Source organism: Saccoglossus kowalevskii, chromosome 21 (assembly GCF_978046115.1).
Source record: "Saccoglossus kowalevskii chromosome 21, keSacKowa6.1, whole genome shotgun sequence".
Taxonomy (NCBI): domain Eukaryota; kingdom Metazoa; phylum Hemichordata; class Enteropneusta; family Harrimaniidae; genus Saccoglossus; species Saccoglossus kowalevskii.
Window position 1 is genome coordinate 21875288 of NC_140661.1, and position 144179 is coordinate 22019466.

Genomic DNA, 144179 nt, shown 5'->3' on the forward strand with positions numbered 1-144179 from the left:
TTTGTTCTAATCCAAATTTGATAACATTCACAGTCTCATAAAAATTATGAGAATGCCCCATGCTATTGAATCACACAACGCTTCATGGGCAATGTTTGTTTATTCGGTCATCGGCTCCCCACTACACCCTGGTAGATTACTAGTATATAGGTTTCATACCACCAATTAGTCTATCCGCTTGTATAATTTTTAGCCAAAGTTTTTTTCCCACCGCGTTTTATCTGAAACGCAATGTGTGAGGGCTCACTTCAATTGTGTCAGCTCTTAGACTCATGTGTGAAGTACCGGTGACATGTACTGTGAATCTGGATCTGTGTTTTGTTCACATCCCTTTTGTAGTAATTTAAACTAGCCAACATGTATTTTTTTGACAGAATTCTATTACATGTGGTTTCAACAAATTAAAAATAATATTCTGTTCTTTATAACCCATTTTTCGACATTGACTATGCATATAGACTTTTAATTAGTGGTATGAGTCCTATCCTCGGGGGCGGAGCTACGTCACAAGACGTTCCACGTTGCTACGACGCGCACCACTGTACATGCATTTCTATGGGCTCTGTGCGCGCTGCTGTGGAACGCCGGTCGAGCCGGTGAAAATTCGAGAAAACAACACAAACTCAACTTTGAAGTAATCCTGAACAACCAAATTTATATATGTTACACACGTAGGGCTAATCTTGTTACACTGTTCAGAGGAGTCTCAACAATCATCCCAAAGTACCGTTTTCTGCGAGTTTTGGGCCTTTGTTTTCACTTCCGCGGGTTGCCAGGCGGTGAAAATGCCCGGATGTCCGCCCCCGAGAATATAGCCAACGTATATTTAAGTGCGCCCTCTTTGCCAATAATAGATATATGTTCTTCAATGCATTACCCAATCAAATTGCTTCTCATAGCTGTATCACAAAATAGAAACGTACACAGTAGAAGATTTTTTTCCCGAGCCAGAGATTAAGCTGCCATTTTATAATCGTTTAATTGAGGACTAAAAAAAATCCAACTTATTCAATCTATTAATTTGTTTCCTCATTTTCAAATGCAGGTTAATATTCATATGCACCACGCAAGTTGTTACACTCTGAGTAACATGAACCTCAGACTAGTAATACAGTCTGAGCATGAACACACATAGCAATCATAGCAATTCTATTTACGGTAGATCTATTGGTATGGACTGTGAGATGATAGGACTTTGAGAGTCAAAACAATGATTTCAATATTCTGCCGAAACGTTTGAGGCGGAGTCTCCGTGCTGACGTCAAAGAAACTGGTACCAAATCAAGAGCTAGTACGATGCCTGCGTCAATTTGTCTCACACCGCTTCATATAGTTTATGGCCAGTTGTCACATGTTACGCCAATTCTGATTGGACGTATACTTCAGAGGCATCTCCAATCAGATCTATGTATTTTACCGAGGGCTAGTACGCGACTTCTCGGTCGAATCGCGCACGGATTCGTAGAGGAGTATGTTTACATCGAACTCGGGAAACAACTCGAACATGAACTAGCTTCTATTACCAACATAATAATGAGCCATATGGTACGGGTAGAATATAAAAAAGCCTTTTTACAATAGTATGCATAGACGTAGATGCATAGGTGCATAGGTGTTCAAATCATACGTACCTTGTAACAAATCCACTGGTAGATGTGATTTCACAAGACGAGGCGGTTTCATGTCATTCATAATAGACAAGCCGTCATAACTTGAAGTAAACCTTATACAATGAATAATAATTGAATAAAGCAAATATCATAGACTCAAATGATCTCCGATATCTCCACCCTTTCTCTGACCAATGTAATCATGATATTACTATTATTATCTAAGGATAAAATACCAGCCCAAAGGGTCTGTCGCTGTCAACGAGATCTCGTCAGGAACTTGTGTGTAAAATACTTTATAATACTTGTGTGTAAAATACTTTATAATACTTGTGTGTAAAATACTTTATACTTACTCTGACATTCCCGGTCCTACATTGAGTTCCATGAACGGTAATTTAAAAAATTAAAAAATGGCCCTTTTATTCGGCAACCGATGTGTCTCCACCATTCATTGCGAGTTGGGCTATTTCCTAAGTCCAAGTAGTGCCTACAAAACCATTCATAAGTTACCACTGCAAATGTTAGTGTCATTTTGCAATGACACATATTCCTAGGGTTATTTTCAGTATGACAAAGATGCATAAAATGTGTCATGCGTCCAAGTCCGAGTCGTGCATGATGGTCAATATACTGTCATGAATTTGTTTTTGCGTATCTGTTGATCGACTTAATTAGTTGATTATTAGCGAATTGCTGTGTTATGTCTGTCATCGTTTAGGCCTACTTGAAGTTTTGGACGGAACTTGGCTCAGTGATTTGGAACTAATTACGAGATAACCGTAGCTATTCAGACTATTATTTCTGACAGTTGGTATTCGTAGTTATTAATGTAGTGAACGATTAATTAAAACATATGACGTATTCAGTACTTAGTTTGATTGGCTTTATGATTGAAGGTTACGCCCTAGAGTCTTTTTACTGTTTTGTAATTGGTTAAGATTTTGAAAATGAATAAAGAGAGTTTAGTTGGTCTTGGCGAGTACACCAGGACAAGTGCAGTCCTGGAGAGACTTGGGGCGAGCCTTGACGCAGTCTAAAAGAGTCTTGGGTCAGCCTTGCGATAGTCTTGGGGACTTTTCCCCCAGGGCGCTGTGTCATATAGAGTACTCGACTGATCGACTAAGACGAGAGTTGAAACGTATTTCGCTGTGTGCGTCTTATTTGACTGTAAAACTTAAGTGAATTTCCCGATCCCATACCTCAAGGGGACGAGATATAGAGACGAGACGAGATTCCCCCCTGACACGTGTGGAGAACCCCGAGGCAGAAGGATTTCCCCCGTGATGATACGCTGTCATCTGGTTGTATTTGAGCGGTTGAAGCCAATGTTGACCCTGGTGAACTTATTTTATTGGTTGATTCAGTATTCAGAGACACTACACCATGCCGAGTTATACTCCAATAACAGATCTATAGATTTATGTGACATTACAGGGTATTGATGTGATTGGAAAACGCAACTTTAGAGGAGAACAAATTCCGACCTTAATACGATTATCATCTTACCGGAAATTTAAAATGACTGGCAAAATATGAAATTGTTTCACATGACGATCACATGACCCGTGGGTCGCGATGGTATATCAGCAATGTGACAGTACAGTCAATATTTACAATATACATGGTTTGTTAGCATTGTCAACTATGTCAACCATTGTAAACGTGATCTTCAAAAACTTCAGAAAACCCAACAAAATTTATAAGATACATAAACTGACGAACTAATTAAGGGACAGACAGAAAGAGGCAGACACAAAAATCATGAAATCACTGCTCCGTGCATCGCCATGGCTTGCACGCTATACAGAAATATGCCCCCAACACTAGACTTTCTGTTTTATGTTTTCGAGATGTGGTAAAGACGTACGTATTGTTTGGACAATTTCTTCATTAACGGTTTGCTGTGTTGTCAGTTTGCTATGAATGCTGGTTTACTGGTAAGCCTGGTTAAATACTCCTCGCCCTTCCAAAATCAAGCTGAAACCCTTTGTGTCAACAAAATTTGCCCCTCAAGATGTGGAAAATGGCGTTTCAGAGGATCTAGATTTCAGATGACACACTCATGCAAAATTTCTTGCTGCCGCCTATGTGACAGAAGTTTTCGAACTTTAATAGGAGAAGTTACTCACTGGATTTGGGATTATTACGAAACAGTCATCTGATCGAATCTTGACTATTTCGGGGGACGACCATCATGGCTCCATTGACCGGCGGAATAAAAAAGAATCCAGACCCAGATCGAATATATATGCTATTCTAGACTGGTGAACAAAACTTCTCTGCTTGAAAATTATGTCTCAAAGTTGCTGACTCCTGATCCTAGTGCTTATATTATATCGTGTGCTGACACCGGTACTCGACGACAGCTGTTTATATTGCGGATGAAACACGGTTACGTGCAGGTCGACGTAGATTAGCACCGGTCAAAGAAGTAACTAAACTTTGCTCGCGCTTATTCTTTAGTAAGTTTCTTGGGGTAGATAAATCATGCTAGTAACAATACACTTGTCTGACGCTGTGTACACACGGCACTTGTTGGCTGCACACCAGCTTTCGTCGTGAGATGTGAATAAGATGCAAGATTAACGCTCGATACATAGGTGCGAGACTGAGTTACATAGGCTGATCCCGAAAGACAATCGGGAGCCCCGGGTATGTTTAATTATCCCCCGAGAATACGAGAATAAATACATTGCTTGCATGTATTAACGTTACTACTAACTACTGCAAGTTATAAGGTTGTTATTGTTTAGTATATTTGTATAGTCCTGAATGGTTGATACATAAGTTATAGAGTTAAATGCAAAGCTATGTGCGTAGATATTGTTGCCATGTTTAATAATCCAGTGACCGAACTGTGTCTAACAGTAAATTCCATCTTTACCGTATACATTGTGTGATATTCAAGGCATATAAAAACGCATAAACTTTTTATTGCTATGGATGCTTCGTCTGCAAAGTATAGAAATTTGATTTGAAATGTCTTTTTTTGTGGGCAAAACAGCTCTCACATTTCACCAAACGTTCTTACATTTTCTTTTACATAGACTTTTTTTTTTAATTTGTTCGAATGTATCTTCCATTCAGCGGCAAAATGAAACATATCTATTAAATTTCCGTATCCTTTGATTGTTCTTATAACCAGTTTCTTTATACACAATGTAGTTGAGGAATGTCTAAATCCGAAATAGCGTCTCGTGCGATACCTTGTTTATTGAATCTGACCGAATATTGTACTATGAACACTCTCAAAGATTCTACCTGGACTCAAATAATTATATTTTCAGAATTATGATGAAATTGTGAATTGTCGTATTTACTATAGGTACATGATAACAAACATTGGTCAAATATTGTACGAAGTTTTAATACTTCGAGGGGTTCAACATAAAGGGCAGCATGTTTACCAACGCATTTGCATAAACAAATATAACTACCGTTCAATTTATGCAAAGCCCGTATTCAAATGTTCGAAATCATTTTTTTTTCTCTGTAGCTTTATCCCCCAATCATATAAGGTTGTTGTATTTTACCTGCAGTTCTTTGACTGCGGCAATTGCTATAACTATATATCGATCAACTTTTCACAGATTTTCCTTTTTAATAAAACATTTCACGTGTCATTTGAGTTAGTACCGACACATAAACCCTTTACTATTTTGAATTGCCCGTTTGAAGTCTGTAAACAGGAAGTTGATGTATTTTATCAATGGTATGTACATTTCTTCACCTGCGACTGGAGTTTATGACACACATACAATTGTTGATTTCATCATTTACTAGCATTTCTATTTCTGTTTATTTGATCAAATCATTTTATTATATTGTGCATCATGCAATAAAAAGAAAATAATCCACGGTAAGTTATTAGTGAATGTTACTTTCATGTCTTCATCAAGATAACGATTTGGTCGACGGAAAAACTTATTCCAACTGAATTCAACATCCTATAGTAACGGAAAAATATAATTGCCTTAATTAGCAATAAATATTTGCTAATTTCGCGACAGTTAAACATGTACAATCAACATGAATAACATTTGTTCTGTTGCCAGGTCCCTTTTATGCACAACACACAAGGCATTGATGAAACATTCTTGAAATGACACATATTTAAAACAAATTGCCCATTTGTAAATTACGGTTGACTTTAATTAAACCTGCGATGTAATGCTTACACACAAAGCAATGCAAATTGATTAATCACGTTTAGTTCATCGATATAATTCAAAAGTTGCTGTATTTCCGATGTTCACCATTCAAATACTAATCCAGAGCCTTCCATTTTCTCATTGTAAATCTGTTCAAAAGCCTCATTCTCAGCAACTGTGAAATGATTTTTCCAGTCACCGACAATTGCTGAGAAAAAATAATGACGAAGACTAGGTAAATCAATCAATCAATCAATCAAACAGTCAGTCAGTCAGTCAGCAAGCCAGCCAGTCAGTCAGTCAGTGAGACAATCAATCAATCAGTCAATAAATCAATCAATACATCAATCAATACAGTGAATCAACTTACCTTTTCGTACCATTTCCTTTTCAACCTGCTTATTTTTCTTCATAGTCTTGCTAGAACATTGATCTGTTATTTTATCAATGGTAACATCATCCAAGGTATATCCAAGAAAGTCAGCAATTTTCACAGTTGCTCCCCTTGGATCCTAGCAACAAATATATAAATAAAGAATAACCCATTCTACGAAAAATATATTTTTTTCAATACTTATTACACTCACACACATTTTGTCAGCTATTTTTATCCAAATATCACTGAATAGTTTTCGAGACGGTTCGCAACCATTGCTATAATAACTATTAAAATACAATATGACATTTGAAATCAACTTCAGGTAAGTGTGCATTGTATCCTGTGGAGATTTAAGAATAGAATGTCTTGTTCGCACAAATACAAACAGTTTATTGAATAAAACATGCATGTTGCCATGGTGAAGTTGTGTGCATACAATAGAAATGTGGGCAAATGATTTTATGGTGCTGCATTTCATACACGATCATGTGATGCGTTCACACATATTTGCGATTTGTACATTTTAACGTGCACTGATATATATACCTGTTTCATGTCTTCGTACTTTAAACACAATATATTTGTTTTATTTTGGATGTATTTCCACCAATCCAAAGTGTATCTGAACCAATCACCATAGTGTACTGTTAACATGAAATTATACAAAATTTGCAAAAATATAAACAAGAAAATGATGCTTACTTAACTGAGTACGAAAAAATAAAAATGCCAATAATTGAAATTCGGTTATAATGTCACGTATGTTTTGTGTTTAAATATGCTTCAACTATATGGACGTTTTTGATGTTATGAGAATAAAGAACGCTCTTGGTAAGCCAGAATTTTTAAAATAGACACATTGAAAGTTGGCGAGAGAGATTGGGATTTAGTTTAATAAATTGAAACTTGTGTGAAGAAATGTCAAATGTTTTGGGATTAGTTTTTTCTTCCGCTCCCGGAATGGAGAAGAAATCAATTCAAAATATAATGTTCTTAGATGTAGAACACTAACGCGAAAAATGGAGTATAATATGCAAAAAAAATTGTAAAAATGAACTTACGACAAGATATTTCACTCTACTAACCTTTGCCATTCATGAACAATTTGAGAAAATCGTGAAAATCACCGCTATAGTCACCGAAGGCATCGCTTATTGATTTATAAAAGTGATAGTATGATACGACCGCATCTTTTGGATTTCTTGTGACGAATATAATCTGTATATGGGAGACAATTGTGATGTGTCATTGATTAGTACTAAAAAAACAAAACAAAGTAAAATGAAAGCCACAGGTTACATGAAATAACTTAAAGCGGCCGTCACCTGCGCACGCGCGGGAACTGAGTCCAAAGCGACAATAACAACAGACGCTAAAAACGCAAAGACTCACGGGTAGGCGCTTGTTTGTAAACAATGACACACTATGACCATCTGACGCATGTGCAGGTAACGACTCTCCCGCTTTAATATCACGAGTTACCTCATTGGGTCTGTGTGGCAGGAAATGCGGTATATTAATTTGTTATTGTAATTTATATATATGATCGTTCCACAATTGTGTTTTCCAGCAGTTACTAAAACTATATGTAAACAGATACAGTATAATTCAATAAAAAACAATACGATTTCAGATATTTGCAGTGCTTGCTGTACGGTATTTGAAAGACAGTGTATGGACTTGCATATGGGATGTGATACTTATTTCTAGTGTTATACGAGGGAATGCTAGTGCTTGTAGTTAGTAATTCTGATCTGAAAAATAGTAAGGAACCAGATGATGTTTGTACTTGGTATTCAGTTTAATTCGAGGGCGTATGTAGGGTAAAATCATAGTACTAAAGCACTTTTGTATATAAAGCCCCGCCAGAGAAAAAATGCCGAGTCGTTTTCAGACCAACCGCATCGCACTACACTTTGTACTTTGCCCCATTTCAATCGTCAAGCACATTGTTTGACACTCATCATTAATACGGTTATTAATCGAATAGCCATTTTCATTGCAGGACATATGCATATATGTCCGACCTTAAGCAGTCGTGCAAACTTCGGAATACTGGTTGTAAATATCGGACACAAAATAAAAACTAGTTGAACAATCTTGAAATAGGTAGACCCAAATATTTGGCAATGAAATAATACATTGTTGTTGGCCGAGTTCTCTAATCGGTGTAGTTTTTCATATGACTTAGTACGAGTTATACTACTTATGAATTGTGCATTGAATGACTCATAACATTCCAACGAGCCAGTTGCCATCAACATTCCTGTAACTTTCAACACGTGCTCAGATTCTGTCTAAAACATGTGAGTACATACCGAGATTTTTCTCCATACATACCTTGCAGCCTTTCTTGTAAATATCTTGTGGTAATAAGTCCACTGGTAAATGTGACTTCACAAGACGAGGTGGTTTAAGTTTATTCATGATTGACAACCCGTCATAACTGGCCTCTTTTAAACTGAAAGTATAACGATATTTACTCGATTTTATTAATATTTTAAGAAACTCGGACATAATTAAAATAATTTTTATAAGTAATAAAATCAGGCCAATAGTATTATTTTATAAATGTGCATATATATGTGTGCATATTATTCTGACGTTGGCATTGATCTATTTCATGACGTGTGATATTTGTGCTTGACTTGCGAAATAACAAATGCATAAAGTACTTCGGAAGCCATGCCCAAATCGACCTTAATATGAGGTTATTACAAGATACCGAAAGGTATGCACGAAGACAGTACAGTGACCGACGCACTGCGGAGGTCGATGCGACGGTGTATTTAGTGCATACTTTCCGGTATCCTCGTAATAATCTTATTGTTATGCCTCACAAGAAGGAATACCGAAATTCAAAAAGTTTAGAACAGATTTTTTGTGTGGAGTCCGGTCAACCCCTGGGGGCTGCCATGTTTGTTTTTGTTATTAGAGGACGCTCCACGCGTAATCGATCGATAACTGGAATTCGCATTTCTTATATGGATATTATGGATACAAATATCCAGTGCGATAGCGCAAAATTACGGCACGCTATAACTTATGGCGTTGTATGAATGACAAGGAATTGTATGAATTTGGCAATGACGAATTGTGCACCGATCACGTGTTTTTAAAATATTCGTGACTCATATTGATGAAATATATGTTTGCAATTGCAAAGTTTTAAATTCACTGGTGACGTCATTCCTATGTATGTATCTTCGTTGCTAACGGTTACGTTAATTGACGTTGTTAACACATCGAGTTGCTTTTAATAACAAATAAACTAGTAACTTTCCTTCCCTCAAGATGGTGCCCGTATATTTGTTTCGATGCCTTATATAAACAATTATTAGTTTCGATTGATCTTCAACAGTTGTTTAGAGGGTTCTTCATGTGCTCTCTTTCAAAAAAGTCGTTAGTCAGTTATCCAATTGATTCAGATGTTCCATTTCGTATATCGACTGTCTGGTCTATTGAAGTACGCCATCTGCGGCAGGGTAGAAGTCCCATCCGCTGCACAAGTGGTATGCAACTGCTCGCTGCGCTGTAGTGGAAGAATCTGGCTCATGCCATATTTGGTTCTCCGGTGCCTACTATTAACTTGGGGTCTAACTAATGTGTGATGGCTTATTACGGCTTATCGATACACTGTAATTGGCCTAAGAGTTTTGTGTATTGAAGCCTGTAGTCACAGATGAAAAACTAGGACAAAGACGGAATGTTGGGCAGCTAAATTAGAAGGAAAGACAAAAAGACAACTGTAATAGTTATTTTACTGAACTTAATTATTATCTCCTTGTAAAACTGACTACCGTCAACACTCCTATGCTCTGAAAGAAGTTTGTCGATGAGAAGGAGAATAACCCACCATTATTTGCCTAATTATTCCTGTGATACTCGTTCGTAATATTGATTCAATATGATTCAGTTGTGATTCAGTGCTTTCACGATTTTCATATATCGTTACTGTGTTTATCAAATTACTCGTTTTTTGACATGCTTAACTGGGCGAAATGGCACAAATCACAATAGCAGACGCAATTTCAAGGCTATTAAAGGCCTAGAATATTGTTTCAGGGCGCGATATAATAACAGGTTTTACTTGTTTACTTCTCTCTTGATTGACAGTCCCTTGCCTTACCCAACTTGAACTTTACGCTCGTTGGGGTTGAGATAGGTGGAAACCCTATTCCTAAAATTGAAACATATATTACTATGCCTCGGGAGTTATTTCAGTTCCCAGCTCTAAAATACATAACCCTGTTTTTCTGCTTCAGACAGTATTATTGCTGTTTACGTCAAAGCTACGTTGTATCGATAGCTGACACACACCTTCGTTGATGTTATCAATTACTATTAATCACAAATATATTTTGTTTTGTTTCGTACGTCGTTACAGCGTGCATTTTTGTGTGAAGGCGGAAGTAAATTTTCGATTTACCCCTGTCTCAAGATAAACGTATTTGCAATTGAAATTTTTGTAAATATTAATAACATCACCAATATATGCTTAGAACATATAACGAAACACACATAAAACTACTTTTTTTCTCTCCAGAAATTCTGACTGCAACTATTTTTTGATTGCACAAGAATAATGATGTATTCATGGTTTAAACTATTTTTGTTTCTAAACGAACAATTTTTGTGAATAAAACATATATTAAGAACTATATAGTTACCCATATTAATCACGTATTGACTAGCAATAAGAGCAATTGTACGCCAATTCCGACTTTTGTTTTTATCACAGATATGCAAAACTATGTGAAAACATCAATCATCAAAGATACTCTGAAATATTATATAATGTTGTTAGAAATATACTCACGATGTTATCCCATCAAGTTTGAATTCCATGAATGGCGTCTTAATCACGTGTGGCGTCGATGCAGAAATCGAGGTGTCTCCGCCATTCATTACGAGGTGAGCTATTTCCAATGTCCATGTAGTTCCTGTAGATTAAATTCCACAAATTATATAAGACCCAAACTGTTTATAATAATCTTAATATATAAAACTTCCTGTCACGTAGAAGATATCTTCTCTCCGTCGGTTACTAAATAAAGTGTAATTATTTTTCCTGAACGCTGGAAATATATTTGGGAATGATTACCGCCAGAGGGCGAACAAATGCCTTGATGAGTTAATAACAAAAGAGTTTGCATCATGCGTAACCTCAACATAGCATTATACTTTGTTAACCCAATAGACCGGTAACAAAATAACCCGTGTTTTCAGGTGTAAACGTAGCTTTTGTTCCGCTAGTCTAAGAGTGACGAGGTTCTACTTTTGAATTGCAGTGTGTACCGCACTTTTAATGACCTTTAAATGTCACACACCCTGATGATTTTCATTGATATTAAAAATAAAATGAATTTATTTTATTGATGTCTCAGCAAAATTTTCTAGACTAAGTTACTTCATCTAGCTACTTGAGTACAATGTTTCTGTTAAACACAAGAAGACACATTAAATTGTCCCGATGGCGAATGTGCGTAATGTTGTAAAAAATAAGAGGATATGTAACCCTTAGAGGTATTTGAAGTGGCCTATTGTACGCGGTCGGGCATGCGCCATTGTTTAGCTGTCAGAAAATGAGGTATCCCCATATGTTGATAAATCTTTCGCACTGACATACACAAATAGAATCAGCAGTGTAACTATACCATGTCACTTAACTAGATTTTACTATCACAGCGTGTCAGTAATTAGTTCTCCCCGTCCCATATATATCATTGTGTATATTATAATACCATTCTATATAATTGATTAAACGGCGATATATACCATATTTCTTATTATCGAAAATAGTTCAAATAACCGGCACTCACGTGCAACGGTTATCGAGATAAGATGACATAGTTGGTCGCAGTTGGTACTGTATAGAATAACAAACGTTTGTAATGAACCCAGATTGTAATCATTGTACTGATTGCAGGTCAAGTACAGTGTGATCTTCACATTCAAACAGCTCTGAAAACTTTAATAAATCTCAAATAATCATTCCAAAAAGCAGAACACAATTGTCACTAATAACTCAGAACAAATCAGCGTAGAACAATAACGGTGTTACTCTCGGCTCTTTGAAGCTATTCAATGTTACTCACCGGATTTAGGGTAAGTTACCACAAAGCAGTCATCAGATCGTATCTTTGCGATTTCTGGATGCTCGACAATGTCCTGACGGACATATTTTCCGTAAGGTCGGCCATCATGACTCCATTCCCCGGGAACACTGTAGAAGTCAGGACCCAGATCAAATATATTTGCCATTGTAATGGTTATAAAGTTTTCACCCGTTTCACTGCAATCCCTGATTGGCCACTTGTGACTTCAAGTTCTCGACTCGTACTAACATGCACTTATCAGTTAGTATATGCACACGGTACTCAAAGGCCAATGTTGACATCAAGCAAATATTGCTCCTTGAGGTATGAGTCATTCTTGATTGCGTATTGTGATATGAACATGATGAAAGTCAGACACAGAATTACACGTATATAGGAAAATGCCAATTATATACACACACTACTCGAAGGCCAATGAACATGATGAAAGTCAGACACAGAATTACATGTTTATAGGAGAATGCAAAGTCGAGCATATCCTTTGAAAAGAATGCTTTTGTTATTTTGCACCAACCATTCGGGGTCAGTTTGTACACCATTATCACGCCCACCCCCTTCAGTCGATATAAAATGTTGACGTCGTTGTGTATCTTATGTGACAACTATTTAGTATGACACAGCATAAAAAAGGCGAAAAGCCTCCTTGTTAAAGGACGTTTTAACCTAGCCAGCTGTAAATGTGGTGTCGTTGACCTACATATGTGATACAAGATACAGACTATTAAATGTATTTTTTCTTCATCTACGATATATATATATATATATATATATATATATATATATATATATATATATATATATATATATATATATATATACATGTACATTTTAAACCCTACATTCAAATTTGCATTCCCACCCTATATTATATACACATATATAACATCTCTCTCTGAATATTTGGATCACCATCAATAATAATAAAATCAAGTGCTTTGGCAACTGTTTTTTTTATGGATCGCATAAAATGAAAATGCAATAATGCTCGAACGTGAATGGTGAAAACATTGTTCGTATTGGGAGTTATAAAATACAGCTGAAGACGTTATAAAAGCACTTATTGTATCTAATAAATGTCCATCTTATGATAAAAATACAGCTACAGTGATGTTCATGGAACTAAACAGGGACTATATATAGTTCAGAATGGTGACTTTTGTGACTGAAGCGTTTATTGGCAGGAATTTGACACTAATCATTGGAACCAATCAAGCTGGTGTTTCGATTCTATCGTCACCCCTGTTTACAGATGTTTCCCCTACTCGATGCGTCATGGACCGATTAAATGATAATAGTCGCCATGAATCGAATAAAGTCGTCTGTTTTCCAAATGTTTGTTACTGACGACATTTCATGAAGACGTGGTTTAAGTTTGATAGCAAAGTTCTCGCCTGCCAGCAGCGCATGCCCTTACTTATCACGCCACCAACGACAAACCTTATTTGTAACACCAACCCTTTTTGCAATAACCCTATTTGTTTTGTGCTTGCATGTACTTACTGGTATACCGTAGAAACACACAACGTTTACTGGCTTCACGTACGCTCAAGTATACAGTGTGGGAGTGATCTGATCCCACTGGATATGTGAACAAATGTATTTTAGTATTTGTGAATATGGGCAGTTCCTATGATCGCTATACGTGCACCAGATTACCCACACTTTCGTGTAGGTTTACAGTAATCGTTTTGTAACTAAACGCGCTTCAATTAAGCATGAAGGAATTAAGTGGTCATCTGGTACACAAATACAATTCACGAGCGGTTCATTGTCAGTACAACTAGTATATTCTAACTCTTGCTGTCAAAATGTTGTCAATTTTAATTGTATTTGTATTATGTAGGATAACGTATTATATATAAAAGAGGCAAAAGAACACACACATAATGATTTAAGAATAATATTTTGTAATGGGTTGTCCTGGATTCTTGAATTTTAACGAACTGTGTAGTCGTTAGCGTAGAGCTAGCCGAAGTTGCGCTGAGATGCATTGGAGTATGTACTGTCGGACACTGTGAGACAGGCTTTAAGCGTTAGTGTTTTACGAGTTAGTAATCAATTATAAAAGTACTTGAATATTCAAGACAAAATATTTATTCTTAGTTATGTGGTTATGACAGTAACTAGTAATATCGCTTCATCCATATAATTTGTTCAAATGATTCATAAATTTACAAGGCTCTATTGTGTGTGTGTGTGTTACAATACAATTATATCCTATCTATAAACGTACTGAATGTAAAATATAAATTGTGGCGACGCGATATTATGATATCATTAGAGGTAGTTACGTTTAAATCATTATATTTTCTCACTGAATCATAAGAGTGTAATATCCCGTTTGTTAGACTTGTTATTCCATGTAAAACATATACATTGTATAAAAAATTACCCTCCGCCCTCATAAACTGTTTCAGGGACATTCAGCTAATATAATAGACTCTTTGCAAAATAACACATTTCGTGGTCCTTAGTTTTAGTAATTTAGTAACATTATGTATTATTTTGCATAACACTGTGTTGAGTTAACATGTAAAACTTGTCAAATTGTGTATAAATAATTATTGATGGAATATTGAGATTAGATTTTTTTGTAAATGCGTTATATACACGCCATGTGTACGTTCTGCACACACCTTCTTAGATACGTATAGAATGAGACACGGCAGCTCTGGTGCTTAAATATACAATGGTTTCTAGTTTGTTTTATTTACTTCAGGAGGGTATGGTTTTGCTGAACGATTGCATGTTTGTCTGTCAGCTAGATAACTCACACGGTTATAAACCAATCAATCCTAGATCAAGTTGCCATGGAAATTGAAAATTTAGGGAATACTTCTACGTTGATACTGCATAACGTTGTGAATTTTCATGAAGTTCGCAGGAAGTATTGCGATTGCCATAGAAACGTCAATTGTTGAAATTAAAGACCAAAATGTCACTGAGAACCAAATAACCAATCAATTCGATTTTGAGTTTGATCTGGATCCGGTTACTATAAAACGACATATTTACAATAGAGTAGAGGTATTGGTGAGTATAATTATTTTGCAACTGGGCGGAGGTTCACACCTTCGAAGTGCAATATGGTTACCCAGCATTAAATGAGCGAATGCAACCACAAATTTATACAAGCTTATATATATGCGAGATACTTGCTGCTCATCTCCTATATTTGCAACCGTGGAAAATTCAAGAGAATGATGTCTTGTGAAATATTGGCAAGTGTGCGTTTTACCATGTGCCTTATTTTATATGTCTGCACCAGGGAGGTCTTATCTGTATATTACAAGGTTAATACCCCAAAGTATGCACGAAGACAGTACAGATGGAGTATCGATCGACGCGTAACGGAGGTCCAATAAGCGGCGTGCTGTCTGAGTGCATACTTTGGGGGTATTCTCGTAATAACCTTATTTTTATACATCTTTTCTTTCCTAGGATACACCATGGGAATTCCGAAATTCAAAATGTTTAGAACAGAATCAGCGAACTTCTTTGTGTAGAGTCCGGTCAATCTCTGGTGGCAGCCATGTTTGTTTTTATTATTAGAGAACACTTACGAGCGTAATCATTCCATATTTGGAATTCGCATTTCCTAATATAGTAGAATAAAAATATCCCCTACAATACCGCAAAATTACGGCACGTTGTAACTTATGGCGTTACGGTGACAGATGTATAATAATACAATATATCCCACGTGTTTATGCAATAAAGCCATGTGAATATTTTCGATATCATATTATTTACTGATGTCATATTTTTACCGGTAACATACACTTGAACACAATTTTAGATTGTGACGTTCCCAACTGGTCATCTCTTAACATACCAACAAATAGCTTGTTGGATGACTAGACAATTGTTGTGATAAATGTTTGATATTTGATTATTTTAAATGTTTTTGCTATAATCAATAGTTTTAGATATTACGGAATCACCAAAATGCGGTTTTTACGTCTCCAAACCATATCCTGCCAATGCACGGCATTTACGATACTGACATTACTGTTTGCCGATTTCTGTTAAGATGCGTAAAAATCGTAAAGATTTAACTAATGTGTCAATATAATCGTAATCACATTAACGATTTCAAAATAAATGATTGTTCAATCGCAGGTGATAAACTGGCGGCAAAATGCCTGCAAATAAGTGAAACACGCTAAAAAAAACTTAGAATGTGCGCACATAAAGAACGATCGATAACTTCAGCAAACTGCAAACTTCTGCAAACTGCCGTAATGTTCCGAATTTTATATACATGATATAAAAGGTCACTAATTATATGTCCAATATAAACATAAATTCACTTGTAATGAAAACAACTATAACACGGTGATCCTATAGGTCTGGGTAATCACTTGCTTCGGAAATCACGATAATTACTCCCATCTTGGATTACCCAAATCGACCCACTTTGTTATACAATTCTACCGTTTGCGTGAAAAGAAATAACCATTCAAAGGTTACGTGATTGTTTGTGATTAAGCTATTACCATATCTCCATGCATTTTAAACACATTTAATTATATTTAATCGCCGTAAATGACAGGTTTTTGGTATTGTATCTATTCAATATTTACGGCAATCATAACGTGTGTCTCAACAATATTTGCTATATAAACAACTAAAGTTACCAGTGTCTAATCACACTATCGCTCGCACCATCGATACTGACGAGTCAATACTTTTCCTGAACGCTGAAGGTAAGCCCGGTATTCTGATATAAACATTTACAGTGCGTTTTTCCTGTTCATTCAACTTAGTCATATATTGCAGCACATTTTACATTAATATTATTTCAGCAACTTTCTTATGTATACAAACCTTCTCATGTCGGATTTGAAGTGAGTGTAGCATGGGCATGAACTCGAAAAGTATATTATATCTGATATTATATATTATATCCACGTTCAATTGTTCTCAGAAGGGTTCAGTTTGTATACTTGAAACTGAGATTGCCGCACAATGCTATGACTAAACACATCTGATTTGCATTTCGCTTGCTCACCTTCTCTCAACGGCGACGAGAAGTAATACCGGCGCGTTTTATAATAATTTCGACGCGATTTAGTTTATTCCGTACTAAATGCTGAGTTATGCTGACTCATATCTGCTTAATTTTGTTTTGTTACTACATTCGATTTGGTTATATTTTGTGATGTCATATAGTCTTGCCCAGAACCACCTTGCTTGGATTCCCCGCAGCAATATCAATTGTTTTATCTGCGTTTCGTGTCGTCTATACAGTTTCAAACATAAATACTTTCAAAGGTTTACGAAGGTCAAGGTTCATTTCAATACAATGTTTTACACTATAAGCTCGTGATGTGATTATCTACAGATTAGAGTTTAATATAAATATTTATACCATACCCCACTTGAAACCAGATAGTGTAGTAGAAGAATTTGGCAATCCTGTATACATATATTAATATTTAAAATATTAGTTCCCGGTGGCAACATGATTACATACCGACTATTAAAATCGAAATGCTGTCATTGCGTTTCAAATACAAATTATACGACTAATAGTGTAGGAAAAACTACAGCCAGGCGTAGCAAGAAACAACTTCTTTCCGATGTCCCCCCCCCCCACCGTCTGCTTTACGATTTCACTGCTTAAAATAACTCTCTCAACAACACTTGGCGGGAATTATGGTCAGTAACACCATGTATTACATGGATGTGCGATAGTAAGACTGTATGAGTGTAAATGCATCCACGGACAAGTATATATACCCCTCAATTTATTTAATCATTGAACGTTAGTTTTGTCTGTTTTTTGTTTGACTATGTATTAAATAGTCTTATAATCAAAGACAATTGACGATTTTTGAGTCAAGAGAAAGTTTATTCCATTTCCATCGTAAGCGGGCGTACGCGTTGAGTTCACTACACTTCCGGTCTAACTGAACTTACGGGAAGCGATATCGAGAAACGTATCATTCCACACTGAATGTTCATAATCAAATACTTTTGTCATGTAATTCACAATAAATTATATTTTTCTTACCTGTTAAATCAGTTTAAGATTATCCATCACAGCTAAGAAGCGACAAGTTCAATCGTCACAGTATACCAGTGCTTGTAATCTTGTTTTCGTATTATTGTCTTTATTCAGTGTCATATTTGCTCCATGTCTTGTGATATTTTTTAGTTTTCAAATAATGTGTTCGTAAGTGCTGTCACTTTGCAAAATGTATCAAATGAACGTGTTAAAGAGCGGCAGTCGTCGTGTCGCGTCTTTTTCGATACACGTATACAACGCGTATAAAATACATTGTATATTTACATGAAATTCGAACACGCGCTGCGCGATGACCATCGCGCTTTATGCTTTGGAGCTGCGATTCAGTTGATTTGAGGAACGTTCGAGGGAACACGGAAAAGGTCAATTGGAATCTGTAAATCTTAAATAATCTGACCTCATCGCGTCTTAAAACTGCATTTGAACTACGTACAATGACTGTTACGTATCACCATGACAATATGCCGTCAACTAATTCAACAATTCATTTTATTCTTAGTACTAATTTGATAAATTTGGCCATGATATTATAATAATTTAAATAAACTCAAATGACTCCCCAAACGAATGTAACATTTTTGAATATTGTGAAGTTTCAAATTAAACTATCACCTTCCTTTCAGTGGTATGATATATATTTTGAGAACATGTTTAGTGACTATTGCACGACTGGATACAGTATGGTCATGATAATGTACTCGGTTAAGAACACGTAATAAGTGACAGTGAAACACTATATATTCTGGGATAGTCCGACAATTATACTAGCCATTTTTATGTAGTCTAAACGATGTATGTTCCAGATTTTTGTTATTCGACATATTTTTTCAGTGAGACAACATGGATTTATACCATAATATCAACATATTTTGTACTGGTCGCACGTACAGACACACACACACACACACACACACACACACACACACACACACACACACACACACACACACACACACACACACACACACACACACACACACACACACACACACACACACACACACACACACACACACACACACACACACACCACACACACACACAAACGATTTCGTGCATTGTCTATCACTCATATAATTATTTAACTCCACGTGAAAAATCCAAACCTTTTACAATCATTCCACCGACAACTACACGAGTCAAACTTCCAGTTCAACCAAACGTCTGAATTTTGTTTTAACCTCCAAAAAATAATTTATAAATTGTATTTCTATATCAATAATTCATATAAATTGTAAAAATATTCTTGACATGTTTTTTGTTTCAGCTGTCGGATTGACCCTGTTACTATGATGCGCTTCACAATAACCATCCTTGTGTGTATGTTGGTGTCTGGACTGGTCGTATCGGATCCTGTTCGGAACATCAATGCTCGGGAGTCGAACGAAGAAGCTGTACACGACCAGGAAGCACGTGGCATTGGCAGATGCGCCAAATATCCAGATGGTTCACAAGAGCAGCGTATGTGCATTTGTCAAGAGACTGGCAACTATTGTGCTTATTGAACGTTCGACAGTATAATACGTGGACCACCCAAGGCAATGACCGCCATTAGTGATCATGAATAAAATATCTTAAATCGTTGAATCTATGTCTCGCAGTCTTTTGTAATAACGTCGTCTTTTAGTATAGAGTAGTATAATGATGGAAATAGACGCATGGCGGGTTATATAATGTGTATTGCCCTGGTGTACACTGTTATGAACATAATAGAATTACAATGACAAAATAAAGCAAGTAGAATATATATGTACACAGCCTCTATAGTATTTGATTCAAAACCACCCTTTATTTTAGGCTGTTTAAAATTAGCGATTGGAGGGGTGGGTATCAGGTCCCGGGTTTGCTCCCACGTCACCATCTCGAAAATGCAACAGTGTTAGGACAAAGCAAAAGATCATTGCTGAAATATTCCTCTCTATTGCATTTCCATTGTGTTCTCAGTTGAGAACCTTGGAGAAGTTGCCAGTTGTTGCTAAACATCCGATATTCGCATATTGGTCGTCAATTATATATTTCATAAATCAGTTACAAATGTTAATCACCCCAAAACGTACGTCATACAACGTAGTTTAAAAGCGCCCTCAATCATCGCAGTTAAGACATATATACAAAGGAGTAAGGGTGGAATTGACATCAGTGAATCGTTGTCATTAACACGAAATGTTAGTATTAATCCTTTGAAATCACAGGGTAAATAAATCACGTAATTTCCTAAAATATTGTTTTTTAAAGACTTTATGATCTGGTGTTTACCTGGCCAGAAAAAATCACACAGAAAACGCGAATCTTTGTACCGATAGACATGCACAGTGAAAAACTACCGCATTGCATTTAGAACGTCAGTTTAAGACTTTGTGTCCGTATTCATTCATTCATTCATTCAGTCAGGCATTCCAATTATTGCATATTCAAACACATTTCTTGTTTTGTGAAAAAATAATAATCACTTCTTTGTAATTTATACAGAACACCTCTTAACGATTATTGTGATGATGATGGAAAAAGTTGATCAACTTGATTTGCAACAAAATGAAAAAAAAAATCCATCGGATTGGCAACGAATCCTGCAATATTTACAAACTGAAGATGTATTTGAATTCGATTTTCTTTTCTGTTGAGTGGATTTACACATGGAATGTCCAAAACCCTAAGCCATTCTGATTACTGGGTTAATTGAGGTGTAGATCTTATAAGAGAAAGAATGCAGCTTTAATATTCTAAAGACACTATTACGTAATCTGTCAGTGGTTATGGAATCTGTCATTTGCATTACACCATTCACACTTAGCTCGCCACGACATCTACGGAATGTATGTCAACATCATTTTTATTTCTTCCACAGAAAACCCAAATCGATGGCACTATGTGTGATAGAGAGGTTATCAGACGAACCGATATCTCATCGTGAAAACTCGCCACGTCTTTCTTAATTGATTAATTAGAAAGTATTTCAGAATCTAAATCTCAAAAAATATAATGCTGTCAATGCTGGTTTAAAGGAATTATCCACCACATCTAATAGACGAAAATGAGATATCCTCGCTGCAGGAGCTACGTCACAAGACGTTGCTAAGACGCGCACCACTGTACCATGTATTTCTATGGGCCCTGGGAGAGCTTCTCAGTGGAACGCCGGTCCAAGGGCCAGTGAAAATAGCTAAATTCGAAAACACAACATAACATAAACTCAACTTTGAAGTATATTTTGCACACGCAAAGATAATCTTATTACACTGTCCAAACAGCCACCCCAAAGTATCGTTTTCTGAGAATTTTCGGCCTTTGTTTTCACCGTGATGGTTGCCAGGCGGTGAAAATATCCGGATGTCTGTCCGCGAGACTTGTCTCAATATTAATGCTGTTGAGTAAATGGTACATCTACGGTGGTTGACAAATATGGAGTTTTAAAATCGGGTTATAATGTGCACACGTTTCTTGGTTACATTCAACACATCTTTTTCCTAATGAGTTGACCATGTTTAGTAATGTATTTTTTCGCTGTTTTGCACTTTATGTCATCGATTTGTTTTACACGTAGCGAATTGTTTGCCTATCATGTGACGTGTTCTTTCATTTGACAAGGATGAATTGGGTTATTGTTTCGGGCATATGTCATGTCGGTGCCATTAATTCTTTTTTTATGACTAAGCTGCCCTGCAACCACATTGAATTAATTCCATACCAGCCACTGGTATTGAATTATAATATACCATGCCGCATTCAATCGTGGTAAGTAATGTTATAGTTAAGGTCATTGACATCATCATGGCTACCTAAAACTAGATATTGGAAATGAGACAACATAATGCGAATACACTTACTACTTCACTTGTTGTGAGATCATGTCAAAGAGTGGGTTGAATTAAATTATCAGATGATTCAGAGACCCCGGCTGCGACGTTTCAGTGGCGGCTTTGTCGTACATTTTTGCTTCATATAATAAATAACCTAAACATCAAAACAGAACATCTTACTTAATATCCATTCTGGCACGTTCACTGTCTATTTTGGATGGCTAAATTTCCTTCAAAACCTTGAGAGCAACCCCAAAAACAACAGCGGCCGGGCAGCACCAGTGCAGCCAACGACAATTTGTTATGCGCAGTAGTTTCAGTGACGTCATCCATGTGATATACCCATGTATTATCCACTTGGCGGGCAATATACCATGTAATACACATGTATTCATTTGTATTCAATGTCATGTGAACGAGTCTCAACCAATCACAGCATGCGTAACAGCAGTGAGATGTGATAATGGTGTATTGTAGATGTATTTGTGCATGGTGGATGCCTGGTCGATGTGATAAAATAAATAACACATGGTCATTCGGGTAATATCACGATTTGTTATCTGTCCTAGGGCTGTCATGACCACCATCCCTCACAAACATGTGTTAATTAACTAATCGTCTCATCGTCCGTTGGCAGTATGGCCAGCATTTGATTTATACATAAAAAAGGGGTGGATTGGGGTTGTCTTTGGTCACAAGATGTGGAGCGACGAGTTCTGCGGTGTTATTTTAAGGATACCATGTAGAGTACTTTGCCAATATGACCGATCTTCCAGAGGGAAACAATAAAAATGTGACGTATCTACCTTACCTGTGTCCGTGCTAGAATGTTATCACAAACCAGTGTCATGTGTGGGCTTGTCCATATCAGAGGCGAATAATGAAAAACATCGGGTGAGCGGAAGGCATCTTCTGGTATTCCGCGATTCATCACCACTACACTCCAGTAGTATAGTTTGCATTGTACTTGTTACCTCTAACAGGTTTTCTACAAATCATTTGCATTTTTAATGTAGTATAAGATTATCTCTAATATAAACAATATTCTTTCCCTTGAGAATAGTTGTGGACATATTGTTGTTTTCCAACATATTCAAACAGGATTACACATGAAAGCCGAACAAGCATGAACCTCTGAGATGGCGCGAATCATATTATGAGCATTGTCTGAAATCGTGTCATTGGAGCCCGTAAACAGCTGATATAGTAAATTTTTGCCAGGACAGTTGCATTCTAGGTTTATTTAAAAATGATTGCCTTATATGATTGTCCTTTGTTCTAGTCTTGATGTCTATCAGTAGAACACCTTTTCGCCGGGACTTTCAATTTTGTTATATGACGTTAACAGATCATTCAAACAATATTATAGTTCATTAATCCTCAAGGCGAAACCATGATCAATGAGATACACACAGGTTAATTAAATTTAATGTGAATCACTGAAAAAGTTTACAAACCAAACACTGTTCACGACACCACTTGAACTACACAGCATAGCAGTGCATGAATAAAATTGAATTCATAATTATCTGTGATATATTGTCGACTAATTCTAATATAATACAATACAATTATTTGTGTCAATGATGCTCTACTCTATTCAGAGAATATTCGTCATTATATATTTATATATGTCGATAACTGAAAGTTGACAGCACCAGATAATGCTTTGGTTGGAAATGACAATCTGAAAATATTACCGCATCGTACAATTATCATCTTTAGAAAAATATACAATAATAATTACTTGACATGCTTCAAATACGATAAACATTTTGGCCTTTGTCTTTGCAAAAGCTTTTAAAAGTATTTCAGCGGTTTCGTATTACTAATAGTTTATATCTTTAAACAAATACATTGTTAAGGTGATCACTCTTGGTGTTTTATAGGTATATCAAGCACGATAATACCCCACCTACTAAACAGCGAGTGTGATTTATTATATTTTTTAACGTTAAAGTTAGTGTGCTCGTATTCTGGCACTTCGATGGCAATAAAACTAATTACATTCTGTAAATATTTTCATTCGGGTTGTAACATAAAGTTTCCGACATTTCATGGTCATGTAATTTTAATGAAATCTCACGCGCCTGTATACCTTCATTATATACAGATGACATTTGCTTATTGATATATCGCCTACATATGTCAATAGCAATGAACAATGAAGTAATTTATGGTCAGAGAACAGGTTTATAGCCACTCGCAGCCTTGGTGATGGGTTTCCTTTGCATTTTAGACAGGCTGAGTCTTGGTTTTAGAGAGTTAATATTTTCCATTATGCTAAATACAAAACTCACATTACTAAAAAATGTACAAAATGCATATTTTTCAAACTAGCTGTAACAAAAGCATTATACATATACCAGTAATCGGCTTGATTGTGCAGAAGTTATTTCGTATCATTAGTAATTTTCCAAACTTGAATTTTATAATTGTTCACGGATGTTCCAAATTAAATAATACAGTTTAGAAAAAAACAGTATTTTTGGAAGGCGGTTCGACGACAGTTACAAAACATACATAACCAATACAAGAGAGACAGCAGCAACGTTCATTACGAGACAACCAAACTTCTAATAAACATAAGATTTTATATTAAAATGACCTTGGTAAATGGCGAGAAAACTTAATCTCGATTGTAATTGGCTTATTATTATCACTGATGATTGGTCGAAATTAACGACCCTTGATTCGTTAATTAGACGGTCTGTCGAATCCCAAATTGTCATCAAGCTTGGTAGGTTGATACACGCGATTTTAGTTTCCAGTAAATAACTTCCAGGATTATTGTTTTTGTGAGACATACACACTATGTTGTGTCTCAGCTATAAAACATTCGACTATTGAAATTGCTGGTATTGTGTGGTTTTCTCCTATAACAACTTGCCAACCCTATTTACGTCACATAATGAAGCCTACTCAAACAATGACATTTTTGACATCGTAAGTTGCAAAGAAAACGTTATATTAAAAAAACACACTGTACATTCCGTTTTAAGATAAACACATCCATAGATAGTATGAACATTTAAAATAAAATTTGATTTCGATGCCACTCTGGAAAATTAATGAAGAATCTGATCACAAATCATCACTTGTACCTTGGTGTTGCTAACAATTGTACCGAAGTTACCAAGCATGTATAAATAAAAAAGAAACACAAATATAATTTTATTGCCTACAAACCTGCATCTATACCTCAAAAACTCTACAACGACTATTCAAACATAAGTGGAATACCATAGAACCTATAGATTGTTATATATAAGCTGGACGATTCGTTCCTCGGAATGCATCTGTGTGTCAAAATCACCGAGCGCGACTCGTATCATTATTGCTTTACTCGTATCATACTCGTTTCCAGCCTCTGCAAAAATAACATATATTCTATCATCTCTCAAACGGTTTTGCTTCGGAAGCAATGAAATAATGGCGCATCTGATTGAAATATTTTTTCACGACAAACTATATTCTGTAAATATGTCCCAGTAGACAACTTTACACTTAGCTTCACATCTGCATGCTTTCTCCAGGAGATTGTGCAACGTTCCTAAATGGTAAATACAGCAAATAAAGTAATTATTGGGAGACGATATTTCTGTAACTAATCATTTCAGTCATTAACTAAAGCTACTATAATGCATTTCATGTTGATTACTTGCATTGTTTCTTTCATAATATCGATTGGAATAATTTAAATATTTAATGTATATGTGTGTATCACGATGTTTTCCAAAATTGACCATTTAAGTGTCAAGCAAGACAAAATAGGTTTAATAAAGAAATATCAAGGTTTAATAACCGCCATGTAATTGTACAGAATTGCGTGATAAAGCGTACATTTAACGGTAATTATTTCTGAAGATACTACTTCGCACATTTTATAGAACACACATTAATACCATGCTTCATCATTATAAACCAATTTAATAGCATCGTAACAGAACAAAATGACAGGTTCTCGTGAAAAAACCCAAACGGATTATACGTCTCTTTAAATGAACTTATGCTATATAAAGGATTACTTATGTCTACATATCATCAATACTACTTCCAGTACAGAGACCTTCCAGTCAGTATACGCAAAGAAGAACGATCAACAGGTTAGTACTTAGTTTTATGTAGTGCTACCACATATTTCAGTCTAACTATATTGCAATACGTATGGCAAGTCATATTATTTATTCAGCACACATACTTGCGTTATATAAGGTTATTCAGGATATAGATGGTTCATCCTGAAGGTGAAAATGTCTTTATTTCTAGTTGGCCTAATAATACCCCGGTGAAGCGATGGTCCTACTTTTCAATTTGTTTCACCTGCGTCAGAATTCTCTGGATGTAAACATTTTGTTGTTATGCTGTAGACGCTCACCAGTCTGCTTCTATATATCATTAGAGCGATTTTTTCTATAATATTCCATTACGTCGGGGTTCACAGTCGTCAGATATGACTATTAGCTATGTACTTGAAGAGATTTAAAATACATGAATGGACATTAAGTGTTGTGTATCGTTATCTAACATTGATCATTTAAAAAAAATAATCAAGTGAAAATTTACCACACATTAAAAGTAATTTATTGGGTGTAACATTTCAGTCAGTTCACAAAAAAATACAATAGCACGGAAACTGCTTTAAAATACAATCTTCAAATAGTAATGAATGGCAAGGATATTTCTGTTTTGTTTTTTATTGACGTCATTGCAGCTTTTCATACTGTGAACCATGCTATACTATTAAAACTGTGTTGGTATTTGTTGGTATATACATATTTCAAAGATAAATGTTAGGCTTTTTCTCTTAGAAGAGACATATCATCTGTGGCCAATCGCCGAAGTATATTGGAATATTGAAATCATACATGCCAACAATTAGGGGTGCCCCTATGTGTTTTCTTGAGGTATGCAGGTCTAGATCGGTGACATGTGGCGATAGGGGGTTTATCTTTCGTGCGCCACGCCTTTTCAATCTACACAAAACAATTCCAAGATAGTCAGTTTCAGGCAACCCTGAACACGTTGTTGTTTGTGAATGCATTCAAAGATTGTATGACCATATGGATATTGTTTATTTTGTTCTTTTCATTGCTGAAAACATTATGTATACGTATGTATGTACCTGCGCTGGTCCCTTATGAGAAATCACAATTATTTCGTAATACAAGCGACCTATTATCAGTTTAAGATGTTATACAAGTTTTGAATTTGAAGTGAAAAAAAAACGTTCTTAAGTTCATCATCATTATTAACAACATCGATCTTTATTTCAGCCGAACGATTGCATTTGACATTATGCGTTTTACAATGACCCTTATTATGTGCCTGTTGGTGATTGGTCTGGCCTCATCTGAAGATATCACCAGTGGAAACCTTGAAGAACAAGGAGGAAAAACCCATGACACACGTGGTATTGGTAGATGTCGCAAAATCACCGATCCAGATGCACAACGAGCATGTATCTGCCAAGAAACTGGCAACAATTGTGGTTATTAACACACAGGGAATGGAACCCTAAGGAACAAGAACATGTAAACGGAATATTTAAATTCAATTAACCAATTCATGTCTTCAAATATAATTGTATTTTAGCATAATTGTAATCTAACCTTTATTACAACACATTGGCAATAACCTGCTTTACTAGTATACAATCGTTATGAATATTATTAACACATTGTTTTGCAATACATGTATCATCTAAATTAGAAATACTAGCAGATAGTTAAATTAAATGTGACAAAGCAGTGAAGTGTTGTAACTTTAATTTATTTACACTTAGTACAAAAACCCATGGAAGAATCATGTTAGCCGTTATACAAATGTCAAATCTATCTGTCTTTGATTTTGTCATACTCCATGCTATGTGATGTAGCTATTTTCAAATCGTTGAATTAAATATATGTTTGACAAACGAAATGGATGAGGCCGTGTAGTCAGTCATGATGAACGCCTTGTGACGCGGATAACGACTTATTGTGAAATTATCTTCATCAGAAAGAATGACAACAGATAATGTAATTCACATCCGAATAGAGTTTTATTTCATATATTTCGGCATTTAATTTGTACAAACAATGCATTATATGCTGAAATGACAACGTTTTCGTGATGCAATGCATCCTGATATTCCATAACGAATCATCGATTATAGAAGACTGATATTTCACTTCAAACAAGACCACAATGCGCCGTTTCAGTTTAATTTTGTTTACTGATCTTGAGCGTTTTTTTGCGTTGTTTTGCTTAATACGGGAAAAAATCTAATATAGTCTGATAGTAATATTCCCCGCTGAAAGAGGAAATGCCAGGAGATATTTGCATATATTTATTAAAGATGCATTTTCGTATTTCATTAATGATAGATTAATGTAGACATTTAGTATTTATTTCGTTGTAGTGTGTGAACATACTGACGATGTGACGTATCTTGCATTAAATGTGCACCCTGTCGTTAAAGGGAAGAGTTAAGAGGAGTTGAAGTGAATACAACCTTGTATTTAACAACAATTTGCGACATATAGCTATGACAGGTCCTGTTATATTTGTTGACAATATATTTCCTTTGATTTGATTATCACTTTCGAACATACCATGGTTATCGCTGTCACTAAATTGCTTGACCCAGTTCTATAGTGAACCGACCGCTTAGTATTTCCAAATATCGGAAGTGCATATGCACAAACTAAACTAATTTAAAATCATAAAGACACATATGCTTGGCGTTCTTTTTTGCAATTATGCATCCTTTTTTGGAATGAACTTCCACTCTCCATTCTTCAGTCAGTATTAATATCAATATTTGTTAGAGAAGTCTGAAAACTCATCTGTTTAAAAGACAGTTTTTCATTCAATTCAGATTTTAATGGTAAAGTTATTTTTATAGTATTTTGAAAACTTTTATTTCTTATATGTGATTTGTATTCATGTATTGTAAGCGGTGTTTGATGCAGTGAACATTGCTTCGGAAATTATTATGTCTTTCAATATTGAAAGATGATATGGGATTTAGGGGTAATGTCTGTGTGTGCCCGAGTCAGTGACCATTCATTAGAATACACTTGATAGGATTGAACTGGATTATATTAGATTAAATTGTTTTTAGAATATCTTTATAAATGTCAAGACACTGCCTTTACTGGCAAAGAAATGACACACCGCGTAGACTATTGCTGTCGTATAATTCAAAGATTGTTTATGTGTCGATTTCAACGACATGATTGTGCTTATCAATTTGCACACTTTTTTGTTGCACATTTAATTTCTTAAAAATCATCAGTGCGATACATAACGTATATTTACAATAAGTTTCGCCCTACTGGCATTATATACAGTGCACATTAAGGACGTATAAACCCAGAGGTACACAAACACTGAATTGTCAAATAATTCAAACGTTGCCTCGAATGTTATAAGTTATATTAAATCGAATTAGTGACAATTATATTGCTAATGCGTGGCATTTCGTAATTGCCATGATCGATTACTGTCACATTTTAACATTCATCGTGTTTATTTCGTTTCCAACACGTGTTAAAAAGCTATTATTGTAATTCACTACAAGGTAACATCAATAACCCGACCCTTTGCACCCAAACGAGAAATTAACGCAAAAATCGCCGTGTTTATCAATTGCGAAACACTATTTTATTTTTTGAATGTTTGGAAATTGGTTGATTGGCTTGTGTAAAATAACTGTACTTTTCAAGCGTTTACAATGTAGTATAAGATTGAAATAAATTATCATACCACGCGTAAATGATAGAATAACCTCGCGTAATAACCCCCCAATAGTTACGTCGATTTATTATCGTTATGAGTCAATCGTCTGCGAAAGTACATTAATACTGTTGGGTTAACCACACACTCGTACTTACGCTCGTGCGTACAAATGTCAAGGTACATAACAAGTCAAACACTACGATAAAGACTTTCCGTTCTCGACATTGTAAAATTTATGTTTTGGAGAAAAAACCTTGAAAAAATGATTTTGACACGATAATTTAGAAATTTATATTAGGAATAATCCATATCGAAATGTATTTCCTATGCACACATAAATAATTTTCTATATTCTCTATTTGTCTTGAATAATGACTGAAAGAAGCTGAATGAAATTACAAACTACGTAGTGTGTTCAACAACTTGTGTATGAACATTAAAATTAATAAATATGATTTTACTTGGTAACAAAACTATATTTTGCTGCATTAAAACGAAAGAATTTCACAATGTCGAAAAAGGTCAGTCTTTATCGCAGTGTTGTCATAGAAAAACACTGCCCCGTCGTTTTTAATGAATATATTTGAGTGAACTAGCTCTTTTCTTCAGCTATCTGAAGAATTAGCTTACATACAATTTTCTTACGGCAATCTGAATTATATATGTATTGCATCAGTTCAGACTTGGACAAACATGACATCAAATCTTCTCCAAGGTCTGCCATGCATTTGATACAGTGTAATATATTCAGTAGTTCAGCAAGGCTAAGATTAGTAACAAGGTTGTTAGAGTCACGTTTACATATTACCCACACACATGTGGTGGATCTGAAGCTTTGTACATGGTTGATTTCATGATTTTGTCTTGAGAAGACGAGAAGACTTCAACATTCATTCAGAATCATTTTCAAGAAACAATGTTGAAGACACAAGTATGTTATTTGTGGCTGTCGAGAGGTCTATATACATTTGTATATATACAAGGTTGTTAGAGTCACGTTTACATATTACCCACACACATGTGGTGGATCTGAAGCTTCGTACATGGTTGATTTCATGATTTTGTCTTGAGAAGACGAGAAGACTTCAACATTCATTCAGAATCATTTTCAAGAAACAATGTTGAAGACACAAGTATGTTATATTTGTGGCTGTCGAGAGGTCTATATACATTTGTATTAAATTCAAAATAATGCATACGAAGTGAATGGGGATGCCAAACTGTAATTTGTATACCCATCACTATCGCAATTGGGACATTCCAGCCCTGCAGGAGTATGATTTTCATACACAGTGGTATACACCATTGATCTAAATACAACGGTTGGAAAATAAATAACGCAGAATAAAATATAAGTGCCTCCATTGATCGTAGTGACCAGAAACATAAATATGGACCATATTTCCAATATCAAAGAAACCACGTGAACACAGAGCTATTAATTAGGCCCGTAGTTTTTTTTTATTTTGGGGGGGGGGTCGAGGGGTTCGGTTAAACCCCCTAAATTTTGGAAGTGAATCGTGGATTAGATCGTAGACTAGAACATAATAAAACGAACAGTATTAATTAAAATAATTATCATCGTTTAAATCACTTGACTAACTAACAGACTCCATTTTGGTGGAAACGAGCTTTAAATGTCAATCGTGAAGTTACGCCGTCTTAGTTCAACAGCGGCAGCAAATAAAAAAAATGTTATAAATAGGCAAGCTTTTATTCGATGATTCCGCTATGGTGTAATGAAGATCGCGTTCAAGCACCTGATGTTAAATATTAAAACAACACTGAAACAATACTGTTATGGTAGTCTTGTGCTAGTGTTAGCTCAGTTAGTAAAGTGTGGGGATCGAACGGGATTGACACGACAACACGACACTGTACTTTCCTAGTTTGGAATGTGGAAGGCTGCCATTATGCTGTGGTTATTTCAAGCGTTGTATCTCTCTCATATTATAAAATTAGCTGGAACCCCAAAACATGTTATATCATGCTTAAACGGCAGAATGGCATGCCTCAATTTTACAATCCTCCAGGCTTTGTACTTTCGGAAAAATCAAGTAGTATTATAACCTGGGAGATTTATTGACAAGCAATTATAGACTAAAATATATACTGACGAGTTTTCGCTGTTTTGGCCATAAACATAATGTTGAATTAGGCAGACACACAACAATACAGTTAGAATAATACATTTTTAGTTTTTGCTGTGATACGTTTGAAATTAGCATGGTAGAAAATGAAATTCACTTTGTTTTTATATGTCCATTTTCAATGATCTAAAGGCTAATCTTTTGTCAATAACCCTATGCAATTATGCAAATAGTGACAGTCTGGGCTTACTTCGTCGCAACACAAACTGTAAAGCCATATATCAACTAGCTCTGTATCTTTTAACAGTTTTCAAGCGACGAGATGAATATGAATCCAGCTTAACTTTAATAGTACCATGTTTACATGGATGTTATATTGTTTTTAAAACGTGCTATGTACTTTTCTACGCATTACATTTTGTGCGATGGGCTGAGGTCCTGTACAGAAATAAAATTACATAATACTAAATTGACTAATACTAAAATGAATAATTGTAAACAGATTTCGACATAAAATGCGCTAACATCTGCAAAGAGCGAAAAAACTCGTGAGTAGCATTCTATCTTAAAATGATTAGAAAATAATGCTAAGATACGTACAGCCTTGTCTTTTTTGTGTACAACATTTTGCCGTAGTGGATCTAGGGTGTGGGTAAGTTTGTCTGTGGGTGGGGAATGGCCTTAAAATAGTACAAAGATGTTATGTGAAATAACTTACCAACGTAACACGAAGTAAACCAATTGAATTTAAAACCGAGAATATAAAACATGTCTGTAACAGAGCTCAAAGACACTTTTTGAATATTATAAAATTCACACGTTTTACGTCAAATATATTATTGTTGTTTTCGAACCGCGTATTCAAAAGTGCTGGCTACGGGCCTGTTCGTGATGAAAATGGTGTGTTACGCAGTATGACAAATTGTCAAATGTGTTGATATGACGGTCTCTTGTCCAAGCAATTCTATAGTGCATCCCAAAGGCGAATCCGTGATTAATGTACTGCATGCATGAAGTACTGATTACGATTTTTGAATCGACAGGGCTGTAACCGGTCATCGATTGGTATATGTGGTTTATGACAACTGTACATTTTTACGCTTCAAGACTATCCATGTATATCACTTTGATAGGATTCTTTATGTTTTTGTATAACCGCATTAATCAGTATACGATGCTTCATTTGATTTTTTTTCGACAAAGGAGCTACAATCATAATCACATCATAACGGTGTATTATTTGTGTCAATAATTCATGACACGATTCAGCACAATGTTCACGTCTTTAAGCAGTGGCATTCTTGAGCTGGCTGCTCTTGACGGCCAGTGGAATAAATTCAAATATATATCATGTCACGTTGACGAAGAAATTAACCACCAATACATTGGGTGTGATTTATATTTAAATTTAAATACCCTCACATGAAATATGTCAAGACAACATCCGCAAAAACCATCATAAAATTGTCATACAATAGCCGGCTCCTGTGCTCCAACCATCCATCATCTAAAATATATTGACGCATCTCATTTCTGTCAACTTAAGAAAAACGTCGTATAGATAAATGCACCTATATAGTGTGAATATTTTAATTCAAAATAATCTCTTAAATAAACTATTAGCTGCGCTGGCAATTGAAAAGTTGTTATAATTCTGAAGTAAACTAAGTGTTTACTGTTTTAGGAAATGTTATTACCAGCAAATTGTATACACATTTTTACATCAGCCTTTATAGTCAAAATATATTTTCATTATTTATGTACAGCCTTGCAAATTATTTTTGAAAAAAAAATCATTTTTGCACTTTTATTTTGAATGTTTATTTGAAATGTTCCATAGTTATACCAAAATGTTGTTGGTATTTTTAAATTGTTTTCGTTATGACCCACTTGCAATATCAGAAGTGGCCAAGTCTGTAGAAATAAAACATAAAATCAAAAACATAATATTAGTGTTTACGAATCTTCACATATACCTTATAGATTTTACAATAATCATTGGAAAATATAGATACACAAATATATCAATATATAGCTTATTGTGTACAAATAGTTTTACAAAATTTGTTACTGTAAATACAGTATATATGTTTCCAGCGGTTCACTATGTAATTACGTGGCCTTATTTTTGTTTAACATTAGTACTGTACAAACAAAGCAGTACAGTAATTTGGAAAGTGTTTTTTATTCACATAGCACAGTTGCAACCGCAATCAGCTGGCGTATAAGTGATGATAAAATAAGTGTGATTAATTTACCGATATTTACTATTATAATAAGGGGCACTTATCTTGAATATGACTTCTAGCAAAACAAAACGACAAGTTGAGAAACAGACAGCCAAGCTATCCGTTGAAATAACATTTAGCCAATTGCGTGGAAACATCCTTTGCATATAGACATCTCGTTTAACTGTAAAGTTGTCGTTGATTGGCGTCCGTTGAATGATAATTTCTATTTTAAATACTCCGTAAACGTGGTATATGTTCTTCGTGGAATGAGGTGTTCGTATGAAAAAGATTTTCTACATAAAAAACAAACAAACACAATATGTGGTCGGATGTTGTAAGCAATTGGCTTAATATTAGGTAAGACTTTCGTAAGGCCCTTCATCGACATCTCAAATTTAGTGACCCTACCCCATTTCAATTGCATGTGCCTCTGTATGCTTCGGTACAGTTATAGGTATTGGATTGCAGGGTGGTAGTATTAAGGTTAGGCTTCAGGTTAGGGGTGTGTGTTTCTCAGCTTGTACCTTTATTCAGTTTCAAGTTGTATTAAAGATAGCAGCCCCAGTAGAGTCAATAATGACGGCAGATTACTCACATTTGTTTTATTATCACGTGCACGCCATCTGACTGTGATTTCAGCATATCAGCTTTATGCTGTTTTGAGAATAATGTTATTAATAATAGAAGAATGGCAAGAAACTACGCTCAGTTTCGGCATCATATTAGTATTTAGTGATGCTTTCGTGTTTTATGCAAATACAGTAGGTGTTATGTCTATCGCAGACATCACATGCTATGACCATGTAATTAACTACGATTTTCATCAAAAACGTGGTTTCATTCATTTAAAAACAATATAAATATCGTTAAATACCAGTGATAATCGACCAACAGTATTTAATGAAGTAAATGAATGCGGTTGGAACCTGAGTGAGTAGCGCCATCTAGTGTTCATTTATTATATACGAAAACAATTATGCATTATGTCAATTATTGTATTTATTCCGAAGTACATTTTTTCCCTCCTCACGTCGGACAGTTGTGAAGATATATTTATGCTGAACAAAAATGAAAATTTATAAGCAAGCTGCCAGGAAGGCCTAAAATAGCTCTCAAGACCCGTTCCGTACCTACGTCACACAATTCTGTTCATATTCCCAGCAAGACTGTTTTTTTCTGGTTTTGTGTGGCGTGTTCGTCTAAAACGAGTCACGTTCGCTTTGGTTAGTGACATTAGCATACAACTATAAATCGAGCAAGGGTCATGCTGACTCTGTTCACCTGTTAATCATTAATTAATGAGTGGGCTGAGTAGTGCTGAGTCATCATGCATATACCCAACACTAAGGCATTTGAGCTACTGTAGGTCGTCATATCTGGCCTGACACGTACTGTTGCGATATGTTGTGTCACTGTGCAGAGTGTAAAAGGTTTATTTGATCTTGATATTAGGCCAACATAAATAGCACAACTGCCCAAACCCCCAAGTAGGCTGCTAACAGTCACAAGCGTCTGAGTTGGCGTACTTTAATGAAGTAACGATGTACGTTTTGCGCGTTTTAGGTATTATTTCTGCAGACCGTTGTGTGTTGTCACAGTTTGTTACTTAACTACTTTCGTAGATAATGACAACAGACAATAAATGGGCCAATGACCTCTATCAATCGCTCCTGATTCATGTACATAGTAAACTACATGTTGTTTTCTACCACAATTCACCAGCTTAGCTCATTCAGTGGAGAGATGCCGCCATACAATTCCATACAAGTCGATCTAAAAGTCATTGTTTCAAATCATGCGAGTACAAGCTCGTTTTGAAAAGTTGCCTTCATGTTAAAAATACAATAATAATACAGTAATAATACAATATTCACATTAAGCAAAAATATGTTCTGCTCTCACTCTCAGCAAATCACCCATTTACTGAGTTGATTAAACTATACCAAACGCATACAAAATTAAAATACTATTATTTCGGTCGCCAACAAACGATCTGTTTTCATCTATTATATAACCAGTGCAAAATTACAATACATCGGGAAAACTAATATTAGAATTAAGATTTTATACACGAATTCTCATCGCAAATCAATTGACTATCTTACATGAAGTGCGCACCTTGTCGTTAATAGACAAAGTTGAACTGAAAACTATTAGATTAACGACCACTGTGACAATATATTTTCTTTGATTCAAACATACCATGCCGAACATACCATGTTCTTTCGATGTCACCCAATTGCGCGACCAACTGCTTAATCATATGAATATTTCCAAATAATTATATACTGGAAGTTTAAAATCATATAATTTCGTATTTCATTATTGTTACGCGGTATGATGTATATAGAAAATGCCTTAGTTTGTAAGACTATGTGTGAATGTGTCAGTATGTGTGTCCATTCATTAGAACAATTAGAATGGATTGGATTGAACTACCATAAATTTAAATTAGCTTAGATTTTAGTTTAAAATAGTTTGATGCAATGTCAAAAACTGGCTTTACTGGCTATGAATAAAAATATGCCAAACTGTGAGGTATATTGCTCTTATATATTTCAAGCATCGGCTTTTTGTTTGCGCAGATAAAAAGCGACAGAATTGTCCTTACAACTTCACAAGCAGTGACGACGCAGAACGTGAAGAACAACGGAGATGTGTTTTAGATTGCAGGGGTGGTTTGCACACATTAACGTTTAACATAAGTTTTTAAAAATAAAGTAAGTAAGAGGCAAGTTATAACATTATACGTTATCATGCTATATTATGTCCTGCAATCATTCAAAAATAGAAGATAACCATGTCTGAATATAGTTCTATTTTCTAGCTGAAACATCAACATGGCAGAAAGCATAGTTTATGTACATGAATCAGGCACGCCTACAACATTCATTACCCATTGTCGTTGCCTACAAAATGAGTTACGTAACAGACGTACACTTTGACAGCACGCAACCTGCGAGGGGCTGCAGAAAAAAACACCTAGAACTCACCAAGTGTACAGTATTATTTCGTTGTAGTACGACGACTCAGACGCTAACGGTAGTTGCCTGTTTATGGTCTCGTTTCTAGTGAATATCATCGACCCTACAGGCCTCGGACGTTTACATAAATCCCAGATCTAACAGTCCGTTAAAGGGCGGCAGTCGTCGTGCCAAGTCCTGTTCGATATGGGACTCATAGCGACGTACACAATGCGTGTAAAATACATTGTTTATTTACATGAACACGCGCGGCGCGACGATCACCGCCAGTAGTCTTGTAGTCCACCATCTCATCCACCTTATTCAGACTTTAATTCTTGCTAATATTGTCATTTATATTGACGTCGGTTTTGCACTGACACTGCACTTTTGAGTCAAGGACGGGTCATAGTGATTAAACTCGAAAAACAGGCAATTGTGCTAATATGCTTAACTAAATATCAAAACGACACGTTTTACACTCAGTACAGTGACACAGCAGATTCAGGGCAAATATCACGTACTGAAACAGCGTCTATGCATGGTGACTCAGCAATCCTAACTTTACGCACGCAGTCGTATTTACTTCATAAATTAATGATTAACGGGTGACCAGAGTCAGCATGACCCATGCTCGATCAGTGCACTGTCACTGAACAATGCGAACGTGGCCTGCTGTGGTCGAATACGTCACTGCATGGACAAGACCAGATCAGTAGTCATGGCGGGAATATAAACAGAGTGCAGTGTGTAGCGAATACGGGACGAGCCTTGTGTGGATAATTTTTAGCTGAGAACCCATATTTACAGTTTGAGGAAGGAAATGTACCTAGTAATAAATAATTTAGGGTCTATCTTATTTAATAAATGAACACTAGACGGCGCTGTTCACTTGCATGAAACAACCTTTCTTCTGTTCTCCAAATTGCTGTATAGTTTGAAGCTTTGCTGGAGTAGTGGTGATTTTTGTCACCGGTAAACGAACAAGTTTATAACCACCCTATATAGTTTTTAGATGACTAAGGAAATCTCCATCACCTGGTTGTATCTTTGAATGGATGAAACACAGAAATATGAACTTTGGAAGTAATGAACGTCCGAAGAAAAGCAAAATACGCGTCAATATTGTTGATCGGTTGATGAACTCTGCATCTATCAGATATATTGTTAGGAATCAGAAAGTGTGACAGAGTGGGTTAAAGTAAACACAATTTTGCACGTTGCATGACTGGAAACTGATAGAGAACTAAGATAAATGCACAGTGTGTTCGGTATTTGAGACTGGACCCCATGAGCGTAGATTCTGTGTATACCGGATGTTATGCGTCAGATCATGTGAAGTTTTCGATGATTCGTCATAGATCAACTGGAGCATCGCTTAACAAATACGTTGTCATTTCAGCAGATATTTGTCTGCAAATACTGTTACATTTAATGATGAAATATATGAAATGAAACTATATTCGAATGGGATTAACATGATCAGTTCTCGTTGCCACCGTTTCTGCTCGCTGTCCATGTCACAAGATGTTCGCAAAGACTGACTTTACGGCCTCAACCATTTCGTTTGTCATATTGAAAAACAAACAAACATATATTTAATTCAACAATTTGAAAATAGCTGCATCACATAGCATGGAGTATGACAGAATCAAAGACAGATAGATTTGATAATTGTATAACGGCTAACATGATTCTTCTATGGGCTTTTGTACTAAGTGTAAATAAATTAAAGCTACAACATTTTATTGCTTTGTCACATTTAATTAACTATCTATAATTAACCGATTTGATGATACGTGTATTGTAAAAACAGTGTGGTATTAATATTCATAACGATTGTATAAAGCAGGTTATTGCCAATTTGTTGTACTAATGGCTAAAATTACAATTATGTTAAAATACAATTATGTTTGGATAGGCGAATTGAACTTATATTTCGTTCAAATGATGTTCTTTGTCCTCGAGGGTTCCATTTTCCGTGTCGGTAGTTAATAACCACAGTTGTTGCCAGTTTCTTGGCAGATACACGCTCGCTGTGCATCTGGATCGGTGATTTTGCGACATTTACCAATACCACGAGTTTCTTGGATGTTTCTTTCCTGTTTTTCAATATCTCCACTGGTATTGTCTTCAACAGGGTCAGATAAGGCCAGACCAATCACCAACAGGCACATAACAAGGGTTATTGTGAAACGCATAATGTCAAATGCAATTGTTCGGCTGAAACAAAGATCAATGCTGTTAATAATGATAAACCTACAGTTTATTTATTTATCTGCATATATTGGGAAATAATGTCAAACACATGCGATTGCAATCACAGTCAGCTGGCGTACAAGTGATAATAAAATAAATGCGATTTCTCTACGGATATTTACTTTATGGAGGTAGCCATATATGGCTTGAAACTAAATAAAAAATATATGTTAAGAAACATTTTTTTTTCACTTTACTTCAAATCGGGGGGAAAATACCAAACTTATATAATAGCTTAAACTAAAAATAAGTCACTGGTATTACGAAATAGTTTGTATTGTATCTTCTATTTTACAGTTCATTTTGGAAAGCGTGACTTGATTGAATAATGTACATTATGTGAATATTCCCGCATGAAAGCGATGCGCCCTTCCGGGTGGGGTGCGTTTCCTAGATGAATACGTGGCACATTTTTCAATTATGGGCATATTTTACAGGAATCCTAACAAAATTATAATTTATTCAATTACATTGAGCTTTTGACAATACTGATCACAAGTACATAGCATAACAACAAAATACAAAATATCCATCAATGAACAAAACAAAATAAACACTATTCATATAGCCATACTATCATAGATGTGCATGTGTGGATTGGCATGCTAAAGACATACTCGGTGTCAATGTTTCAGCAATATACTTCGGTGATAACGTCGTTTTCAAGCATAATATATAGACACAAAATGGTGAGCGTCTACAAAATAATGACAAGTGTGTCCATTTCTAAATATATATATATAACGAAGTAACGTGAATGTGAACGTTGTTGTGTAGACAGTCGACAGTCCTCGGGCCTAAAGTAATTGTGTTTCCTAGACATTCGAACGCCATAGGAGTTTGATTGGAAATGCGAACCATTTCACGCGAGGGATTTTAGTCCCGAGAGACTTCCCCCGTCTGCAGGTTTCTAGTTGATATGAATAATTCATAGTTGATGCCGACGTCACGAAATAAATTATATTAACATAATGCATGCACATTTATTCTAAATGACCCCCTGAATGCGTTGGTTGCTCGCGTCAAAATTTCAACTGCTGTGGAAAGTGTCGCGATCGCGTATAGTACAGGAAAAAACAAACTTCGCGTAAGTCATGGGCGATCCTAGTCGCCGGCGACCCCTGATCCTTTTAACGATTGGCCACGATAAAATGATAGACATCTGGGCGACTATTCATTTGCATATGAAAGTACCCGGATCAGGTAAGAAATCTTGCCAGTGAACTGCGGCACCGGACAGTCGGCCGTGCCTAACGGCACTTCATACTTCCTATTCCGGCGTTCGCAATTTATTCACGCCTATTACGTTTATACACAATATTTATTAATAATAACAGATTTATCTTAGATACGACCGACTGTCGACAGTCTAGTTGTTGTGCAGATAACCAAGCATTCGCAAAAATAAGCTAAATCGATGGATATATTATCTTTGAACTCACACAAAAAACTATTGAAGGGCTAATCCTTCATCCACGCCTATAATTAAAATGAACAATAACATCTGTGTACATGGAGTGGGGTGTTTGAATATTTGCTATTTTCGGCGCTATGCAAATTCCAAGATCTAGATAGAACTTTGCTGACCAAGGAGTACAGTTGAGTTCATTAGTATTTGCAATTGATTTTGCCTACATTCAACTGCTGGGCTACCAGGTCAACTAGAGGCAAATACATTTTCACCTTCAAGATGAACCATCTATATCTTGACTAACCTTATATAACGCAAGTATGTGTGCTGAATAAATACTATGATTTGCCATACGTATTGCAATATAGTTAGACTGAAATATGTGGTAGCACTACATAAAACTAAGTACTAACCTGTTGATCGTTCTTCGTTGCGTATACTGACTGGAAGATCTTGGTACTGGAAGTAGTATTGCGGTGATCTGTAGACATAAGTAATCGCTTATATAACAAATGTTCATTTAAAGAGACGTATTATCCGTTTGGGTTTTTCACGAGAACCTGTCATTTTATTTTGTTACAATGCTATTAAATTGTTTTATAATGATGAAGCATGGTATTATTGTGTGGTCTATAAAATGTGTGAAGTAGTATCTTCAGAAATGATTACCCTTAAATGTACGCCTTATCACGCAATTCTGTACAATTACATGGAGGTTATTAAACCAAAATGTTCTTTCGATAAACAGGTTTTGTCTCGCTTAACACTTAAATGGTCAATTTTGGAAAACATCATGATACACACATATACATTAAATATTTAAATTATACCAATCGATATTATGAAAGATACAATGAAAGTAATCAACATGAAATACATTATTATTACTTAATAACTGAAATTATTATATGAATATCGTCTCGCAATAGTTATTTCATGCACTGTGTTTACAAAATAAGTGCAATATTCGTAATCGTAATCACAAAATGTCTTGCATTTATGAACAAACTCCTGGGATAAAATAGTGAAGCACTGCAAACTTCACTACCGAGAAATAATTACAGTGTAAATTCTGTCGTGTAATTTTTTTTAAGCAATGCGACATTATTTCATTGCTTCCACAGCTATTAGGTTTATTAAGACGGGATAGAATATATGTTATTTGGACATAGACTGACCAACCGTTATGTAATAATTAGTAGCGCTCGGTGATTTTTGACACAGACGCATCCTGGGAAACGAATTCTTCAGCTAGCTTATATTTGAAAATCTGCAGATGAATACTGACACATTTGTTTATTTGTAGATTCTATGGCATTCCACTTATGTTCCAATGATCGTTCTAGAGTTTTTAAGGTATAGATGCAGGTTCGTAGGCAATACATTTTTTTTGTATTTATACATGCTTGAACACATGTATACAATACCAAGGTGCAAATGATGATTTGTCTTTTTATATCGGTCTAATCTTCGTTTAGATTCCTCAGTTCAAGAGAGACATTGAAATCAAATAGTTTTGAGAGTTTGTGTCGATTTGATTTGAAATGCTCAAACTATGTATGCGTTGAAAACGGAGTATACATGACAATGAGCTTCATTATGTGGCGTACACTATGATTGGGAAGTTGTTATTAGAGAACATACCTACGGTATATAACAGCGTGTGAATGTTTCACATGAAACAACACAAAACCCTGGTAGTTATTAAAGTATGAACATTCATGAACAATTATAAAATACACAAGCAAGCCGAATACTGGAATATAAAACGCTATTACATGGAGATTTTGGCATCATCTTCTAAAAAGAAATGCATTGAAACCTATTTCCTTGTACCATTTTCGGTAATGCGAGTTTTGTAGTAAACTTAGTAAAAGAATAACTGTATAAAATACAAAAGTAAACTATCTTTTAAAGGTTCGAGTAGCTATGAAACTGTTTCTAATCTTAAATTACTTAATTATTTATTGCTATTGACATATGCAGATGATATATCAATGAGCAAATGTCATCTGTCTAAAAGTGATGTTACAACCTGAATAAACATGTTAACAGAATGTATTTAGTATTACTGCCATCGAAGTAAGAAAATACGAGCACACTAACTTTAATGTAACAAAGTATTATAAATCACATCCAATGATTTGGTAGATAATCGCACTGCCATCATGAATATTATCGGGCATGATGTGCCTATAAAATGCCTATAGTGAGCCCGTCAACAAATTGTTTGTTTAAAGCATGAATATAGTTCAATACCTTTATAAAGCCTTGTGCAAAAGTGTTTATCGTATTTAAAGAGTGCCAAATAATTATTATTGTATATTTCTCTGAAGATGATAATTGTACGATGCGGTAATATTTTCAGATTATCATTTCCAACCAAAGCATTATCTAGTGCTGTCAACTTTCAGTTATTGACATACATAAGAATATAATGACAAATATTCGCTGAAATGAAGTATGTCAATGTACTATAATATAATTAATCGACAATTCTTTCTTCCGTAATATTACAGATCACTCATGTGTGTTTAAAAACTATTTACTTTTGTAATTATGAATTCAAATTATATTATGCACCGTTATGCTGTGTGTAGATTGTCACAGAAGCTCAAGCGATTCATCGCACAAGTGATTCATCACAATGTTTCGTTTGGTCAGCTGATCAACGCAATTGTTAAACAGAATTTATGACCAATCACTTCATCGTTACAGCATGATTACAAACTTTTTGAAAATCAATTGAATATAACAAAGCGCTCATTCCCGTCGTTTTAAGATGACATCTTTGATATAAATATATATATATATATTCATATACTGTCGATTAAAATATGTAATCTTTTCAGGGATTCACATTAAATTTAATTAACCTGTGTACAGCTCATTGATCACTTTTCGCCATGGTGATGGGTGTATTACGAAATAACAAGATGAATGGAAGTCATATAACAAAATTGAAAATGTCGGGGAAAATTCGTTCTACTGTTCAACATACAATATTTATTGATCGCATTGTTTTGTAGCTTTAGTCTACTTTAGACAGTTATTTAAGGACGACACCAAATGATCGATTTCGGATAAAAAACTTATTTGCTTTAGTTTGGGGGTGGGGAGGGGGTTTTGACCTCAAAAGGTTTCAATCCTACAGAAATCATTTTATTTTTTAAGTCAAAAAAACCTTGGAGTATTTGTAGTTCGTTTTTTACTATCCAATCATAGACAAAAATAACAGAAAATGAAACAAAAAAACATCCAAGACGAGAAAATGGTTTGGTCCGAGTGTAAATATGTGCGTCGAATGAGGTCAATTTCAGGGCATGGACCTAGAGCATGCGCAGAACCCAGAATAGTAGTTTGCGCATACGTATATTCCGCTGTATTATTACAATCAACTGCTATGCCATACTACTGTCCGATTATCAATTTGTATTTAATGTAGTCTGACGCCATGATCAATATTTATCAATTAGGTTTCAGTGGGGGTAGGGGGTTTTGGGGAAAAAACTAAAAGAATTAAGTTTTTTATCCGACATCGAACTATGGATTAACCTCCGTGCGTCCGTATCCACCTGAATCTCGAACATAGTTGCACAAATCGTTAAAAAAACATACATAATACATTGTATCGGACGTATGAACAGCAATTTGTGTCGTGATTCGAGATGACTTTATGGCAGCCATTGTAAAAATAAATGCATGAAATTCGTACATTTTCACCATTCCGGAACCAGATGTCAATTGTATTTTACGGATTCAGTTCAAACTGGCTATATAAATTAAACAAAAAGAAACCGTGATGTACATCATTTTATTTTTTGAATTGGGTTCAAAATGGCGACATTTTGATTTTCTTATTACTAACATGTCTTCAAGTTCTTCGATCAAGTTTCACAATTTCACACAAAGATCTGACATTTTATTGTTCATAGGCACATGCAATTCTGTCATGATTACGATTCAAGATGGGCAGCCATTTGAATCTACAATTAATGTCACGATTTTTCATACCTGCTTCTAAATAGCCGCAACTGATCCCGGGTTGTATTCTGTCTGTAATACGAGTGCGACAATCACGCACAAATTATAATAAAACATGAATATTATTAAAGGGAGGAATCGCACAACTACAGTTTGTATCATGCCTGTCATGTAAGTTTAAGTTGTGCAAACCTGCCCCGCTGATTTGTCATACACATGTGCCAGGGAATGCATGGTTAGATTCCTTTGTTCCATCATTGTTTGGGCTGGGGTGAACTGCAGGCTAGGTTGGGCTATTGTCTTTAGTTTTGCATGTGGTTTTCAAGAGTTAAGACGTGTCTCTGCGCCTGAATTGTCCCGCAGTGTCATGTTTTCTGTAAAATTAGCTCAGGTTTGCCAACACTTGTACACTGCTCCGGGAAGGTGCCACTAAGCGAGGAGTGTATTCTGGAGTTCTACTACCGTATTCCGATTCCGCAATGAAAATGTAATTCTTTGTCGAATATTTCAAGTATTCATTGATGGATGGATTTGGTTCAAATCTGTGGCATAAAGTTTTGCCTGAGCTGTTCAAATGTGAAATATTTCGAAGGATTACATGTACATATTACGAGATGTACATGCGCACATTCACTTAAATATACTTTCATTAAAACGACAGCGACTATGTCATGTCATGACGTGTTATGAAATAACCTGTGTTCCTTGAAATGAGTGAACACGAACACGGTACGAATATGTCGTTTACCCTTAATAATGTATGTAACTACTTTTTGCAGACGATTGTAAAACGTGCTTCAAAATCAGTTTTGGTTGACTCGTAACAATAACAAATGGACGTAAACGGTATTTCATCAATTACGCGTAATGTGATAGTTCGGTTAAATCTTATACTACAATGTAAACGCTTGTCAAGTACAGTTATTTTACACACACAGCTAATCAGTCAATTTCCCTCAAAAATGAAAAAAAATGGTTTGACTAACATGTTGGACATTATACTTGTACTTTTGAAAAGCGACAGTTATCGCACAACGCGCCCTATTATTTTTGTTATAATCAAACACTATTTTACACGCGTTGTATACGGCGCGTCTTAATTTCTCGTTTATTATTGAATTATTACTACCTTGCGGCGAATTGATGAAATAAAAGAAATAAACACGAAGAATGCGTAGAATGACCGTGATCAATCGCGTTACGAAATGTCACGCAATAGTAATATAATTGTCACTAGTTCAATTTATTATAGCTTACACATTTGTTGGCAATGTTTAAATTATTTGACAATTCAGTGTGTATGATAATTCTGGGTACATATTTCCATAATGTGCACTGTACATAATGACATTAGGGCGAAAATTATTGTAAATATACCTTAAGCCGTATTCGGTATTGCACTGTTGACGATATTAAATATAGATGTGTGATAACGTTAAATATGACGTGCGTGACAATTATGTCGTCGGTATCAACGCAAAAAACAAACTTTGAAATATGTGACAGTAATACTAGTAGTCTCCGCAGAGTGTCGTTACTTAAAAACAGTGTCTGTACATTTATAAATGTAATGTAATCCAATCCAATCATTCTTACAATGATCAAGCTCACTGACACAGGGACACACAGATGTGTAAAATAAAACATTTCCCCTATCGCCTAGTAATATTTAAAGACGTGTCTATACGATTCTAAAATAGTTTAGTTCTCACATATGCACTTCCGGTGCGGAAGTCTGTCTAGTAATTTGGTGTCAGCGAAAAAGAAAAAAAAAAAAAAAACATCGTATTTTCGTCAGTGATAAGAGAAAAAAAAAGATATCGTTTCCCTGTTACTTTTCATAGCTGTATGTCGCAAATATTCGTTAAATACAGGGTTGTATGCAATAGTTTTCAGTTCAACTTTTCGTAACTTTCCCCTTAACGTCAAGGTACACACTTAATGTAAGATACGTCATATCGCCAGTATATTCACGCACTACAACGACATAAATACTAAATGTCTTCATTGATCCCTTAATATGAGTGAAGTTATTTTGCAGGCATGTAGAAATACGGAAATGCATTTTTAATAACTGTAGGAGAATGTCTCTTGCATTCGCATAAATAATAGGCGGGGATTATATTAGCTTTTTTTTTATCTCGTAATTGTAATACAACACAAACGCTTCAAATCGGGAAACAAAATCAAAATGAAACGACGCGTTCTGAACAAAATATAATTTGACATGAAGTACATTTTACTATAATTTGAGATACTAACCGAATGACATCCTGAATTTTATCATGTTACAGTAAAAATTGTTGTTATATGCAAATAGGTTGATACTATCATAATAAACCGATTTAAAAAAAAATATATATATTATTTGCTGAACAACACCTAACACACACACTTATACGCCATGCGGTAGTTGGTGACAGCGATTATTCGCTACAACGAACCAGCAAATACGGCAGTCGATGATATTACTACCAATTACTTGTTTCGAAAAAAGTGATTTACCCCCTATTAAAAAGTTCATAATGTTTATGCTCGGCATAAAACATAAATAAAAAAACATGTTTCGACATGATTATTATCAGCATTTAGCTCTCGTAATCTTGGGCATAATTTCGAAAACAGTACCAGTGACATTGCATTACGCTCTACTTTTTTAACCACGACTCACACATCACAATAGGGGATTATTAATACGTGTACACAAGTGTATAATTGCAAATCTGTTTATTCCCGCATAATGACCAATACACGTTGCTGTGAATGCGTAGATTAATGCAGAACACCCATAATCCAATATGTAGTTGCCGTCACACGTCTAGGCATTGAACTCAATTCCCTGTACCAGTGCATGGTTTTGGAGTCTTGCCATCTGCTTCGAACGGGTTAGGGTTATTTGGCTGGTGATAAACAAATAAAAAAGTTATCAATCCGAGAACGTTTCCGGCAACAATATTTGAATGCATTAATATTTGATATGTAAATTTTCAGGTAAATTTAAGTTCCCCTGTTTTGACGCCTGTAACTGGTTTCAGGTATGACGCCTGACTTTACTATAACCAATCAGCCACACGCATTGTGTGAGAGTTATATCAAAAACCATTCCTACCTGAGGTTTCATTTCTTTCTCAGGAATGTCTTGATCCACATCGAAGTCAAAGTGAGCTGCGTATCTTGAATCTCGTATGATATTTGCTAAGTCCGTGTCCACATGTACCACTTGCCCGGTCTAAATATAAACAAATGACCATTCGCGTCAATATGGGATCATGACTGCAATACTATAGACACAAATGCACATCTATATATAGATGACTGGTCAACAAGATGCATATAATCTAATCTGCAGCAGTCTTAACAGGATTGCAATGAGTGTTCACAATCTGTATTCTTAATACACAGATCCTATCAAGTTCGTCGCGACCTCTAGTACGGTGACAAGGCGCTTCGAAGACGTAAATGGGTGAACAGCGCTCACAGCGTCCATGTTGTTTATATTTGTAGTTGTACGTCAATGTTTTTCAGAGATTTTATCATAAATGAAGAACGACTTCAAACCCAAAAAGAAATATCATATTTTGAATTACACCCATCAACGTCATAGAGGAAAATCTTCGCTAGAGGGCGCAATGCGGATAACGGCAAGTTAACAGACCCATCTTACTAAGTTAAATCAATAACTAACAAGCCATGTTTCAGAATTATATTCGACATCTTGAAAACAGTTACAAATTCTGCGGGTTAACTTTCAGATAATGTTACCAAATATATAAACTGGAATCAAAAGTTGAATGAATTTTCGAGAACAGGACTTTTTAATGGTTTGGGTAATAAGTTTACCTTAAAAGTGTTATTGGAGTCTATCATCAGATCATTGGCATAGTCAGTGACGGTTCCACGGTATTTCACATTCTGTGGCACATCATATTGATGCTTGGAAGGCTTGAATAGACGATACGTGGCAGAGATATAGTTGATTCCACCTATATTAAATCAATATCCGTTTTTACCCAGTAATTAAATAACATTAACATGTTATGGTAATTTGTTACCGAATACTGTGTATAGCTTTATGATTTAATATGAAATGTATTGTATTGTATTGTATTGTATTGTATTATATTGTTGTTATTGCATTAAATACGAAATGCATATATGTAGAATACAACAATTACATACAAACTTGTTTCTGTAATTCTTCTTTGACTATGATTTCGGACGTAGAAACAAGTCGTGGTTTGGTGAAACCAATCTTCCCAGCAATATCCATTAACTCAGTCCAGCATAATGCCCCGGAGAGACCCTCCCCTGTATATAGAGAGTAGAATAATTTAAGATCACTTAAAATGTGCAGTAAACTCAGCATGGATGTATGTTACATTGCAACAGATGCTGAATGAGATTAGTGATGTTAAAATTAACTTTTTACAAGTGTGGATACGTTATATATTTTATGAGTTTTTGTTGTATAATTTGGACAACATTTCCGGTTATAAAAATTGTTCACAGGTAGGGATGAAGTACGATTTGCAGTAAGTTTAAACCTGAACACTGTATCGATAGATTGTAATCTATATCTACATATACGTTACTGTTACCAAGGCGTGTACAATTCAATGTAAAAGTGAAGACAAGGAAATCATGATGTACGTGTAGTGAAATTGTTCCAAGAACAATGCATTATCAAATTAGTGAACAAAAGATATTTACGTTAAATAGTCCCCATGAGTTTTCAAGTTTAAGACATATATAAAGTTTGAGCGTGGAAGGTCAGGGAATGTCAGATATATGCCTCCGAACTGCATTCACTAAAACAAAATGTCCTCTAGTCGGTCAGTTTGAGTCTGATCTGTCAAACAAAACATGACATAAGGTCCCATGAAGTTCAATGTACATACAAATTTTGAACAAAATCTATGATTGACCGAGATTCAGACCCCGACTTGCAGAAATGCTTGAATTCATTAATAAAAAGCAAAATGACCGCCATTCGACCATTTTGAACCCAAACTAATGAACGTGCACAAGTCGCCCAAGATATGTGATGCATGAAGTGTGAATGTAATCGGACAAGGCATGTCCGAGATACAGGTGGAAACGTATGGACTGGTGCACGCACGGAGGTCACATAAGTCATAAGTCCTTGTTTTTGGACTGCGTCCGAACGGGGGCTAAAAGTGATATCGAGAGATTGGGTATGAGTGGGCTGACTTGAGAATCCATACCCCATAATACAGCATCGTCTGAGTTTCTTATGCTATCCGGTATAGGCTGATCAGAGTACATGTCGCTGAAGTAAAGCTCCCCACCAGGTTTCAACACACGAAACGCCTCCGCCAACACAGCCGTTTTATTTGACGAGAGACAGATGACGCAATTAGAACTGAAATGTAACATCAAAATCACAGTTAATGTTAAAACCAAGAACGTTTTTAAAGCGTGAACATTATTGAGAAGACGAAGCGAGATTGAAATGATTAACCGAAATCAAATCGAAGCACAGCAATACTCACATAATGATGTCATATGTATTACTTTGGATCTGTGCATCGCCAAGTTTCTCCATGTAACCTAAAGTAAAGTTTATATTGCTTTTGTCATATCCAAATTGTTTACGATGGTATTCCTTGTATTTATCAGCAAACTCAACCTATAAAACAATATAAAGCATTGTTAGGGCGAAACAAATAGGTTTCTGGTCAGCGAACGAAAAAAAAAAAGTGCGGTACAATTTTAACTTATTTCGCCACTGCACCTGCGCCCTCTGTTGACGAATTGATTGAACTCGCTAAATTTGTGCTGCGTCAATTATTTTTGTTTTGTTCTTGACAAATTATTTGACAAGAAATATTTACAAGTATGACGGAAATAGTCGCAGACATTAGCAATAGATGATGCGAATATCAGTGTAGTTCACGAAATTCACGGGACAGGTGCTGGATTTTGGAAAGCTCTCTTGCAATGACGTAACTGACAGATCGCATTATTCGAGTATGAAAAATGAAAGTCCAGCAAAAATACCAACGCCAAACAATTGGTTATTTTGAAGGTATCATTCTACACTGTTAGAGGACCAATAATAATCACCTCAAGGAGTAATAATTACCCCGTGACGTATTAATCACCTATGACATAATAATCACCTCTTGGCGTAATAACCACTCATAGAGTAGCAATCTTCTCATCATTAATCCTGAATCAATAAACCTGCCCTGTTAGAGTTTACAACTCACCATTTCTTCGGTGATGTCTACTCCTGTCACGTGACCATGTTGACCAACAAGTTTACTGGCGATAAAACAATCTCTTCCGGCACCACTCCCGAGATCCAGTACACTGCAGCCTTCTAAACAACTGGGGATACACAGGCCACATCCGTAATACCTGGTAGAGTACAATATTATTATTTATACCGCATCATATTAAAGTCTCGATAGAACAAGCAATATTAGTCCATTATTCATAAAGCCATCCGTTCACGGCGCAGTTCCTGTTTCCCCGTCTTTTCAAAAGCCCCTTTCCAATTCCATCCTCCACTGTGTTTCCCATGACGCATAGAGAGAGCTCATGGGGTCACGTGATATAAACATTGGGTACAACATGATTTTCCAACACGTCACTGTTTTAAGGCCGACAGGTCCTATCATATATATTGCATGCTGCAAGTGTAACTATTCAGCCTGCGAGATTTGAGAACCTGGATTTGTATTTCAGCCCCCCCCCCTCACATCATCATCAAAAACATGCCTGGAGTGTTCGACAAAGGGTCTCACGCTAAACACTTCGATGCGATGACTACGGCGGACAATCACGCATTGATTAGACCATTATACTGTTTACACATCTGTAAATATATGTATATGTACCACTGTGAGCGGTAGCGCATCATACTCTTAAAATATTAGAAAACTATAAACCACCGTTGACTTACTTAGCAGCAACATCGTCGTGCACCTCTTTCATAGTATTCAAAATAGATTTGGGTATTTTACTTTGGCTTTTGATGTTGCACTGGAAATCGTCTCTCGACTGGATTCGTTTACCATAGTAGTCTTGAACGCGGCCTACTGTCTCGTCCGTCATGTTCGGTTTCAGATTGTCTAATGCGAGATTTTATTTCTGCAGATGTCGTCCCTTATATACGCACTTTAAGTCAAGGCCGGAACATTAAGATACCATCTTGACAATTTTGCTGTGAAACAGACTTTGTCTAATGTGTTTGCTTAAATATTGAGATGGCACGTTTACGGTAGTGCAATTTAATAATTACCAAATGACCCATATTTCATCAGCGCATGCGCAGTGTTTTATAGCTGTGTGCTTAAATAACGAGATGCCAAATTTTATATAGAGTACAGTGACACAGATTATCACAACTGACAGCACGTATCAGGGCACAGATTTCACCAATGCTTCGAATATGTATGATGACTCAGCACTTTGCCAACTAACAACAATATCAATGATTTGACAAATTAATGATTAACATGTGATCAAAGTCATCATGACCCTTGTTTAATCGGTATAGTATTTTATACTGGTATGCTAATGTTACTGAACAAAACGAACGTGAGCCGCTGTGGTTGGAGTCAAGTCATCATATTGACAGAACAAGATAAGAGGGCGCTGCTGCGAGGATGCACCAAATATCAACATCAAGCCAGCTCGCCAGTGAGCGGCGTGCAACGTGACAACAAATAGCTATACGATGCGCGTCGATGAGGGCAGTGTTGCCTTGGCTGAATACATACCCAGCAGATAGTAGTAAGAGGTAGTTAGGCTTATACCGATAAAACACTTAGTGATTGAGTGTCACTCGAGTGGTGGCGCTGTTTCGATCATCCATATGTATTTAACAGACTCGGATAGCCTTCAGTGAGTAATAAGTTATATATTATATACAGTTCAGCTGGTCTCATAGTTTTTTTCGTCATTTTGTGTATAAGTTGTTAGTTTGTCTTTTAGTACGTTTCTATCTCCACGGATTAAATAATTTATGTCTCAGAAAGCAATCGTTGTGGTTCTAATAAACCGAATTATATTGTATTAAACAAATCGAATACAGATGCAAACTGCAAGTAGAAGAGCAAGTACTAACACCATGGCAAGTTCGGCAATAGAGGGATCCAGGAAGGATGCACAGGCTTCAAATAAATGGGTGAAAGAACAAACATGAAAGCAAATAATCACTTTAATTGTACACACTTTATTTGCAACGTTTCGCTCACGTATGAGCTTCGTCAGGTAAAATATAATGTTGTTACTACAAAAACAGGATGATAAATGCGAAATGAAATGAATTGCGATTTAAATATTAACCCTTCGGTGTTTACGTTATGTAATACATTACACGTTTTATATATGACATTTGAATCGAAAAAGCGTTATCCTTTGAAATACTAGTAGTTCAAGGTCATGATACACAACCAGCGTTCCAGTTTACTAAAAAGTAAAACTTAGTAACACTTTCAGTGAGCTACCACTGTAAACACTTATATCAGTGTCAACTTTAATCGTTCTGTCCATGGTAACAAGAATGTTATTTTAAAATAGTTGTATTTTAGTTTTGTTCAATAAGTTGAAATGTACGTGTATTGTTTTAGTGATTGTATACTCTTGGAATGGGGCATGGATTTTTTAAAATTTAAATATACCGCCCTCTGGTGGCGGTTTGCAGATTTTAGGTAAGAAATACCAGCGAGGTATTCTGACTCCGTAGTTATTTGAGTCTGTAAACTGATTCGTCTTAGTCGATTATGGCGGAAATTGTACATTTCTGTTACAATTTTGTGGACTGAATCAGTTGTAACCATGGTATCATATTTTTTATTCCCTATTATTTGTCTGGTTGCGATGGAGAATATACGAGTGGTGTACGAGCCGTATCACTAGGAATTGCTGACGCTTGTGTGTAAATATCGTGAATTGTGGTTTCTCGCTGCATACCCTGTATGTTGTTTATTGCTTCAATACTGCATTTACATTTGACAATCAGTGGTCTGTATAAACATTGAGTCCACACCCAGCCAGTTTGTAATAGCAATTGTAGGTTTTTTTTAAGCACAATAGAAGTAGGTCATTAATTCATCTCCAACGTCACGCGATCTATATAAAAGTCTCAGTATGATATTTCATGTGAACACAGGTATATGAATGGCATAAATGTCCTATGACAATTGGTGAAAGCAAAAAAATTTGACTTGATAAAAACGAGTAAGAATTCTCAGCAAAAAGACATTTAATGTATATAATTTTTTTCCCACGAAGCATACTGGTTTGTCAAAAAGCACAAAGTGGGATCTATTTTTGACTAATGGTACAGTCCCAAACAGCTGCAACAAGTCAGCCGACGTGCAAATCTACTACACATTGAATGGTCTTGAATTTAAATCATAATTTAATTTTATAATATTATTTGTGATAACGAATTCATATTTAACTATAATCTTTTTAATCTGAGAAGCCTACCTATACCACCATCCACCTCTACTACAAGAGTCCAATGTATAACACTAATTATGTGATTGGTATTATGAACAGTGATTGGACTGTGGTTATGACGTCAGTTGACAGTCAATCACTCTTTATTTTGCTTTTTCATTCAACATCCGTGTAATTAAATGCAGGACTTTGTGACAGGCGCATGTCTAATTTTCAAATAATTGTCACAAGAACAACGGAATAACAAAAAATACACAGTTTTTTTCCGGCGAATTAGACAGTGAATTTATCGACTAAACAACCATGACAAGCATACTGTAGAACATGTTGAAATAGCTGCATGCAATTTTAGCGGATTTGACTCTTGGCATGAATTAACAGAATCTTAATTTAGCTAAAGAGTCGACTATCTCTCTGTGAGAATATACTTTTTGTTACATTAGCTGCATCTTGAATTAGCGAAATTACAGTTTAGCTAAATTAGCTAAAATAACATGCTAGCAAAAAAGGCATGTTTTACAGTAATATATCGGGACATTGTGTTTGACACCATAAGCAACACGGTTTAAGGCAACTCGTCTGTGCCAAATCGGTCGATGATTGACTTCAATCATGAATATGTTCCACTGTGTGTGGAAACACCATACTTTAAAATCACTAAAATTGTAAATAATAATATTAAAACACTTACTTAGCAGTAACATCGTCGTGCACCTCTTTCATAGCATTCAAAATAGATTTGGGTATTTTCGTTGGGCATTTGATGCTGCACTGGAAATCGTCTCTCGACTGGATTTGTTTACCATAATAGACTTGTACGCGGTCAATTGTTTCGCCCGCCATGTTCAGATTTGTCTACAGACCAGCGTATGGAAGAATAGTCGCGTGACAACTTGTAGTCACTTGCTTGAAATATTGAGACGTAGTTGCGTTACAAACCGATAAATTTGGAAAGTTGATGTTGTAGTCGAGTGCTGAACACAATGTGGGAAACGTTGTGGGCACGGTTCTAAAAGCCGTACCTACACACGAATTGGTGACGTCATAAAATACATGACCTTCAATCGGGGTCGTTTCCTCGGCATATACGAATTGGTATATACAAATTATAATAACGATACTTAAGACATTACACATAAGGTGAAACAAATCACGTGACAATATAATGATAATAACGGTAATAAATCCTAGCTTAACAGTTGAACATAACTTTCATATACTAGTTTATAAACAAACAATTTATTAACTCATAACAACCTACTGAAGGAGGTTAAAGGTTACAACAACAACAAAAATTACAGATAAAAATTAATCAAATTACAATGGCTAATAGTTTAAAGACAACCAGAAACAGACTAAATTGAAGTTAGTAACGGAAATATATAATAAAGTAAAATGAAACACCAACAAAAAACTATAAACTGAATATAAAAACAAAAACCCAATGAATAGGTTTAAAAAAAAAAGTTAATGACTAAGTAGGTGCTGCTGTCTAATAGCAAAGCTGTATTTCAGACATTGTGCCAGAGGAATTGCTAAGTTATTATTTGACATTATTTTTATGAATTTATTTTCAGGTGTGAGATTAGTAAAGTCAGGAATAATCTTTTCAGCTTCATTGTATAAAATGACCCTCTCTTTACTATATACTGGGCATATTATGAGGAAGTGATGTTCATCTTCAATATCATTTTTATTACACAATTTGCAGATTCTGTCGCTACTTTTGATTCTGTTGTGTCTTCCTTTTTCAATTTCTAAACTGTGATTGCTCAGTCTGAATTTAGTTAGGGTACTTTTCAGTTCTTTATTTTTTAGCTTAATTAAGTAGTTTTACAAAATGAAGTTTGTTTTAAATTTTTTGTAAGTCCTCAGTTGTTTTTTGTATTAGTGTTTTGTCTGTTATCATCATTAATTGAGTTAATCCAATGTTTTATAAATACATTTTTTATTTTATTATATATCCGTGACATTTGTGACGATTTTAGCTCTATATTGTCAATATCTAATAGTGTTGTATTTGTAGATTTCAGTACTGAGTTAAGTTCATTGTACCACTTACTTTTTATAGTCTTGTTAAGTAGGAGGGATTCCTTAATAATGGGGTTTTGAATTTTGTTTAGGTGGTTTGTATATTTTATTAACTGTTTTTTAATGAATAAATCGATAGGATATCTACCCAACTCACTATAAATTCCCAATTTCGGAGTGTTTTTTGAAACGCCTAGGATGAAACGACAAAAGCTGAGGTGTACATCTTCTATAGTAGAGTTGAATGAACTTTCTTCAGCCCATACTTCACATCCATATATAAGAATTGGTCTTATTAGTTTATCAAACAATGATAACAATAATGAGGGACTGAGGCTTTCATTATGACCTTATTTGGCTTTTAAAGAGAATAATGCTTTCATTCCTTTGTATTTCAGATGTTTCATAGCAGCTTTAAATTTTCCATTAGGGCTGAGGACAATACCTAAATAATTATAATTTCTCACGATGTTAATCTCATTCCCTTCAAAAAAGAATAAATCACTGTCATAGAGTTTATTATTTTTATTAAAAACCATAATTTTTGTTTTTTCTGTGTTCACAGCGAGTTTCCATTTCTGTGTGTATTTTGAGACATTATCAAGGGCATTCTGGAGGCCACTTTTGGATTTAGAAAGAATAACTATATCATCTGCATACATTAGACAGCTGATTGGTGTGTTAGTAGTCAGTCGGGTCACGCCAAGGGTCACGCACTTCGTTGCATAATGACCGTGTGGTTGAAACTGGGTCATGACGGGTGAGGAAAACATCATTAAACACTCACAAAATCACAATAAAACGGGGAAGTGATTGCATATTACGGCGTGGCCAACATGGGAAATAAAAAAACGCACAATACAACCGCCATGGGTTCGAAATCCACTAGATACACACTCACCGGAACCGAAGCAATCGGAAACCAGCAATCGTTTTGGCTTTCCCGTTCAACTCATCGGAATATTGAAGTAGTTAGCAAAATGAACACCACTCAACGACCAACGTCGTGGCGTGGTACACAAACGTGCCATTGAGATAAAACAGAGCTACTGTAAAAACGTAAGTAAAATAAACTGAAAACCGAATCCCTCAAACCGTAACAAGTAAACAGAGAACGTCGCGAAAAAATAATAAACCTCACGAAACTCCAACATGCAAAACTGAATGAATAAATAATAAAATAACTTACGTCTTAAACTGGACGATGCGCAATTTGTTCAAAAGTTTCCAAATTGTGACAAGAGATAAACAGTTGTGGAATCGATACTGTGTCTGCGGAATTGTTGATTGAGGGTTCGAAGTCAGCAGTTAACATTTTGTTAGAAAGTTTCACAATTAAATCAAATATTCAATGATACCAGTATATTTATTTCATTATTTTAACAACTTGCAACAGTGGAAGTTGGAGTTCTTACATCTAAATAAGTATCAAATATATGTAGACACATTTATTCTCTCATACTTGCAATTGTGGGAATTAATCAAACGCGACTTGTCTACACCAAAATAAGTCTCAAATATTTGTCCATACATTTATTCTCTCAATTTAGCAACTTGTAATGGTGTAAAATAATTAAACGAGAGTTGTCTACACCAAAATAAGTCTCAAATATTTGTCCATACATTTATTCTCTCAATTTAACAACTTGTAATTGTGGGAATTAAGCAAACGTGAGTTGTTTACACCAAAATAAGTATTAAATATTTGTCCATACATTTATTCTCTCAATTTAACAACTTGCAATGGTGTAAAATTATTAAACGAGAGTTGTCTACACCAAAATGAAATAAGTCTCAAATATTTGTCCATACATTTATTCTCTCAATTTAACAACTTGTAATGGTGTAAAATTATTAAACGAGAGTATTCTACATCAAAATAAGTCTCAAATATTTGTCCATACATTTATTCTCTCAATTTAACAACTTGTAATGGTGTGAAATTATTAAACAAGAGTTGTCTACACCAGTTAAATTGGCGTGCATGTGCAGGTCATCATACATTTTTTTTTTTATTTTACTTCTTTTTTTTTCTCTATACTTTATTGTACACTTTTGTCAAAATCCCAATAAGGATACGATTACAATAAAGATTATTATTATTACATTGTCTGTATACCAAGTTTGAACGAGATCGGTCAAAGGGTGTCCGAGAAATGGCTCCGGACGGACACACAGACGCTCGAGAGTTGAATGGTTGGTGAAAGTGAGATGGGTGGTGAGAATGAGATGGTAGGTGTGAGTGAGGTGGGTGGTGATAGTGGAATGGTTGGTGAATGTGGGGTGGGTGGTGAGAATGAGATGGTATGTGTGAGTGGGTGGGCGGTGATAGTGGAATGGTTGGTGAAAGTGAGGTGGGTGGTGAGAATGAGATAGTAGGCGTGAGTGAGGTGGGTGGTGAGAATGAGATAGTAGGTGTGAGTGAGATGGGTGGTGATAGTGAGATAGTAGGTGTGAGTGAGGTGGGTGGTGATAGTGGAATGGTTGGTGAAAGTGAGGTGGGTGGTGAGAATGATATGGTAGGTGTGAGTGAGGTGGGTGGTGATAGTAGAATGGTTGGTGAAAGTGAGGTGGGTGGAGAGAATGAGATGGTAGGTGTGAGTGAGGTGGGTGGTGAGAGTGGAATGGTTGGTGAAAGTGAGGTGGGTGGTGATAGTGGAATGGTTGGTGAAAGTGAGGTGGGTGGTGAGAATGAGATGGTAGGTGTGAGTGAGGTGGTGGTGATAGTGGAAGCGTTGGTGAAAGTGAGGTGGGTGGTGAGAATGAGATAGTAGGTGCGAGTGAGGTGGATGGTGATAGTGGAATGGTTGGTGAAAGTGAGGTGGGTGGTGAGAATGAGATAGTAGGTGTGACTGAGGTGGGTGGTGAGAGTGGAATGGTTGGTGAAAGAGAGGTGGGTGGTGAGAGTCGGATTGTAGGTCAGAACGAGATTGCTCTGTAAGAGTGTGATGTAAAACATTTGCTGACAAAATTGTTTTTCATTTATTTTAATATTTATTTTATTACATTTTATTTATTTTTGACTCCTGTGTGCGAAGCACACAATGGTAGTCTTTGCAGTTACCCTGTCTGTATGTGTGTGTGTGTTTGTGTGTCTGTCCGTTCCACTGATAACCGTGTGTTGGTTTTTAATGAAACTTGGTGTATAGATGCTCTGGGCTAATGCGCAGATTTGATTAGGTTTTGGTTGAAATCCATACATATTAATTACCTGATTTGCATGATAATTAACTAATTTTTAGCTGTTCCTTGACTGTTCCGCTGATATCTAAAGAGCCATTCATTACATTTTGATGAAACATGGTACATAGATGCTCCGGACTAATGCACAGATGTGATTAGTTTTGGGTAAAAATCCATGCATATAATTAACCTAATTTGCATAATGATTAGTCAATTTTCGGCTTTTCCACTGATATCTCAGGTAATAATCATCACATTTCAATGAAACTTGCATAGATACATAGGACGATGCAAAGACAGATATGTGAAATATTAATTACCTAATTTGCATAATTAATCAATTTTCAGCTTTTGAATATTCAAGTACTATTACTTCATTACTTTTCAATGAAACTTGGTACATAGATGCTCTAGAACAATTCAAAGCCCTGATTAATTTTAAGCTAAAAATGTGTGCATATTGATCAACTATTTCTCATAATTAGTTATTTTTTGGCTTTTACACTGATATCGCAAGTACTAATTATCCCATTTCAATGAATCTTGGTACATAGATGTTTTAGGACAATACACATACCTGATTAGTTTTGGGTTAAAATCAGATCATATTAATTACTTAATTTGCATAATAAATCATAATTTTTGGTTAATCACATTTGAATGAAACTTCGTACATAGATGGTCTGTGACAGTACTTATCTTAATTTAATTTAATGAATCCTGGTACATATATACTCTAACACAGTGTGATGATCAAATTAGTTTTAGGTTTATATACATCTATAATAATTACCTAATTTGCATAAAAATTTACTTTTCAGCTTTCCACTAATTTACTTAGGATTAATCATGACATTATAATGAAACTTTGTACATGTGCACCCTGAAACAATATACAGACCTAAATCTATGCATAATAATTGCTTAATTTGTATAATTCATTTGGTTCATTGAGGTAATCCACAGACATGATTAATTTAATGTTGATAGACATGCATATTGATTATCGATTATTAGCCCATTTTTGATATTAAACAAATCAGATTTAAATTGAATTCATCGCAGAGGTGCTCTGGAACTAATTAGACTAAAAACCATGGATGAAAAATCAAATGTATTTTCTGTATGTATTATAAATTTTGATAATGTGAATCAAATTTTTTTCATGTTATGCATCTCAAATAGCAGACAAAAATTAGTTGCCAAGCTTCTTGTTTGAAAAGCAAATCTTAAATTTTGAATTAATTTTAATGTGTCTCCAATACTCTCAGCACAGTTCTTTCTAAGCTTTCTTTGATATTTATTTTATTTATTACTTGTTTAATAAAACATGGTTCCATACAATCATGAATGTATCTTGTCTATTATTGTGGTCACATAACATACAGTGGAATGCTTTATTTGCACTTGCATATTATTTTCCCTGTTTTACCTGAAGTCAATTTTCTGCAAAATAAATTCCAGTGAAAATGCAGCTTTCTCTATACGTTGCATTGAGTCTTAATACAACATAGTGAAAAATTAGATCCACACAATGCCAGAAAGCTGTTTTCAGCAAAAATAAATTCCAGAGAAAATAAAGTATTTTACAGTAGTCAGCAATATTGCAAGCAACTTTTAACTTTTAACTTTCTAACAATGTTTCTGTTTTAGTCTGTAAAATGTATTTAAACTAAAACAGCTAAATTGTCAGAGATGTTGCCATATTTGCTCTATTAGTAGCGCATGCTCTTATGTAAATAACAGGTGTTTCTATGGTCAAAATACACCATATTTTAATAAATCAGTATACAATCAATGCAATTGTTGTCGTACATGTGCTTCTATTGGAGATGCTCTTCTAATAGAGCATATATGGTATACAATCTAAATGCAACCAGAGTGAAATTGTTTTTGAAATTAATATTGAAATGCAGATATTAATTTTCCCTCTGCTATTAATTAATCCACAAACCAGAATCATTGACATCCATTTATATATGACCTAGTTTCTTATTGTACTCTGTGCCCCCTTATCTTGGCAGGAAGAATTGGCATATTCTTATGACGCAGTAATTCAAGTGAATCTACCGTGTTTAGAGATGACACAACAACAGCTGATGGAAACATTTTTTTCCCTATGTCATATAGTGACAAATATTTTTTTACACTGGTGAAGCAAACATTTTTTTTTTTTGAAGAACCCTTCACTTCGCAATTTTTTTTAATTCTGACCCTCCCTCAAAAATCAAATGGTTCAACCCTTAGGCTTTCGAAACGTATACGCTAAATTACGGTTCTGAATGAGACAACAGTCAGATAATGCTTTATTCAAAAACGTCGTCAAACCATTCTCGCTATAACTCTAACGATTCCAATTTAGATGTTTATTTCGCGTGGTTACTCTGAAAGTGGCGATTTTTGCGCATCAGTTCGACCGAACACCAGTAACTTTTTGTGGTCGCTGGCACTTAGAGACGTTTTGTTGAAGTTTGGGCCACAGTGAGAAAACAATCTTAACAACGCGGTTGATCAGAAAATATTTTGACGTTAACTCCATAATAGCTCCGTTTCCCGGCGACCGTTATGCAGATTAAAGATGTCGGGAAAAATTAGTTCGGGTTTTAGTTGTTGCATTATTTTAGGGAAAATATAATACTATAGCTATTTACAGTTTTCTAAACATTATGATTTACCTATTTTTTATGTTTCCATTCTAGATTATGTTGGGTGTAAAGTCGAAGTCTCATCATTAGTGAGGCGATGACTGAATAAGCGAGCCTTATAGATGGTGAAGATACAAGCATGTAATGACCAGAATTGTAAAATGTTGTAAATAAAAATATAATTTTCTAGTAATGGTTCATGCACGTTAATTTATTGCGTTGTACATGAATTGGTGAAATATAGAATGAAGATTGTTACTTTGCAAAGTGTGAACTGTTGGTAACAAAATGATACTAGGCCGGGAAACTGACACCTTCTCGCAGCTCAGCTACACTCGATATCATATAAATTTTGAAATAAAACCTTTGAAATTAAAACGCTGTTCTCATCAATTTATTGGCGCGACTTCTTACTGATAAACGGTGATAATTATAAGAAGTAAACATAAATTGGCGAGAATTTTGTTATATGGCAGATATCAACAAATTATCACAAATACCGATGAGAACAAGAAGTCTTGCCAAATTGCGAGACGTACCCGCTTCTCACATTTTACCAATTACGGATGCGAGTGAAAGTACTAACACTGCATTCATTCATTCAACAATCTTAACATACTGCAAATCAAGTACGCATTAAACAAATTCTGTATACCGAATACGTTTCAAATTTACAGTGGTACTATTATATTTGGTGTTCATACAATGCGTCAATCGTGGCAATATGAATTTTGTTTGTTGTTTCACAAATTATGCGAAGCGAAACATCTTCAGAATGTTGTTTAATGATAAGTTAATCGTTTTCTGGCAACCAACGCCATCTTGAATCCCGCTCAACTCGCGCGCGAACTAATACATGTACCTCGATTTCCACAATTCACGCACTTCGACGTTCTATGGTTACGTCAGTTTTATTTTGAGTGGGCCATTATACTGCTAGGCTGCACTCGCTTGCCATGGAATGACTGCTACATATATATTTAATTTAGATATTAAATTACTGTAAAAGGGTTAATTATTCACTGGGTTTTAATTTTGCTTACTTCGCTGACTGGAAAATGCGCTAAATTAAAACCCAGTGAATATGTAAAATTTAGCATAGAACACATTATCTAAATGATAAAACCGTGAATTTAAAACCCACTGAATGTACCTGAAATCAGTGAAATCAGTGAAAATTAGTCATTTTACAGTACACTTGACAGTTTAAATAATTATAAAATAACGAAAAACAAAAAACTAGAAAACAATGGTATAATATTTACACAATAATATTCTACAAATAACTAGAAAATATTGTTTAGGAGCATGTACCTATATATATTAGTCATATCAACTAATGACCAAATGATGGCGATGTTAACGGTCGAACCGGAAACCACTGCCTAAAGGTCCATAATTATGTAGGCATATCCTTCAATTCTAATCACGACGATGCTCTTATAGTCTTCTCTCTCGCTGCTTTATTTATTTATTATTTCATTTATATATCTCATTTATTTATTTATTTATTTATTTATTTCATTGTATGTGCACGCTCTTGAAACTGTTGGCACCTAGAATGATACGAGTGTGTTCATGTAATATGAACACTATTAGCTAGGGTAGAAACATCACAATTGAATCACTACACACGTGGCGAATTTTGTCACTGTCAAGCAAGCAAGTTTCTCACGCCATAAATATTTTCAAGAGGGGCATTTTGTTTTCTGGCCATTCATGCAGACATATCCTCGGAGGCCTATGCATTCATTAACATTTACAGAATAGAACATAATGATACCAATTTTATGGCTCATCTACAGACGAGATCAGTCGTGTAAACGTCACAAAACGGCACAAAATTTGTGGAAGTTATTAATTTCGCTAGGTAGATACTATTGATATTGCCGTTTTCTAGTTTGTAATTATTGTATTGTCTGAAAACAAATGCACAGATGGTTTTATCGACACTCAGAGTGTCCTAATTAACATAATTTATGCAATCACACTTGAATATCGGCGGTAACAACGAATATAACGATAATAACTCTAACAATAATAATAATATTAATGTTTGCGACATAACAGGTATCACCGCCCTCTATGGCATACATTGTATTCGACATGCGATTGTTTTGTCTTGCATAGCACTACAGTGATTGAGTTGAGGCATATAAGTGTCGATAAAAACATCTGTGCATTTGTTTTCAGACAATACAATAAATACAAACTAGAAAACGGCAAGACTTATTAATAGTATCTACCTTAAAATCCGTACAAGGTCGGCATTGACCAATCAGTGTTTGCTTTACTTCTGCTCGAGTTCAGCTCAATTTCTGTCTTTACCGCGTTCCTGTACCTGTCGAACACTTGCCGCTGTATCAGTGGAGTCATTTTTGGAAATAAATGGTATACAGGTTGTGTATTGTATCGTTATCAGAAGACCTAACCATGTCTGTATTTCTGTGACGCTATTTACATGTTATGAATTGAATGAAGCTATTTTATATTGATGAATCTACGCTATAATCATCGCATTAATCAGAACATGCCGCGGTATATAATTCAGTTTGACTTAAAAAGACGAAATTTTTAGCAGGCCTTTTTAAGGTAATCGAATCAAAGAGTGTGACCGTCACACCCAAAATGTTCATGTTCAATTTTGAGACCCTCACTTTTTTTTATAAATCACGAAAACGCCACCAACGTCCATGGTTTGCAAATAAAGTTATTCGTCGAATTGCAATTATTCATAAACTTCGATGTTCGCGCTTGGTTATTTACATTCAATGCGCTTATTCAAATTTAGCAATGAAATAGGAAATACACGCGTCTGTATTATTATTTACAAATAACGAGCTTACTTAAATTTAATGATATTCATTTATAAATAATGCATTTTGCTGCATCATATGTAAATAATATTACACACCTTTCTGAGTATATACGAAACACAAAAGTTTGTATATAAATCCAATTAATATGAATAAAGAATATAGTACGTTGATCCTTGGTTTGTAAATAAATGCTGAAACAAAGATTGTTTTCATAGAATTGAACTCGACCTTCATAATTTCTTTATATGCATAACATATCTCAAGTCACAATTAAATAACGTATTGAGTAAAATTATTTATAAATAATAAAATGTACATAAAGATATTGTATATATAATAGTACGAATCTTATTATTCATAAATAAAACAAACATGTTAACTCATGATTCCTATATAATTGATTTGGAATATCATTATTTATTAATAATGAAAAATCACAGAATTGTTTGTATATGATAATTTAAATCCATAAAAAAACGCTATATAAATAAATGCACAAACGGCACCCATAGCCGCGAACTATGTCACCACAGGTCATATAGTTTATAATAATGATGCGTCAGGAAAAGAAATCGAAATTTGTAACTTGATGATGAACAATTATTTAAAAAAATATTTCGTGACGGGGACGTTATGGTAACAAAAAGTAAACTGCCCTGTTCGAAACGGCGTCATAGACCTAAGCCGCGGGTTGCCGTAGAGGGCGATCAGTGATACGTTGCTGTCGAGGTAAACATTAGTACAAGCGCCCTTTGCACATGTGGCACCCACGTGTTTTGATTGCCCCTTGTCAGTTCTGACCTCTCTCGAATTCTCTTGCTATGTGGATCGCTCAGGTGACTTTGTCACAGTAATACTTATGGCAACGAACGGAACTATTATCAACGCTAGCTTAACCAGGCACTGGTTTTGCGGCGACTATCGTTCGAATATGATAGTTGACCCGTTTGACATGGGAAATGACTGCATGGTACACTTCCTCAAGGCGTGTTTACATTTACTGTTCACAGCGTTGATTATACTCGTGATTGTCGTGTGTGGATGCCGTACACAGCTACGAAACCGGAAAGTGAAATGGCTAATACCGTTCCCAGGTCATATACTGCAATGGACCTGCGTGGCGTGTATTTGTATAGTTCTATTCGCTGCCATTGGCGAGGGAATTATGATGGATACATCCAGGAATGACGTCACACAACCGCATTTGTATGTCCCGCAAGTGTCGGCGTTTATTGCTGTCAACGTTGCCTTAGTTTTTTACCATCACATGGAATACTGGAATCGACCGAACATGGCGTGGTTATTGGTGATGTATTGGATGTTAGGTACAGCCGCAGAAGTCGTTGAACTTGGTAGTTTATTAACCCACGTTAGTTTTGATGTGTTGATTTTGAGATACGATATCGTGTTATTTTGTATTTTATTATACGCGCTTTGCTTTCTTGTTGGATGTCACGTATTGAGGACGAAGGTAAGTTGTGTTGACCTCTGACCTCAAATCAAGAATGATAATAACATATACCATTATATCACCCCCAAATAAAATGTGTAGGTTTCAATCAACGTGAAGCCGAACATAAGTGTCTCTGAAATCTATCTCATCCTCAGTTAGTTGTATTGTGTTATTCACCATATCTGAGGCGTCGTCTGATTCGAACGTTTTCGCTGAAATCTACCATGTATGACCGTCACTACGAACCCGTGCGCAATCGTGGTAGGAAAAGCTTTACTCTCGGCACAACAAAGGCATCGAGAGGTTTTTTTATTAGCCGATTGGGTAACATTGGAACGTTTTCAAATGACGTCGTTGCGCAATACGTTCGTTGATTGGCTGGTTGGTTGCCAGTGGTTCGGCTGTCATTGAAATGTATAAATAGTTATTGTTGCGCATAGTATATTTTCAATTCAATATTTGATTGGGCGCGCAAATGAGGTGGTCCCATTACTCACCGTTTCAAATTTAAACCAAATCATTTTGCCGTCTTGTATACGGCGCTTTCAGATAAACATACAACCTTTAAACGTAAAACATTTATACATTTGAAAACTGTCAGGACGATCGCCGTGACACCACGTAGGCGTAGTAGGCGTATCGGTATCGATCTCGTCCACAATGAACACAGATTTATAACGGGAATCCATTTTTTAGTTTGTAACAGCTGTTTGTCAGGCAAAAGTGTGAGTACTGTGTGAGTACTTGAGTACTATATGCACTATACTTGTTATACAGTATGTATTGTGACAGAAACACGCACTGTCGCTGAATGGCTAGCGCTGTAGATTGTTAAATTAACCATGAGGGCACAGACGCGTGCAAAAATAGTGTTTTCAATGTGTCAGACAAAACTATAAATCAAAAACGAAGTGATAAATCTTAAAACAGAAACCAAACACAACTAGCCATAGACTGTGATATCACCATGACTACGTCTATCATACACTTGTTTAGTGTTTCATTGCCAATATTTGATAGCAAAGATAACAAAGTTAAGATGAGCCATTGACCGCCAAATTATATTGCGCGGAGACGTATTAGATTTTGATTTATAAAATTGTTATTAGTCAAGTAACAGAACGTGTGTCACGAAAATATGATCTAAATATTGAAAGAAAGCTTTATAGTATTCGGGTAGCTTCGCAGTCGAACATCACACGTCTAGTGACCTTGCATCTAAACATTTTGAGCGCCAAAGTTCACAAACTAAATGAACCTATCATTTTTGATTTTTTTAAAATTAAGACGTGTAACCATTAGTATATTATGTTAATTTGGCGAAAAAAAGATAAAAAAACAGGCAAAATTTTGGAGGGAAAATTATGGCGCTCGAAGGGTAAATCTCATTTAATCCTAATCAAGTTTAGATTGTCATTTATTTATTCACTCTGACAAGACACAATGTCAACATGATGGGGGTTAATAATGGCACTTACAGTAACGCGTTTTACGCCCTCAGTTGGTTTTGACTTTCAAACCTGTTCCAATAGTAAACACAGACTACTTACCTGCGAATGTCTGCTCACACAATGCGGGGGGGGGGGGCAGAGGGAAATGTAAGAGCCAATTTTGGCGTCATGATTTTGGTATGACATTATTTATAGTTCATTCCCCCAATATACTTTCTGTACTTGTGTTTTTAATTATATTTCACCAGTTAGAACCATTATTTCATTTTTTCAATCCTCTTAGTTTTGATGTTTTTTTTAAACAAAGGGTGTTATCTGCCAAGATAAAGATAGATAACCGTTATGAGGGCGGATTAAGACCTAAACCTTGGTATAATATATGAATTATTTGATTTGGACAGCTGTGTCCACAATAGCCCATGACAATGTACGATACTAACGCTCGTATTCAGATAACCTTGTATAATCTCCCCTGTTCAGTACCAACGTTTGGAACCCATTCTCATTCTCAACTGACTTAATCATCGTAAATCTTTGAAATAATAGTGGACGGATAAACGAAAAACGTGTGTACATCATTCAGAATAGATATTTACTGTTTGTATAATATTACACATCATTTGAATGTATAAGTGTAATAAGGACATCTATATAGACTCTTAGGTGAATTCAGACAGGAATTAAAGCAAAGTTTGAAAACAATCACTGAAGCAAAATATATTTACTATTTCATCCTACAGTTTAAAATAATTAATAACCCTCGACAGATTAATTACCGATTTTAAATAATTCAGGTCCATGGACTTTTCTTCCATAGGTGTTTGGGTGTTGTTACGAGGAACCGTCTTTCCCACCAGACCTGCAGAAGAAGAACATGTACAACTTGTATCGATATACGAATGTTTTGTCACGTCTAATGTTCTGGTCGATGAGCTGGATCATGGTTCTTGGAAACGAGCAACCATTAGAGATAGAAGACTTGGGTTGCCTGTCCGATGAATTTGAATGCAACACACTGCACAGGTCTTTCAAGACGGCATACGAAGTAGAAAAGGTAGGCACTTAGTGAATTCGTTGTTTTATTGTTATCATTTTTTTTAAATATATGAGTCGTTTTGCAATTCTATACCCACCTCAACCATATAAATGTAATTTTCCGGTTATATCAACTTATTATCTCTCACATTTTATCCACGAATGAGACACATTCAAATCAAGGTTAATTTGTACCACTCACATTCCATGCAAAATTGTTGGCATTTCAATTCTTGTATAAGACATACAATTTAATTTTTTCCACACTTAGTGTTTCCATTCAGATTAGTCAAGCATTCAAACCAATTCCTTTTTGTCAGTTATTCAGCTCAAGTGTTATTGCAGATCAACCTGTAAACTGTTGAAATCTTCACACCACTAACAAATGAGTAAATAATAATAATAAGACAAACTTTGTTTGGCGATTCATCAGGAAATTGACCGATGTGGTATTTAACATCTATGTGTTGTTGGTTATATGATAAAGACAACATAGTTTCATTTATTTAGTGACTACAGTTAAAATACAAACATCACGTACAGCATCTAATACTTCGGCACTGTTTCTTTTTTTACACAGAAAAGAGTTCTTAAGAAAAAGAAGGATACTATGCCGTCTTTATGGAGAATTTATTTCAAAATGCATGGCCTGACTATATTGCAGGCCAATGCACTCAATTTTATTGTTGAAACCGTAGCTCTCATACCACCTCTAGCAGTTGGTGGCGTCGTCACGTTTGCATCGAAGTGGTATTACAATGAGGAAATACCTGTCAGTGTGAGTATGAATTATTCAAGTAAATCGAGTTAAATGTAGGCAAATAACTTAATACCTAAATATGATTTTCGAACAAAATATAGCATGACTGGAAACTATTATACTTAATTGCTCAGCATACTAGCCAAGGTTCGCACGTGCTTCTAATGATTGATACAATGTATCGTTTTGTACGTAAATTGTAAGGTAAATTGTAGCATTAGGTAGCAGCCTTTTGTGTCTTCGCAATCTATAACGACCCAATGTAATAATTGTATATTGCCATAAATAGATTATTGTCATTCAAAGAAAACCTGTTTTAACATGTGCATGTCTTGATGTGAAAGAACATAATATACTCTTATGGGTTCCTAAGTTAGGCCTTACAATGTGAATAGATATGTCTTGCGAACAGACATGTACAGAGACTGGAATGATTGATCTTGGTGCAACCATCCGTTCCGATTAAAAATCATGTTCCCAGAACCGACTCCCGCTCATGTACTGACGAATTTAGTTCAAACTTAAAACATACTTTGGATATTTAATATATACGATGTGATATATACTCGTTTAAGGTTTGCTTACTATTGCTTATATGCTAAGTCAATGCCAATTGACTTGAATTATGCTTTGTGTTGAGAAAACTAAGATTATGTTTGGTAGGATAAACAAACAATTCTGATATTGCCCAAGACAGTGTTTTCCATACATCTGGGCATATGGGGAAATTAACGGACCAGTTTTTGAGATATTGATGTTCAGAACAGTCCGATAGGCCTGAAATAAGTTGGGCTCATAACTATCAATGGTAATATCAGGCTCACTGTGTATAATACCATGTTTGACACATACAAAACCCGAGGGAAGGGTTGGAAGAAGGGGAGGGAATTCACATGGCGGTAAAACGCTTTGTGTTTACCTCAGGAGATGGGACACTGCCAATTTCATCCATTGTCTGTCCCTACATATCCTGAAGTTGGGGAGGTCTGGCTCATATTGACTAGAGCATAAACAGACAATTCGCCGTTCCATCGATGAAACGCAGTTTCGATTTTGATTTCCCGTTTTGGAGCGTTGTTATATTGTTTTCGTGTCTAACAAACTTCTGTAGATATAATAGAACAAAAGTTTGGTAAACTGCTCAATGTTATAATGCACAATATTTTGTATTATAACCTGCTTCTACTGGGTAATTGCATAAAATATTATAATAACCGCGCATTGTATCATGTTCGTAACCTTATTGGATATTTGTTTCAGAATACTGGTTACGTCACTGTAGAGGAGTTTTTCGCTAATGGCTTTGTCTTGATTGGTGTGATATTTGTGGCAACAGGAATGAAAGCTTTAATTTTACAGTGGGCTTACAATATGTGCATTTTTGTTGGAATAAAAGCACGCACGTGTCTGCAGGTAAGTCAAGTAACCTGAATAGTGTCACCTTATATTCAAATGGCCGCCGAAATCCCGTTGAAAGCGCGAGAGTCACGAGACTTTTTTGCGCCTCGATATTCAATTCCCTTTCTCAATAGCGACCACTGTTGCGATGGCGATGTAAAAGTAAGAAAGAAAGTAAAGGAAGATATCTGCAGGCTTTTGCATCAAAGGCCTAGTTTGGATACCAAGATTATTGACCAGTATTCATAACTGTATACATAACCCAATATAATAACAAAATAATAAATGTATGTTTTTAGATTTTTACCTATGAGAAGTCCCTCCGATTGTCGTCTTGGGTGTTGTCCAGTGGCGACAAAACTGTAGGCCAGATTACAAACCACATGGCCGTTGATGCTATGAATATACGTTGGTTTTCCTATTATCAGATACACGTATACGCAACGCCCTATCAGGTACGTTATATCAAATGATTTGCCAGATATAAGATTCACTTATTGTATCTTATAATGGAATCCATTTAAATTTATGCAAAAACAAAAATTAATACGCGCACATATAATTATTTAAGTAGGATGGTCTGTTATGGTGATATACCAAATTGACATAACGATGGGTGTTGAACGCTAGCAATATATATATACATTTATCCGGGCGACATGCACTGTGGGAAATCCGTTTGTTTATTTACGAACAGAGCGCGATGAATGAACAACATAATACCATGTCACACATGTTGCTCTATTTTTGTTTGTTTCCAAGGTTACTACCATTCTGATACTGCTATACCTGAGACTTGGACCTGCTGCATTGATTGGTGCATCAGTATTCGTCGTTGCCACACCGTTGCAATATAAAATAGCCGATGCTATGTCTGCAATACAAAGAATAATATTAGTAAGTGGATACCATGAAACATTGAAGTCCCGTCCACGTAGAAATACACATTTTATTGGCCTGAGTTTGACTTTACAAATAACAATTGTATACATTTAATATTCCATGTGAAGCGAAACCAATCAAACGTTTGTGAAATTCAGTCATTTAAAAATCAATGGTGGGATAGAACTAGAACTCAAATATACATTAGTTATTATAAATATTCGTGTTGTGACAATAATAATTGTTAAAAGTTGCATCTAAAGATGCGTTTATGCGTTATTAACTGTTTATTATAAAAAATTTCCAAAATGGTTGGTGAAACAATAATTATTGACAATTTTGGATGGCAGTATATATGTGTTCTTGTATAATATTCAAAATTAACAATTTTAAACTTCTATCCCATCTGGATCACAAAATAATTTCTTTTGTTCAAATAACATACAATTTGTGTTACCGGTATGAGTTTCCCTTTCAGTGCATTAAACGACGTTACACATATTACACCTGTGAGAAGTTCCCATCATGAAATGTTTTGTACATTTAAAGTGAGATGCTACATGATGACGCCATTATCGTTTGTTAATTATATTTTGATTCTTCGGGAACGTTGTTTTCATTTTATGGGCGTTGTGATTACATGCAAATTTCAGTAACTATGTCCAATGTAATTTTATTACGCGTTTTCTGATCTGATAAAGTGTTGCAAAATTGTTAAATAGGTTATGAATAGACATGATATCATAAATGTTAATGGTTTTGGATATTGACATCTCTTGAAATGTTTATATGAACTGGACTTTTGGACTTGAAAACACGCGAACTTGAACCCAATACCAGCACTACTAGTGTCGAGCCCTGCTAGCTAAAAATAATCGAACGGGTTCTGGATTTCAAAAAAGTACGTCCTGTTTTTTCGCTATCTTTTATGTCATCAATGATTTATTTTGCAGAAATTCGCCGACCAGCGTTTAAAAAAATCCAACGAGCTTTTACAGGGTATTAGGCTATTAAAACTGTATGGATGGGAAGAGTTGTTTTCATCGAGGATTGAAGTCGTACGTAACAGTGAAGTCGGCCAAATGCTGAAATCAGGGTTTCTAATGATATGGACATGTACGTAAATATTCTAGTCGATTTTTTCAATACACCCACGTGACATCACCACGTGCCGGGCTATCTTGTACCTCATACTTGCCGCCTTTCAAATAACGCTTTGAACCCAATGGTATACATTTTAGCACGTTACATTCACCTAAGTTATCGGCTCCAATGTATTAGTCGCTTACAACAACAGGACGCCCATGTACGAGCAATGCGAGTAGTATGGTTTACCCGACTTTGATTTACAGAGACAAATAACATTCAACTAAAACCAGACATGTTTAAGATAGACACATATAATATGTATATATTTGCCTAGTGACTACGTTTTTCCAACTTTATCTTAATTACATAATCAACGTTTAGCTTTTTGGAGTAACATATTGACCTATAGCCGACTCGTAATTCGAACATACGTGTCCGTGAAATCCTATAAAATCCAATATAAAACATCCCAGAAGGCGGAGGCTTCCAATTGCATAGGGTGTTACTCAGTCTAGATGTAGTTGTAAACATTAAACTTGGCCCTGTCACAGCTTGATTGAAATCAATTATAAATGACACTCCTGCTATGAAAAGCAAACACTAAATTAATTTGAACCCTCGAAAAAAACAGTCACGATGGAAAGCCCATAAATATGATAAATCCTTCTCAAAATGTATGTTCTTAAAGTTTCGAGAAATAACTTTCGACCTAATAAATATTCAAACCATATTTCCTCTACACTAACACATATATAATATATGTTTTCAGCATTTGTGGCTCAATGCGTACCAGTCCTTGTTACATTTATTGTAAGTATGTGAAGGCAAACGTTAAGTAATTTTAAATTGTATCTGTCATTAATCAAACTTCATATATAGATAGCACTTCATTCGTATGGTGATATTGATTACCATCAATAATTCATGGTATTCTGCACTCTCTACCTGATGCTTCATTTTGCTTTTATGTAGAATTGCACTAATTGCACGCGTAGTTATTTCACATGAACATTTCCTAGATGGTTTATGGGTTATTCGACTTTGTTTATTATGACCTTTTTAGCTCCGCTGTCGACAAAGCGGAGCTGTTCATATTACTGATTGTCCGTCGTCGTCCGTCGTCGTCGTCAACAATGTTTTGCATTTTCTTGTAATTTATTTGTAAATTTTGGGCCAACAGCGCACGATACCACATTGACTACAGGTCTTGATCGACGTTGTTGATAAAGTTAAGTAATTTGCGAATGGTGACCTTAAGTGACTTTGCTGCTCAAAGGGTTAAATGTTATTCTCTCCTATATTGTACAGCTAGGTAGATAAAGAGGTTCTATTCTAGCATATATAATACATTTCTCATTTAATTGGTGTTTTTATTGGCTGCACTTCTCATTAACGTATTTCTCTGGTGTTTTAAGATGTGCTATACTGATTTTTTTAAAAGTAATTTTGTTTTCATTCAGTCATTTGCTGTCTATTCTGCCGTGAGTCCCACACCGTTGACGCCTGAAGTGGCATTCTCCTCGTTGGCTCTTTTCAATCTGCTGGTTATACCAATGATGCTTATACCAACCACTGTTCAAGTTTTAGTAAACGCTATAGTCAGCATGGATAGACTGCAGAGTTTTTTTGCATCACCCGAGATCGAAAAGCACGATAACGGTCGGCCGCCTTTCGACGATGGACTCGAAGAAGATGACGTTGCCAACCAATCACGTAAGAGTGGTGGAAATCTTAAGGTATGTTTTACCCCTGTGCGAGGTACCTTGTGATTTTATTTAAGTTTTCACATTTCATTCATACAATGATATTTTATTTTAACTATTACATATTATTTGCCATATGCGTGTATTTATTATCTTTAATATGTACACTTTAGTGCCAAGACATTGATAATTGTGGATAAAATGAGTTTTCGATCTACGCAACCCCGTTATCTGCGAACATTAGTGAATATGGTCTTGTCAGTTGAGAAAACATAGTAAACGGATACAGTTTGGGACAAGGAAAGGAAAGGCAAATTTTCAGAATAGAGACGAGCCAAAACATAGAATTATTTCTTTTAATTTATAACTACGTTCAAACAATTTCAAGATTACAGATGAAAAAACTCGCAATTTACTGGACAATCGGGAATCATCATCATATGGTACATTTGAAACTTCGCTGAGTGAAGCCACCATACCAACAACATATCTCCCAGACCACTTATCAATACAGGTAAGTGGGATACATAATAGTAATCATTTGATGCACATTTTTATGAATAACGTGATAGATATATGTAAACTTTCCACAAATGAAGTTGGTTTTATTGCAACCCTCTTTGACTGATATAAGGATGTATAGAACAATGGATATTCTCTCATGCCATCTCAATTATTAGATTTATTGTATTTGATAATTATTCATTCTTTAGGTAATATAGAAAATGGTAACAAATGTAAAGACAATTGCAGTCATAACCATGAAGTGATACTACAACTGTATTTGATCAGAATTTTTTTTACATGTTTACTGTTTAGTTATTTTGATATATATGTCATTAATTGCAGATCAGTGGTGGACATTTTGCCTGGGACATTGACTCTGATGTGGCAATTCTTCACGATATTGACCTTGAAGTTCCCATAGGTATGTTAAATATGTACACCCAAAATGATCAGACAATGGATATTTAACTCGATATATTGAGATCTTGTTAAAAAAACACACGTTTCAATGTTATGATATTAGGATCAAAACTCATAAAACTAGACTCAAGTACCAACCACGTAGAATCAGTGGTGTGGACACTACTCATTTTTGTTTCTATTTTCAATATTATGCCAAGACACTTTGACAATCATTATTGGTATGGTGGGCGCTGGAAAATCATCTTTGCTATCAGCGATCTTAGGAGAAATGAGCACTCTGGCTGGTAATATTTATTTCAACAGGCAAGTATGTGTATTAAATACACACATTTAATAATCGGCGTATGTTATCGGTAGTAAAGGTATGTGTGTAATGCCAATGTTCTTATTTCAATGGAAATTATTATATTTTCTCAGTTTGTGTACTTCATTTGTAATTATTATTAAATATTTAATTGCCCGATTTATCTTATCGCGATAGTGCATAACTATCCCTTGTGAATATTTTTTTTTTCATTACAGAAAAAGAAATATCATCTCGTATTGTCCACAGAGGGCGTGGTTGCAGAATAGCACACTCCGTGCAAATATTTTGTTTGGAGAACCAATGGATCATACACGGTAAGTTTTAACAATGTTTCATCGAGGCGTCGTGTATTCGACTTTGTATTGTATGTGCAAGCTTGACATACTCAAAAAACAAGATACATCCCTTATGCTCTTCTAAAACGCTTATAAATCTATGAACGACCGCCCACTTCTTTTCCATGACTGCATATAGTGACATATTGTCACATAAACATGTCGTGTGTATTATTTTCGATTTTATAAAGGTACAACACTATTTTGGATGCATGTGCGTTGCGACCAGATATAGATATCTTACCGGCTGGAGATATGACAGAGATTGGTGAGAAGGGAATAAATCTCAGTGGAGGACAGAAACAACGAATAAGTGTTGCCCGTGCTCTGTACAATAAGTCGGACATAGTACTGATGGTAGGTTGCAGTGAATTAGTGATTAATTACTGAATCAAATAGTTACTCAGATGTTATTGTTATTCACATGCAAGTGCATGAAAATGTTTATGAATATGAATGTTTATGAATATTCACACCCCTAGGTAGGTTAGCAACAGGGTTTGTTTGTTGATAACATATTTTTATATATAACCTATACTTTATTGTTGGTAACATGTCTGTAATTATTTGTCGGTAACTAGTAAACAGATAAAAGTAAACCGCGATCCTCCAGATTACATCTTTATCATTCGCGTGACTACAAATGTTAAAACATGTTTTCAGTAGTCGGAATAATAAAAGAGGCATGATAGCGAAATTGGCTGTCAGGTAATTCCGTGGAGAAACATTACATTATCGTATTCGCCTGTATATGAGCTTTTAGATGATATATAGGTTTTAAAGTAGCATGCTTAAAACTTTAAGAAATTTTCTGAATTACATAAGAATTTTTAACACGTTTTATCGCTGTTCTACCTTGAAAAAAATGTCTTAGCTTTTATTATATGTATACATTCTTGGCCTCACACTGGTCATATTTTGAAGCTCTTCGACGATTGAAACGTACTAAAAAAGCACACAGATTACAATGCAAAATGCTATTTTTGCGAACGCTTTGCAAAATTTGCAAGGCTGTACATAAATAACGAAATTTATAATTAAACTGAAGTAACCTCCATATAATGTATTACAAGTAACATTTCACAAAATGAGCCTACTCGAGTGTTTAACACTTCTGATATCACCAGTTTAAAACACACCAAACATCTTTCACTCTACATAGTGTATATATTTCGAATCAAATGGACACAAACGCTACAAGATATTCAAATTTGAAATTTTATCGCCTACCGAAGAACCAAGATACTGCCCGTTTTACCAATCTTAGATACCCACCGTTCTCACATGTAAAAAAAATGATTGAGGTGTAGACAACAGTATCTAGGTATCAACATGGACAATAATTATTAGGGCTCGATTGTCCGCAAATCTTGCCTTGGTTACTCTCGAGCGAGGACACTTTCAATGGAGTATGGTCACTCCATGTTTGAAAAAGTACCATGTCACCAGTCTGAGATTGCTGCCCAAATTGTATTTCACTTAGCTGATGCGGGCGCACTCCATTTCACATTATTACACTGGAGAGTGTAGTGATCTCACGGTAACACGATCTATCCAACAATGCAACTTAACAAGGTTGTTGAGACAGATTGACTACTCGGTTGACGACAGGACAGTTGATTGGGCCACTGCGATGATGACTAGGTGAAGGATGAGACGGTGGGCGGGCAAGACGACGGTCAGGCAGTCGTAAGGAAAACAAAGACTCGCCACTCTGTGCTGACGTACAATTAGACCCTGGAACGTGCACCTCTGGGTGTGTGGTATTTTATAAATGATGAAAACGACTGGCAGCGACTTGTGTAATTATTGTTGAGCTGCTAGAATATCACATATGCGATTTCCAGAAGGTACTCTCAAAGCTAAGAAACATAACCCAAAATTGAACCCAGACAGTGTCAATCATTCCACTGACGACGAACCACTCCGCCAAAACTGCATCCGGCATCACCAACCCTGAACCCGATAACACAAACATAACCATGATCATAACAAGTAATTATAATTGTACGTCAAATCGTAATCCAGCTGTTCGAGTCAAGGTATATTTTCAGAATAACAAGTACTAATCTTAAAATTGTGCATAATGATAAGAATTGATGATATAGCTGCACGTTTCACCGATGATATTGTAACAGATTCAATTATTGTTACAGTAGCCACCACATGTCTAATATAGTATTGAGTAATGCTAAAACAATAGTAATTCTGATTTATACTTACTAATTTTGATAGATAAAAATGGATGAAGTAGGTTTCAAGAAAAAAGTCGTTACTATATAAAAGAATATACTTTAAATGTCGTCAATTTTGCATATTACTAATTATTAGACCATGAAGCTATGCCTGAAATTTAACGAAAATTAGGGACCTCATATTTGAAACATAAATTAATGTGTTATTATATATTCACTGTACATGTTTCGTTATTACCACTAGGATGATCCGTTCTCAGCATTGGATGTTCACGTTGGTTCACAACTAATGAAAGAAGGCATTCTCGGCTTTCTAAAACGAGAGCAACGAACAGTGATTCTTGTTACCCATCAATTGCAGTATTTGAAATATGCAGACACGGTTAGTAAGACTGGCCTATCTTTATCGAGGTATTGATTTTAATAACTCCATCCACATTTACTTTATGGCTACCTATCAATGTGATTGTTGTTCCCACAGCCAGGACGTGCAAACATAGTACGATCAGGTTGCACCCGTGGCGTTTTTGCATGACATATAAGAAACAAAATTAACACAGTTTGTTTTGTTATTACCTTACATATTAATGTGCTATACAGTTGCACGTCTCGGCATATCTCATTGCAGGTGATATCGATGGATAACTGTACAATAGCAGATCAGGGAAATTTGAATGAAATACGAAAACGCGATCCCAACCTGTATGCCGTCTGGGAAAAACGGATTAGTTTTCTCAGCGATTCCGAAGATGACGATGACTCAAGTGAAGAAACTACCAAGCTAGAAAGACTAAAATTAATTGAACAAGTCACAGGAAAACATGAACAACACAGACAGGACGACAGTGAGTAATATTATATATTTATGAGGTATATATGTATTTATCGCTATTGATTAGAATTAACAACCGAATACTGGGGTCTCTGCAGTTCACTTTCACAAAACATATTATCAAGTGCGAATAATACATATTGTAATAATAATCAATTGTTTTTATTTTCGTAATAATTTAATACAGATAAATAAAAAAACGTAAATTTGTAGACATGGACAAGGTGTGAAATGTATTCAGTCATTTTATTCGTCCGTAATTTGTACAAAGATCTTATTTTTTCTAAGCGTATACAGCCTTTTCAACATTAAATGTTGTAATTCGTAGGCAATTTCCAATTTTGATTCTTAAACACAAATGAACAAGTATATTATAAAAATGAAAAATGTAATTTGGAATTTGCTTTATCTGTAAAGTGTAAAAGGCAATTTTTTACTGTAAATGGAACTTTCCTTTTTATTTTCTGTAAAAACGTAAAATGCATTTTTTTATTTCCTGTAACCTGTACCAGCTATCCCCCCCTTGCCCCCTTCGAATATGACATTCCATCGTTATATATGCACACATATAACCTATAACTATGTATTCTTAGGTGCAGCTGGTACATTGATGGAGAAAGAGGAACGGGAGGTGGGCTCGGTCTCATTGAAAGTTTATCTTTCATATGCAAAGGCTATCAAGTATTCGCTAACATGTCTTACGCTATTGTTGTACGTTGCCCAAGGTACTATGCTTATTCTTACAAACTTCTGGCTATCGGCTTGGTCTGAATCTGGCTCTGAGACGGCTAATAAAACACAGGTAAGTTACTAAATGTGGTTGAGCAAAGGTGGCACCAACTAAATTAAATTTGCAATACACGTTAATGTCTATCGTCGATTCTTCATTGACCATGTGTTGCCATTTGTTCACTAAAAACGAATAATTGGACACTTGATAGTGCATATATTTTCACTGATGATTAATATGCATTAATATGCATTAATATGCATATGCGCCATAGCCATTTCAACTCGCAGTTCTGGAATTACTGCTAACTATGTTACACTGTGGCGTCATATGTTTACATTTCTGCCATGCGAATGTACATGTGTGAGAACAAATATAGCTCACAGATCAACACTGGCTCGCGATCTTCTGGGATACCATTTTCTCTAAGATGTTTTATTAACATGAATATATACATGTATGTTTAATAACAACAGCAGCGAACAACGAGTGCGAACGACCGGTTTTTGCCAACCAGTCACTGCGCATGTGCATGCGCGCAGAATGTAAACAAAGCCTATAATATGCGTATATATGTATGTTTTTAGGAAGACTTGGATGACGAATTGACGTACTATATACGTGGTTATGCAGCATTATCCTTCTCTTATATCGGGATATCACTGGTGGCTATAAGTTGTCAAATCATGTTCTCCCTGTATGGTGCAAGACGAGTGCACATAAAGCTGTTACGTAATATCATTCACGCACCGATGAGATTCTTCGACACAACTCCAGTTGGGCGCGTGCTGAACCGATTCTCAAATGATACAAATATCATTGATCAGGTTAGACGAAAAATAAATTTATTGTTATTATTAACTGCACTGTAGAAAAAAGTGGGAAAACGACTCATTTACGCCATATTATTAATCATAATAAGAGTGTAAGTTGACGTGTTTGCTTTCTCTTATTTACCATGCAGCGCTTGTGGATGGTGATGTTCAGCATACTGAGCAATGCCTCGGTCCTTATTTCTGCTATTGTGGTAAACGCTGTGGTATCTCCAATTTTTATAGCAGGTGCAGCACCCTTGTTTCTTATTTATATACTGATACAAAGATACTTCATATCCACTGCACGGTATGTTAATATCTCACACTAATATATATATATATATATATATACTTGAAACATACTCCCCCCCATCTTACAATGTATATGCAGCATTCCGCTCCACTAAAGCATAGCAATAGTAGTATCTAATTCCGCAAGTGAAAACCATGTTAATCATCTGGAGGTATCTTTGCTTCGAGACCATCTTGGCATCACAGAGTGTGTGACAGTTGGATACATCCTAATGTTTAAGTCTAACAATATAATGGATCTCGGGGGCCTTACAATTCCATATTAGCTGTCCCGAATGTATGCCAAATTTATGATTATTTGAACATTTGTCAAGTGGACTGCCGTGTCTTTTTGTTTTTGTCAGTCTCGTATGTCTTGTAAAATTAAAGTGTAGTAATGACTCATTATGCTGGCCATGCATATGCACGAGAAGTGAACATACATTCTATGAACGTTCCGTTTATATTATTTGTTATGTACGAACAGATTTTGTTAGGGTTTAGTAGTCCTTAAGGTGTAATACACATACTCCTACATTAACTAGGATCAAGAAAAAAAATCACCGATCGATTGAATTACGGTTCTCCATGACGAACCCTTCGAGCCAGGTTTCTAAAATGATGGGTGCAATATCTGATAAACGCAATATTTGATATTCCAGGGAACTCCAGCGTCTTGGCAGTATTTCAAGATCTCCGGTGTTTGCTCATTTCAGCGAATCATTGGAAGGACTAACCACCATTAGAGCATACAGGTAATGTTATGATTGTAGATTTAAAAAAAAGCAGTATGGATTCGTCATTGTCTACGCTCTTTCAACATGATGTGTTGCTAATTATATCCAGTATGTGTAATGGCGTTTTGTTTGAAAGTGTAAAAATCAATAGCTAATAAAAATGTGTTTATTCACAGAAATGAAAAACGTTTTCGTCGTCAGCTACACACATCGGTCGATACTAATAATATAGCCATGGTTTGCTTAACCCTAGTCAATAGATGGATGGGAGTACGACTGGTATGTTATCAATACACTTTATCAGCTTGACACGACCAGTGTGTGATTCATGAATAAATTATTTCCACTCTTACATTGATAATTATAAGCACAGAAGTGTACATGTATGTAATATGCGATTTATTGTTTGTTTTTTGCACAGGAATTCATTGGTGCAGTAGTAGTTCTAATATCTGGTCTTTCGGGTCTACTAACCGCGCTATTTGGAGAACTTGAACCAAGTTTGGTTGGCTTGGCTTTGACTTATGCGTTGTCTGTAAGTAATATATAATGTATGTAGTTTGCAAAATATATGTCTACAATGCCGATAGTAAATTCCAATTCGTATCAGTTGTTAGTCGGTCCCGTTTTCACGTGATATATTGTGTAGGAATACGCACGTACAAGAAACGAACGCTCTATTTTACTTTCACTTACTAATCATCAAATAATTCACTCAATATGTATGTCATAAACCGAACATTGTCGTCGGCGCGCGTTGGAAACGTGACATTACGCAATATGAACTAACTTTGCATAGCCTGCAAGTTAAATCAACACAGTTGTGAAGTGTTCATTGGAAACATTGTGTTTTACACTCACTGTACTTTATACGCCACAAATGGCCGACGCGTGTGAATACTCTGGGCTTCAATAACCTGTTTGAACAGAATATCACTCACTCACTCTCTAGCAAATAAACTATTATTCCTTTGTGCGTGTAGATTTCCGGCCACAGCGCCATATTGGTACGGTCGACGGCCGACTGTGAAATGCAGATGAATGCTGTGGAACGAATACGCTATTACACAAATGTAGAATCGGAGCAATATGAAGGTACATATATATATATGGCAGATGCAAATGAGAAGTATAATGACAATGAATCATCAATTAACGAAAACAGAATGTGTTTGGTGATTAAGTTGAGTGAAGAATACCTGAGCAATACTGATCTCAAGGCTGTCCAGTGGTACCGTGGATGATAATATAACAAGCATTTAAGTGTTTAAGTCTCTGTTCAATTAAATAGTTTCCGACGATTTCTCAATCACACATGTAGCAGTTTTAAATGTGACTGACATTAACATTTAACGTTAATGTGACGATCAACAATACATTGCAATCTAAACAGAGTCACTAGTAACCAATCTTGACTTGCATTTATTTACAGGTGTATATAACCCACCTCCTGATTGGCCTACTGATGGTGACATCAAAATAGAGAACATATCTGTGCGCTATGATCCAAGCTTAGAACCAGTGCTGCGTGATGTTTCCATACACTTTAAAGGTGGACAGAGGGTGAGTATGTTTTCACCGACTCAATATAACACCGTGTCAGATTATGACGCAAAATAACGTATATTACATCTTGACATCATTGTCATACACTCTGTATTTTTAGGTTGGTATATGTGGCCGTACTGGTAGTGGAAAATCGTCACTGGCCGCGTCATTATTTCAGATTGTGGATACATTTAAAGGTAATTATGCACATTAATGTACATGTATGTTGAAGCCTGCATTTAATTCTAACTATTCGGCTTTATCATACGACTCTGAGTTGATCTTTAGGCAAATTACATACGAATACATATTATATATGTATATACTCAATGTTAGTACAATGTTAATATATTTTTATCACTATGGAGACATTTTGAATGTAGGTATGTAAATCATATCGACACCTATTGTTAAATTCAGGGCGTATCCTCATAGATGGTGTAGATATATCACACATCCCTCTACTAACACTTCGCAAGAGATTATCAATCATCCCACAGGACCCCGTGCTGTTTCAAGGAACAATAAGGTAATTGTGTGTATCACCAGTTGATTTATTAACGTAGCAAAAGTAGTAAAACGAATTAAGTATGTCTGTAACTTAGGCATTCCGTACACTTAAAAGTTCAGTTATAGAATCAAATGCGGCAGTGCATGTGCCGTACCATTATCTAAGATTTTACATGGTCATTTGCGCTTTTTTGACTATCCTCACAATTGAAAACACACAATGATCGAAACGCTGTAGGCCAGACGAGCAAGTCACGATTTGTTTTATAGGTACGACCAACAAACCAAACCATGTTACGCATAATGAATTGTTGGCAGCATCATGGTTTTAAAATATTTACATAACTATTATGCTAAATATATGGGCTTATTAGCCAAATAACTAATTAATTGAATTATGCTATAGATTCAACCTTGATCCAGAAAACTTACGATCTGATGATGAGATATGGGAAGCTTTAGAGATAGCACAATTGAAACAAGTTGTAACGGAGCTTGATATGCAATTGGGTAAGTAAGGCTATGACAGCATGGTGTGATCTACAGACTGAGCATTCTAATGCAAAATACACGAAACAAAGTAACAATAAGTGAATGAATACGACCTATGCTAGCATCAATAACAGTTTTTTTCTTTTAATTTCTGTAAAAGATGCTGACATTTCAGAAGATGGTGTGAACTTTAGTCTTGGACAGAGGCAGCTATTCTGCATTGCTAGAGCATTCCTGAGAAAATCTCGTATTCTCTTAATGGACGAGGCAACTGCTTCTATTGATCTCAAAACGGTACATGAGCAGTTGTTGTTGATACCAGTGTTTAAATGGCCAGAATGTAGCAATTTTCCAAGCAATATTGAATCACGCTTTAAGGCAGAAACTCATAATTTGTTATCGTTTTTATTGTTAGGACAAGTTATTGCAGGATGTGGTAGCTACTGCGTTTGCTGACAGAACTGTTATTACAATTGCTGTAAGTTTGCATGCTTATATCATCTCTACAATTGATGGCATTCCGCAATAATCATTCTCAATATGATTCAGTGTAGGTATAATTGGTATGGTAGAATTGATGGCTTGCTTTTCATGTCGTTTACATTTATTGTATTTCAGCACCGTATATCAACAATTCTTGATTCAGACACCGTGGTGGTACTCAGTGATGGCAGGGTTGTGGAATATGATACACCAGAAAATCTACTTAAGAAAGAAGATGGCATATTTGCATCATTCGTTCAAGGATCCCTGGACAATTGAGAAGTTGTGGTCTGCTAAAACTTTTTTTGTTAATGAGGGAAATTTTTGACACAAAAACGGTACTTGAAACAGTGTATTCGTTTAAATTCGGTTTCATTGCAGTACTAATTTTTGTCAGTTTTCAGTTGTATTGATATTGAGAGATTGAAGAATATTTTACGCAGCTGTGAAAAATCCTTGTTTAGCAGTGAAATGTATGCTTTATTAGTTGAAAGAGATTTCCCCCCCAACATTTTGATAATATAAAATAATAATGTTAGTTTGGTATACAATCTGTCCGCTGTCTGGTTATATGTAGGCGGTCTCTCCTCAATAATTACTGAACCTTTTGATTTGATTTCTATTGTGCACCTGCCCTGATGTGTAGATGGGAGTTGAGCATGAGAAGACGATCCGCCAAACAATATGCAAAGTATCAACCAGAATCTTTTAAAATGTTTTACTGACGTCTAGTGATGATATTTTAAAGGCACATGCATTGCGTTAACTCCTGTCAGGTTTGATCATTTCATGACGATATCTTCTATTCGCAATTTTGTGTGAATAGTACCTTGGATGGACCATGTCAGATTTGTCCATTTTGTGATATCTTAAATTTTTTGATATCTTCAATTTGTTTTAGGAAATGTTTTTAGCATATTTAGTTTCTACTTTGATATTACTTTGATACTTTGTATGGTTTGTAAGGTAATAGCAATTTCAATAAACGGTACAAAACCAATCATATTAGGGGTTGAAGCTTGCTACCATTAATGACTATCCGCTGGGTTGTTCAAGAAAACATATAATCAAAAAGAGAAAAGATAAAGATGCTTTAGCAATGGCATTGGCAAAGTACAGTTTCAGCATGTGTCTGTTTCAACAGATTCACAATCATTAAAGTACACCGCTACTACCGATGATTAACAAAGCAACATCGAAAATATCACCAAGGATAGAGAAATGAGTCATGGACATGCACAACTGGCACAGATACTACAGAGAAAATCATCAAACAATTAATAGTTGAGGAATAATGCAATAGTGGTTAACCGGATCAAAGAAAAAAACAGAAGACAAAAACTGTGTTAGTTTTAGAAATGACTGGGAGCAGCATAAAACGGATACAGACATCACACGTATCTACATAAGCTATGAATTATATACAGCAGAAGCGTCGATTTTTAGACTAATGCAATGCAATGAATGGCAAGTGACTGCTCAACTGCATAAACAGGGAAACTATGGGATGTCACACCAGTTGACTTCGAAGGGTCGTATTCAGATGGGCATTATAAATTAGTAGTCATCTATAAATGAACCAAATACCAAGAAGTGGAAACAGTGTACTAAAGACCAGCTAAACAAACCAAGAACAGTCTCAAGAAAACGGTAAACGTTAACAGCTAGAAAGTGGCAATGGTTTATCTAACGTTTACAGATAATTTGCAGAATTCGCAGAGGGAGAAATCGATGATGTGTTTGGTGGCGCTGCTTCTTTGCGTGGGTAATAATAATTGTGCAAATCAATGATTATAATTAAATATGTTTAATACTTGTGAGCATGAAATATGAGAGAACCACGTGACTCAAGTTGTTCTTTCTCCCCGAATAGTGTACTATTCTGTACCCACACTCTTCCAAATATCACAGATATATATAATTAAGAGGAACGGTGGACTAAATGACCATAGAGGGTAAACACAAAAGGAGTTCCCCCTCCACCTTAACCTGCTCTCGGCGACCGTTTGCAAATAAACTATATCATGAAGTGTTTGTCAGATTTGTGTGGCAGCATCCACTAATTTACAGAAATCTGAGAGATGTCCAGTTCTAAATTATAGCTGATCGCATGCAGATTACTTTGTGATTAACCACAAGTACAATAATTTAAAAGTACAGAATGAAAAACAGAGGAATACATCGCAAATATATCGTGTATACTGCATACACACAAGTCGTTTTATAAAACACGTTGCCAACACATGCTTGCCCCGTGTTAGTTAATATAATAAACTCAGTTTAGATGAGATTCACACTATTTCCGGCGTATAGCCGAAAATCTCACGATCCCACCTTTCTTGTGTGTTAGATAACATCGATATCACAACCATGAAATAATTTAACAATATTTAAATTATTTTGACAACTAAAAAGTTATTGCCATCATTAATTTGCTGATGATTCTAAAGTCCTAGGATACTAACGCATTGCGACGCGTAGGCTATACGACTATGATCAACAATCGCGAATTACTGACTTTGCCTTGTGTTTATCCCATGTTGTCTATACAACTTGTCATTTAAATTATCTAGTTAGATATTTGTTAAAATCGTAAAATGTCAGTTAATAATGAATATTCGAGTTCTTAAAAAGGAGGCAGGATGGTACTGCCGTTGCATTAATCATTGTTGAATTATCCAGAATTAGCATACACATATCTGGCACGAATTTGAATGCAGAAATTATTTTTACAATTGACGCAAAAGTACCGAATATAAATCCCAATATTCCAAAAACAACTATTAAAACATTTTTTGTCAGTCTCAATCTTGACGTTGTTTCTCTGTAACCATTGTAAAATGTAAGTTCTTCGATGATTGGCGGAAAAATCAGAGTTAGGCCACTGCCTGCAAATGATCCAACCAATGAGATGAACAGACCCAGGTGTGGAATACTTGCTGCAAATACCACTGAAAAATATGTCACGCAAATGAAAGTATCTAGTGAAATTATAGCAACAGATTAATTGTAACCTTTAAAAGCTCAATTAACGTTTACATGTGTTTCCAAATAAATGTTAGCAACTATAAAGCCATTGGAAAGTAATTAGATAAATATTGACACACAACTTATAGAAATATACATATACAAACATGACAAGTGCCACGCAACCATTGGAGGGGAATAGCTGCTGCGTTGAATGTGTTAATTAGTAATAAAACCGTTGACAATGAAAGATAAGGAAAAATAGTAGATGCATACTTACATGTGATTAGAACAAGTGTTGTTCGGATTACATATTCGCCGAATACTCGATAATTCTCTGGTACATACTCTTGCACACATGGCCATGTTATCTGTATTATTACATAGAATTGTAAACCATAATTGACAAACATCACCATGGAGAATAATATCTTCAAGGAAATATAGAGTCTAAAAAGTAAACAATATAAACGATTAATGTTATCTTAAGTTGTCTTTTTGCGTTCACCAGATCGGAAGTAAATTTACTGCAGTTCAAACAATAGTAATAATAATACGGGCGAAAAAGATGAAAACAAACAATCAAAACAAAAGGGAAAGATATATATAATATATATATAGTGTAGATACGAAAGTCGATTATTCCAAAACAAAAGTGCTCAATACAAAGTATATGTAGAGCGGGTGAATACGGTGATAGAGAAATTAATATACAACTACATGAATATTGAAACTCGACAGCACTGTTTCGTAAGATACAAGTACCTCACTCATCAGAAGCTTTATGTTTAATAATTCACTGCACCAAAGAGCATACATTATAAGCTTCGCAAATTAACATATTAATTAAAATTAAATAGAAAGTCTAATTGTTAAATATTAGAGCTTTTGATCTGTGTCGGCATGATGACACAGATCCTTTTGTTTAGTGTGGAGTGGTGGGGTCTAAAAATTGATAAATTTTTCCTTCAAACGTAAAATGCATCGTTTGCTATATATTATACGGGCTACCGCGAGCAAACATTTTCCATTGTTTTTTATATTCAATATCTTTTTCTTTGAGTGACCAGACGTGTTTACTTAGTTCTGCCGCATTTCTGGAGGCCTGATTGCGAAATGAGGCCGTGTGGTTTCTGTATCTTGTTTTGAACTCATTACCAGTAAGTCCAACGTACGTTTCGCTGGTGTGTTTGTCTAAACGCGTAACTTCCGCTTGGTATACGACGCCAGACTGCAAACACTTCCCGTCTAGTGGACATGTTTTTTTTTCTGGCAATTGCATAATTTGTTTCGTCAGTGGTAGTGTTATTTTCGGTCGCGAGTTGGTGTTTGTTTTTCTTATTGATGGTATCTTCGATGCTGACTTTGATTGTATTTCTGTTAAATATTTTCTTGAGGTTGTTGCCGGTAGGAAAGCACTTGTCGATTAGATCCAGGAATCGCTTTCCTATACTGTTGCGGACGTTGCAGCTATATGGTGGGTTGAACCAAAGGACGTTGCTACGCGGCCGTTTTTTTTACCCTTCTCCGTGGGGGCTCAAACTTTAGTTGGTGTTTGTAGCCGCTTTCGCGTAGAGCTCTTTGGTAGGGTGGTGCCACGATGTCAAAAATCTTCTTATCTGACGATATTGCAGAAAGACACTTGTTAATGCCGGCCGGGATATTCTTTGTGATGGCGGGTGGGTGATTACTCTCCTTGTGTACATATACCAAGTTGGCATTAGGCTTTATGAAGGGACTGTGCGATTTTTCAATGAGGTTTAGCGTGACATCAAGGAAGTTTACAATTTTCTTGTTTGCTTCGATCGTGATCTTTAGGCCGTTGTTTTTAAACACGAGACAGATAGCTTTTTTTGATTTTTTCAGTCTCTTTGGGTGTGGCGTCTAAGGCGACTAAGCCATCATCTCTGTATAGACCGATGCGGACTTTCTTTTTTAACTGTGCTTTGAGCTGTGAAAGCAGGAAGCAGCCCACAAGTTCACAGGTCTCTGCGCCATCGTAACTTCCCATTGTGACATCAAACGTGTTGGAGCCCCTATTTCGCCACGGCGATTGATTGTGGATCAACAATGTTTGTTTGGCGATTGATTGTGGATCAACAATGTTTGTTTGGCGTGAGTGATAAGCGTGGATCTATTAAGCAAAGCGTTACGTTTTGCCTCAGCTTACGATAATATCCCGGATGAAGAAATAAACAAACATTTGAACAACAGTAATGGTATTTTTATGCAGTCACTTATTTTGACTAAAGCTAATTTGCATATCACCCATGCAATACATGGCATTTCCATTTTTATTTTGTAAACACATTTTCGTCTGCAATTTTTATCCGGTTCAAATCGTTCAGCGAAATTGTTGGCATATTAGGTGTACATCACATGGAATACTACGAGTTTTATAAGCCATGAAGGGCTTTCGGATGACCCACCCGCAGTGAAATCAGCGATTACTATGGAGCCGCAACCATCAACATCGAGATACCGGGAGGTTTCTGCTGGCGACATTACTCAGTTCCAAATAAAGATTACTAACGCCAAATGAGCAACATTATAACCGGCAACCAAGACTCGTTCAATCCACGACCAGCTGCAACATCACAAACGATATTGTAGGGTGCCGCTCAGCGACGACCACTGTCGATGAAAGTCAACCCGTCAGTGGTGTACCGCAGTTGCACGGCATGCTTGCACGTTCTTTTTTTAATATGAAATAAACAATAATATGGAACATATGTGATAATAACGGAACCACACACCCTCCCCTGGCTTTTGTTGCGTATGGAAGTTAACTTCGCTCACTCGTGAAAGTACGGCCGCAGGATACACCGCATCACTCGTGAAAATAACTTCCATACGCAACGAAAGCCATGGGGAGGGTGTGGGGTTATGTCATATTATCACTTGTACGCCAGCTGACTGTACTGGTAATTACTGGTATAATTATAAACGTTTTTTTTTTGCTCACTATTTATACAATGTACTGTACTATATACAGAATAATATGCCATGTTCTATATTAAATGGATTGTTATTAAGTTTATAAAGGGCAATCACGTTAACGGGTGACAAGAAATATTGACGTGTGTTACGATATATTCCCATAGAAAGTTAGTTATAAATGCATGTGAACGCAGCTGCGAGTAACAATGATTATATTACAAGCGATGTTCTCATACTACAGTTGATTACCTTTTATTAGGAATTTTGTAAATTAAAGTTATTAATACAACATCAATGCACATAAAGTATATAAGTAACTTTAGTAAATATTACGGTGCTTTACCTAATGAGCGAAAAAAAAACAACATATTTTGATCACCTTTTACCTAACTGATATCCCCTGCTTATTACTAACAATCTAGGAAATTACTAACGTTGACATATATTATAATATTGAAAATGTATCTCTCTGAAAGCCTACCCCTGATCTTCTGGTAGATTCAGTGTAATTGTATCCAAGACGCCTGGACCAAAGCACAGGTATCCAAGGGTCCCAAAAGTAACAAACGCAGTCGTCACAATAGACATACTAGTGTAGAGAACTTTCTTGAAATCATGTGGATGTTTCATTTTATTTTCGACTGGAAGTACCTAAGATAAGAAATGGGAAAAGCCTGAACATTGAAAACCGACTTGGTAAAACGTTGACAGTTAAAACTAACAGCCGCAACAACACGGTATTGGAATAAATCCATGAATGTTGTCGTATGTCATGTTGCTAACATAACGTCGAATATGAAAAACGATTCACGTAATAAAGCAGGTATTACTTTGTCATAGTTATTACTTACTATTCCAATGCTTTCAAATGCATATATTGCTGGTCCCCAAAATAATGGCAAATTCGAAATATTTCTTGCAAGTGGTAAGGAACTCACATCTGTTCTTTTCTCAGCAATTCCATGGATAAGGTACTGTTATGATAAGATAGTTTGATATTGCAGTTCAGTGTGATAAATCAGACCACACTTTCAATGGTCATAATGATTTTTTATTTTACCAATGCATCTCTAAAACCGCAATTCGAGTGTTTTGAAAACTATATTTCTTAATAAAACTAGCGTAAACTAAATGTCTATGAACAGTGTTAACGAAATAATACATAACCTCACTTTAGGCCTTATTTTGTTAACGATTATTGAATAAGAAATAATGGTGTACTCTATTAAATTTTAATAAACAATAGGAAAAGCTGAATATTGAAAGAATGCATAACACAAAATCAATATTTATTTATTTATTTATTTATTTATTTATTTATTTATTTATTTATTTATTTATTTATTTATTTATTTATTTACTTATTTATTTATTTACTTATTTATTTATTTATTTATTTATTTATTTATTTATTTATTTATTTATTTATTTATTTATTTATTTGATAGTTACTATTGGAATGCAGCTCGAACTTCAAGAACTACATAGTTTGCACCAGACCACTCTGTAAACATCTGAAAACTATAATTCAAAAGATCTCATTCTGCGTACGGGAGACTCGACCGTATTTCTAACTCATAGTGTCACAGAATGAAGTGGAAACATGGGAAGGTCTGAATGCGTAAATAGAAATGAGCTTGACCCTGGCCATATTAATATGTTTCGCCCATGAACCAAGTCTCAATAAAATTAGTTGTCGAATACGTACGACAAAATATAACACGTGAACTTAAAGCGGGAGGGTCGTTACCTGTGCACGCGCGGTAATTGAGTCCTTAGCGATGATAACAACATACGCTAAGAACGCAAACGCTCATGGGTAGACGCTTGTTTGTAAACAATGACACGCCAGGGCCACCTGACGCATGCGTAGGTGGCGACTCCTCCGCTTTAATAAAGCGAAATTGTGGCCGCCAGCAAGCTATCTTTGATTTGAAACTCTCTTTTTTGCAAGTTGCATATCATCGCGTTGAGATTCCAGAGGGAACAAAACGCACAAACAGTTGTATTGTATATTTTTCTTACACGTGTATTTCTTTCTAAAAACGTACCTGATATATGATAATCACTCCAACTACTACTATAATGTTAGCAAAAGTTGAACAAATTGCTAAATTATCCAGATTTCTGATATAGCAATATAAAATAATAAAGACGGCAAATATGACCATGAATACTTGTATCGCAGGAGTGTTGTTTTTATGGAAATTGTGGTACGCCTACAAATATGAACAAACAAACTTTAAGTTAAAATGTGTCTGTTTAAATGTTGATTATATTCATATGTATGTAGTGATGTTGAATCATGAGAGTGCAGTTTAAGTTCTTTTACTTGAACATCAGCACGTAATGTTATTTCAGAATAAACTAACATCTCTTTTCTCATTTTATAACTATTTGACACTGAATTCACAAAAACATCAGGTGTGTCAGGTATTTGACCAATAATTTGACAGACAGGGGGTTGAGTATTGTGAACTGTAAATAAAATGTAAAGTTCACTAGTTTCAAAATCGTAGGTTCGGTTAGTATGTCTGTCGGCTGTATGGGACATAACACGGGTTTAGAGTAAGTAACAATTTTGTTATAAAGTTCTAATTCATATATACCTGCTGAACGTTGGAAGCTATAAATATGAAATATGCACTGCAGAACCCAAGTTGAATAAACACAAGGAACGTATTCACTACTGCCCTGAAAGATGTGACAAAAAAGACAGTTAGAGTATGATTAAAATCAATAAGGAATTGACAAACCACAGTCGAATCACACATTCTGCAAGTCATTGGTAACAACGTTCGAGCGCGTATCGAAGTAATTGCAGAACGTCTTGTAATATTTTGTTAATAATTCAGACTACCCTATATTTGCCATAATGTGTTTTTGGAGCCATCAATACATTAACTATTCTTTGATTCAATGATTCAATGTATGTTTCAATCGAATGATTTACACAACTCACGAACAAGTGGACTGTGGTTTAAACGATGCTTTGAAATACGAGTAAACAATTGATTAACACAATTAATCTATTAATTGGTTTACGTTACCAACCATAAAAACGCAGCGTTTGATAAATCAGCTGCGCACGTACCACATTAACGCGATAAATTGTTAATAGAATTATTGCGTCAACTTGTTTCTGAATATATTCACGTTATGAAATATTTTAATATTTCATATTATCTACACAATTCAATTCCCGATCGTACGCAGTGATGTGACGTCGTGTTATTGTTGAATAGATTTAATAACGGGATGAGTTTCTTACCTGCCTACACTGCCATAAGAATTAAACCATTTTGCAGATGACAACCGCATCGCCTCATGCGTAACATCGCCGTAGTCAAGAAACATTTTACCATTTCTGAAACAGACATACATGTATACTTACCGTTATTTATTTTTGTTTTTGACACACATATATCGCATGTAGCTCAAATTACAAAAACAGAAGAGTATGTTCACACGCTTAAAAGCCAACGTACTTGATTATTACTACAACCGCATCGCCTCATGCGTAACATCACCGTAGTCAAGAAACATTTTCCCATTTATGAAACAAACATACATGTATACTTTCGTTATTTTTTTTGACACACATATGTCGCATGTAGCTCAAATTACAAAAAGAAAATGTTCACACGCTTTGAAAGACAACGTATTTGTAGAACTGACTTTTGTATTTTGCAATATTTTCTCAGTTGTCGTAATAATCATTCGCCATTCAGATCTTAATCACTTTCAAATGTGGAGTGCAACTGCTTGCATATTTTTTCTGGAACACGCTTTAGGATATTAACCAATAGTTTTAATCAGAGACGTGTTACTTGCATCCTGACCGAAACCGGTAGTGTTTCTAATACGTAGATTATGAAGTATAACTTACTTACCGCCTACAGAGGGCGTGACTGCTGTCAGCCAATATCTTCATACTATGTGTGCATATAATTCCAATGATGACTAACGCTATTGGTCCAAGCTGTAAGCACAATTTCGTAAGGATGTTGTGTTTGTATGTTCATCGTTTATGTTTATACAGCATAAACGATCGAAAACCAATGATAAATAATCACATAATGTGTGTTTATTTAGTTTGCTGCATATATCTGTCTTTTTATTGAAGAAACAGGTCATATATACGTTATTTTTGACGTGGCCCTCTAATGACATTTTGGGGCATGACTTTTTGAAACACTGCACATAAATGAACAAAGATAACGTTTGTACTGTAATCGATCAAAGCATATATAAATGCAGTATTAGGTTTTCAAATGAGGTTAGACAGTGTTCTGCATGTTTTGTAAAGTATCTGATTTGTAAATTTGTAAAAAGTTGTTTTCATTCTGATTTTAATGAATTGTTATTTGAGCGAACTCTTCAAAATAGCGTTTGTAATATATTCAACTAAGTGATTGTACCAGCCACCCCTATGATCACAATGGTTTGGTCACAATACAAACGCAATACAAAAAGGCTACGCTCTAGTCGCTGATTCTGTGTTATTTGTTTTTGTCTAATAATAAATGCATCGTTTTGCGTAATAGTATTTCATAAACGTGTACAGCCATTAATACGATGCTAAATGTTTGAGGTCAGTCGAAATATTTTGCTGATGGTCTGATAAACATGACAAATTGCATTATAATTTCAGTTGTTGTGCGAGCAGGTTCTGTTACTGCGTTATATTGTTTAATATCGCTTCTCAACAATGAGTAAAATACGGTCAATACCACACCATCACATAACATTCATATTCATAGAAATGTCTGATATATATTATAACATTCGTACCAAAATTCCAGCATTCATCACAGTGTATGCCATTCCCAGAAATCCCGGACCAGTGTTTGCTTTCAATAGATGCATTAGTGTCTGTAGATTCCTGGAAACAAGAATATAGAGTTTATTACTTCATATGCTTAGTAAACGTATCCTAGCACTAGCAACTACATGTCAAGCTTCATAACGCTTATTAAAATATCGTGATCGTGTTGGGCGATCGATACCCAGTGCTATCCAGTTATCAGTTACACATAGAAAAAATAATGCGACCATGCTCATTAGAACCTGAGTTCTATTTATATGATGGTGTGCGCCATTTTGTTGTTATGTTGATCCGTTTGTTGTGCGACACAAACCTGTTATATAAAATACAGTTTGCATGCTTATATTAAAATTCTCTACATATTTCAGCCCACTAGTTAAAACTTAAAACAGCACAATGACTAGTAAATATAGGAACCAAAATGGTTACGGTCTGAAAATATCTGTATCCCAGGCATTGCTTACATATGTTACAATTAGTACTTACGTGGTGGAATGTTCTAAAAAGAGCCGAGCCTCGCTGTCACCATGATGTAGTAGTGACATTTCACACATACAGTCAACGTCGAGATGAAGAAACCGTGTTTCCTTGTTCAGTTCATCTCAATATTTTGGCTACAGCGGTTGGAGACTACGAATATAGTGCAGTCCGCTGAAAAATAGGTGTGTGTGTATCCATTTATACCAGTATTCTTAATTATTCACTCTTCCTATATATAGCTCATGAACTTTAATCCCCCATACACACATGTCCATCCATATACATACAAGACACACATCAAATCATACACATATATTTGAGGAAGTCTTGTTCTATAGCAAATATTATATTATTCCTTCGGGATTGATTGAAATAATTGACTATTTTAATATATGCAAGTTATACTAAACAAAATGCTACCCTATTTTGGTATAAAGCTAAAAAGCAGGATTTATGATGCGATGGCGTAGATAATCTGATAAATAAGCTATGAATGCTTTTCATGGAAATTATTTTTACATTTCTGGGCTTAGCCTGGCAGACAAAGTGACCAACTGGATCTACAAAATGTTTTAATGAATTCTGCTGAGATATCACTTGATGAATCATATCGGGTATTTTTTCCAATTAGCATAAATCCAAAAACGGCCGCCATTATACCATAAAAAAAAAAAACATATCCCCACCACTAATTAAAATTTTTCGTGATTTAAAACATTTTTAACGAAATTGGATTGCATTGATTCGACGGGTGATGACTGAAAGACCAACAATTATTTCAGAATTTGTTTTCTACACTTAGAAGATCGACTGAAATCTTTACTATCTGGATAACCTATATGGCGCTATTTTTTTTCAAACTTTTCCCTAGTCGCGGCGACCAAGTAAACAGGGGTATTATTGATTGTTTTTATTCAAACTTCGTCTACTCCATATAAATGCCTGACACTTGCATTTGTATCCGAGTTATGGGATGGCAATGTATCCTACTAATTTATTACAATGAACAATGGTTTCTTTGAACTAGTTGAGTCAGCGTTAAAATCATACCTCATCGCGGTTTTAATACTGAGGGACTGCTTTTGAAACGAAAAGCAATACTTGTCACTCCTTCATTTACTAGAAAGTGTAATTCAGGAAAGAGGAAGCGCCTTAATAAAAAGAAAATACTAGAGGCGCGAAAAATCATTCGGCTCAGAAATAATGTTGAGAGAGCGATAGAGCGAATACAAAACTTTCAAACGTTTTCCCATATCCTAACTTTGTCTATGAAGTCAGTTACCAATCAAATGATTATCGTGGCAGATGGTATCTACAATTTTCTTTTTCAAGTGTATGCATCTTTCTTGTAACAAAAACATGATGGGTAAATGTAATTGGAAAACATATCAATGTAAGATTGTGGTATGTTTTTATTACAGCTGACAAATTTACAAGAGTCTGTAGATATAGTTTGTAGCATCTAAAAATATGACATACATGACACAATTATTGTTCGTAGACAGCGCTTATATTGGATTATATATATGTGCGCACGTGCAGCCTTTTTCGTAATTGTAGGAGTTTATATTTGATTTGAGCTCTATAAAACAGAGTTAACATTATTGATTGATCTTGTAGTCAACTTTAATTACGGTATACAACTTGTTCTTGAAACAACGGGATTTGTGTCACTCACAACATAGCCGTCCCAATGATTCTATCGATGTTTTTGGTGACATAAAAACTTTTGTTTCAAACACAAAAACGTCGCTTTCACGCAAATGGTCAATCTGTATTGGATTTTAATGGCGAGCCGTGACGAGTTAGGATTTGTCATTATTTTATAATACATTGTTTTTTACCGTTACTGAATCATGATAATTATAACGTTCGATTAAACACAATGTGAAGCATTGGCTAGTCAACAGCATGCAGATAGTAGCTGCAACTGACCATCATCTTCAACATTGAACATTAACGTAACGTAACTAGGAATCTTATTTATCAGTGTTTGGTTAGAGGATATTAATAACTTCGATATTCTTTATTGAGTTATTATATGCAAATTTAAATACAGGCCTGACATTCATGTCATCAATTTCGAGTGTTATATGAGCGGAGCTGTGTCATTCTTAACGGATTCAGCAGCATTGAATATCACTGCATTTAATGTGCTTTGAAATGCGTGATCAAGTGACGTCTTTGGAAATACACTCCGCAATGAAGTCATGTAAATTCTACGCTGCAATCGCACGCTTTTTAAATGGTTAGTCAAAAGCAGCCGCCTCCTCAAGTATTTGTATTTGGAATCAAATAATCTATCTAACTTCACTTATATTTATCTACAAACGATTTTGATGCGATTAATTAAAAATGATTTGATTTAATTAGTTTAATTTAGTTTGGTTGCCAAGCTTGTATTTTTCATTAACAACACTAAGGCACATACTACACAATTCAGCAACAGAAAGATAGTCCAACAGGTGTATGTGCTAAGACAACTTGGAATGAGGTAAACACGATGTTCAGAGTTATATCACTAATAAATGTACACGAGAAACATTTCCTCTTCAAAACCTCATTTGAATCTACCACACACATTGAGATGATATATATCCATACTGAATAACCCAATTCTAAAACTGTCATTGTCTGTGTGTGTCGCAGTGGTGGACCAGCAACTGCTAAAAGGCATAGTGATAATGATTTGCATCATACTCTTAGATATGTATCCATGTTGACTGATTTAACCAGTAGATTTTAGTGTCAACTGCATCAAATGGTGACATGAACCAAAAATTCCACATGGAATCAGTATTGATTCCCCGTCTTGTTTGTTGAATGCATTATATATACCATTTTTACCAAAATGTGGTGAGGCTACTAGGCCAATCCCTAACCTGTGATGACTCGATATTTTAATCTGAAAAAGGCAATAGTTCTTCTTTGTTCTATACAGCTCCCATTGGGGCGACTGAACATCTATGTCTATATTTCAAGATCCACTCACACTGATCCCTGTTATATGACTAGAACCACATTCTTATTCAACAAAGCAATTATTTTAGGATGGCTGAATTACTTGGCATATATTGGAAACCTGAGAAGAAGCACAGGTAATACACATGGATTTCTTGGGAAGTAAAATTAATGAAGTGGTTTAGAAAGAGATACCAAGGGGGCTTTTTAATACTGACAGCAAGCCGCGCAGGAAACCAATATGGATGGTCCATGAATCTCTTAGAGATTGTTGGAAGGAAGAACACAACATGGATGAGATACTGTAATACACATGATACTTTTGATTATCAAATAATTATTCAAGCCAAGCATTCAGCGGAACATTACATGCAAAAAGGTAGGAGGTTGAATTCCAACTGGAAAAGAATGTAATCACAACAATAAAAGTGCCAGGAAGTATGTAAACAGCAGACGCAAAATTAGACTCGGCATCACCCAACTAATTAAGAAGGATGGTACATGCACTCAAAATACAAGTGACCGAAAATATGGAAAATATACCAGACATCCCACAGAAACACATGGAAGGTGAGCCACTAAGTAGTTTTATGATCTCAGAATCAAAGATATTATGGGTGACCTATAGCATGGAAATAACGTTAACGCGATGGCACCCTTAATTTGTAAAGCATTAATTATATCTTTCAGTCCCGCTTGGACAATGGTGATTACAAAAGGAGCCCACATACAAGCTTGTAATTACCGACCAGAATCTCTAACATTGCCTGCAAGGTCATAGTGAACAAGATCAAAAAGATATATCCTGCTCTTACAAACCCAGCTTCAGCTCAGCTTAAGCATTATCTACAGAACTGGTCTTAAAACATGGAAATGTGTTTCCATTCAGGAAAATGCTAATGCTAATACTCACTTGTTGAAAGCAGTGTCTTGAGTGTTAACTATTGACAACAAACTAAAGTTTTCTGAGCATGTCAGCAACATTGTTTTTAAATCAAACCGCATTTTTGGTTGTCTTTGTCACACCTTTAAGTACATGAATGAAGATGTATTCAAACAAATATACAAGCCACTTATACGACCTAATTTGGAATATTCATCATGCATTTGTTCGCCATACTCACAGAGAGGATGATATAGAACGTGTTCAGATGTGTGCACCAAAATCTGTTTCAACCATACAAAACATATTCTATACTGTAAGGCTGCGAAAGCCGAGCTTCCAACTCTACCGACCTAATTAAAACCTATAAAATTATCCACGGTCATGATCCTATTGACCAGTATTCCTGATGGCTTGTTTGTCCGGATAGGCGATGTTGTTCTGCCACGTGGTAATTAACGACTAGAATCACTTGAGTCAATAAACTGTATCTGCTAATAGTGTTAATAGGTGTTTGCAAACGCGACTGAGCTACATGTCCAATAACTATGCAGATACCTGATTATTTCTGGGGATATATTTGTACATAAAAATAACTAAATTTACATAATTAGTTAATTTTCAGCTTTTCCACTGATATCTTAACTACTAATCATACATTGAAACTTGGTACATAGATCCTCTAGGATATGCAGAGACTTGATTAGCTCTGATTAAATATTTGTGCATATTAATCAGTTTTTAACTATCACACTGTTTTTTCAAGTACTAATCATCACATTCCAATGCAATTTGGTACATAGATACTCTAGGACTAGGCAATTAATTACATAATTTGCATAATTAATCAATTTTAAGCTTTCACACTTATCTACAGTACTTTTTATTCCATTTCAATGAAAATTGGTACATAAAATTGGTACATGTAGAATCTGATTAGGTTTGGGTTAAAATCTGTTCAAATTAATTTCCTAATTAGCATAATAATTTGTAATTTCTTGGTTCTCGTCACATTTCAATGAAACTTGGTTTATAGATAGTTTGTTGCATTGTGCAGACCTTTTGTTCATATTACTTACCTGATTTGCATAATTAGTTTTCAGCTTTTCCAGTAATTTTGAATTAATTTGCATTGTGTCTATAACACGGAAGTTCTTTCTAAGCGTTCTTTTATTAGAACTTGTTTTTGCCATTTTGAGCAAAAGATTCTACTTTGATATTACTCTGATACTTGGTAAGGTTTGTAAGGTAGAAGCAATTGCAATTACCATAGAAGGTACGAAACCAATCATATTAGGAGTTTAAGCTAGCTTCCATTTATGACTATCTGCCGGGTTGTTCAAGAAAACATATAATCAAAAAGAGAAAAGAGAAAGATGCTTTACAACTCGCATTGGCAATGTACAGGTTCATCATTTATCTTGTTCAACATATTCAAAATCATTACAGCACACCGCTACTACCGATGATTAACAAAGCAACATCGAAGCTACCACCAAGGATAGAGAAATGGGTCATGGACATGCACAATGTAGATTATAAATTAGTACATGAACCAGGAAAGAATGATCAGCAGATCCATTGGATACCCACTACCAGCAACTGGTACAGATACTACAGAGAAAATCATCAAATACTTAATAGTTGAGGAATATGCAATAGTGGTTAACCGGAAAACAAAGAAAACACAGCAGCAGACAGCTAACTATGTTAGTTTTAGAGATGATAAACCATACCATGATAAACCATGTAGTAGCCATCGTCAAAAGAACCAGATACCCAGAAGTGGAAACTCTGAACTAAGGAGCAGCTAAACCAACCAACAAAAAGCTCAAGAAAACATGGTAAACCAAGGCAGCTAGAAAGTGGCAATGGTTTATCTTACGCTTACAGAGAGTTTGCAGAATTCGCAGAATGTCATCACTTTCCTGTAACACCGTGTTTTGTCAATGACCTAGTATGTGTTGATGATTATAATACTAGACAAAATAACCTGTGAAGTTAAAAATAGATATGCATGTTGTATATAGAAATTTTGTGCACATGCAAACAACATCACCGGATATAGTATTGACCGAGCTTGCTGTGTCCAAACTTCATTCTATGTTTTTTGAGGCTCTATTTGCTGATGTGTTTGGTGGCGCTGTTTTTTTTGCGTGGGTAATAATAATTGTACAAATTAATGATTATAATTAAATATGTTTAATACTTTTGAGCATGAAATGTGAGAGAACCACGTGACTTGTTCTTTCTCCCCGATGAAATAATAGACTTAATTACGCTAAAGGGTGGCCACAAAAGGAGTTACCCTTCCCTCTTAACCTGCTCTCGACGACCGTTTGCAAATAAACTATATCATGAAGAGCTTTACCAGATTTGTGTTACAGCATCAACCAATTTACAGAAATCTGAGAGATGCCCAGCTCTAAATTATAGCTGATCGCATGCAGATTAGTTTGTGATTAACCACAAGTAAAATAATTTGAAGTATGCATGGAAAAACGCGAATGTGTGTTGTGTATACTGCATACACACAAACCGTTTTATAAAACACATTGCCAATACAGTAGCAAGGCTTGCCTGGTGGTAGTTAATATATTAAACTCAATTTAGATGAGATTCATACTATTTCCGGCGTACAGCCGAAAATTTCATGGTCCTACCTTGTTTGTGTGTTATATAACATCGTGATTGTAACCAAGAAATTATTTTAAAATATTTAAATTATTTTCACAACTAAACCTCACACAAAAATACTCACAACACATTATTTGCCGATCCGAACATATATCAATTAAAAATGTTGTAATACATATACATAAATGAATGTACATATCCATTGCGTTCTAAGCGTGCAGTGCAGTATAAACTGCGACGTGTAGACTGTACGACTATGACCAATGATAGCGAATTACAGACTTTACCTTATGCTTATTCTGTATTGTCTACACACATTTTTTTTTGTAATTTCAAATGTCTGTTAAAATCGTAAAATGTCAGTTAATTATGAATAGTCGAGTTCGTCAAAAGGAGGCAAGATGGTATTGCCGTTGTATTAATGATTGTTGAATTATCCAGTATTAGCATACACATATCTGGTACAGATTTGAATGCAGAAAATATTTTCACAATTGACGCAAAAGTACCAAATATAAATCCCAATATTCCAAAAACCACTATTAAAACATTTTTTGTAAGTCTCAATCTTGACGTTGTTTCTCCGTAACCATTGTAAAATGTAAGTTCTTCAATGATTGGCGGGAAAATCAGAGTTAGGACACTGCCTGCAAATGATCCAACCAATGAGATGAACAGACCCAGGTGTGGAATACTTGCTGCAAATACCACTGAAAAATATGTACATGTAACAGTTTAATTGAAACCTTGAATGTGTTGAATGTGTTAATTAGTAATAAAATCGTCGACAATAACACACAAGAAAAATAGTTGATGCATTCTTACATGTCATTAGAACAAGTGTTGTCCGGAATACATATTCGCCGAATACTCGATAATTCTCGGGTACATACTCTTGCACACATGGCCATGTTATCTGTATTATTACATAGAATTGTAAGCCATAACTGACAAACATCACCATGGAGAATAATATCTTCAAAGAGATATAGAGTCTAAAAAGTAAACAATATGATAACGATTAATGTTATATTTTAAGATTAATTAACATTTGTCGTTTTGCATTCACCAGACCAGAAAAAAATCTGCAGTTGAAATAATAGTAATAATAATAATAATACGGATAAAAAAGATGAAAACAAACATTCAGACAAACAAGTGCAAAAACAAAAAGGAAAGATAAAAAGAACAAAAAGGCATAACAACAACTTTACAATTGATTTGGCATAATTGTGTTATACGACCATCAATGATGACAAAACATAACACATTGTGTGAAATGTTTATTGTTTTGATATAGTTAGGTGGTGCATTGAAGAGTGTTGAGTGACTGCGAAAGTTAGTATCTTTAGAAGATATGTGAAAGTAGAATGTTATAGCGACTAACTGTGACGGTTAGTTTTTGTTAAATCATGTAACATGTAAAACTCTTGTGACAAATGCAAGATTTGCGAATATTTAACTATCCAGGATTACCAGGCTCTGGTAAGTGGTATAGGGACGGTCAAAAAGGTTTATAAACCCGAAATCAGAAGCCAATCAGCGACGGCTGATACCCAACAATTTGTTTTACGTTTTGTGTGTAATGAGGTGTTTGTATGCAAGAGATTTTCCAACACAAAAAAAACGATATATTAGACCTAACTTTGTTAGTGGTTATCTTAATGTTGTCCAAACGAATCGTTTGACTTTGAAAGTTTATTAATTTTTCTGATTTGCAGGAATATGAACAATTCGATTCTCAACTTGTGTTTATTTAGTTTCAAGCCGTATTTCAAAATAGCTACTTCTTATAATAAATATTGGTATACTAATCGCATTGATTTTATTATCACTTGTACGCCAACTAACTGTGCGTCATAATTACTGGTATCAATTATAAACGTGTTTTTGCTAACTGTGGTGGAAAAACTGCTGTAATAATTACTTGAACAATGTACTGTTCTATATACAGAGTAATATGCCATTGAATGGATTGTTATTACGTTTATAAAGGGCAATCACGTTAACGTGTGACTAGGACTATTGGCGTATGTGACGATATATTCCCATAGAAAGTTTGTTATAAATGCATGTGAACACAGTTGTGAGTAACAATGATTGTATTACAGTTGATTACAATTTATTAGAAGTTTGGTAAAATTAAAGGTATTAATACAGCACCAATGCGCATAAAGAATATGAGTAATTTTAGTAAATTTTACGGTGATATAATGGGCGAAAAAAAAACACATTTTGATCACCTTTTACCTAACTGATATATTCTGCCGATTACTAACAGTCTGGAAAATTACTAACACTGACATATATTGTTATATTGAAAGCCTACCCCTGATCCTCTGGAAGATTCAGTGTAATTGTATCCGAGACGCCCGAACCAAAGCACAGATATCCAAGGGTCCCAAAAGTTACAAATACAGTCGTCACAATAGACATACTAGTGTAGAGAACTTTCGTGAAATCATGTGGATGTTTCATTTTATTTTCGATTGGAAGTACCTAAGATAAGAAATGGGTAAATTGTTTTATGAAACCTGAACATTGAAAACGCACTTGGTAATACGTTGACAGTTTAACATTATTAGACACAACACTACGGTATTGAAATAAATCTATGAATGGTGTGTCGTAAGTCATGTTTCTAATACTACAATGTCGAATATAACAAAAACACGCACGACTCACGTAATAAAGCAGGTATTACTTACCGTTCCAATGCTTTCAAATGCATATATTGCTGGTCCCCAAAATAATGGCAAATTCGAAATATTTCTTGCAAGTGGTAAGGAACTCACATCTGTTCTTTTCTCAGCAATTCCATGGATAAGGTACTGTTATAAAATAGTTTGATATTGCAGTTTAGTGTGACAAATCAGACTACACTTTCAATCGTCAAAATGAATTATTATGTTACCAATACATCTCTGAAACTGCAAATCTAGTGTTTTCAAAACTATGTTTCTTAATCACACTAGCGTAAACTAAATGTTTTCAGTGTCTGTGATCAGTGATATTTTATGCGAATGAACCAGGAAGCTCTTCGATGTCTTTAATCTCTGCTAATGGTTAAGACTATGAGAAAGATTTTGAAAATCACAACAAACTAAAAAGAAGAACACTAGTAAAATAAAAAAATGTAATTGTAAATATTGGTTTGTTGCTCTTAAATTATCATTTCGAAGGTCAATGCAATTCTCTAAGAGGACGACTGTACTGAGGACAATTAAAGCACAAACAACATTTTATATACGAAATTGAAGGTTGAAACAAGATATACACACTTTATTTGTCTTAGTAGTTCCCTCTCACCCGTTTTAATTGTCAGCTTGTTATATAACGTCCTGAATATGGACAGTGCAGTAAAACGTAAACATTATATCTATGTTAATAATAAATATCGTTTATTAATATTGTAGACTTAAACAGTTTAGTGTTTTCATTTAAATTAAATTACCAGACTACTGTTGTATCTTTATAGCCTGGCACCCGATTTCAAATACAGTATAGAATTTTAAATACAGTGTCATGCCCTGATGTCCCCAAGCCCATACGAACAAAGTAATTGTTGGTGAGTCCAACCCAATGATATTTTCTGCTTTTCTAAATTGAAACATATATCATAGGTTAACTAACTTCCGTGAGTTTATTTCTAAAATTGTGAGCCAATCTGAATGTATTTATGCCATGATTTGGCACATACTAAATCCATCTTAGACTACTACGTTTGATATATTTTTATAGACACGTTAAACCTAACGTTTGGTGAATCCCAATATCGCAACCACATATAACTATGAGAATAATTGTTCACTTTTAATAAAGCATGTAGATATACATTTCCAAACCTGTTAACGGGATAACACAGACTCTCATTTTAGGTCTTATTTTGTTAACGATTATTGAATAAGGAATAATGGTGAACTCTATTAAACCTTAATAAACAATAGGAAACGCTTAATATTAAAATAATAAATAACACAAATCAATATTATTTTTTGTTGGCATCAGACCAACTATGTAAACATCTAAAAACTATATTTCAAAACGCTTTCCAATAACTGGTAGCTATGTGATCTTTCTATAATTTTGCCGGTCATTCTTTTCCCCCTTTTTATGCATAGGTGTAATTATACCAGTGACCTATAACTGACGAGGAAGTAAACATTATAGTACATTTGTTTTAAACGAATGAACATAATAAGACAACAAGTACATTTTTACAGCGTAGATGCGAATTCCATCAATATAAGTTCTGGCAGCTTACAAGAGAGTTGCCAATTTTATCTATAGTAATACTTACAGTAATACAGACAACGTTATTAACGTTACACGATCTCGAAAATCGTTTTAAGCTGTGATAAGTATATATGGTAAAGCAGGACATCAAAATAATGACCCTACATTATCAGATTTATTGAACTCGTATAGTATTTTTTTTAATATTCAAGGCTTGGAACAAATCATTTATCCAATCTGATATTACAGGATTGTGCTAATAACAATAATAATGATCTGTAATGCTATGTATAATTCGGTGAAATGTGGTAAACATTCTTATTTTTCTTACGGGATATTCGACCGTATTTCTAACTCATATTCTCACTTAAAGAAGTGGACGCGTGGGAAGGTCTGAATGCGTAAATAGAGCTTGGCCATCGCCATATTAATATGTTTCGCCCATGCACAAAGTCTCAATAAAATTACTTGTCCAATACGTACGATACAATATAACACGTGATCCTAATAAAGCGAAATTGTGGCCGCCAGCAAGCCATCTTTGATTTGAAACTCTCGTTTTTGCAAGTTGAATGTCATCGTGTTGAGATTTCAGAACTAACAGGGCGGCCAAACACAGATAAAACGCACAAACAGTAGTATTCTATATTTTTCTCACATGTGTATTTCTTACTAAAAACGTACCTGATATATGATAATCACTCCCACTACTACTATAATGTTGGCAACAGTTGAAAAAATTGCTAAATCATCTAGATTTCTGATATAGCAATATAAAATAATAAAGACGGCAAGTATGACCATGAATACTTGTATCGCAGGAGTGTTGTTTTTATGGAAATTGTGGTACACCTACAAATAAAAACAAACATTAAGTTAAAACGTGTCAGTTAAAATGTTGTTTGTATTCATAGGTATATAGTGATGTTGAATTATGAGAGTGCAGTTTAAACCTTTTACTTTTAAGTTAGCAAGTAATGTTATTTAAAAATAAACTAACATCTCTGTTCTCATGTTATAACCATTTGACATTGTATTTACAAAAATCGTCAGATGTATCAAATATTTAACCAATAATTTGACAGACATGGGGTTAAGTATTGTGAACTGTGAACAAATATAAACGGATTTTAAAGTTCATTAATTTCAAAATAAGCGTAAGTTCGGTATTATAATCCTTTGTGGGGATGTCTGTCGGCTGTATGGGAGCCTCGGAATTTCGCGTGTCGTGTGGTTGTAGTGCTATCGGTTTGCGTCCGACCCAGTCACGCACATAGCAAGTGTTTACAGTAAGTAACAGTTTTGTTATAAAGCTCTAATTCATATATACCTGCTGAACGTTGGAAGCTATAAATATGAAATATGCACTGCAGAACCCAAGTTGAATGAAAAGAAGGAACGTATTCACTACTGCCCTGAAAGATGTAAAAAAGACAGTTAGAAAATGATTACAATCAATAAGGAATTGACAAACCACAGTCGAATCACACATTCTGCAAGTCATTGGTAATAACGTTCGAGCGAGTATCGAAGTATTTACAGAACGCATTGTAATATTTTGTATATAAATGCAGACTACCCTATATTTCTCATCACGATTCATTGATGAAATTATTATTAATTTTGCAGTAGGTTTCAGTCGAATCATTTTACATAATTCACAAAAAAGAGGACTGTGGTTTAAACGATGTGTCGAAATACGGGTAAGGAATTGATTCAAACCCAATCTTATAATTGGTTCACGTTACTAACCAAAAAACAAAAACAAAAAACGCAGCGTTTGATAAATCAGCTGTGCACGTACCATATTAACGCAATAGATTGTTAATATAATTATTGTTTCGTATGTATACATTTTAATATACCAATAACTTGTTTCTGAATATATTCACGTTATGAAATATTTCATATAACCTACATCATTCAATTGCTGATCTTACTCAGTGATGGGACTTCGTGTTATTGATGAATGAATCTCACCTGCCTACACTGCCATAGGAATTAAACCATTTTACAGATGACAACCGCATGGCCTCATGCGTAACATCGCCGTAGTCAAGAAACATTTTCCCATTTCTGAAACAAACATACATGTATACTTACCGTTATTTATTTTTGGTTTTGACACACATATGTCGCATGTAGCTCAAATTACAAAAAGAAAATGTTCACACGCTTTGGAAGCCAACGTATTTGTAGAACTGCCTTTTGTATTTTGCAATATTGTAGTAATAATCATTCGCCATTCAGATCTTAAACACTTCTAAAAGTACAGTGCAACTACTTGCATAATCTTTCTGGAACACGCTATATGATATAAATAAATAGTTTTAATCTTATACATACAATATGAAGTATATATTACTTACCGCCTACAGAGGGCGTGACTGCTGTCAGCCAATATCTTCATACTATGTGTGCATATAATTCCAATGATGACCAACGCTATTGGTCCAAGCTGTAAGCACAATGTCGTAAGAATGTTGTGTTTGTATGTTCATCGTTTATGTTTATACAGCTTATAATCGAAATAAATGACATTCTCGTGGTAAATAATCACATAATGTGTGTTCAAGTAGTTTGCTGTCTTTTATTGACGTGCGCCCTCTATTGACACTTTGTGGAAAGTGTAACACTGCACATGAGTGAATAAAGGTAACGTTTGTATTGTAATCGGAATTATAAGATGACCAGTGTGAATCTAGCCATCTGATTGGCTGAAGCCAGGGTTTATATCTGGCATTATATGACTTGGACCCTGTTTGATGAATAATTAATAAAACAAACACTAGAATAAACTGGATTGAAATATGATAAATATTGTCGTCTGCAAGTCACTAGCGGCATCTTCAGCACATAGTAATTATGTCAGACGACAAGCCTCAGATAAATTTTGATCTCAACTTCAAATGGGACCAGCTGGATGAAATTGACGCTACTGATTAAGAACTTCTTCAAGCTACAATTGAATGGGAGCAACAAAACGCCGGCGGTAACAGCGAGCCATTTCAACAGATGCCGGTGTCTGCCGGAGGCCAAAAATTCCCAGAATTTCCCGAAGAAATGGTCGAAAACTTGAAGTGAAGTGAATACTAACGCCTCCACAAAATGGGGTGTGAAATTACTCAAATGTAAGTGTGATAAAGTCAAAATTGAAAAAAAAAAATATCATATCAAAACTACAGTTTGTACCGGCGTACGCCGCCATTTTCGTTGTTTGTAAACAATGCGTTGAACGTTTGACCCCATGATGGCCCAATTTCTGTACTAAAATAATTTTGTTTGTACAGTGTGGTGTTCTGAACGGAAAATCGACCCAGCCGTCGAAATGGTGGAAGTGCAAGAGCTGGCAAAAATATTGAAGCATGTTTATGCCGAGGTCAGGGCTAGAGACGGGAAAGAATACAGCATAAGAAACTACACTGCAATTCGAGCAGCAATCCATCGGCACATTTCCAACGTTCCATTCAATCGCCCCATTAACATTATCAAAGATCGGGAATTCCAAACTGATAATAATGTATTTAGAGGGAAAGTAACAAGTTTGAAGCGGGAGGGGATTCATAAAATCCAACACTAAACGGTTATCAGTGCGGGAGACATGGGTAAGATGTTTACCAGCGGGACACTGTACGACCGTGACCCGATGTCCCTTTTACGTTTGTTGTGGTTTTATGTAGAGTTTTTCTTTTGCCGAAAGGGACGGGTGGGTCTTCGGGATTTACACAAAGAGAGTTTTGTTTTAAAGAAAGATGACAGGGGACAGGATTATATCACTTTGGCCTTTTTGGAAGCAATCAAAAACCTTCCCGGGGATTTGAAGGATGACTTTGAATCAGAGAAACGGATGTACAAAACAGACTTCCCACTTTGTCCTGTTATGGCCATTCTAAATTATACAAGTAAGCTTCACCCAAGCAATAATGCTTTTTTCCAGCGGCCTATTAGTAACTTTACAGGTAGGGAAACAACTTGGTACACACACGCACAATACTTTGGGGGAGATGATGACGGGCATGGTTCAAGTACAGTGTTAGAGAAATATCCTCACAAGTAAAACGGTATGCTCGAGCTCAGTCGCCACAGAAAACCTGTTCAAAATTGCAATTTCGGAGGCTCTGTATATGTGTATACTAGCAATTATATTTCTCCCAAACCAGACTAAAATCCTCAAAAACGACAATTTGAAAAATGTCAAACCACCATGTTCAAATTTACCACTCTTAACATTTGTTAATGTATTAATCCGCGATATTTATTATGTCGATTCAAGTGTATATTTTTTCTGTTTTATATTTGTATAAACCTTTTCTATTTAATGACGGTGTATTTTAAGTAATAAACTTGAATATTTGCAATTTTATAATAATCTGTTTTATCATTTTATCTTAGATTTACATGCCTGTGCGAACGTGCTGTCTCGGAGTGATTTCTACTCTCGGGGGCGGACATACAGGCATTTTCACCGCATGGCAACCATCACGGTGAAAACAGAGGCCAAAAACTGCCAGAAAACGGTACTTTGGGATAGTTGTTGACACTCCCTTGAACAGTGTAACAAGATTACCCCTGCGTGTGTAACGTATATAAATTTGATTGTTTCGGGATTACATGGAAGTTGAGTTCCTGTTCTTTTCTCAAATTTTCACCGGCTCTTATCTCGGCGTTCCGCGTTCCTCAGCAGCGCGCGCAGAGCCCACAGAAATACGTGGCACAGTGGTGCGCGTTTTGTGACGTAGCTCCGCCCCGAGGACTGAAAATGTGTATGACGAGGCCCTAGAACGTGGTTTTTCATCCCTCCCCACACTTTGTTTCGGAAAGATGTCGTATTCCATTAAATATTCAACGTTGTCATATTATAATGGGGTTATAAACGGTACGCTCGGGTATTTTGTTAAATAATCGCTGCGCTCGGTGATTATTTCCCGCCAAATATGCTAGTTTTCCCCCTGAGAGGTCGTATATCCGCTACCAAATACCCTCGCGTGCCGTTTATAACCTCTAAAAAGCTTATATAAACTCGGTGTTCGGTTTTCAAATAAGGTTAGACAATTATTTGAAGAAGTATCTGATTTGTAATTTTTGAGTTTTTTTTTATTCTGGTTTTAATAAATTAATATTTGATAAGTGATCTCGTCAAAATAGCGTTTGTGTTAATGCTTATAGCAAAGTAATTGATTCGAAATATATTCAAGTGATAGTACCAAACACCCTATGATCACAATGGTTTGATCAAATTGACGCAATACAAAAAGGCTATGCTCTAGTCTAGTCGCTGATTCTGTGCGATTTGTTTTGGTCTAATAATAAATGCATCTTGTCGCGTATTGGTGAGTGTCTGATATCATTTGTGTTAATATTAATCATTATTGGGTACAGCCAGTAATAAGATGCTAAATGAGTGAGGTCAAGGGACACAATTTTGCTCATGGCCTTATAAACATGACGAATTGCATTATAATTTTACTTGAATTGCGAGCAAGCTCTGTTTCTGCGTTATAATATTTAATATCGCTATTCAACAGATGGTAACATATGGTCTATGCCACATCATCACACAACATTTATTTTCATAGAAATGTCTGATATATATCATAAAATTCGTACCAAAATCCCGGCATTCATCACAGTGTACGCCAATCCCCAAAATCCCGAACCAGTGTTTGCTTTCAATAGATGCATTAGTGTCTGTAGATTCCTGGAAACAAGAATATAGAGTGTATTACTTCATATGCTTTGTAAACTTATCCACACTAGCAATTACATGTCAGGCTTCATAACGCTTATTGAACTACCGTGATCGTGTTAGGTGATCGCTACACTGTGCTATCCAGTTATCAGTTACACATAGCAAAAAGAATGCAACCATGCTCATTAGGACTTGAGACCGTGTTATATGATGGGGAGCGCCATTTTGTTGCTATTTTGATCCGTTTGTTGTGCGACACAGACCTGTTATATAAAATACAGGTTGCATGCGTATATTAACATTTCTCTGAAAAATATCTGTATCCCAGACGTTGCTTACACAGGTTACAATTAGTACTTACGTGGTGGAATGTTCTAAAAAGAGCCGAGCCTCGCTGTCATCATGATGTAGTAGTGACATTTCACACATACAGTCAACGACGAGATGAACAAACCGTGTTTCGTTGTTCAGTTCATCGCTATATTTGGGCTACAGCGGTTTATGATTACGAAGATAATGCGGTCCGCTAAAAATAGGTGCGCGTGTATCCATTCATACCAGTATACTAAATTAATCAATATATATATATCAATCAACTTTAATCTCTCACACACACACATCCACCCATACACACGCAAGACACACATCAAATCACACACATATATCTGAGGACATTTTGTTCTATGGCAAATGTTGTATTGTTCCATAGGGATTGATTGAAATAATTGACTATTTTAATATATGCAAGCTATACTAAACAAAATACTACCCTACATAAATACAAGCTTTATGAAGCGATGACGTTCATAATCAGATAAATAAACTACGAATGCTTTGCATAGTATTTATTTACCTTTGGTTTAGCTTGGTAGACAAGGTGACCAACTGGATCTACAAAATATTTTGATGGATTTCGCTATGACCACACGTGATGAATCTACATGATAATAAGATCTTCGGGTATTTTTTCTAATTAGCATAAATTCAAAATGGCCGCCATAATAACATAAAACAACATATCTCCACCACTAATTAAAATTTGTCGTAATTTAAAAGCAACAATTCTGCACTTAAGGTACTGTAATGTCCTACGAATTAATCGCATGATTATTTAAACAGTACTTAAATGCATACATACTTGGTGCCATAGTAATATACTATTGATGTATCTACAGGATTTTGGTTTAGTTTAACAAGGTAGAATAGTACTTTTAGGATAATGGATATGTTTTACTGATATGTTTAACTGCTGGCGGCCATAATTGCATATTTGAAATATATATATATCTCTATCTTGATTCACCATTGGAATATATTTTGGTAAAAGTTAAAACTATTAGCATACATTATATTAATGGTCAGCATTGTATAATAATGATACAATAAATACTCCACACAATGATACATGCAAGACAAATAATGTACCACTGCCATTCATATCACTTATATATCTTAATCAGCGATTACTGACACTGGAATTAGACAAGAACGTATGCTACTATGGAAATAAACTGATTCTAATAAATTGTTGTATATATTTTCGAACATGATAACCCATCAACTATGGTCCCTAACTAATCTGTTCATCATATATCTTATTGGCTGTCATCACGCTGTGATAGGTTTTTATGTGGCATCCATAGTAGTTTTAAATGAATTTATTCGACCAGATAATGTAATTTTTGAAAAAGATCTATGAAAAATATACGGATATAAAGTTATGTAGTCCCTAGCTAATTCTTTTCGGTATTTTGTAATAAGAATGTTCATAAATAGCATAAAAGGATTGTGATATCAAATATTTTGTGCAATCATCTAAAACTGAATTTTACTTTAAGTGTGAATGAGTGTTAAGTAGTGTCAAAAATGCGTTTCAAGACAAGACGTTTCGAAAGATAATATGCCTGATTAGTCTTCCTCCGCTGTAAAGTGAAGGCAGAGTCTTACCTTTCTTAAGCTGTCTCGTGGTGAGATGGTACACACGTCGAGAGTGGATATCTAAACGAAACTAGCGAAGGAACGGTAGCTGAAGCTTGCTTTATTTCTCTAGGTTCAGATCAGACTACCGAAGTTCCCGGATGTTGGAGAATGGGAACTTCGGTACCTGTCGGGATCCTTCGGCGATACGTAAATCACATCGGCCGTTTATACTACACTCTCCTCCGTCATCTTTTTCGGTGATGGTTCCATTATCCTATAATTTTCTTTTCCAGTATCAAGCCCATGTGATTTAGGCCAGTATCGCCTAGGTGTCAAGTCAGTAACTCAGATGGTTATCAAATGCATTGTTACATGATATGGACTAACTAACAAAACGCAACTCAACATCCATCATGTTCCAATACATCCAAAATCCATCTGATCAGTTAGTCCATCAGTCTATTAACCCCATATAGATGGGGAATGCGTAGTGCAATCAGTCATTCACTCAGTCAATCAGTCAGTCAGTCAGTCAGTCAGTCAGTCAGTCAGTTGTAAGCCACTCATAATGATGGGTAGACTGAGTCTTGTCAATAACTCCCAAATAAATGAACAGCCCAGTCTAGTCAATCTGTTGTAAGTCACCCATAATAATGGGTAAACTACGTCTAGTCAGTCAGCTAAAAATTACCCACCACAGTGGGTACACTTTCCACCCAAGTTGATGGGTTCTCCTGTGGTACTTCTACTCAGCTGGAGGTTGTTCTTAGTCATTGACAACGCATCTGCATTGAGATGTTTCTTTCCAGGGCGATGCTCTACTGTCATATCATACTGACTTAATTCTTCCAACCATCTCGCCAACTGCCCCTGTGGTTCTTTAAATCGCAATAACCAGGTAAGACTACTATGATCAGTACGAACAATAAAATGATTACCCAGAAGATAATGGCGAAATTGTCTTGTAAAACGTACTACAGCGAGCAATTCTTTTCACGTCGTACAATACTGTCTTTGTTCACTTGATAATGCAAAACTCCCATATGTGATGACTCTCTCTTCATTATCTTGCACTTGCAGTAACTCAGCTTCAATCGCCAATCTCCAATGTATCCAGTATAAAGGGATCCACTCTAGTCGGTAGAGCAAGTACTGGAGCTGATATCAATGCGTTTCTTATTGCGTCAAAAGATGCTTGTTGTTCACCCTCCCATTTAAAGGGTTTCTTACCAGTAATACTATACAATGGGGTTGCTAATTTGGCAAAATCTTTGATAAAAGACCTATGATAATTTGCCAAACCCGAAAATCGTTCCACCTCTTTGGAGTTCCTTGGTACCGGCCAATCTCTGACTACATCAATTGAAGACATTTCCAATTCCACTGTACCATTTTTAATGTTTCTACCTAGGAAATTGACTTCTCTTTGAAACAGCTCACACTTTTTGGGCTTAAGTTTAAGTTCATACTGTAGCATACGCTTAAACACATTTTCTAGATTTTTGATATGATGACTGAAATCCAGACCCAACACTAAAATATCGTCCAGAAACGCTAACACCACATCCCATGTCAATCCTCTCAGCACCAACTCCATGATTCTGGCATAGGTTGCAGGCGCATTGCAAAGTCCAAAAGCCATTTTACGGAAATGGAATAGACCATATTTGGTTGTGAATGCTGTTTTATGCTGACTGTCTGGTTCGATAGGCACTTGCCAATATGCTGAATTTGCATCTAATTTTGAAAACCATTTGTTACCAGATAACGTGTCTAGACATTCTTCTACTAATGGTAGAGGGAAAACATCTTTCACAGTGACATTATTCAAAGCTCTATAGTCCACACACCATCGCACTTTACCATCTCGTTTTCTTACCAGCACTGGAGCCGACGCCCACTCAGACACCAATGGTTCGATAACACCAGACTCCAGCATCTTTTTGAGATGTACTTCTTCTTCCTGTACAAAGCAGCGAGGAGTTCTTCGTAGATGTTGTTTTATAGGGTTACTGTCGCTTGTATCAATACGGTGTTTGATTGCAGAAAAATTTCCTAAATCAAAATCATCCACCGCAAATGCATCTTTGTAGCTACACAATAATAACCTTAATTGTTCTGTCTCCTGTGGATCAAGATGTGCACTAGAGCGTTGATACAATTCTTGAAGATGTTCAGGGATTTGCATAGAGTCACTCCCATCCCTTGAACATAAAGGGATCTCTTCCACCCATGTGTGGCAGACCAATTTCTCATCCTCCCCCATCATAGGGACCATATCGACTAGTACAGCGTTAGCTATTTCCCTACCAGGGCCCAATACCACTTCATAATTTGTTGGGTTCACCAAACAAACTGTTGGATTACTTCCGCCACTATGTAGAGTTTTCATAAGCATTACCTCCAGATTATTCAATGGCTCCAACATATATAAACCCATATCAGTATTGATTTGACATTCCATTTTCACTGCATGGTTAGGGGGTATCTCAACCCTGGCAATTGAAATGACCCTATTTACCCTAGGGCTTGATTTGTTGACAGAAAATGTCATGTGAATAGCCTCATTACCAAACTCCAATAGATTTCTATCCATCATTACTCGCACCTTGTTTGGTTGTAGAAAATCTAATCCCAGCAACATATCATCTTCAATCGGAGCCACATATACATTCATACCAATTTTAGTTTCACCTAAAGTTATAGTAGCTGGTCCCACGATTGCTGCATCCATCTTAAGCTCCCTACCAGCTGTCTGCATTTTCACTTTTCGAATAATGGAGGGTTTATTCTGCAATCGTTGAAACAGTCTATCTGAAATAATGGTTACCTCTGCCGCTGTATCTACTACCGCTTGAGTTGAGTACCCCTGTACTTTGATAGGTACAGAGTACATAGGTCCTGAGCTCAAACGGTATGTAACTACTTCTTTTGCTTCCGAAATCATTGCACCCACATTCACCATAACATTACATGTCTTGGATTCCAAATCATCAATGTTGGTAGATACATTATTCGCAGTGATTATCGGAAGGCCCTTATTTTGTGGCAGGGTCAAGCTTAGGCCTGATTCACTGACCCTTGTTCGTTTAAATCAACAAACTGGACCCTTTTGTTATCAGAATCTGACCTCCCAGTTAAATTGGGACAATCTCGTTTGAAATGACTCAAACTTCCACATGAAAAACATCCCCTGTTGGAAGGGGAAGGGGATCTACTACTGCTTCGCTGACGATTATTAAGCATACTAGTTACCCCTTTAAACTGTGTCACCATTGTCTCCATGGTAGATCTTAATGCTGACATATGAGCCTCCAGTCGTGACAAACGTACTTCAACACCATTAGGATTCTCCATTTTTCTATCTTCACGACCAAAATCATGCTTATCACGTGGCAAGTTGTTACTGAACTGTCTAGATGGAGAAAACTGTCGTCCTATAGCCTTTACGGACACTTCATCACCATTACCATCGCTATCATTGCCTTCATATCCAATCTCATGCTGTCATCTTCTCTATCACAATAACTTCTTCTTTCCTCCTCTAATACACGGTCATACCAATCATCATGGGTTTTAGGACGATCTTCTACAATGTTCCCAAAAGTAATCAATTCCCTCAGCTCACCTGACACTTGAAAATGCGGGATATCTTCCAACATTGCCATGGTCAATTTTCCATTCTCCTCTCTCAACTGCATTATTCTGTCTGCTGTTCTTTGACCCACTCTGGGCAGACGTAACAATGTATCATAACTACAATCATTGATATTAATTTTCTTTGACATTTTGAAACAAGAAATGAATTTTAAAAATAACACAGTACAATTTTGAAATGTAATACCCGTATAACAAGGGTAAACACTTAAGTACAATGAGAAAATATCAATGATGAACCCTTAAAATCTAGATTTAAGTATTCAAAATATTTCCTAAAAATACAGGAAAAATAAATACTATAAACCTCCGACTAAATTGTGAATGACACAATAAAAATTAAAAAAAATGATAACATAACAATATACACAAAAATAATTAATATTGCAACCCTTAAACAGTACTAGGGTCTGAAGAAAATATCTCCTAAAAATGATGGAGAAAAAAGTATAATGGTGAAAAATGTTCTACTCAAGTTGTTAAAATTTTTCCCTCACAATCTAAAGAAGGAAACGCTTACAGTAAATTGACCTTCACTGTAATGTTTACACTCACAATCTAAACAGTTCGTTTGTTCAGTAACAAAAAGAAATCCAACAAAGAAGGTCTACAACACAATGTATACAAAGATATTCAATCACAGCTATGAAAACTAGTTCACAGTGCATAGAATACAATGAATATACAACACCCTCTTACGTTACGAACAGAAGAACTTTTAAAATTGATTCTATTCAACGGCGTCTGCTCTCGTGAGACTAGGAACAGGCGGTATAAACAAATATACGTACGTTCCACACAGCACAGAAATTTATGAAATACAACTAAAATTTTCACCAATTTACTGAAAATATCCCACGAAAATGCGGGAAAACAAATAAATATAGTAAATAATATTCAAATTACTGTGAATATCCTCAGAAATGCTCACAAAGTAAGAAGAAAATTCGGGAAAATTGTTTTCCAGAAAAATCGACGTCTCGTGACCCCAATGTAAACAAACTGAGAGTGAAAAAATACTTCAAAACTCTCTAAAACGATAAATATTCAACAGAATTGTGCCGGATAAAAAATTAACAATACCGGACAAACTGAAGAAATGAAATATCCTACTAAATAACAGTAGAAATGTTAACAACAATAAAAAACTTCAAAAACAACAAATCGAAGTCACGTGAAAATGGCGTCGATATATAAACAACGTACGTTTATGAAATAAACTCACATCGGTTAAAAAGTACGTAAAACCAAGAAATTGGTTTAAAAACAATAAATAACACTAACAATGTTTTGTTTTTTTTTAAAAATCTAAGGGAATACTCCCTAAACGAAGCTCTCACGCTAGAATGTGCGAAAAACGCTATTCGTCTATCGCGTGACGATCGACTCTAACTCGCGACTATGAGACAACTTTTCACCAACCCTGTTTGTTTGAAGGGTTAAAAATCAAAAACACAGGCATGAAAGTTGCTCGCAGCGCCAGTAAAGTGAAGGCAGAGTCTTACCTTTCTTAAGCTGTCTCTTGGTGAGATGGTACACACGTCGAGAGTGGATATCTAAACGAAACTAGCGAAGGAACGGTAGCTGAAGCTTGCGTTATTTCTCTAGGTTCAGATCAGACTACCGAAGTTCCCGGATGTTGGAGAACTTCGGTACCTGTCGGGATCCTTCGGCGATACGTAAATTACATCGGCCATTTATACTACAGCTGTATCAACCAGCCCATATACGATTTCATTGTTAATATTCTTATGACATTGATAATTCTGAAAATAATATGGTTATTTTAAGTCGGATTAATCCTGCAGCTCTGATTCCTTTTGTATTTACTGTTTAACATATACAATCATTTTAAACAACGAATATTTTCTGACTTTGGAGTTATCGGTTTTTGTCAGTAGAGGGCGTAATGAAGTATAAGATGATAGTGGTGTTTGACGACGTGAGTGGGGTACAGCCCATATAAAATATTTAACTAGTATTGCAATGCTTCTGGCGAAAAATCGATCTCTCAGACGAAATTGGATTGCATTGATTCGACGGGTGATGACTGAAAGACAAACAAGTATATGAGAATGTGTTTACTACATTCAGAAGACAATGTGCCGACTGGAATCTTTACCATCTGCATACCCTATATGGCAGCTATTTTTTTCAAACGCTTCCCTTGTCGTGGCGACCAAATAAAAAAACATTTGCAGTTGTCATTTACAGTATCCTACCCAAAGACCAGGTGTATTATTAATTGTTTTATTCAGACTTCGTCTACTCCATACAAATGACTGACAATTATATTTGTATCCGAGCTATGGGATGACAATGTATTCTACTTATTTAATACAATGAACAATGATTTGTTGAACTTGTAGAGTAAGGCGTAACATAATAAAACATATTAAAACCGCGATGAGCTATGACTGTAACAATCATAGCTCATCGCGGTTTTAATATGTAGGGACTGCTTTTGGAACGAAACGCAATACTTGTCATTCCGTCATTTACTAGAAAGTGTAATTCAGGAAAAGAGAAAAAGAAAATACGAGAGGAGAGAAAAATCATTCATGTAATTGGAAAAAGACGAGTATTTAGTTCATTGGCAAGTTATACAAACTCAATAATCTTTCTCCTTCGTGCATTACTGCAAGTTATATCACGCTTCTGGAGGAATTTGTGAAGTTCTGACACTTTCTGCTAAATAAGATTATTCGAGATGTTACGCCTTGGTGATCATTCAAAAACAACCCCACTCACAGTAAGCCCGCACGCGTTCAAACCTTGAAAATGAGCAGTCATGAAGCACTCAAAAGTCAGGAATTTAGTTTAAATAATATTAATGAAATATGATTCAATAGATTTTGATTAATTATTCGTGTGAAGTAGTTCTAGCTTTTTCCTTCCAGAAGTTAATGTGAAACAAGACCACAGTGCGAAGCAGACAACGCTTATCTTGGATTATATGTACGTGAGTACGTGCTGCCTTTTTCGTAATTGTGGGAGTTGATATTTGATCTGAGCTCTATAAAACAGAGTTAACTTCTTGACCGATCTTGTAGTTAACTTTAATTACGGTATATAACTTGTTCTTGAAACATCGTGTTTTTTGTCTCTCACAACATAGCCGTCCTAATGATTCTATTGCTTAGACGATGTTTATGAAGACATACAACCTTTTGTTTCAAACATAAGAGCATCGCTTTCACGTAAGTCGTCAATCTGTATTGGATTGGAATGGCGAGCCGTGGCCGAGTTCTGCGTTGGCTTTACTTTATAATATATTTTTTCAAACTAAAGCGGTTCTTACCGTTACTAAGCAATGATATTTATAACGATCGATTGAACAAATGTCATATGTGAAGCATTGGCTAGTCAACAGCATACATATAGTAGCTGCAACCGACCATCAGCTTCAACATTGAATTGAATATAATTTATGTGAATAAGAATATTATTTTTCAACGAAATGACATAGACGCACGGATAATTGTGTGTTTGTATGAAAGGCAGTACTATTTTACCAAAACAGAAAAATACAACTCAATACAATGTTATGTTATGAATATGATGATGAAATTGAATGTTTTGCAATTTAATGACTCGTGAACGATTTGTCTGGAGTAGTATATGTCACTGTGATTTGATTGACTGACCTTGACTGAAAGCTCTTTGGTGTATATAACGAAGCCAGTAGTATATGTGAACAATGTTGTCAAAATATCTACTGAAAGTGATTAGTAAGATTGTTCAACAGAGTAACATTAAAATACAAATTGTTTTCTATCAGTATCAGCGTGTCTCAATCTTTCCCTATGTCATTGAGAATGTAACTCCAATTGCAAGTAAATATTTAATAACCTTAAATTGAGTTCACTGTTTTCTTACAGACTTATCTTCAAGTAATGAAGTCTTGACGTGAAGAGGCGGGTGCATTTGACTAACCATTTAGTTACTCAGTAAAAAGCGCACGATTGCAGCGTGTAATTTACATGACTTCATTTATTTCCGTCACTTGATCACGAGATTCAAAGTACAGTAAATGCAGTGATATTCAACGCTGCTGAATCCATAAAGAATGACGCAGCTTCGCTCATATAACACTCACAATAGATGAAATAAATGTCAGGCCTGTATTTGAATTTGCATATAATATAATAACTCAATAAGGAATATCGAAGTTATTCATATCCTCGGTTTCACATAGTATTGTTTGTTGCATAAGTTTCTGTATCATAGTTGGAGAATTTAATCAATCTAAATTCAGTTATATCTACACATGAACGAAGTCAACAGATTTTGATGCGATTACTAGAAAATTATTTGGTTTAATTAGTTGTGTCTTGTTTCATTTCTTGTAGTTTACATTAACAACACTAAGGCACATACTACACTATTCAGCGACAGAAAGATAGTTCAACATGTGTATGTGCTAAGTTTACTTTGAAATTAGGTAAACTCAATATTCAGAGAAGATATTTCACGAATAAATGTGCATGATAAGCGTGCGTTTCTCGTAAAGTTCCGAAAACCTACGAAACCTACGAAACGTCATTTGAATCTACAACACACGCCGAGAAGATACACCACGTGACTTCTTCCAGCCTGTGTATTGTTGGATTCCCAAAGAACGATAACAGTTGATCAGTCGATGGCATGGAGATATGACCGTTGTACTGTACCGACCGAGAACTGACCGAGACTTCCAGCTAATACACGATGCACTGTACACACTGTACGCCAGTCCTCGGATACCCTGTGTGGTGTTACAGTGAGACGTTACGGCACCCATATGAAAACAGACCTGTACACGTAGCTAGTCTAACAATCGTAGTACAATGTACTTGCCGATTATAGTGCAAATCTGAGTATAATAACATCAAACTTTAACGACTGAGTGGTAGATACATATATATTGTACAATGCACCCCCGTGTACATACAAAGGTTAATGCGCGGTCACGAAAACCGGGTTCAATGATACAATCTACTTGCGCTTGTGTGAACAATTATTACGGCTTCATCAACGGACTACAGTAAAAGCAAATCAAAACGACGTTTAATGGTTTCCCTTTGATGATTTTGACTGACATTAAATGGCAAACAATATTACTCCACTCAAGTAAAACACTAAATTTAAAACATTGTCGAAAATATCGATCCAGTAAATGAATTAACACAACGAAAAACAGTGGGTCTGTAGAGTAATTTGTTTCTTCACACAGTAGTGCTCAAGTTGCATGGCTTTCCTGTTTTCATTGTATCACTCCAGCCCATCACATTGCAAGTGGCTATATAAGGGTTATAGTTTTGGCGTCTGATATTCACCCAGTGAGAGTACATATGATAAACAAATTTAATATTCGAAACCTTTAGAAACTTGCATTTCGCAACATATTAGCGCGGAACGGGTCCATTAGATTCAATACTTTAGGTTAGATAAGTGATCATGCAGCTTTTCATGTCTGAAACATAATCCTTAAGTGGTCTCTGACTTCGATTCTAAACCAAAACCAACTTTGGCAGGAAACATAAAAATGTAGCATACACAATCCAAAATGGTGGCGCCCATGAGAAAGTTGATGTCGGCGACCTGTGTTGGCCATGCATTAAATAATTTGATGATAGTGACAAGGCAATACTGTGAAGTCAGTAAATGCAAAAACCAGTGTCAGTGAGACTGTGATACATGGAAATAGCTAGCTGAAGCAAAAATAATTGAATCTAAAAGCAGGACTGTGGTCGGCCTTGGAGACATGTCGAGTGTTATGAGACAGGGAGAGCAGTAACAGTCATAAATTCAGAACCGGAAGTTGAACGGGATAGTCACTGACCTAGAGAAAAAAGTTTCTAATAAAAATAATGAATGTGGTGCAAACAAATTCAAAGATCTGGGTCTGAGTGAATGGGGTCTAGACATCTCCCCCGCAACCACTGCAATAATTTGCAAATCAGCTACTAACCAATCACGCACGTGTCACATTGAATACAAAGGGTTGGAAATGAGGAGACATCTCCATTAACTAAGTGAAAGTCATGTATTCACTGCTAAGTAAATACAATGATCTTTGCCTGTTAATTTCTGTATTATTGCGATCACTAAAATTGAACCCAAGAATGGTAGTATTCCAGATGCTCCCATAATAAGCATTGATGTTTTTTGTATATATATATATATATATATATATTGAAAATAAGTCTCCAAGACCCGTTGGTATATGTGTATATGTGTGAGCATTACAAATCATCAATTGTTTCGAACCCTGAACTGAACTTTGACAAAGACTCCATTTGGGTCAAGGTTACTGGGCAAGATCACAATGTGAGTGAGGCTACTAGGTTACGTGAAGGCCAATCCCTAACCTGTGACGACTTAATATTTTAATATGAGGAAGGTAATATATGTTCGTTGTCCTATACAGCACTTATTGGGCGAGTGATCATCTATATCTATATTTCAAGATCCACACTCACACTGATCCCTGTAACACAACTAGATTCAATTTCTTATACAACAAAGACAATTGTTCTATGATGGCAAAATTACTGAAATGAAGCACAGGTAATACACATGGATTTCTTGGAAAGTTAAATTGACGAAGTAGTTCAGAAAGGCATGCCGAGGAAGCTTGTTAATACTGACAGCATGCATCCACACAGGAAATTGGTATGGATAGACCATGAATCCCTTAGAGATGTTCAGAGGAAGAACACAACATGGATAGGATACTGTAATACACATGATGTTTTTTATATCAAATATTTATTCAAGCCAAGCATTCAGTGAAACATGCCATGCGAAAAGGTAGGACGCTGATTCCAGCTGGTCTGTAATCACAACAATTAAAGTGTCTGGGAGTATGTAAACAGCAGTTGCAAGACTAGACCCTGTATCACCCAACTAATTAAGGAGGATAGTACATGGACACACAAAACGCTCAAAACAACAGTACTACATTACATTTCAATATGCTCGCAAGTATAGACACGACAGCTTCGTGGTAGCTTCACCCACGAGCAGCGTTCTCAATCTCACCATACTATATTACTATACCCTGGAAACTTTACAACCAACTTAATTAAATTGCAAATATCAACTTTAATAACGAGGTTTATGAAGTTCAATTTTCAAGGATCAATATCCAGACATGTTCCCTAAGCTTAATTGTTTGAATATGTCAACTGCTATTATACATGGTTTATAAAAGGTTTATGAGTAATGAGGGAATCGGCTATCACCTGCGTCCCACAGTTACATTGCGGTTCGACTGATTTGCTTGCTTTTTGATGCGTCGACGTTTCAATAATTCTTCGATTTAGATAAGTAAATCTTGTCCATCTTGTACAAACACGGAAAATATACCCTTACATATATTGTAAGTGCTTATTCATACGAGTTTGCACCATGTACGATCAAATATTATAGATGTTAAATCTAAATATTTCAAATTTGACGTTGTTTCAAATCATGGTTTCATGAAACGTACTGCTACTCAAAACAAATGGGTAGGTCTAGACATCTAAATATGTAGCATTCAGACACATCCAGCTGTGTAGTAATCAACGGCCTTTTTAGGTGTATTCATCACAAGAGCAACAACTGTCGGATGTTGCACTTTTGTATGCACTGCCATTGGTTAAGTTAATAACTCGTCGGTTTTAACTATAACTCATCTCCCGAACTCGCAATACACTTGAGAACGGGGAGTTTTAGTTTCATTGCAAATGTTAAGTAGCCGTTTATATTATATTTGATTGGTCTATTACTTCTGATTTTTTGTTAATTATTTTTTGTTATAATGTTGCATCCTTCCGCATACAGTCGACTAAAAACGTATAGCAATTTTGTAATCAATAGAATCAGAGGTCAAAACAATGAAATTACACATCACAGATTTGATACTACTTATTGCAAGAACTATACGGTATATATATATTTAACATCTTACAAACACAAATGTGAAAAATCGTCCCAACTCGCATTATTTCTCACTTTTTTGACAATCATAATTAGTGTTATTCAAACCTCCCTTCTCAAATTTGTGTTCAGTTTATCTTACTTACCAGAACACAGATATTTGTAAATTACATGATTCACTTATTAAATTATTGATAATGACACGAATTAAAGCAACTTGAAACAAATTCCAAAACCGGCGTCAGGCGCGTCGGAATAGTTTCAAGTATAATAAGTATAAAGATTTCCATTTCAGAACATTGTTTGAATAACTGACACCATGTATATTATCAACATTCCCTAATAGCAAAAAAGGCAGAAGCTTGGCAACTCTGTCTGCTTTTCTTTTTAAGTAAAAAATAGAGAATCATGGTCATTATTTGTTACACAGGTGGTAATAGCAGTGTTATTATTTTAATCCAATCACAATAAATGTTTTCAAAATTATAATTATTACCTTAGCGATGATGGGAAATCCCATCTGAGTAGATTGTATGTACAAAATCAATAAATTAATATTTATACATTTTATTCGGGTTAACTGTATAAAACAAAAAGTAATAATATATCCCAATTTAATATTCAGTCTCAGAAGGGCATTGTATTACATCGTTTAGTTTATATGCAATAGTTGAATACTACATACGCATGGCCTCTCCAGATGCACTATAACATAATTTAACACTTCTCTGTTGCTACGCATGTTGTGATTGGTTGAAACTCAGTCACGTGAAAATGGATGGTATATTGCCCGCCCAGCGGATATTATAAGTATATCACATGAATGGCGTCACTGAAACTACTGCGCAATAATAGTGCGCATAACAAATTGGCGTTCGCTACACCGGTGCTGTCACGGCCGGGGTTACTTTCAAGGTTTTGAAGGAACTTTAGCCATCCAAAATAGACAGCGAACGTGCCAGTAAGTAAGATACTCTGCTTTGATATTAAGGATAGTTTTTACATGAAGGAAATATGTAGGGCAAAGCCGCTACTGAAATATCACATCCGGGATTGCTGTGGCGCGTTCCATGCGTACCACGCCGATGCTCGCCGAGTGACTTGTGAATGCAGGTTGAAGGTGGTACGCACGTGAGAAAGTCACTTCCACGTCACCCAGAGTGGTGAAATAACTTGCGTTTGAGAATTTCTCAATTCATTTCAATAATGTTATACTGGATAAATTGAGTAATTCACACTGCTGAAACACGGTTACTAAAACGAGTATCCGTGGCTAAAAGTAACATTTACTGTATATTTCACACTTTTTGATTTCAGCAAACAATGTCTGTATAATATTGAGTAATATTGCAACATTTTCAATATAAGTGTTGTTATTTTGTGGGAAAAGGGGTGTGAGAGATATATGGTAGAAGTGGTTGTGATAATGAACATATGTTCGATGTGATATAATAAATAACACATAGTGATTCGAGCAATATCACGATTTGTTGTGTGCTCGCGGGCTGTTGGTCATGACCATATAATGCCCTCGCCTTCGGCCTTTAGCATCAATATTATGGTCATGACCATCATCCCTTCGACAGGCAACAAATCGTGATATTGCCTCACAAACATGTGTTATTATTTAATTCTCACATAAGAACTTACTTATATTCAATCTGTTATAAAATATCACAGCAAAACCATATGCTATGTCATAACTTTATTTAAAAAAAAATACATTCATGTTAAGAGTGATTTATTTTCAATTTGTATCATAGGGCTGCAGAACAATCTATATACAATCACTAACTAAACAGCAATAATCACAAGGAAACAATGATGCCATGCAAATTGTGTGATAAATGTATTCGCCATATATTATCGTACAATTACCAAACTTATACTGTTCAAACGATTCACATTCACACCAAAGTCATTTTAGCACGTTGGATGGTAGCACGATGTATAGAGCAAATGTATCACAAATTAATTGACACTAATGTATTATAAAATATATAACAGACCGTATGATATTCACATATATAACTTTTAGATATGTATAAAATCTTCTATATTATCTTATTCATATAGCATATAAACATTATTATTTCAATTTTGATAATGAAACAATTACATTAATATCGTGTGAAGTAACTGAAATAGAATAAGGCGAATATATTTCATAACAAAGTATATGAGAGTACAATCTCCAATGTAATGCAACCATGTGATGTATATCGATACAACGTGATCTGAACAACAACACAGTGATTTTTTTCTAGAAGGCAGTTAGTTGAAAGTCGTCGGTTAACAATCTCTAAATATTTAGCTGGTTATGTGTTGGATAGATGATTTTGAAATACAGTTAGAACCTTTGTGTATATGTAAGTAGTTTTATGAAGAAACAGAAGGGGAGTCATTCAAATCGTGTTTACTGGTTCCATTACTTATAATTCAAATGGGCGACAGTCGTCGCGCTGCGCATGTCCGACAATCGTGTTGATGAACATTGATTTTCCTACAATCCAATGCGTTCTTCTAATGAAAATCAAAATTATGAGGGGTGACCTGAGCACGACTTGAACTAATTACCGCCGTGGCGCGACGACTACCGCCCTTTAAGTTGCCAGCATATATATGACTGATTTCTCTATGCATGCTCTGTAATTTCCATGGTGACGATCATAGTAACTCCTGTAAATATGTATATTGAGTAGTTAGTGTGTGTAACGATGGTTCAATAACTATATTGTCAGACAACAGTATTATAGAAAGTGAATACGACAGAACATATAAAATCGACAATTATGTTTGCGATATTCATTTTGACATTTAAAGACTAACATGAGGTACATGAGATCAGAATGAACATCACTATATCAGTATATTCAATAAATATATAGATACCACGATATCAAATAAAAATCAAGTAATAGTAAATATGCATGCTTCAAATTATACCAATATATTATATGTACACTGAATTTAAATCGAAAAAAAACAAATTGTTGAATCTTAAATCATTTAACTTATTTAAATGGGCGTGCAAACGAACGGAGAATGCAACGAAAGTCTGAGAATGCAATCAATTTGAAATCATTTTATACTCAATACATATATTACTATAGCTTGTTTGAACTATTCCATGTTATACATATAAAACATCCAACGCATAGTACTTGACATTTCCAAATTATGTTGATGATGTGCCTCTCTCTAAAACTAGGTCGGAATAGTTAATTATCGTGACGAGCTATAGCTAATGAAAAGAATAATCACACACAATCATTGTCGGTTCAACAAGTTCCGACAAAATCACAACATTTCAATTGAATATAAAATTAAGGAACTGAAACAATGACGTCAGGAATACCACAAAACGGATACACTCATCATCACATACATATATCTATAGTATTAATCTTATTCATAAATCTCTGATAGATAAATAGGCATTTTTCATGAAAATTTCCCTAATATAAATATTTTCCTTAATGACGTCATAATGTATGTTCTTATAAACAGCACTGAAGTTTTACTTAAATAGAAAAAATAAATACAATTATATGAAAATTCGCTATATCATGTTTTGTTTTCACACTCTTTTTTCACAGATTATCACGTAGAAAATATGAGATAACCCTCTAACGAATGTGTTACTTTTATTAATTCATTTATATTACAAACATTAACTCGATTTCCCTATGTTTTTGTAATTAATATATTTTTGTCCTTTCTACGATGGCGTTTTCCTGCAAACCGAGTGTTTATAATGCCACGTGTTTGCTAAACTTGTCGACCAAATACACTACCACTGATGAGGACAAATGAACAAAATTTGTAAATAGATTTAGGCTTTGTTTTGACATTTATCGTTTATCCAAATCTCGTTTCAGTTAGTGTCGTCAATTGCGGTATATATATATAACCATTTATATAGAAACAAATCAATTCTAACGTTACACTAGATAAAGGCATTGTTTCTATCTAGGTTCTTCAAATGTCGAAATCACAATGAAATAAATAAATGTTTGTTCATTATAATACTCACATAGGTTGCTGAATTTTGAAAAAAAAATATGAAAACGATTCAACAACTGAACGTGTAGACCTTTTTTGTAGACCAACCAATAATTCATTTTATTTTTGCATTTCTATGTAGTGACCTTCACTTTATACCGTTTATATCGTTCAGTGTTGCAGAAAATACTATCGTAGAAGAGACACAACAAGCTACCAGGTTTTCAATTTAACAGTACAGTATTGATAAAAGACAAATTTGTAACTGGGAAAGTTTTTGTTGAAATGGGAAAGCGCAAATTACGGTGATCAGGATACAAATGGGAATATGTAATAAGATTGAACAGCGGTTCGGGGGAAATCTCTCATGTGAATCAATTGTATTTTTATTGGTTATTTGATTGACCGAAACAGACATGCATTTCGTATTTAGTTAGCTAAATTGTTGTCAGACCAATTGAATCACATTTATGGTATTCATTGACTGTGACGAGAGATGGAATTGTAAGTACAATTATTATTCATGTATCACACGAAGCAATTAGTACGAAATCTGATGGTTGGTAAAATCACGCCTGATCTGAAAAAGACATCGTAACAAAAAACATACATTGTAAAATATTTCAATTATCAAGCTGAATACTACTATGAAAGTTGAATACAATTCATGATATGTACATTTTTTAAATATATATATAATACATTCAATATTAGGTTCTCAAGTCTTTCATATATGTATATGACGAGTATTTATATCGCTACAGTAACGGGAATTTGACGGCATGAGCATTTGCGCTGTGTTGATCCCAAGGGAAATGTGTAGCAGTGACGAAAGTCTGCACAAATGCAGATTATTGCGTTATTTCAATATTAAATTGACACAGAAGCGTATGAACTGCAGTAACAGTTGAACAATTAGTGCAATAATACTATCATTCAAAAGCGGCATTACTTAACACGTTGACACAGCTCTCGTTTCTCTCGTTTCTTTTGTAGCGTCACTGGACGTGTTCGACGATTCCGGGGATACCTTATTGCGTTTACAACAATTCGCGAGGCACGGGAGCATCCTGTACAGCTCATTTCTGAAATTCTCGTTGAAATAAGCATACAAAATTGGGTTTGTCCAACTGTTACTGATATACGCAAGTGTCGCAAAATGATGTTGAACTTGAATCCCCCTAAGAATTGACCATGGGATGTCAGCATATTCGGTATACTCGTAATATAATGAATACATGTAGTATGGTAGCCATGTTAACGCAAAAGAAATAACCACTACCGTGAGCATTTTGATAGCTTTCTGTTTGCCTCGGTTAGAAGCATTGGAAGGGCCTTTCTTTGACCACAAAGATTTGATCATGATTACGTACATGATACAAAGTAGGACAAGTGGGAGGAGAAACATAACAAAGAAATCCACGAGGTGGAATTTGTTAGCTATATCGTGGTATTCAAATGGAACCATGCACCATTTTTGAGTGACATTGTTAAATGTGTATTCATACATATGTAAGAGGATCGGTTTTCGCAGTGAATAACCTAAGGATATTACCCAAATACAAGTAATAATTACTGTTGCCTGGGTACGTGTAACCTTTGGTTTTAACGGTTGAACGATGGCCCTGAATCTGTCAATCGCCACCCCAATTAAAGAGTTGATTGTCACGCATCGAGCAGTCCACTGCATCCACGCGAATGTCCGACAGACGAATATATTATCGTTCAAAGCAACAAAAACGTCGGGTATCAGCTGAAAAAACATTAGGTACGGAATTTGGAATACAGCAACCAGTATATCGGATAGAGAAAGCGAAACAATGAACATGTTCGTGGCTGACTTTCGTAGCTTTGGCTGTCGTATTATAGCGACAATCACCCAGACATTTCCAACGACGATCAGGATAAAAAATGTACAGTACAATGCGATTTCATAGTTGTCCGGTACTTGGAGATATACTGGCATTGGGTAACCAACGTAGTATTCATACTCATTAGTGATATTACTTCCGTTGAAGTCCATCCTGGAAGGTAATATTAAACAACTCAATATATTCATTTGCCCAGACATTTTTGCGTAACTGTTTAAATACCCTACCGATGGTGTAATTGTCTATATGCACATGACTTACTGTCTGCTTTGTTGTTTTAAAAATAATAATTGGGGGGTACATAAATATATTATTATTTTTATAATGATAAGGTCTATTAATATTAGTGTTTTATTGCTCGTACTATTTACCTGTATCTCTAAAAAGTTTGTTAACGATTTGTCAGTAAAATGGCATTGCTAATTTTTAACATATAGACACATAACATATGTAGAAAAATATGAATACAATATGTAAAATATAATGAAAGACGATTTCTGCGTTGAAGAAATCATTGCATCTTAACAGATATAGCTACAGATAATGAGCGTACCGACCTGTTACAGAAACACCCACATGATATGCTAAACTATTCTCAGGCTATAATATGTAAGTATATGATTTTGTTTTATCTTAGATTATAATAAATAAATAAATAAATAAATAAATAAATAAATAAATAAATAAATAAATAAATAAATAAATAAATAAATAAATAAATAAATAAATAAATAAATAAATACCAACCTTATTAATCACTTGTTTACACTGTACGTATTATATGTACATCAACTTGAAGATAAATTTGGACACTAGAAAAAAAGATGAACAATTGATCACATCACATCACATCACAAACCCTTGGTTTAAATTAAAAAACACGGCGTTTGCTCAACGGCATGTAAAACCTGGAAAACAACACAGTCAACTGAATGTGCGCGATGTAAGTGGAAAACATGCACTCTGAGACATGGCAACGACGAGTTGTTGATTTTTAATATAGTCAAGAGTAAGACGTCACACAGCGTTTTGCCCACTCATATTCCTCGTTTTACTCTCAGAATATAATGCGATGCGATTACATTAACACAACTGCTGTCGAAGGGGAATACTCAGATTCTGAAAGCTATAGTCGAATTGAAAGACCTTGTAAAGCGAAGCAATACACAGGATACTCTCAGTGAGTAATGGCGAACCCGAGCTACACCTAAAACTTTAATCTCTGACATACCTGGGATAATTAAATTGCATCATGTAGCCCCATAGCGCGTGAGTGCTTGTGTAACAAGAAACGCGTTTCTGATATTATCCAAAGTATTATTAAAGTAATAAGGCAGGTATTTGTATACGGTCTGAGCTTACGTGCATAGATAAAACTATAGTTCCGCTTCTAGCGCTTCTGTTGCATAGTAACTCGGGGTAGTAGGGTTACTAATGCGTTGCCGTGGACAACAATCTGGCGAGGATTGATAATTTAATTTAAATTGCATACTGCAGAAGATACATAATATACATTAAAACAGAAACATATATTTAACGAGATTCAACTAAATTACAAATTCGTTATATTTTCTCTAAAATAATACTCTTACGGTTTTCCCATTAGATCACGAACATTACCGCTATTATAAAGAGATAAACACGCATAACTAAGGTGCCAGAGAGATTCCAACAGATAATGTATACAGACGTTCTAAAAGGCGATTCTGGGTGAAACAAATATTATATGACTGCTTGCCTGTACACGCTCGCTAAATCACAAAATAACCGACATCTTGTTATTATTAACTATATAAAGTCATATCCAGTGATTTACCTTATATTTGGATATTTGCTAGAGTTATATTTTATTTTTGCAGAATATATTTTGTCATGTTTCCATCTTGTAGATCTCGTGAAGCCAGCATAGTAATCTTTACTATATTTTTTTCAATAAATTCTACTCTAGGTCGACAAAAGGATATTGACTTAAAACCAGTTTAGAATCACATGCCTGTTATTTGATGAAATGATATGATTGTCAATATGTTAGTATTAACTATATTATCCTTTGATGTAATTAAGTGTAATCGTTTGGCATGGGTTGTTAACAATTTATATCTCAACTGTAGAATAATTTTCGTTGACCTGAATTATTAAACACTACATCAATGTTATTTTGCTTTAATACTGAGTTACATGTGACTATTCTTAAAATAATCAATTTATTCAAAATACGGTGTTGCATCAGACAGACGAATGCTATGTTATCACAGGAATAGCCTCGTAATTGTTCACACACATATTGAACATTGTCATCCAATTTATGAGTTACTCAAAAAATGTCAAGTAATCTTCTATCTTAACAAATGTACTATACAAATCACCAGCACGATAACTTCACCACCAGTAGCATGCTCTATAGTGAAAATTTGCACTGGTAGATCGTTCATTGTGTTTTCCCCACTTAACGACATATTTTACTACCTGGATATGAGTACAATGATTAACGTGCTTGCCTTGCATGGAGAAGGTTGTTTCAGTCGACTACCCACTAAGCAGTATATTATAAAGTACTTACTGCTCAGTCAGCCAAATACGCTGTTCTCGAGAATAGGTTCATTCGATGGGGATGATGCAAATCGATGGCACCGTGCGCGGTACCGTGAATTTGTACACAATGAAAAACACTGTATCCTGTATCCAATTGCCTCATTATTCCCAAATTTGTTTGTGGCCGACTTATGAGCTGCCGACATGTATAACAACAATATTTGATTGTGATTCGCCATAATACTTCGTAACATCATTGCACTCACTAAAACTAACTATATACACATTTTTGTGAAATCATAAGTTTGGGCTTGTGTTCCACATCATATGTGTTGTACGATGTTTGAATACAATTGCAAAAACAGGCTTTACTTCAGGAGAAATGTACAATGTACTAAATGTACTTTCATGTACTAAAATTAAAAACGAGCTGTGTTAATTAATAATTCTTTTTTAGGGTTGCGTTTAGGTATGGTACTCAGATCACAACAATGCTTTTTGCTGCTTTATATACAGACAGTCATGTATTAACGATATAAACATGTCTGAGCCTTAAAGTGTGCATTCATTAATAGTAGACCACAGTAATGATGCGTATTGACTATGTAATCTCGCATTGTTAATGACACATGTCAGCTCAATACAAATGTGCTACTTCCAGAAATGAATCCGCCAGCAATTCAATATTTTTCTCAACCATGATATTCAGCGTGGCAAGTATGTTGAATCTTTACACTCAATGATAATGTGAGCAGGGAGATCATGTCAAGAAACTTATTTGCAAGTAAAACTTAGATATGACTGCTTGATGGAGGGTACGTCTCTGATGAAACTTCTATTAAACATGGGCGTGGTTTGATTTTTTGTTCAGCAATGTTATTCATATCGGCGCGTATTTGTATACGCCATTTAGTTTTGAAAAACAATCTTATTAGATGTACACTGTCACCATGCGCTGTCATTTGTATGTATAGTATGCTGACACAATACTTAATACTTATCTTTATATCATAAATCTATCATCCCCGTATGAATGTACAAGCGAATAGTCGATGAATGCGCCACCTAAATCTTAACGTGAGACTTCAACCAATTACCTGCGTGAACCGGGAGTTGCGGTGAATGCTTTATGAATTCGTGCACACTTCAAAATTGCGAGGAGTACAAAAATAACAACAAGTATCATAAACAATGACGTTATCTTCGTATTGACGTATTTTTTTCATTCAAATAATAATGTCGATAACAAATCGCCGAACTAGCGGCAAAGTGATAATGCAAATAACGCCCCGGGTTCGGATTTAGTGAATACGACACCACGTCATAAGAAAACATATTTTTAAAAATCACCATTCAATCACGCACAACTCAAGCAGCAATTGTAATTTCTGGGACACAGTGTTTGCGTTTAACAATAATGAACGTGACGAGATAGAACAGAAAATGTCACACACTCGAGAAATGAATGTAGTCGCAAAAATCCGGTGATCGGTGATATCATGCTGCGAATAGATGACACTGAACCGTCAATTTACGAATCCACACTCGAAAGGACACGCACGAAAAAAACACAAATTGGCCAGTCCATGGTTATACGACACAACGCACACGTTATGGCTAAAATACTATTGAATGTACGCATATCACGTCGTTGGAATAGTACGAACTAATAACCTACACCCAAGAGAAACTTGCATGAGTACACAACCAAATTGATTTTGTGAGAAACAAAAAACAAGTACACAAGATTCACTCTGCAACACACATGCGGGACTACAATGACAATTTAGCACTGTGATGAGTTTTTTTAGGGCATGTTTAGAATCTATTTATCCACCAGCCAACAGTGTGACAGGAATATTTAAAATTGAAGCAGCATTCGTTTTGTGTTTAAGGGAATTTATCTAGTATAGTAAAAGCACACAACCTTGATATGATATGAGAAATCGGACTGTAATGAATTTGCCGTAATTCTACAAAACATAACATTTTACACCAGTCTTACCCAGAATAACGTACAATAACTTACTGTATTCTGTTGAAACAAGAAAAGTTATTACTTTATACAGACTAAAACCAAACCATTAACGCTTCACTCACACTAAACCCTTTTCCTCGAAAAAGTCGAAAGTTATAACATTATGCATGCAACGTTCGGAACTAACAAACGCAGTAATTTTGTTTACCGATTGTCAATTTTGTGAGCGATTGAGACATGTCCAAGACAGATAATGCACATTCAGAAATACATGACACAACTCAAGTTAGATTGGTTGTTCCTAGCTTTTATTTTATAATGGTATGCTTTGTTCTTATGTCCGTTATTGTTTTGTTGTTCAATAATGATAGATCATAGCATGGCAGCATTGTGTATACAGTTTACAATGCACAAAATGAAAGGATATGACCGATTAGGTTGTTGGAGGTGGATTCCAGTTTACATTCATATATTCTCGAATTTAAATACTGCATTCTACTGTATTCCAATAATGTATGTAAATGAGGAGCCCAAATGCACTGACCAAGCTTCAATTAAAAAGTAGATTTGCTAAGTCGCTATTTAAGATTCGCATGTGCTTGTTTATTACGTTGATGACGGCAATGCGCCATTGCCACATTGATATCGTGATAGGCTGATAGGTAAATAGGGAAGAAGGTTTCGTAAAATCCACCGGATTAACCTTTGGCACTCCCGGGCAGCAGATTGTTGCACCAAACTTCCGTAAATGTCGCCTGTCACTCAAATACACATATGCAAAAACAGCGCGAGGGTTTTACTAATAACTCCGAACCAGTTGAGCTATAATGCAACACGTTTTAATACTTTTATTCAAACAAGAGTGAGTCATACCCATAACAGTACAACGAGCCTAGAAATAAATATGTTGCCATAACGACGTTGATTGCGCAAATAAAAAATGCACTATTACATTGAACAATTCTCATTTAATTTGAATAAAATTGTCGCAACTCTATGAACATCATAAATATGAAAATCATAAACATGACAAGCATGGATTTAGAAAAAGGTTATACCATCCCTGATTATAATTTAGGATGAACAGTGTACGAAATAGGGCGTAGTTAGCATATTTTGATACCCAAACGCAAGAAAACGTACATGGCAATGGAGGCTTAATTGAGAGTCAATTCTAAATTAATGTCATTAAACTATTTATCTACATCAAAATCACATATATACATGTACAGAAAATAACGCTTGCCATATATCTTTCTTATTATAAATGTTTCGATCCATTTCTACGTTGTACAACAACACAATTAGTTGGAAATTGATAATGCTAGTATATCACATCGCTGGTCATATGTACTTACCACTCTGCGGCAATAATTATAATGAAAAGCTGAATAAATCTACCACAGACGACTTGTCGATATTCGCGCGGTAATACCTGCATCAAATCTCGAGTTACAACTAAGAAGGCAACGAGCAAAACGATTGTCATATACCGCGGCGATGTACGGTGCGCAAGCGCAGTCGCATTTGTCCGAGAACCGACTACTCCAGAGTAACAATTTGATTTAGCTGTTAGCACTATAAATTGGAGAAGCGACACACGATAATGAACACTCAATTTTATTACGTATCAATTGGGCTCGGTTTAATTGGCGTTAGCTCTAATATGAAATACATAAATACCTTCTTATGCAGACATCATGTCGCGAATTTATAAGAGAGTTACATGCAAGTGAGTATGTTATTAGTGTATTGCAAAGTGAACAATGATACTTCAATGTATTAAACGTTGCCTGGATTTGATCTGCAATATATTTGACACGCATGAAGACCAGGTACATGTAATATTATTTTTTTTCTGACAGACAAAATTCTTTGGTAGTTTTCTAATATCCAATCTTGCAAATTTAATATGCAATTATACAAAATTTCAGCTTGACTAAATTTGATAACGCGCCGGAACCAGTCACGCTCAGCGTTTCACGCCGGGTAACGAACACACGAAAACACAAAGCATATATGTAAATACTTGATACTAATGGGAAGCGGCATTTGTAAGGTCGCCCTGGAAACCAATATGACATGATATGTCGATAAAAGAACGATGATTGTTAGTTAATTTTGAGTTGATGTGATTGAATAACTATTAACCCCAAGGCAGAAATCGAAGGATTGGATCTCGATAAGAATGGCTGATTAGGTGCAAACATATCATCTCAAAGCACGGATGGGAAGGCGTATATTCAGTCACGGTAAACAACATACATTTCGGTGCGTTTGATGTATTTCGACAACTGATAAGTGTAATTATCTGGAGATTCCTGCACACAGTTTATAATATAGGTACATTCAATTGGTTCGACAAAAAAAATGTATATTGAAAGAATACTATGGCAATAATTCTGTGTTCATGTAATAAATTGGATAATACAATAAATACTTGTTGTACGGACGCATGTGTGACTGCTATGAATGGAAGTCGATTTGAAACATTATTTTGAAGTGAATAACTGTTTTTGTTCTGCACCTTGCAAACCATTTAACAACTGTGTTTGTTAGAAATGCGCACACGTCTCGTCAAATAAATCTACAAATTGCACCATTCTTTGTCATGATCGTTCGTTGTTAATAGAGAACCTATCAAATGTGGAGTTTGATTGGTGATTCTATGATATACGACCCATAAGGTATCGCGTAGAGTTTATTGTACATAATGCTTACTTTTTGTTTTACATATAGAAATATAACGGTGTAAATTCATTTTGATTTTTTTTATTAAACATGACTGAAAACAATTGTAATATTTGTAGCAGTGTTCAGCATTTACCGAATTTGATTTTTTCAGATAATGGATGCGACCTTTGAAAAAATGTGCCCGATGATTTCCATACCAAACACCAAACACACAAAATAACGTGAAGTTATCATTATCCCTTTGAACATTTACTTTTCTTTTGAAAGGTGTAGATATGTGCCCGACGACATTAAACTACTCGTGTGTCATTTCAGCGTTATAATTACAGGAATATCAACTATCGTTCAAGCGAATTCTCTTTTGAAACAAATTAGTTACCCGATATAAACTCGTGTATTCACATACACGCCATACTTTGAACCTTCAACGGAAAATATCATAACATTTGACGCATTTCCTAATTGTGATGAGTAAAATTCAGATTAATGCTAACGTACCACGTCAGTATATTATTATCACATGGTTATAATGGTTTTTCATATCTAATCTCTGTTTACGACATACCGACTCGGATTGCAAATCAAATGAGGGCAGCTACAAGCTGAACAACCACCGCTCATCCATCATTTTAACGTGATGTTTATATTAAGGTATACGTAGTTTTGTTATTTATATTTCGTGCAAGACGGTTAATAACCCCATACGTGTTTCACACTCGCCCACACCGATGTGATTAGCTTTGTTTCCTTAAATTAGAATTCCATGATTTAGGAGCTTACAGTTACCACGAAGATTACCAAACTGCGAGATGTTCTATGAACTGTGGAAACTCATTGAATGGGGGTCATTCGGTGAAGAAGATAACGTCTTGTATCATATTTTATGACCTAGGCAAAGTTCGACTAGATAACATTTGCTTGAAGACGCTTTCAATATGTAATGATTATAGAAAGGGAAAATAGATAAGGCTATATAAATACATTTTGACATATCGTTTCGAAACAAGCAGTTAACAAACTTTAAATCCTAAAATTGTTTATATTATCCTAGTATAGGATTAATAAACAGCCAGTAATTCGATATTATCGACTGTGTGCTGAAAAAAAGTAAGACATGTTTTTTTTACAATCTACCGGTGTTATGACAGATACATTTATTTTCTAGCTAAATCACATTTCCAAATCAGCATGTATAATAAAACGATATGTGTAATACAAGACAGAGGCATTTCGCGAGTAGCATCCGGACAATGCATTTATTTTCATTGGGTAATATAAACTATATGATGACTATATATGGTATATTTGAAATAACGATTATTTTCCAAATTGGATTGCGAACCTTGATGATCAATTGGGAATTCACAGAAAATATCTGAAAGGTTATGAGGCACAGTAGGATTTTTTGAACTTTATAATTTGAAATAATACTTCGCCAATTACCAAAAAGACTTAAGTTTAATGTGTAACCACTGACTCGCTAGAACGTAATATTGCAGTGTCCTTCGTGCAAACATGAGTAGCTTTATTTAACCGTGTGTATTGTGTTAGTGTTATATTTTAGTTGACGCATGGACCTCATTGAATACTCATAACCTGATTAAGTGCTCACTATTTTTTTATGAAACACACGACTTCTTATTTTGTCATTTACTGCATGGTCAGACAAATGTTTTCGCTTCTCAATCAAACAATGTACTTCGCACCAATACTGACCGGTTCGTTAAATCATACGAAGAGGATGACAAGTGACAGAATAATTATGGAAAAATTATAGCTCAATTGCTGAACTACGTTAGCATGTTACAATTTCGACATCATAACTTTCTATAGAATTGACATGCCAGATAGACATGTCATTCATGTTCAACTTTGTTGCTGTAACAGACGATACACATTCTATTAGTTGTCTGTCCAAACCTGTGCCCCGATATTCTAAATTTACATAGGCATACTTTCATTGATACATTGTCACTAAGTAAGGTAGTTTTAATCTCCAAAGATAAATTTGAATTTACTATATGTCGAGGGCTTTTGGAATATGTTCCTAGATATCTATGTTTTAACAGTGAAATAAACTATTTAGATATGACTCTATTATACCATATGACAACAGTAACTGTTTTACCATGGTTGGCAATGATCACAACAATATTCATTTACATGGATTTATCTGTTTCACACACTGTTTTATAACAAAATCTATTGCAATGTACTGACCAATCATTGTATATATAATCAATATATTTGACAAGGATGAGAAACTCAATTATGTTAAATCAAAATGTTAAGACAAACATATATTGCATGTTAACACATACTGATGTAAATCAATCAAAATCAAAAGCAAATCAACACAACTCTGTTCAGCTTCGAAAAATCACGAATATACACAGAAGATTTTGACAACTTTTCACTGAACGTGACTTTTCTGTTCAAGCATAAATGCACTTTCTGCACACATTTGCTCAAGGTATGAGTTTTGGTATTAGTTGTTTCATCTAAGCACGTTTTCGCCACTCACATTTGATTACTACGTCACGATTCAATCTGCTAACATAGGTCAGTCATGTATATTAAATACGTATGGTTAATTTCAAATTCTCTGCGACTTTAAAATGTTTTATCACATGTAGCATATTAATTCCTGTATTATTATGCCCATAAGTATAATAAGTTTGATTGTACGTGCTCCGGCTTATTTTTTATTAAATGGTACACAATATGTTAGTATGCTTTATAATTTTGGCACTGAAATCCAATTTTCAGGAATTTTATGTTGAAGGGAGTTTTCATTTTCTTTAAACTAATTTTTCTATTTTCTCTCTCTCTTTCTCTTCCTTTTTCTCTGCCTGTTTGTCTGTCTATCTGTCTGTCTGTCGGTCTATCTGTCTGTCTGTCTGTCTGTCTGTCTGTCTGTCTGTCTGTCTGTCTGTCTGTCTGTCTGTCTGTCTGTCTGTCTGTCTGTCTGAAGTAATAAACTATTATTCACAGATAGGCAGAAGAGCAGAGTTGAATATGATGTATACTTCAATTTATCAATGAGTTTTCTCATTTTCATTTGTATTTTTAAATTTGTTGCAGGACAGTTCTGTTGGAATGTTACAGTGTAAGACCTGCCTAATGCTAAATGAGGGCACCCACATAACTCACACTGGACAGGGGGATCTTTCACTGCTAGAATGGGGTATAGACAAGACAATAGTACTGGAAATGAAATACACCTAAACCAAAATATCAAGTTAAAGCTCCTGGCTTTAATACATCTAAAAATAATTACAAAAAACAAAACACAGAAATACATTTAATAAATTCACTGAAATATGGGATTGCCTAGGGAGGTGTGCATTGGTGATAACTCACAGTTCCAGGATGTATAATTGGACGACAGTCAATGGCTTCTGCAACACAACAACGAAGAAATACAGGAATCTTGCTTGCGGAGGAACGCTGGTATTCTGGAGGGCATCGCTGAAGCAGGAGATCGCAGAGCAGAATGATGATTGAAGCCTGTATCACTTGTTTCACAATATCGTAGCAGCAACACACATGATACACAGTAAAAAAGATTAACCCAACTGTCTCCAGTTTGTCCAATTCATTGGCACAAATGACCCAAATTCACCACCTGGATTTCCATAAGAGCCAATCAGAATGGGACCTTGCTAGCAGTTGTCTCACGTAGGCATGTCAATAGATCATAAGCATCTGTTATTATTTAAAAAAAACATCACACCTGGTAGATTCTAATTGCCCTTCCCAGTGGTAAACAAATATGACCAGTCAATCACCTTAATGACAGTTATCACAAGACAATGCACACTGTTTCTTCCCTTGATTCCATGCACACTTCTATTTGCAGGGTTTGAGGTAATATGGCAAAAAACATAGAATAAAGTGTTATCATTCAAATGTATTGTACATGATTTGGACTATATTCACACTCCCGGGCATTTTTTTTATTTTGCAAGTTACACAGCTCTAACCAATCACATTTACGTATTCTTAGCGTCACGATGACGTCACGATGCCGCGTGATAATCAAAATAAAAGAATTTGAATATAGACAATAGATACACAGGAGATTCATACTTACTGGAGTAGGAAATTGGTCGGGTTTTCGTGTCTTGCCGCCTTGGTCGACGCCCGGATAGAGTCTGTTCATTCTATGTCACGTCGTTTGCAGTATAAAGTAATACAATTTCCACCAATTACCTATCCTCTACGAGTCTTAATCCACTAAACTTATTCTATACTCACCCACACAATCATTTTACTACTAATAGTGCTATTTTATATTATAGTCTGAAAACAACATAGACATAATAATTTATGTTTTTCTGTTTACAGACTTTTAATGCCGCCATTTTCTGTACATTCTAACCCTTCTTGTGAATGTGAGCTACCACACTATGCGGAATGTTGGTGCATTTACATTTTTATGGCTAGATGAATATCACAAAGCCAAATGTATTTAATAACACATTTAATTACAATTGCATAACAGCATATCCAGCTTAAAGCTGTGTATTTCAGATGTTTTGCACGTTGTACAAGTTTATTTACAATACTCTCGGTGCTAGGTATTACCATGTTTCAGGCAATTACATAATTTATACGTCGACGTTTTTATGAGTGTACATTTACCGCTGCGATTACAGCAGCGGCAAACCGTGAGCGCCAAATGGCCTGGAAAAATCCCCAGGCCCCACAATCAGTCTGAATTCCCAACCAGTGGCGATAAATATGATGTATGGCTCATTAAAATACAAACCTCTTTTACTAGCTCCATACGTTTACATTATTTTGCAAAATTATGTTTTGCTTGCAGTAAAGCGGAAATAACATAAATACTAAATCTTGGACTAAAAACATGAAAGTTGCAGGGGAATCATTCATTCATTTCTGAAAACAAACTCAATCAGCAGATACATACCATACACAACGTGATCGAATCAGTAAAGTACAGATAAATGCACTTCATCATGGTGAAGTCAGTAAACTATTTTTTAAGAAAAGCATAATATGACATGGAATCTTTAAAGTGTAGATTAAAGTAATGGATAAATAAACACACACACACACATACATACGTTCGTACATACTTCCTCCTTTTTCACTATAAGTGATGCAAGATACTTG

At 35.4% G+C, this 144179-nt stretch overlaps 7 protein-coding genes and 2 long non-coding RNA genes across 9 annotated transcripts; 3 read left to right on the forward strand and 6 right to left on the reverse strand.

Annotated features, from left to right (window-relative positions):
• Nucleotides 1-5743: 5743 nt before the first annotated feature.
• Nucleotides 5744-12407, reverse strand: LOC100369433 (sulfotransferase 1A1-like). The gene is made up of 7 exons (XM_006823835.3): nt 12242-12407; nt 10963-11086; nt 8484-8604; nt 7229-7361; nt 6690-6787; nt 6135-6276; nt 5744-5972 (listed from the first exon to the last, which is right to left on the reverse strand). Exons 1-7 carry the CDS (start codon nt 12405-12407, stop codon nt 5866-5868), a joined length of 891 nt encoding a protein of 296 aa, XP_006823898.3. The 3' UTR covers nt 5744-5865.
• Nucleotides 12408-16875: 4468 nt separating this feature from the next.
• On the forward strand, nt 16876-19883 carry LOC102808626 (uncharacterized). The gene is made up of 2 exons (XR_438578.3): nt 16876-16971; nt 19564-19883. It is a non-coding gene; the product is annotated as an uncharacterized LOC102808626 (long non-coding RNA).
• A 6259-nt stretch (nt 19884-26142) lies between these two features.
• On the forward strand, nt 26143-28015 carry LOC144364004 (uncharacterized). Its single transcript, XR_014928006.1, has 2 exons — nt 26143-26199; nt 27370-28015. It is a non-coding gene; the product is annotated as an uncharacterized LOC144364004 (long non-coding RNA).
• Nucleotides 28016-38845: 10830 nt separating this feature from the next.
• Nucleotides 38846-41315, reverse strand: LOC144364015 (uncharacterized). Its single transcript, XM_078014277.2, has 2 exons — nt 41186-41315; nt 38846-39325 (listed from the first exon to the last, which is right to left on the reverse strand). Exons 1-2 carry the CDS (start codon nt 41290-41292, stop codon nt 39094-39096), a joined length of 339 nt encoding a protein of 112 aa, XP_077870403.1. The 5' UTR covers nt 41293-41315; the 3' UTR covers nt 38846-39093.
• Nucleotides 41316-47466: 6151 nt separating this feature from the next.
• On the reverse strand, nt 47467-51843 carry LOC100371538 (arsenite methyltransferase-like). Its single transcript, XM_085495210.1, has 8 exons — nt 51688-51843; nt 50990-51140; nt 50270-50406; nt 49982-50139; nt 48936-49064; nt 48597-48739; nt 47866-47985; nt 47467-47656 (listed from the first exon to the last, which is right to left on the reverse strand). The coding sequence occupies exons 1-8, from the start codon at nt 51837-51839 to the stop codon at nt 47588-47590; spliced, it is 1059 nt and encodes a 352-aa protein (XP_085351336.1). The 5' UTR covers nt 51840-51843; the 3' UTR covers nt 47467-47587.
• A 13891-nt stretch (nt 51844-65734) lies between these two features.
• LOC100371382 (ATP-binding cassette sub-family C member 9-like) lies at nt 65735-86679 on the forward strand. The gene is made up of 30 exons (XM_085495074.1): nt 65735-66346; nt 68597-68833; nt 69395-69592; nt 70835-70987; nt 71272-71427; nt 71735-71869; nt 72808-72970; nt 73713-73753; nt 74404-74679; nt 75035-75160; nt 75496-75574; nt 75774-75879; nt 76099-76197; nt 76410-76575; nt 78658-78795; nt 79042-79258; nt 79839-80047; nt 80563-80802; nt 80940-81097; nt 81744-81836; nt 81995-82097; nt 82240-82353; nt 82802-82913; nt 83251-83381; nt 83485-83563; nt 83787-83895; nt 84283-84386; nt 84529-84662; nt 84784-84846; nt 84987-86679. The coding sequence occupies exons 1-30, from the start codon at nt 65735-65737 to the stop codon at nt 85128-85130; spliced, it is 4695 nt and encodes a 1564-aa protein (XP_085351200.1). The 3' UTR covers nt 85131-86679.
• Nucleotides 86643-96257, reverse strand: LOC144364002 (proton-coupled amino acid transporter 1-like). The gene is made up of 10 exons (XM_078014265.2): nt 96073-96257; nt 95553-95643; nt 94652-94740; nt 94030-94125; nt 93368-93452; nt 92810-92977; nt 91610-91732; nt 91240-91409; nt 88099-88268; nt 86643-87802 (listed from the first exon to the last, which is right to left on the reverse strand). The coding sequence occupies exons 1-10, from the start codon at nt 96138-96140 to the stop codon at nt 87456-87458; spliced, it is 1407 nt and encodes a 468-aa protein (XP_077870391.2). The 5' UTR covers nt 96141-96257; the 3' UTR covers nt 86643-87455.
• A 5832-nt stretch (nt 96258-102089) lies between these two features.
• Nucleotides 102090-112437, reverse strand: LOC100371230 (proton-coupled amino acid transporter 1-like). Its single transcript, XM_006823846.3, has 9 exons — nt 112391-112437; nt 109153-109241; nt 108764-108859; nt 108114-108198; nt 107468-107635; nt 105256-105378; nt 104877-105046; nt 103373-103542; nt 102090-103257 (listed from the first exon to the last, which is right to left on the reverse strand). Exons 1-9 carry the CDS (start codon nt 112406-112408, stop codon nt 102911-102913), a joined length of 1266 nt encoding a protein of 421 aa, XP_006823909.3. The 5' UTR covers nt 112409-112437; the 3' UTR covers nt 102090-102910.
• Nucleotides 112438-130914: 18477 nt separating this feature from the next.
• Nucleotides 130915-131985, reverse strand: LOC100371078 (neuropeptide FF receptor 2-like). Its single transcript, XM_002740569.2, has one exon. The coding sequence runs from the start codon at nt 131983-131985 to the stop codon at nt 130915-130917; it is 1071 nt and encodes a 356-aa protein (XP_002740615.2).
• Between the last annotated feature and the right edge of the window lie 12194 nt (nt 131986-144179).

Bases quoted from the DNA above. Each gene is read 5' to 3' on its own strand.
- LOC100371230 (XM_006823846.3), bottom strand. The intron at 108,860-109,152 runs GTAAGTAATATA...TGTTTGTTTCAG, and splicing joins AGTCACGCCCTCTGTAGGCG to AAATGGGAAAATGTTTCTTG. The intron at 107,636-108,113 runs GTATATATGAAT...TTTTATTTGTAG, and splicing joins TAGCTTCCAACGTTCAGCAG to GTGTACCACAATTTCCATAA.
- LOC100371078 (XM_002740569.2), bottom strand. From the start codon at position 131,985: ATGGACTTCAACGGAAGTAATATCACTAATGAGTATGAATACTACGTT.
- LOC100371538 (XM_085495210.1), bottom strand. From the start codon at position 51,839: ATGACGGACGAGACAGTAGGCCGCGTTCAAGACTACTATGGTAAACGA. The intron at 51,141-51,687 runs GTAAGTCAACGG...GTACTCTACCAG, and splicing joins CACGACGATGTTGCTGCTAA to GTATTACGGATGTGGCCTGT. The intron at 47,986-48,596 runs GTAAACTTATTA...GTTTATATTTAG, and splicing joins ACTCCAATAACACTTTTAAG to ACCGGGCAAGTGGTACATGT.
- LOC144364015 (XM_078014277.2), bottom strand. From the start codon at position 41,292: ATGAACATTTGTTATATAAGCGATTACTTATGTCTACAGATCACCGCA. The intron at 39,326-41,185 runs GTTAGTACTTAG...TCTTTGTTTCAG, and splicing joins CAACGAAGAACGATCAACAG to CCGAACAATTGCATTTGACA.
- LOC100371382 (XM_085495074.1), top strand. From the start codon at position 65,735: ATGGCAACGAACGGAACTATTATCAACGCTAGCTTAACCAGGCACTGG. The intron at 66,347-68,596 runs GTAAGTTGTGTT...TTTCTTCCATAG, and splicing joins GTCACGTATTGAGGACGAAG to GTGTTTGGGTGTTGTTACGA. The intron at 69,593-70,834 runs GTGAGTATGAAT...TATTTGTTTCAG, and splicing joins ATGAGGAAATACCTGTCAGT to AATACTGGTTACGTCACTGT.
- LOC100369433 (XM_006823835.3), bottom strand. From the start codon at position 12,407: ATGGCAAATATATTTGATCTGGGTCCTGACTTCTACAGTGTTCCCGGG. The intron at 11,087-12,241 runs GTGAGTAACATT...TTTAATCTACAG, and splicing joins GGTAACTTACCCTAAATCCG to GAACTACATGGACATTGGAA. The intron at 6,788-7,228 runs GTTAGTAGAGTG...TCATGTTAACAG, and splicing joins ATTGTTCATGAATGGCAAAG to TACACTATGGTGATTGGTTC.
- LOC144364002 (XM_078014265.2), bottom strand. From the start codon at position 96,140: ATGTGTGAAATGTCACTACTACATCATGGTGACAGCGAGGCTCGGCTC. The intron at 94,741-95,552 runs GTACGAATGTTA...TTGTGCTTACAG, and splicing joins TGATGAATGCTGGAATTTTG to CTTGGACCAATAGCGTTAGT. The intron at 88,269-91,239 runs GTAGGCTTTCAG...TTTACTTTTTAG, and splicing joins AATCTACCAGAAGATCAGGG to ACTCTATATTTCCTTGAAGA.